General features: G+C 34.1%; 10 protein-coding genes and 2 pseudogenes across 13 annotated transcripts; 7 read left to right on the top strand and 5 right to left on the bottom strand.

Annotated features, from left to right (window-relative positions):
- Positions 1-7,194: 7,194 nt before the first annotated feature.
- On the bottom strand, positions 7,195-7,533 carry LOC108997037 (nuclear transcription factor Y subunit C-1-like). Its single transcript, XM_018973121.2, has one exon. The coding sequence runs from the start codon at positions 7,531-7,533 to the stop codon at positions 7,195-7,197; it is 339 nt and encodes a 112-aa protein (XP_018828666.2).
- A 10,430-nt stretch (positions 7,534-17,963) lies between these two features.
- Positions 17,964-23,771, top strand: LOC108997153 (myosin-J heavy chain-like). The gene is made up of 9 exons (XM_018973310.2): positions 17,964-18,416; positions 18,787-18,987; positions 19,098-19,220; positions 19,364-19,401; positions 19,501-19,609; positions 19,928-22,174; positions 22,390-22,527; positions 22,842-22,978; positions 23,105-23,771. Exons 1-9 carry the CDS (start codon positions 18,339-18,341, stop codon positions 23,346-23,348), a joined length of 3,315 nt encoding a protein of 1,104 aa, XP_018828855.1. The 5' UTR covers positions 17,964-18,338; the 3' UTR covers positions 23,349-23,771.
- Positions 23,772-25,994: 2,223 nt separating this feature from the next.
- LOC108997069 (protein LURP-one-related 4-like) lies at positions 25,995-26,976 on the bottom strand. Its single transcript, XM_018973172.2, has 3 exons — positions 26,720-26,976; positions 26,387-26,614; positions 25,995-26,270 (listed from the first exon to the last, which is right to left on the bottom strand). Exons 1-3 carry the CDS (start codon positions 26,954-26,956, stop codon positions 26,136-26,138), a joined length of 600 nt encoding a protein of 199 aa, XP_018828717.2. The 5' UTR covers positions 26,957-26,976; the 3' UTR covers positions 25,995-26,135.
- A 6,615-nt stretch (positions 26,977-33,591) lies between these two features.
- Positions 33,592-38,121, bottom strand: LOC108997038 (protein LURP-one-related 4-like). Its single transcript, XM_035693873.1, has 4 exons — positions 38,085-38,121; positions 34,418-34,665; positions 33,898-34,131; positions 33,592-33,729 (listed from the first exon to the last, which is right to left on the bottom strand). Exons 1-4 carry the CDS (start codon positions 38,119-38,121, stop codon positions 33,592-33,594), a joined length of 657 nt encoding a protein of 218 aa, XP_035549766.1.
- Positions 38,122-49,964: 11,843 nt separating this feature from the next.
- LOC108997142 (probable LRR receptor-like serine/threonine-protein kinase At1g63430) lies at positions 49,965-55,405 on the top strand. The gene is made up of 13 exons (XM_018973294.2): positions 49,965-50,437; positions 50,789-50,927; positions 51,062-51,133; positions 51,249-51,392; positions 51,477-51,626; positions 52,498-52,605; positions 52,681-52,745; positions 53,364-53,615; positions 53,717-53,922; positions 54,047-54,179; positions 54,292-54,449; positions 54,640-54,855; positions 54,963-55,405. Exons 1-13 carry the CDS (start codon positions 50,353-50,355, stop codon positions 55,206-55,208), a joined length of 1,974 nt encoding a protein of 657 aa, XP_018828839.2. The 5' UTR covers positions 49,965-50,352; the 3' UTR covers positions 55,209-55,405.
- Positions 55,406-56,574: 1,169 nt separating this feature from the next.
- On the top strand, positions 56,575-60,640 carry LOC108997074 (tubulin beta-5 chain-like). The gene is made up of 3 exons (XM_018973181.2): positions 56,575-57,155; positions 57,536-57,805; positions 59,737-60,640. Exons 1-3 carry the CDS (start codon positions 56,762-56,764, stop codon positions 60,411-60,413), a joined length of 1,341 nt encoding a protein of 446 aa, XP_018828726.1. The 5' UTR covers positions 56,575-56,761; the 3' UTR covers positions 60,414-60,640.
- A 3,756-nt stretch (positions 60,641-64,396) lies between these two features.
- LOC108997073 (oxalate--CoA ligase-like) lies at positions 64,397-66,451 on the bottom strand. Its single transcript, XM_018973180.2, has 3 exons — positions 66,122-66,451; positions 64,779-65,933; positions 64,397-64,680 (listed from the first exon to the last, which is right to left on the bottom strand). The coding sequence occupies exons 1-3, from the start codon at positions 66,323-66,325 to the stop codon at positions 64,462-64,464; spliced, it is 1,578 nt and encodes a 525-aa protein (XP_018828725.2). The 5' UTR covers positions 66,326-66,451; the 3' UTR covers positions 64,397-64,461.
- Positions 66,452-74,853: 8,402 nt separating this feature from the next.
- LOC108997026 (probable copper-transporting ATPase HMA5) lies at positions 74,854-81,536 on the top strand. 3 transcript variants are annotated; one of them, XM_035693966.1, is made up of 6 exons: positions 74,854-75,301; positions 78,018-78,749; positions 78,869-79,123; positions 79,652-79,774; positions 79,906-80,385; positions 80,801-81,536. In XM_035693966.1, the coding sequence occupies exons 1-6, from the start codon at positions 75,098-75,100 to the stop codon at positions 81,215-81,217; spliced, it is 2,211 nt and encodes a 736-aa protein (XP_035549859.1). In that variant the 5' UTR covers positions 74,854-75,097; the 3' UTR covers positions 81,218-81,536. The 3 variants fall into 3 exon arrangements, with proteins under 3 accessions (XP_035549859.1, XP_018828655.2, XP_018828654.2); XM_018973110.2 differs by having other exon boundaries at positions 77,394-78,749; XM_018973109.2 differs by having other exon boundaries at positions 77,352-78,749.
- A 6,185-nt stretch (positions 81,537-87,721) lies between these two features.
- On the top strand, positions 87,722-94,773 carry LOC108997031 (annotated as a pseudogene).
- A 1,325-nt stretch (positions 94,774-96,098) lies between these two features.
- LOC108997039 (glutathione S-transferase T1-like) lies at positions 96,099-102,203 on the bottom strand. Of its 2 annotated transcripts, XM_035694024.1 has the most exons (8): positions 102,192-102,203; positions 99,430-99,542; positions 99,213-99,286; positions 98,768-98,828; positions 97,892-97,945; positions 97,283-97,362; positions 96,840-97,045; positions 96,099-96,408 (listed from the first exon to the last, which is right to left on the bottom strand). In XM_035694024.1, exons 2-8 carry the CDS (start codon positions 99,492-99,494, stop codon positions 96,199-96,201), a joined length of 750 nt encoding a protein of 249 aa, XP_035549917.1. In that variant the 5' UTR covers positions 99,495-99,542; positions 102,192-102,203; the 3' UTR covers positions 96,099-96,198. The 2 variants fall into 2 exon arrangements, with proteins under 2 accessions (XP_035549917.1, XP_035549918.1); XM_035694025.1 differs by lacking the exons at positions 97,892-97,945; positions 102,192-102,203 and having other exon boundaries at positions 99,430-99,678.
- A 1,657-nt stretch (positions 102,204-103,860) lies between these two features.
- On the top strand, positions 103,861-105,264 carry LOC109014656 (annotated as a pseudogene).
- Positions 105,265-109,195: 3,931 nt separating this feature from the next.
- LOC109014657 (xyloglucan-specific galacturonosyltransferase 1-like) lies at positions 109,196-111,001 on the top strand. The gene is made up of 2 exons (XM_018997159.2): positions 109,196-109,612; positions 109,673-111,001. The coding sequence occupies exons 1-2, from the start codon at positions 109,196-109,198 to the stop codon at positions 110,999-111,001; spliced, it is 1,746 nt and encodes a 581-aa protein (XP_018852704.2).
- The last annotated feature ends 1,255 nt before the right edge of the window (positions 111,002-112,256 follow it).

Below are 112,256 nucleotides of genomic sequence, written 5' to 3'. Positions count from 1 at the left end.
CATGCATGCATGGAGGGCATAAGGTTAGGGATTAATCCAATATTTGGAAATATAAACGAATCCGCAACGTTCGTAGCACAGCTTTGAACAAATTAAAGCTTATCAGAAGCTGAAAACCACGGGCATTAAAAGATTCGAGAGATGGGGGAATTTGAAAAGTAATCCAAACAATGAACAGAAGCTGAATACCACGGGCATGGCCACTAGGGTTATTGTCACACATCCCCAGTACCACGGGCATGGCCACTAGGGTTATTGTCACACATCCCCAGCAAGTAATCAATCTTCTTGGGAAAGCTGGCAGCTTGTGAATTGAAAAGCACAAAAGCTAGCACATGTCCCCAGCACCAACGCACAGTCATGAAAGCAAGCTTGCCCACTGTAAACATGACCCACCGTTTAAAGCATGCAGCAGCTACCATGATGCCATGCTAAAATTAAGAAAATCAAGTGCATGCAGCTTTACATCTGAGTCTCAGATTCCTTTCTTGAATGTCACGGCTTAAAAATTAATCATGTCATTAACTATTGCTACCCGGCCTGTTCCAATGCTCTTTTCAGAAAGATAACATGATGAGAAATATTTTAATTATAAAATAAATTTATAAATTAATATGATTTAACGTGATATATTAAATTAAAAATATATTTTTATTATAAAATAAATTTAATTTTTTTATATAAAATTATGTTAGTTTGTAATTTTATTTTTACAAATTACTTCTAGATAACAAGAATGAATATTGGATCATGCATGGCCATTCCTTCAAAGTTAATTATCTATATGTATTTGGTAAGAATCTTGGATTTTTTAAACCCTTTTTAAAAGCTAGATTTTTTATTCTCACAGTAAATGTTCAGTGCTCCATCAATTTCGATCCATAGATATATCCTTTCTAACAATGGGCGGTAATTAATTATATTATCTTGAGTAAATAATCTGAGATTAGGCTGCATTTAGATGTTAGATTGAGTTGAGTTGAGATAATAAAATATTATTAAAATATTATTTTTTAATATTATTATTTTAAAATTTAAACAAATTAAATTATTTATTATATTTTATATTTAAATTTTAAAAAATTATAATAATAAATTAAGATTAGTTAAGATAACTAAACGTAACTTGTCAAATTAATTAACCGACCACGCTGATGAACATGCATTGGTCTTAGGGATTTGGGACTGCCTAACTGGACCAGAGACCACATGTTCAAGCTCTTCAACCCGTAGCTTACATTTTAGAAAAACGAGACATTTATTCTTCTTCTTCTTTTTTACTGTACGAGACATATACCTTGTTTGTAATGATATTGTGCATATTTTGAAAGGTTTTTAACGGATATATATACATATAGACCAATTAGAAAGAGAGAGAATATATAAAACAGCTGTTTAAAAATAGAGTAATACTAAGGACAAACCCTAAATTTACAAACTATTTTCAATTCTTTTATAAAAATGTAAATCTCATTAAGGAAAAATGATTTTTTCACACTTTTTCACGAGTCTACCCTTTTTCACGAAATTTGTACATTCAGTATCTATATATATAATTATTTAAGAAATGATTGGATTCAAAGATGACTTGAGATGATTTGAGATAGATTGTAAATAATAATGAGATGAATTGTGAATAGTAGTGAGATTTATGAGTTAAAATTATTGAATAGTAATGAATAATAGTGAGATGAATTGAAATAAATTGAGATGAGTTGAGATGAACTGAGATGTCCTTCAAATCCAAACATCTTTTTATACAAATCTCGTACTAACATTTTTAGAAAAGTCAATCATACCTAACAAAGTACAAAAAGAATTATTTTTTATTAATAGTGCGATCCACTTTTTTATAAAAAATTTGTATGAAATTTGTACTTGTATCTAATAATACTCTAATTATTTTAATATATATATATATATATACATGCAAGATGAATGCACACTAATAAGAGCACTCTCATTGGAATAATTAAATTAAAGTACATTTTTTATAAATGTAAAATGAATTTAACTTTTAGTTATTCCATTTATATAAATCTCCACATTGGAATAGCTATTTTTTCATTATATGACAATAAAATAATATAAGATAAATTTAATTTTAACTATTCACATCAAATCTCCAAATTGAATTATCCATTTATTCATTATATAGTAATGAATAATTAATAATTTTGAAAATTTTTTAATTTTTTTAATTATAAATTTATTTTATTTTATCATATTTTACTATTCATAATATTATATATTAATTTGTAATTGTATTCTAATTATATTTTTTTAATTGTCATTTAAAATGGAGAGAGAAATAATTAATATTAAAAAGAGAGAGAAAGAAATAATATAAAAAGGATTTGATGAATGAATAGTGTGTTCTAAATTTAAAAATTAGTTTAGATATTATTGTAGTTATATTCTAAATATTTGAAATATAGCTAATTTAATGTGAGTAATTTATTAACCTAATAACTAAATTTTCATTAAATTTAAATTTTAGCTAATCTAACGAGAATGCTTTAATAATGGGAAATATATAATGTAGCAGGAGCAATCGAGAAAAATATCATTTATTTCCATTTTAAAACTTGAACACACTGACACAGATCAACTTAATTATAAAGTAGTACTGGGAGTGGGGGACACCAATACCACGTGTCGTCGACTCCTCGTGTCTATTCTTTTTGTCAATTTGAATGTTGGGAAAGACATTCTGACGTCATTTACTTATAATGCACAAAAAATTCATCTTCTTTTTCACCGAAAGTGATTTGAAAACTTGAGTAGTCGTGTTGACATGATCACGTCACTTACTTGTAATGGACCAAACATCAGTCCTCCTTGTCCTTGAAAGTAATTTGAAACCTTGAGCCATTTACTTATATTCTGGGTTGGATGGAAAATATATATTTAAAAAAAAAATTATTCTTATCAGTCACTATTCATCATTCCACATAATTTTATGAAAAACATTCTATAACTTATGAAAAATTATAGATGTGATGTATAAAAATGAATAGTAACTAATACATAGACACATTTTTCATAAAAATAATCTAAAAAATAAATTATTCTTATCAGTCACTATTCATCATTCAATATGATCTTATGAAAAACATTCTATAACTTATGAAAAATTATAGATGTGATGTATAAAAGTGAATAGTGACTAATACATAGACACATTTTTCATAAAAATAATCTAAAAAATAAATTATTCTTATCAGTCACTATTCATCATTCAATACGATCTTATGAAAAACATTCTATAACTTATGAAAAATTATAGATGTGATGTATAAAAGTAAATAGTGATTAATACATAGACACATTTTTCATAAAAATAATCTAAAAAATAAAGGAAAAATAGAAGGGAGAAAAGGAGAGAAGCTGCTAGCTAGCCGTATCCCATAGTAGATTTTGGGTTGCACGTACGTACACTTGTCGAGTGGGAAACTTGTTGCTCATGGCCTCTACATATGCACCAAGCCACCAAGCGTTACACAGCAATTGACTAACAACTTTTCAGACACCCATTGAACCTCGGCCTCACAACTGGAAGGTAGTACGTACTCTGCAGCTTGTTTTCATGAAAAAATAAACATGGGGACAAACGCCCATAGTTTGCTTTGTCTTCCTTCCGCCTATAAATGCATGTTCTGTATCCTTACCACTTTCTGCAAATGAGACTTTGCAGTCTCCAAAGCTCGTAGCCTTTTACTCTACTACTCATTTTCTTTTCATCAAAGATTAATAATAAGAATCATATATGGATGTGTTTATTCCAGAAGAGTATGTTATGAAGAGGAGAATAGAAAGAAAGGCAGCTGGGGAAGCTAGATCAAAGAGATCAGATATGGTGTTGGACAGAGCTGGGAAGGAGAAGGAGAAGGAGAAGAATGCCTGCAAGCCGCCATCAACTTTTGGCCACGACAGTGAGATTTTAGTCTCTTCTGGGCATGGAGGAAATGTCGCTTTCAGTTGCTTATTCTCGGCCTAAGTTGCCAGTACTTAATTATTACACGTGTATATATATATATATACACATATAATGCTTGTAACGTTTGGAAACATTAGGCGTTTGATCAGGATTTTAGTGTTATGGTAAGTTGCAATGTGGCCTTGTATGCTTTATTTCTTGAAACAAATGGAGAGTAGAAAAGGGGATATTTCCATTTTCATTGAAAAGAGTCGAGCCCAACAGAATGTCCCGATAAGGTTAGGTGTCATTTGGTTGTTAAATTCATCTGAGTTCAACTCAATTTAATCTAATTTTAAGTTAATTCTAAAATCTAAACATTCAACTGTCAAATTACTAAATTCATATCAACTCAAAACTTCTTTACACGTGAGATTCACGACCTTTTTCAATTTAATACTTATTTACACGTGAGATCTATAATATTTTTCAACTTTTTATAAATATATTTAAACTCATCTTAACATCCAGACATATTTAGATTGTGTTTGGTTGCAAGACTCAGCTGAGCTCAGTCTAATTTTAAGCTGAGTCTAATATCCAAACACTCAATTATCAAATTATTAAATTCATCTCAATTCAAAACCTCCTTACACGTGAGATTCACAAAATTTTTCGACTTAACACATATTTATACGTAGGATTCACAATTTTTTTCAACTTCCCATAAAAAGTATTAAACTTATATTAACATCTAAACACATTTTAAACTCAGTTTAGATTGGTCTCACATAACTTCTTACACTACTCAACTCACTATTATTCATCAAGAACTGAGTTCAACTCAACATCTAAATGCAATCTTAAACTCATTTTAGATAGACCCTATAAAACTCACTCTATCATCTCAATTCATTATTATTCATAAAGAATTCAACTCAGCTCAACATTTAAACACATTTAAATATCTTTTTTTTTCCCTTCATACTTTTTTTTATATTTTTAAATATTTTTAAAAAAATCACAATATTAATAAAAAAATACTTACATAAACATTAAATAAAAAAATAAGAGTACTGCTATGGGTCCCGAATTCGATATCCAAAAAGTGTCAAGAATAGAGCTTTTTTTTTCTTCTTTTTTTTTCATATATTTTTTAATCATTATAAAAAAAATTTTAAAAAGTAAAAAATTTACAACATCATTAAAAAATATTTTTTTAATCATTCAATTAAAAAAAAAAAAATCCCGGGTCCCGAATTCGGGACATTTTTTGGACCCAAAGCATTTCTCTTTAGTCTTTGCCCTTTTATATTTTGTTATCGTCCAGAAGTTCGTCTGTTTCATGTACGAGGGATTCCTGAATCAAGTACCCTGCGGCTGCCACTTCGTTAGAGGTCAAGCCCAATTCCGACACCACTGGAGGGTTGATAAATGGTCTCCATTTTAGGTCCCGACCATTTCTATGGAGAACTATTTTTCTTTTTTTAATTAATAATTAAATAAATTTTTTTAATAATATTGTAAATCTATTTTTTTTAAATATTTAAGGATGTAAAAAAAATCTATAAAAAAAATCATTTTACCTTATCGAAATCATTCTTAGACTATACTCTCTCAGTGAGCGTAGCACGATTCCGAGAAGATTTTAAATTAGGAACTGAGCGAGCATTGATTAAGCTCCTATACTTAAAATATTTTAATATATATGTGAGAAGTAGTGAAATAATATGAAATTAAAAAGTATTTTATATTTGATAATAAAATATTTAAAAATATCTTAAAATAACTGATAATATTTGTGTTGCACTGTAAGTAAAAACAAAATTGGATTGGGTTGGGTTGGGCCATTATAAGAATCTCTAATCTGCATAAATGGGCTTAGTTTATGACACCCTTTCACCATAATTCTGATTAGAAAGAGCAAACCCAAACTTATATAAATCTACTTTACTTTATAACCATCTTAATCCGCGTTAGGGTATGTTTTCTAATGTTTGATTATACTTGGGAAGTGTTAGTTCAGAGGAAATTTTTATCTTAACTATTGTCAAGCTATTTAAAATATGAATAATTTTATTTATCATTTCCACTTACCACACACTTCACTTATTTTTTTTCATTTTTCTTATAACAAGTATATAGTGTATGGATGATAAATAGAACAGCTCAATTAGTTTAACAAAAATAAAATAAAATAATAAAAAATAATTTTAAAATATGTAAAGTGTGTGATGTGAGATAAAGAGTAACATCCCTCTTAAAATATATGACATCAACAAATGTAAAATAATATTTCTAATTAGCTATATAGTTGGACGTCATTTTTTATTTTTGGGCGGCATTTCAAATTCCAAACTTCTATTTTAGAGGTGAAGAGTTATGTCAATCAAGCGTTCTATTAACTGGACGTCATTTTTAATTTGGCCTCTATTATTTGTTGATGCATACATTCTCTCTCTAATGTTGGTGTGTGCTTGGAAGTATATATATGTTATCAATTACGTACCTTGACTTTTTAACTTGACCGACAGACAGGTGCCTAATGGTCTGAAACCAAAAATTAAAAACAATAGGGTTTCCTAGGTCTGGTAAACTGTAAACATGTGCTTTTGCTTAAATACATAAATGACAAGGTGTTGTAGTCCTAACAAAATTTTATAAAAGTAAAATTATAAATTAATATGCCTTCATGGGATATCTTAAATATACTTTACAATACAATATATTATATTATATTATAATTAAGTCAATTTATGAATTAATTATTTTAATGAAATTCATTTGTAATCAAAGCATTTATCAAGAGTAATGCTACATATAGTCATGGAATGTGCAAACGTCGTGCAGTCGTTTTGAAAAAAAGTAGGGTTCAATCATAAAAAATTAATTTCTTTTTATATGGATCTCATATTTATTTACTTTTTTCAAAGTGACTGCACGGTATTTACACATTCAAAATTACAAGTATCATTTCTCATTTATCAAATGGTAATTATTAATGTCATGACGAGGAGCATAATGCATGCCTACAATATTGCATGGCGTAATGGCGGTATATTATTAATCGAGTACCAGAAGTTGAACAGCTAAGAAATTAAACTGTCAAGTTGTCAACCACAGATCACAGCAATCAACAACCTGCAAGCAAACCAAAACTCTAGCTTCTACCTGCGCGTGTGTAAATATATATATGCATGTGAATTGTTAAAGGATAAAGAAGGTACATGATGAGACTTAATGTAGGAGGAGAATGAGAAGGTATATGCCCTAAGCTAGAACTCTAGTTTTTCCCTTTCAACAGGGGTCAAGTCGATAGGAGTAGTGGAGTCTGCAGACACCAAATTCACCAGAAAATCAAAGATATCGGTGGCTATAACAGCCGAGACAACGTCCTCTTTGTGAAGCGTCCTTCTCTTTCTTTGCATGGCCACCATCCAAGACCTTCGTGTCAATTCCTCGATCAACAGTTCACAAGCCTTGGAAAATACGATGGGAGCCTCGCAGGAAATCATGTTGACGTTGTCCCCAGACTTTTTCATGATCTTCTTTATCCTCGCCAACGGCAACGAATGAGGTCCCGTTCTCCCTCCGGCGAGTATTCCCGAATACATTCCGGCTTGCCTCATGATGTTGATGGTCTAGCTTTTCCTGTGTTTCTAAGTACTCCAACGTACTTTCTTAGACTGATTATTACTATATAATTAGAGGATGGAGATCAGCACATAAAAGCTATGTATATTTATAGGATCACGAGATCAGTGTGTTTGGGGAAGGCATGCATGGAGGAAATGGGGGAGTGGTAGTACTGGTGGCCGGCCAGCCTACTTAAAAGCCGGCTAAAACCATATTAATTATAACTTAATCGTTAATTTCTAATATTTGTTCAGGCATATCCAGTACATTTTGTTGCTTTCAAAGAAGTTGAATTTATATATTCGGCCTTTGCCTGGTTAAATTAAAAAATTAAATCGTAATTATGTAGACACGAATCGAAAAAATAATACAAGAATACGAAGCCAATCAAGTACGGCATGTCATGAGCTCGTTTTGTCAAACAATTAGCCATTTTTCCTATTCCTTTAATATATTCAATTTATAATAATAATCTAATGCATTCAATTTTAAAAATAAATATTTATATTTATAATTATAATTATGAATTGAGCATTTCTCTATATTAACTAACCAAATGCCAATAAATTATAGAAACTCAATGCTAGATTTATGATGGGCATTCGGATTAAGGCACCGTTTAGATATAGAAATGGTTTTATCTCATCTAATAATTATAATTTTTTTAAATTGATCTCACACAGAATATAATAAACAATTCAATTTTTTCAAATCTCAAAATAAAAATAATATTATAATAATATTTTATTTAACTTTCAACTAAAACCATCTCATCTCACTATCTAAATGGAGCCTTAAGTCTGAAAACAAATAATCGTTTCAGTTCAGATTAATTGGATACAACCTTCACTTTGAATAATCAAGGAACATCATGATCATGTTTACTTGATTTTCCTATTGAAATTAACAATATATATGTGATTGTTTAAGGTTTGGTCCAACCTTATTGCATAAACAAATCTTGGTCAAATTTTATGAATTGGTTAGAAAAATTCCGACATTTAACTTTTAGAAGCAATCTTATTTTATGCGCGCGCACGGCCATGATCATACACAAGTGGACTATATTATATATTTATGAAAAATGCTATTTGCAAGCGCACAGGGTAAACGGCTTGCAATCGGCGCGCCAGTGTTTTCATTTTTCCGTATCTCTTAATTTTGTTCTCTCTCTCTTTAGAAATTTTCAGTTGTAATCCCTCCGTCTCTTTGCCTCCAACCGACCTCTCCCTCCCTCTCTCCATTTCCTTTCTCTCTCCCTCTCTCTCTCTCTCTCCATATAAGCAGATAGCGAATATTCTAAACAAACTTCAATAGTTCAATTACTATTTTTCTTTTTTCTTTTTCGGTGGATCCCTACCAGTCAGTGGTGTTTCTCTAGTGATCTCATTCTCAACATTACATTAGCCTCTGTTTCTTCTTCTACATTTCTGAGGAACATTTGCCGTTCCTTGTCCGCAGACCCAACCCACAAACCCATAGATCCTCTCTTTGACCCTCGATGAGCAGTGGTCCAGGGAGCACGCATGCCGGTCTGGACTATGTCCGATGCTCGTGCAACTGGATGGATGGGCCAACTGGTGGTGGACGACAGAGCTTCAGTGGGCCTGTGCTCGTGCAGTGGGTCCGGTGCTGGGCGAGAGGGACGGTAAAGCCGATGCTTGTGCTGCTGGAAGGGTGGGCTGCTTGGTGGTGGACAGAGCTTCACTGTGGTGGGTGAAGCCGGTGCTGGGCGAGAGGGAAACTCGAAGGACGCGGACGCGGATGCGGAAGAGACAAAAATGAAGAAGGGAGGGGTTACGGGCAGAGGAGAAAGAAGCAGGGAGAAAAGAAAGAAAAAGAGAAAAAAAAATAAAGAAAAAAAAAAAGAAGATAGGGGAGCTAGACACCATTTTATATAATATTATTTGTTATCTATAAAAACAGTTCTTTTTAATTTTTAATTTTATTTTTATATTCCACGTAGATGCCGATTGCCTGCCGCTTGATGCCCCGCTTGCACCCAGCAGAAATGTATATTTATTATCCTAGTTGACAATATGGCAGGCTAGTGTACACATTCCTAATTACGTTTGATCACGTGTTCTGATGTGCAATAAATGGAATAAATTAATGTCACGTATGCTAGAATAATTTTTAATCTCCAAACAATTATCTATGAAAAAAAACTACGACCCAAAATTAAAGTTTGACCATATGGGAGAATTTTATATAAATGTAACCCATAATTAATTAATTAAGTTAGACCGTCATCCCACCTACAGTAATCTTCTGGAATTAATTAGTATATATGGTGTTTGGTCGACGAAGCTTCCCATAGTTTTTTTTAATATAGTTTTCTAGTAATTATAATTATATTTCGACGGTTTACATTTAATGTAATTTCTTAATACATTTTTTAGTTTTTGATTTGTAGTTGATTTTTTTTTTTTTTTTCAAACAAGCTGAAAATAATACCATGCTCTCATTATTACTTTTTTTATATTGTGTGTGAACCAATACTGCTGAGCGCTTAAATTTTAATGTCCATCTATGAGACAAATAGTAAACAAAATATATAATTTGTAGTGATAGAAAGACATAAATTTATATGATTCGGCATAAAAATTTATGTTCATAAGTTATTTGGAGACAAAATTTATTATATCTAATAATTTTACAGTCTCTCATGTCCACTCATATATCGATGATCTCTATACAATGAAGGAAATGGATTTAAGGGAGGGGGAGTCAATAACTTGTATTGATTTGTAATGATTCTCGATTTTTATAAAGAGTAATGTTACATACAGTTGTAGAATGCACAAATATCGCACAATTATTTTGAAAAAGAGTAAGATCTACTATTAAAAAATTAATTTTTTCATGTAAATTCTATATTTATTCACTTTCTTCAAAATGATTATGTGATGTTTATATACTTCACGACTGTAAATATTATTTTTCTTTTATAAAAATCTAACTCCTTTTATAGAATAATTGAGTTATACTTGTTTTATATTATTTTTGTTGGATCAACTTTCCTTGTCTCTATTTGTTCTTTCCTGAACTTTCAATAAGACAGGAGGATGTTCTCTAGTTCATTTCATACCCAACATTACGCATATTTTAGTATATAATAGTACAGGAAATCATTAAAAATAGATCACTAAAGTGTTAATTGATTTGATTAAAATATAACAGGCGCATAACAAAAGTTTACTTATATTTGCTCGGAGGATCCGGATCCTCTTGTAAAAATGCATTGGTGCGTGCCCGCTCGACCCGATCACCTGCATTAAGATCAGTGGGCTCTGAGGATCCGAATAAGGTTCGGCTCCGGGCTCCCTTCAGTAACCAATTTTTTCAGCTAGAATAGGTTGGGCTGCTCGCACAACTCGTTCATGGCGTTAAGGTGAATTCACTTTAGGCATTAAAAAGAGAAACCGATTGGGCTTTGATCCAAATACGATTGCCTTCCAAACTATTTGCCGAATCAATGGACGACAGACAAGACCACGTGATAAATTGATATATTTTAACAAAGTAATAATATACTTACAATTTTTTTACCATTATATTTTAAAATGTGAATATTTATATAAAGTGATATTATTTTTGTAAGATGTTTTACAAAGCTTCTCATAATTTAACATATAATTATGAGAAATGATAGTTGCAAAGTGTGTAAGCATCGCGCAATTATTTTGAGAAAAAAAATATATGATTCACATGAAAAAAAAAATTAATTTTTTAAAGTAGATCCTACTCTTTTCAAAGTGACTATGCGGCACTTGCATACTCTACGACTGTATGTAGCATTACTCCACCATTTTACATAACAGCGGAAAGCCCTTCTTTTTGTCATAGTTGGACCAAAAAGTTGATTTTCTTAATATCAATTTGCATATGATTGGATAAATTCTTAAGAGTATTACCAAATTAAATTAATTTTATTACAAAAAAGTTTATAAAAACCGATGTGACATATATAGCAAATAAATTAATGTATAAGCTAGCTGATGATATGAATTCTCCGGATGGTGTCTCATCATGATCTAGTACTTGACAACAAAATATCATGTCAATTTCAATTGTTTTCTCTAACTTCAACACGTTATCCCCTCACCCCTTTTTCAAACATAGGGGATTAATTATTCTTATTACATCTTGAAATCGACCCCATATTAATCAACCTCCACCTCCAGCTTACAGTACTACTTCAATTTTCCCAGCTTTTTCCCACGATTTACAACCAAAGAATAAGCAACTCATGTTCAAGGCTCCTACAATTCTCACTTAAATCATCCAATTAGACCTTACACTTGTAGTCATCTCTCTCACTCTCTCTCTCTCTCTCTCTCTCTCTCAAGCCTAGCTAGGTTGAGCTATTGGTCATCTTTCTTTCTCTTTTGGGTTATCAACGTTGGATTGCACAGTACTAGTTTAAGCTGTTTTTTTGCAGATTCTGCAGAGATATATATATATATATGTATGTATGTATGTATTGCTATGCTAAATTTATATCGAGTGTGTACGTTCAAGATACAGCTTACTTAGATAAAATCTTTTAACACATCATAGGACCAGGAATGAAGATTTAAGCAAGAAGGGAGGGTACGTACTTGTCCTGATCATCACTGAAATTCATGAAACTAAATTATTTTCTTTTTCCGTGGCTTTCTTAACAACCAAACAGATCACCACTCATTATTAGGCTGATTGGGCTTGTGATGAACTAGATTCACGTGAGAACTATACACTTTTTGGGCTGTCCTAGCACTCCGTGATCTTTAGTTTTCCTTTGGCGCACTAGATCATATCGATCTTTAATTGCATCCATGTTCATGATTTCTCACAACTTTCACTTTATATCATCAGCTGCTTTCTGGGGACCAACTGCGTGGGCCAAAACAAATCATGGCTGCATGTGATGATGAAGCTTCTTAGAGAATTAAGAGACACGTTGGATATGGTGTCTGTTGCATTTGATCGTTTTATCACATGAGAACTGTACACTTTTGGCTGTCCTATCAGTGCTACGTGCGTGGTCTTTATTTTTCACCTTGGCACTTGAAGTAAGTAGCTAAACATCTTTCACCTTTGGCATCTAATCATGAGCTCATTTCTCACTTTCACTCCACCTGATCAGTTTCTTTTGTCGGTCCCGGCTCCTTAATTTGTCTGACCAAAACAATTAGGGGAGTCAAATTATGATTGTAAACCAAAGAAGTGAATGGCAAGGGATATAATTAAGATCATTTAAGATTATTCTGATAGTGAATCATTAGCAGAAATTAAATAAGTGAGATTGAAAAGAGATACTTACGATAAAGATAAAATTCTAACAGATATTGAATTGTTGATAAAATTAAGCTGAATATTCTAATATTGAAATCGAAAAGAGCTATTCAAATTAGAATCTTATGTGTAATCCAAATAAATTGTTTATCTGTGATTAGTTATTTACAACAAAAATAATTATTTTCTGTGAGTTTGTTTTTTATCTCATATAGTCGTTATTGTCGTAAATAATCCGTCACAAATACTTGTTTTCCGTAAATTATACTCATAGCAAACGTTATATCCTAAATACCAGTACACAACACGTACTTCTGCCATATTTGCATTGATTTGGCTCTTCAAGATAGTCCAACACTATTATAGCCAAATCCCTGCATCAAATAGCAGCTATAGCTAGCTTCCAACCAAGAACCCTGCAAAAAAGTCTGTACGTACAATAGCCGAACAATTATCAATAGATTTGTGAGGGTGAAACAAATTATAGATTTGTGTACTGCATTTTCAATGAATTTCACTTTAGATAAGATGCAGCTTCAAGGGCTATATAGCTGCAAAACTATGATGTATTATGAACGTCATTCTTAAAGAATGACGGGACCCGACCATTTGATCATTGATGGTGTCTTTGTAATAGGGAGCGTGCATGGAGGATGCATGGGGTCGCCCACCTTCACGTGAGCACCTTCTGTTGTCTCTCATGCATGTTTGCACATTAATACAATATATAAGAAGAAATAACACTACTACTAGCTAGCCTGATAAAGAAAAAGTACTAAGACTAAAGAGAAAAGATAATTTAATTATTTTCTTTGTGATCTTTACGTTTCCACAAGTTAATGAATAAAGACATTTGGGACCCTAGCTAGCTGCTTCTGATTCTTGAAAGAAAAAGTGCAAATGAAACCAAAAGAAGCCAACCTTCACGTGGCCAAAAGAAATGGAAACAACCTGCAGCAACCATTAATACGAGGCGCTGTTATTGTTTCTCATATATTCATTTATTATCTTCCTATATAATATATATATATATATATATATATGAGGAATTATATTTGCAGTCCTCAAGTAGAGACTGTATGTACAGGCACATTATTAAATGAGAAAAAATATTATTTTAAGAGGGATAATTTTGTAATTTTAAAAAATTTTAAAGTTAAAATAGCCTAAACCTGAACATGCAGTCTCTAAATGAGGACTGTACCTAGCACTGGTCTATATATATATATTCTTCCAAAGCTACACACATATATATGGGAACATGAAACGTCATCTTATGTTCTCAATAAGATAAGACAATGATCGAGTGAAGAGTCGTTGTAGACCCATGATGCAATTATTTATTTAATTAATTGGTGTATACTATTTTTATATATTCTTTCCTGCATATATCTTGCTTTCTTTCTTTTTTTTGCTTTTTTATTTTTATTATTATTATTATTATTATTGAGCTATATATAACTAAATGCATGTCTCAAATCTCCAAATTCTTTTGTTCTTTTGAAAGTAACATTACATCCAGATTTGGTGGCAATTTTCATTAATCAGCTTTAATTGAATTATCACATAATTGGTTCCCATAAGTGGAAGTTACCAAAACCATAAAGGCACGTACTACAGTTAATGGGTCCTACCTTCCAATTACTAGCTAGCTAGCTAGCTAGATTGATCTGATCAAGATGATAGCTTAATAAGACATGCACCCAAAAAGGCTTTTTATCTCTTTGCAAATTTCATGCACATAAAAGTAGAGTTAAGACGTGAACCATTAATATTAATGTGAAATAGATGGTAAAGTCTTAAAGTGGAATTCATGATCATGAAGTTGTTGTTAAGGGTCCCTTGTGATCTTTTTGTGAAAGTTTGGAAAAGGTAAAAGCATGCTGCTGCATGCCCGCAGCAAGTCTCAGATCAGAACCCAAGATCAGAGAGGGACCTTGTAGCTAATGATAATGACCAATATATATCCTCGATCTCTTTCATCGTAATATGGTCATGACTAGCATGCATCAACATCTTTGTGGTTCTTACTTTTGCCTCACTGAAGTTGGAAGCCCGTCTACTACTACACCTTCTAACAATTTTCCAGCTTTTTCCTTAATCCAGCTAGCTACCAGTTGCCATTTTAATAAATTTTATAAATTATTGTTAATTTATAAGCTGTAGCCAGGTCATGTTCTTAGAATTATAATAAGATAATTATAGAATTAATAGTTCTTCATTGATCGTAATAATCAATTTATAATCTTACTCGAGATGAAAGTTATTAATCAATAATTAATCAAGTCATGTTACCCAACTATCACACATATATACAGAGTTTTGCTACAATATATAAGATGGTATATATTATAAGCACACCAGTTATATAGTGGAATCCATTATAATTTAAAAAATAAAAACAATAATAATAATATTTTTTAGCATAACTTCCAAATCAACTATATGCTGGATGCGTAAAAAATAAAATTTACACATAGATTTTCTCATTAATATATATATATAACTACGTACCGTTCTTATATAGAGCTTAATTTGTTAGTATTTATTATTCCACGCATCTTTTTTTTTTTTTTAAATTTTATCCTTCTTAAACTTATTAAATTTTTTAACTCATCATTCATATACCATACATTTAATAATAATAATAAAAATGTAGCGTGTAATTTGTAGACATGATGAATATAATTTTTCTCTTATATATACATGGTTTCGGGATGATGAACTTTGAGAATGGAAAAAAAAAATCGTGTTTGATTCAGTTTTGAGGGCCGTATGAGCGATAGTACTCCATTCTGGAGTATATATATTTTGGATAACATTACAAATATCATGGAAGACTGTGCCAACAGATTTGAAGAATTTTTTTGGACGAAACCAACCGCGTGCATGGGTCATAGGATTTCTTATAATTTTTTAACATGAATGTTTTATCTCTTCAATTGTCTAAAGCATTTAAGTAAACAAAAAAAAAAAAAAAAACACAAATATCTCAATCACCTCTCATGTGACTGAGAGAGAGAGAGAGAGAGAGAGAGAGAGAGAGAGAGAGAACAACTGTAAAGGATACACTTCATGTATGGTGTATCGATCGGACCTATAATATTGGTGGGTAGTGGGGAGTTGTGGTCTTATCTGCAGTCGCACGCTAGCTTCATGCATATTCATGAGGGCTTCTGAATTTTGGTCGACTGCACTTAATATGAAGCTCCTCTCTCTCATGCCCAACCCATGACCAGCTTTAAAGCCAAGTTAACATCGACGTACAGAAAGCAACCCCTCTCTCTCTCTCTCTCTCTCTCTCTGCCCTTTTCCTAATCCTCAGTACTCCCTTCCTCTTCCACGTACCCCATATATGCCCATAGCACCACACACCACTCTGATCATCATCTACCTCAATCCTCTCTCTCTACCCCCCCACCCCACACAGACAGACAGGAGAGACAGAGATGACAGAGATGACGATGACATCTTTCCTAGTTTCTTTAAGAGTATTATATATAGCGAACTGTGAAACATAAGATAGATATTGTACTCATGCTTGTTTAATTCGGATATCGATCTCTGCATGCACTTGTTTAATTCTGTGCTGTTTCATTAATCTTGGTTTCCACTTAACATAGATCACACCAAACGGCAGTTGCATTCTAATAAATATATATATATATATATATTACTAATATTATTATTTTTTCTATTATTAAAGAACACGATTGTGATTTCCTTCTTTATACACTGGAATTTTACATTTTTTAATTTATATCGTTTAATTTGTTTCAAAACTAGCATCCATTAACATATTTATCCAAAAATTAAAAAAAAAATAGTGATTTAGAAAGGATAAGAATCCAATGCTTCCACATGTGTGGGTTAATGTACTACAAAATTCCACAAAAAGACATATTCCATCCTGAAAATATAAGAAATAATGCTAAATACAGTTTAGTATATATTAGTTATATCCATTTTCTTTAAAAAAAAAAAAAAAGAGTTTATCTGACTTTGACTTTTCATACTGTTCTCAAATTTTTTTTTTTTTTTTTCAAATGATTGTATTAAATCATACAATCATTTTCCAATTACAAGTACAATCATAATTGAAACTCCACATAATTTCTTAATTATATATATATATATATATATAAAAATAAGAATTCTTTTGGTTAAAGTGTCATTTTCAATTAGGACGTTTCATTCAGTCACATTCGACCGTTGGGGTTTGCTTAATTACTTTTTCTCTGTCGGCGCCACCGCCATGTCCCAACAAAGTAAAGACTAAATGACCATAACGCCCTTTTTGCATTAAAAAAATAATAAATATTCAAAATACAATCACTTTTATGTATTTTTTATACATTTTATTAATATGATTGATTTTGTATTAAAAAAAAATTTAATACAATTAATCACATCAATAAAATATATAAAAATAATGATAGAGAATAGAAGAGTAAACCCACGTAAATCTAAAATTAGCCAAACTAATCATATAATTAACGTAGATGTCACCAAACCCATATGAATAATGACCCAACAATAAAAAATAAAATTATAAAAAACTTGCCCAGCAATTCTGCTTACAACCTAACAGTTTAATACTTGAATTCCCTAAAACAATTGCTACAATTTCCTTTTTTATTTTTATTTTTTTTGTTGAAGAGTACATTTCAATTAGCACATTGCATTCTCTTCAATTCTTTGTTACATGTACAAGCATGCACTGACGGATGTTTTTAATTAAATGGCAGTAATATTGTATACAAAAGTACAGGGGTATGTATGTCAAACTGAATATATTCATTTTGACTTGATCCAATGTAGAGAGGCCCCTATGTAACTAATATTTTACCTAATTCATTTATTTAAATCTCTATTATTAACTATTTAATTAACTTAGAATTTTATTGATTACATCATGTTTGAAAAATGAACAGATAACATTAAAAAAAATGGATGAAATTTAATTTATTTTTTCACTTAAATCAAACTCCTAACTATTCTCCTTAAATTTTTAGAAATTATTTTATCCTTTTTAAAAATAATTAAAATCAAATAAATAAAAAAAAAGGAAACCAAATGCCATCTCCCTTTGTAAAGAGCGGTGTTGAGAGAGAGAGAGAGAGAGAGAGAGAGAGAGAGCTCAGATCTGCTTTGTTTTTATTTTACTTCTCTGTTCTCTCTTTTAACTCGCTTCGAGTTTTCCATACACTTCGCTCTTTCCCCCAGCTTCAGCCCCCCCGCATTTGATCCTACTGAGTCAACTCGCTCCTCTCTCCCTCTCTCTCTCTCTCTCTGCTGCTTTTCCCATTGAGCTAAGGTTGCGGAGCTTCATCGTTTTGGCTCACATTGAATCATATGTTCACTCCCATGCTCATGTTGTGGCGGATTTTTCCGGAGCTCCAGTGATCTTGGAGGTTTCCGGTAGTTGGTGGAGCTCCGGCGGAGCTTGGATATTGCTAGTAAGACGCGGAGCTGAGAGAAGAGAGAGAGAGAGGGAGAGGAGATGTTCAGGTCGGCGAGGTGGAGGAGCGAGAAGAACAAGGTCAAAGTGGTGTTCAAATTGCAGTTCCATGCAACGCAGGTGCCTCTATCATATCTCTTTTCCTTCAAAGAAATATTTTCGTGTTTTCAGTTTCGAAATCTTGAGTCTAATTGCTCTGAATTTTGTTGAAGAATGAGCATTTTTTATACTGGTGGATATGAGTTGGTTTCGTTCTGTTTGGTTTTCCGAGAAAATGTAGCAACAGAGACTGAAACTAATGAGCTTTAAAACACAACTATTTGGATCACTTGAATTGAGTTTTTCATATTTTCGAAAAAAAAAAACAAGGCCTGCCTCAGGATTCTGGTTTCTTCAACTGTGGAATGTGGCCGTGACTGTGAATAAAATTGTAGTGGGCAATGCAATTGGGGATTGTGATAAGTAAGAGAGTGTGTTTTTGTGATTTCAGGTATCGCAGTTTAGTGCAGATGCATTGATGGTGTCTTTGATTCCTGCGGATGTGGGAAAGCCGACTGTGAAATCAGATAAAGCTATGGTTCGGAACGAAACCTGCCGTTGGGAAAATCCTGTCTATGAGACTGTGAAATTCAATCGGGAACCGAGGACTGGGAAGATCAGTGAGAGGATCTACTACGTCCATGTCTCAAATGTATGCTTTATAGTCAATGAAGTTGCTGGTTTTAAGATGTTTGTTTATGAGAAGTGGTTGTGTCGTGGCGGACGGTCAGTATGTGATTTTGGTTTGGTGTGTTTATGTAGGGATCGTCAAAAGCAGGTTCTATTGGGGAAGTTTCTATTGATTTTGCTGATTATGCTGAGGCAACAAAGCCATCCTCTGCCTCTTTTCCCCTAAAGAATCCAAACTCAAATGCAGTTTTACATGTTAGTACTCTCCTCTTCCCCTCAAGTAAACATCTGTTGTCCATATATATGTTAGGATATCCTTCAGAGATCTCTCTGCTTGCTCCCATGATTAAGAATTGGTTTCAGAGTTAAATTGAACTCTTCCTTCTGCTTTTGTACAGGTTTTGATCCAGAGGCTGCATGCAGATGCCGATCAAAGGTATCAATAATCATATCTAGTTTATTCTCTTTGAAAATTGTGGGATTTCTTTTCATAACTTATAATTTTAAGTCTGGCCTTCTTAAATGAATTTTACAGAGAGGTGGAAGAATTTGAAGATGCAAAAATAAAATCTGAAAATAGGAGCTTGAAGACCTTCTTAAGCCATGGTGATGAAGATGAAAGTGTTGCAAATGATACCACTGAGGTAAGGTTGCAATATCCAGCCAAACAAATTTTGGTTTCCTTCTACCTCAGTTGTATATATATTGTACCAGAAATTATTTAATTCCCTCAAAGAGGGGGAATGGGGAAAGGTAGGGGGGGGGAGCAATGTTGCTAAACTTCTTTCATGTTTGCTCGCATTATTCCATAAAAAAAATATTTGCACAGTTTAGCTCAAACAAACGAACATTTTGAGCAAACATATGTGAGTATGGAATTTTGTTCTTGTTATTTTAGATTTATTTTTATAATTGTAATGATTAATATCATCATGTTTCTTCCCCCCCCAACTGTTTTCCAGGATGGACCATCCAATAAAACTACCCATGATGCTGACTTGAATTGTAACTCTAGAGCGTCAATTGGATCTGACATCACATTATCAAGTTCAGAAAGCAGCTCTGGACTTGATACTCCACGAGAACTTGGACTGAGAAATAGTAACATCCATCAGGACCCTCCTAGTTTCCTATCATCTGTGAGCCACACCTCATTGCCTCATGAACAAGCAGCAAATGCCTCAATGACAGTATATGACGAGGAGTGGTCAGGCAGTTCTGACCATGGCATAAGTACAGATGACTCAACTCATAGTTCTCACAACACCCTTAGCAGAGAAAGATCTGAACAGGCTTCAGATACTGAGATGGAAAAACTCAAGGCTGAGCTTGTTGCTTTGGCTAGGCAGGCAGATGTGTCAGAGTTGGAGTTACAGACCCTTCGAAAGCAAATTGTAAAAGAGAGCAAAAGGGGGCAGGATCTCTCAAGAGAGATTGCTAACATCACAGATGAGAGAGATGCACTCAAGTCAGAATGCGAGAAACTCAAGGCCTTCCATAAACGTATGGATGAGGCAAAAGCTAAAAACAAGTTGCAGTCAAAGGGTGGAGATGTCCGTGCTCTTGCTGAAGAAATCAGACAAGAATTGACCTATGAGAAGGACCTGAATGCCAATCTTTGGTTACAACTGCATAAAACTCAGGAATCTAATGCGGAGTTGATTCTTGCTGTAAGGGACCTAGATGAAATGTTGGAAGCAAAGAACAGGGAAATATCTGATCTTTCCAACAAAATAGGATCCTGTGAGAATGCTGAAGAGTTGAAGGTTAATCTCTTGAAATGTGAGACAGATGATGATGAAGAGCAGAAAGCACTGGAAGAGCTTGTTAAGGAGCACGGTGATGCCAAAGAAACATATTTGCTGGAGCGAAAGATCATAGACCTCTATGGTGAAATAGAGATTTATAGGAGGGATAAAGATGAGCTAGAGATGCAGATGGAGCAACTAGCACTTGACTATGAGATTTTGAAGCAGGAAAACCATGACATGTCATATAAACTGGAGCAAAGTCAACTGCAAGAGCAACTGAAGATACAATATGAATGTTCATCTCCTCCTACTGGCATAACCCAACTAGAAGCCCATATTGAGAGCTTGGAAAACGAACTGAAGAAGCAGTCGAAAGAATTCTCAGATTCTTTGGCTACCATAAGAGATCTGGAAATGCATATTACAAGCTTGGAGGAAGAAATGGAGAAGCAGGCGCAAGGATTTGAAGCTGATCTGGAAGCTGTGACACATGCCAAAGTTAAGCAGGAGCAAAGAGCCATCCGAGCTGAGGAAGCCTTGCAAAAGACAAGATGGAGAAATGCTAGTACAGCTGAGAGGCTTCAGGAGGAATTTAGAAGGCTCTCAGTGCAAATGGCCTCTGCATTTGATGCAAACGAGAAGGTGGCTATGAAGGCATTGAAGGAAGCTAATGAACTGCGTTGGCAGAAGAGTCAACTGGAAGAAATTCTCCAGAAAGTCAAACAAGAGCTTCAGACAGTTAGAGATGATTATGAGGCAAGAATACGGGAGCTGTCCAACCAAATAGATATGAATGCGTGCCAGATAGAGCAAATGTTGGTGGAAATTGATAATGAGTCCAAGCAGCTTGAATATCAGAAGCAGCATGGCGAAGAAGTTAGCAGGGCTTTCTCTGAGGAGATTGAAATGCTCAAAACAGAGATCAGAAGGCTCATTGCTGAGAATATATGCCTCTCTGAACAAAAAGAACAGCAAGAAATTTGTAGAGCAGAATTCGAACATATGAAGGCATCAATTAAGGAATCTGAGATGTTGGTACAAAGAGAAAATGTAGAAAGAAATGAACTGGTGAGCACAATTGCTTTGCTGAAGAAAGAAGCAGAGAAATCTCTGGAGGAGCTAAGTAGAATTAGGCACCTCAAGGATGAGAAGGAGGCAACAGTTGGTTTCTTACAATCAGAGATGGAAACGCTAAAAGCTCAGTGTGCTGATTTGAAAAATTCCTCGTTTGAAGATGAGGTTGAGAAGGAGAAACTCAGGAAGCAGATCTTCCAATTAAAAAACGACGTGAGGAAGAAGGACGATGCATTCACCAGTATAGAGAAGAAGCTCAAGGATAGTAATGGGCGCACAGTTTCTGATGGAGCTAAAAATACTTTGAAAAACAATAAATCAGCTCCAGTTCCCCGTGGCTCAAAAGAAGTTGCAACTCTGAGGGAGAAGATAAAATTGCTTGAGGTAAATTACAACTCCCATGAGTATATCAAATCACGATTTTTTATAACTATATGATGTAATGTAGATGACTATGCCAATGGCAAAAGTCTTGCGAGAGAGAAAATATGATTTAGAGTTCCCCAAATATGTTTACAAAGCTATATTTAGTGTCTTTAATACATACTTTCGGCCCTCCAACAAGGATTTTTTGTCTTGATAATGATTTTGTCTGGCAGGGAGAGATAAAGCTAAAGGAAACTTCCCTGGAAACCTCAACAAACTCATTTTTGATGAAGGAAAAGGATCTTCAAAACAAAATTGAAGAATTAGAGAACAGAGTGGAAGAACTCAATCAGATTACTTCATTTCAAAAGGTTTGTGACTGTGTATTAGTTAATGTTATACCATCTAATGACAAAAGTAGGATCTTTTCCTGCGCTGTCTCTTTATCATGATTGGAGGATTGATGAGGGTTTGATAAAATCTGCACATAGTTCTGCTTTGTTTTTTGAGTTCGTTCAGCTTCATTTCCCTGCAATTTCTATATCAAGTTTGAGTACAAAACTAACCATTTTAGATTGCTGTCTGGGATTGTTGTTCCGATTCCTGTATGTACTTACTAATGCCATTGAATGATACTGTGCTATAAGTCGATAGTTTTTTTAAAATGAATTATCTCATTTTACAGGTCATCGTAGATACAAGTGGCATCATTTCAAACAGCAGTGTACCTGAAGAAGCAACAGCCACGGACGACCCTATGAACAGTAGTAGTACAGCTTGCCTGCCGAAAGAAAATAAGAACACATGGTCACTAGTCAAGAGGTATGACTTGAAGAAAGAAGATTACTACTTGCTGATGTTTAAATGGATAATTGCAGTGATATTAACTGCACTTCCTTCTTAATTGCAAGTTACCAACATATTTATCTATCTAATGTTTCTCCACAGCATTGATGAAACTTCATCAGAGAAAGAACTGATAAAAGACTCCAGTATTAGTAAGAATGATGTAAATCTTGATTTAATTGCTGAATTGACATCATTAAAGGAGAAGAACGATTCAATGGAAAGTGAACTACACGAGATGCAAGAGAGATATTCAGAAATAAGTCTCAAGTTTGCAGAGGTAGAAGGTGAAAGACAAATGCTTGTAATGACAGTACGCAACCTCAAGATTGCCATGAAGAGCTAATAACATTTTTTTTTTTTTTTATATACCTGAGTATATATACTGTGTACAGTTAGAGTCGCATGGTATATACCAAATGAGAAAATTCGGATGTGCAATTCCATCAGAGTGAGTAAATTAATATGTTCATCCGTACCATATATATTTTTTTTCGTTCTATATTTATTTTTTTTCCTTCTTTGTCTGCCTTATTGGGTATTAGGAGTAATTATTGGGTACTTCTAAAATACGGATACGTGGTATTCCTATCACGGTCTGAATAACATGATACCGCCTGATTGGATGGATTATCATATCATCCGTATTCCAGAAGTACTTAATAATTATCTATGTAATAGTTGTCTAATATAGCTTGGTCTTATACATTTTGTATTGCGTCCAATCCACGATCTTCCTGTAATAATATCTTAAGAGCTTCCAATGATATATGTGACGTTTTTGTTATCAATATTTATGTATATGTATTAAATTTCTTGGTTTTAATAATACATATATAGAGTAATGCTAGTTAGACACGCTTTGAAAAAAAGTGAGGCTTCTATGCAATGAAAAAATAAAATTTGTCATTCTAGATTTTATCACATTTTTTAAAATGAATGTGCGAGATTTAAACGTTCTAAGACTGTATAAATTATTTTTCCTTGCGAATGTAGAGAGAATTACATTAATATTATCTGTACAGAAAATTATGTGCCCCATCATCGTTGCAAGCGAACTGGGTTGTCCATCTGATGCAGAGGCTAGAGGAGAGCAAGAAGGGGTTATAAGGGGAGGCGATATGCAAAAGAAAGAAGCAAAGTGGAGAAAACCAGTGGTTTTGTGAAGGTGAATTGGGATGCTAGCCTGGATTGTGGGAAGAAAAGAATGGGGGTAGGGATAGTGGTGAGGGATGAAGAAGGGGAGGTGCTGCTGTCACTTTGCAGATCTGATTCAGGTATATGCACTCTAGCTTGTAGCAGAGTTACAAGCTCTGTGGAGAGCCTCACAACTATGTGCTGAGTTGACTTGGCGTAGGGTCATCTTCGAAGGTGATGCTATGGGGATTATACAAGCTGTAAATAGGAAGAGCTGCTGTTGGGAGTGGCATGGACAGTTAGTTGAAGACATAAAACTGATTTTACACAATAGAATGAATTGGTCAATACAGTATACAAATAGAGATAGTAATAGAGTAGCTCATACTTTGGCAAAATTGGGACTAAATGTAGTAGAAGAGGTTGTCTGGATGGAAGGAGTGCTTTCGGGTAGTAACTCCTTTGTATTGCTGGACAAAATCTGTAATGTTACAGTTATTAGGTAATACATAATGAGTTTTTCTGTTCAAATTAAAAAAAAAAGGGTTGTCTATCTTTAGTCGAGAAATAATATTTGCAGTCGTGAGAATGTAAATACCGTGCAGTCGTTTTGAAAAAAAATGAATAAATATAGAATTCACATTAAAAGAAATTAATTTTTTAATAATAGATCTTACTCTTTTTTAAAATGACTGTATAACACTTGTACACTTCACGACTGTACATAACATTCCTCATCTATAGCCACGTCCAAATTCATGTTCCATTTTTTTTTTCTCTAATTATTGGTAGGTTGGCCCATTAATGATCACGTAGAGGAAAACTATGATTTTGTTAGCGTGTCAACCTGGAATCCGGCTTCATCATATATCTCGAGAAAATTCAAGACATTTTGGATAATGTGATGCATTGAGAAGATCGTACTTTTCCACGTTATTTTTTATTCGATGTTTGGTCTGATCCCATCGATCACGTTTAAGACATGTATAGGGCATTTGGTACATATAACGGATGGAGTATGTTCAGTTATGGGTCCCCTGAATTATTGCCATTCATATTGGACTTCTTGATATATTCCAAATATTACAATTCAACAAGTATGTACGACATGAAGATGATGATCAGGAACGTGGCTAGCTTTTCATTGGCCGTTGGAGGCCTTTTTTTTTAATTATTATTATTACTTTTATAAATTTTCTTTATATCATTTGTAAGGACTTGATCTTCTTATATATGAATTTATATCTAAACGACATCACCATGCATGTTTGTATAAATTGCATCTCAAATATTATACTAACTTCATATCAATGATGCAATCATGCAATAATTGAGTTTAATTAGCCTAGTGTTTGAGGAATTTTAACATACGGGATTATATGAAACCAAAATACTTTAGCCGTTAAAATATTCTTATAAAATAAAACTCACAAACTGACGTAGTTTGATATGGTGCGCCTATAGATTGTAAATCTATTTTTATTGTCAGATCTAGATCTAACGTATCATGTGAAGCCATATCAGTTTATAAATTCACTTTTGTAGAATGATATGTTTGTGACTAATAATTCTTGAAGGATATGAAATTAATTGGATTATATTTATATCTATATAGATCATTGAGGGAAATTTAATTTGCAAGTTTAACGGTATACTACTCGTTGGGATTTTCTTTCTAAATTCATAAACTTGTTGGCATGCATGCTAGATGGTTTGGGAGACAATATTCGAGCTTTGTGATCAGTACTTTATATTTCTTTAGTGTCAGTTCACAACCTCTTCACTGGACAGTCTTTGCAAATCAAATAATAATATTTAACACGTACATGGAATGAATTACATGATCATGGTACTGTTTCTGATCTTCTCTTCTAAATTCTACTCCCTCTCACAAAAACACAGCAAAAAAGGAGAGAAAAGAACAGAATCAGAAGCTCCAAAAAGAGATTAATAATGCCTTTACATTTTGTGGTTAAAGAAGATTTGTCTTGTTGATTTATACTCTACGTCGAATGAGTCCATACACAATCACTAGAGCCATGATGAGGGAATGATCCATTTGAGGCTCCACCACCAAAGTTAAAACATCATCTCCCAACAATACTCCTGAAGATGAGTGCTTTGGTTTTGCCTGCACAAAGAACAACCAAACTATTATCATTTTGTACGTTGCAACGTCCTCCAAAGAATTCCGATCGATAGGATACAAGAAATTAAAGAAACCTCTATATATACATATATACTAACCTCTGCAACAATATCTCCATCAGTATTTACAATTCTGAATGCTGCTTTGCCTGCCAATCTAACAATCCAGTATTTATCATATCCCACGGTAACCTGACAAGCTAAATCTCCCATAAGCATGGATTTGTAGCATTTTTTAGCTCGAAACCATGGCTTCTCTTCGTTTACACAAGAACCATGACTACTTCTGCATCTATAGCCCTCCCAACCACCAAAAGCTAAGAATTTCTGCAAAATAATCACAAACCCAGAAAAACCCGAAGTTAGTTCATGCCAATATGGATCATTTCCAAGGTGACAGACCAGTAAAAGAAACGAAACGAGATACCATACCTTTCTTCTTATGGTAAAAAGAACTTTGCCTCGGAGATCCATGAGATGAACTTCACTGCTACCTTTCTTTTCGTAGTTGTCAACACGATAAACAATATCACCAGTTGTGTTGTAAACAGTGCAACCATTTGTCTGATACACCAGAGATTTCATCCATAGAGTAAATGTTTCTCTCTTTGAGGTCATGTAGGGAGAAGAAGAGCTGCTGGGTTGATCTTGAGGATACACTTTAGCCATTTAGAAGGAATAAGAGAGTTTGTAAAGGTTTCTTGTACTGGTTCTGAAGCCTGCAGGCTGATCAGATCAGATCAACTTATATATATATAGGAAAAATATTTGCATCAGCCCCACACCAGAACACACTCAACCTATTGAGTGTGTAAAAAAAAAAAAAAAAAATGATGTGAAGTGTGTGCTGGTGTGGGGCTGATGCATAGCATTTCCCATATATATATATATATATATATTTTGATATTTTGTGGCAGACTTGAGGCTGCATATGTTATATTCTTTTACAAGTACTTGACCATATATATTGGAACGCATAGATTAAGCCAAACAATTAGGATAGAATTTAAGCCTCTGGATTAGGTTTTTATTAAATTATTATTCTAATTAATTATCTAATTGGTTTCATTAGCGCCTTGATTTGCCTATTTGGGTGACATACATGCATGGGGTACTTTGGTTGTTCAATTAATTTGTCTGCCTCTCCAGCATGATTAAAGTTCCCCATGATAGATCATAATCTGAGATGGCAAGAAGTCATGATTGGTTGCCAAAGGTAGAGAACTGGGTCAACTGGCATTAATGGAGAGGAGTTTTTCAGCAGTGATCACCGATCAACACACGTTTTGGGCATGTCTCTTTAGCTCTAGGTACGTACTTTCCTTTTATATTCCAAAGCTAGAGCCACCCTCTTGCATTATTTTTTATTTTTTTCTCAGCCATGGCCCATGCCACCCTCTTAACACATCCCAAAAAAAAAAAAGGACTAACATAAAATAAATAAAAGTGCATGTTACTCCATTTTCTAATGTGCTCTTTTTCGTACGTACCCTTTTGTGAATAATGGTATTAAACTTTTTGCGAACTGAAGGACAAAGGAAAACGCCTAATATTTAAGCCATCTGAAGCTTTGATATAGTATTAATATAATTAAAACGCATTGCCGATGTCATGCATGAAAAGGCTAGGGGCACGCATTCCTTGCCTGTTTATTTATTTATTTATTTTTTGAGAATTTGTGTTAATAATAATAATAATAATAATAATAATAATAATAATAATAATAAGATTAAGTAGCATATATATTAAATTAGCTTAAAATAAGCAAAAAAATCTTAGGTCCTTAAGCACAAGTACTAAAAGCCACTAAAGATATTAATCTACATACATTGGACTATTCATCTCAAAGTTAAAATAATAATATAATATTATATATTTTTATATATTTTTTACAAATACACTCCATATATTAATTAAATTATTATTTCTCAACTATTTTTTATATCAACATATTTATCCAACATAATATAGCCTTATTTACAAAAAATATTTTCCAAAAAATCTGTACATAATATAGCTTTGTTTACTAATGAAAGTTTTAAAAAGAATTTAACAAAGTCTTATTAATTATTTGTGAATAAAATATGAGTTTGATGGGTGAATAGTAACTCTCCAACTTTGGACATTCCTTTAAATTTATGTAGCTCAAAGTCTAAGTTAAAGGTTTTTAACTAGTCCAACGTAGGTCATTTATACAAAACTTACCTATATTTTGGATTTTACTAGCATTTGGTTAGTCCAATGCCAGTGCTCTTATAAGGAGATGTCAGATGTCTTTCCTTTTTACTAGATGCAGAGTCACTTGTAAGGAGATGTCAGATGTCTTTCCTTTTTACTAGATACAGAGTCACCCGACAGCTTAGTTCTTGTCCTTTGCACTTTTATTTTTGTAGTTGTCTTGTGACAATCGTACAACTATTTTTACAATATATTATATAATCATGTTTTAAAAATGAGAATATTTTTATAAATAAATATATTTTTATAAGTTATTTTTACCATAACGACAACTAATCGGCCTTGATGGTTGTATTTGATTCACTAGGAACGAATGAGTTGTCTTTTTGCCTACAAATATATATAAGCATAGACCCCATCTCATTACAAAAAGAATGTGTGTTTGTGAAGAGTTATTTGCAACGAGAATGTTGATGTCGTGTTTCGCACAACCTTGGGCCAAGCTCTAACAACTTAGGTCTTCACAACGAATCCTGCAAAGAGAGGAATGTACCCGGCTTTGAAAGGGCAGCCTGGGGGTCGGGAGAGCCTTCTATGCTAAAGTCAGTAAATGTTCTTGGAGTGTAATAAATAAGTAAGAAAGCTTAAAAGTCAGGGAGAGTATCCTCGTACTTGGGATTGACTATTTATACTAAAATTATTCGGTGAGCAGATCAAGTTTATCACTATGAGACCTGGAGTCCTCTATTCATTTTGTTAGAATCTTTAAATGTGGCGGGGCTCCGTGTCGATTTCGTAATTGTGAGTGTGACTTGATTTACACTGTCATTAATATGGGATAGTTTCTTGAGCCTCAACCTGGTTTATAAGAGCCATTGATGCTCTGATACTGATGAATCGAAGGTCCTCCGCATTTCCGTGCATACCTTGTTCTCGAGAGAGGACATCGATGCGTCAGGTTGAGCTGTCCTGTCGACCAGACGACGCTTCTCCCTGGTTGACGATTTGCTCCTTATTCAAGTTAGATTCTCATTGGGTTGGGTTTCTGGGCCGAGGTCCTATAGGCCTTTTCCGATGGGAACTCGGGAAAGTTTTCCTCACAGAGAATATACTCATTTTGATAAGAAATAGTTATGTTGATAGGAAATAAATTAAATGATAGCAAATAATAATTTTTTTGTAGTGTCTGTTCTTTGTTGAACTAAACCCACCAATTACCAATCAAAGTCTCATTCCAAAAAAGAGACATCGCAAGTTACAAGGCGGTTAGAATTATTGTAGTCATGCTGTATTAATATTAATGCTGACTAAACCCTACACGAGTGACAGGGAATTCATAGATGTATCCGAAAACTTGGCAACTGCTTTTTGGGAATCTTTCGAATGTCTTCAGTTTTATATGAGTAAGGCTGACTAAGCTGATAGTTAAGTCTCGAGAAAATTAAAGATAATGGATAAAATGATGCAAACTATTATAACTTCTTGTTAAAGTAATTTTCTGATCGAGTGGGAATATATCTATGGATACGCCAACACTGTTCGGATTGCCAAAATCTGATTCTTAATTGAAAAATACTATTTGAATTGAAAATTTCTACCGAAAGAATCGATCGATTGTTTTTTTTCAATTCTATTTATTTAATGGTTAATTAGAAAGTAAGTACTACTAGTGAATTGATATTTTTTATTTTTTAAAGATGTATATATAAACAATGGTTGAAAAAAATAATAATTAAAAATAAAAAATTACATTTGAACTTGTTCTCGATCTCCTATTCTTAATTAATCGCAGCCCACATGCACTGATGTGCATGTAATATTCCCACGTACGTACGCTAAAAGTGAATTGGATGTAGGTTCACCAATTAAGAGATCGTGTAGATAAATCACGTGGGTCCTATGATATTTTTTAGGAAAAACTCTATTTGCAACTGGCTAGGTAACTCTCGCGTAATCTGCGCAATAAAATTTTTTATTATCCTTCTCTCTCTCTTCATTTTGGTCCAGGATTTTTGGTATGTGTTGTTTTCCATGAATTGGCCTCCCGAGATGCATCTGGTGCTTGTGGCTGTGCAGAATTGGGTTGCAATCTTCTGTGGCTCAAACTGATAGGCGGAGAAATACCAACGTGCCTAGGTATAGAAACTCGAAACTGCTGGCAGCGACGGTGATAGTCTCATTACCTCTTTCGGCATTCTCTGGGAACAACCTGCTACTATTATTAGACCTCAAAGACTTGTCTTCAGTGAAACCACGACGTCGCAAATGCAAGAAAATCGCAACCCCAACGAATGCGATGGCTGATACTGCAACGAGCTTGGAAGAAGTATGCTTGGAAGAGGGGGATTGAGGGAGGAGATGTTGGCAAGGAAGGAAGCGAATGAGGCAGGGGAGGGAGGAGGAGGAGGAGGAGGAGGGGTGGGGGATAGGACGGTAATATCTAAAGACAAAAGAGGGGAAAAGGTAAAGTAAAATTATGGGTAGTGTGGACAAAGACGAAGACGAAATATTCCTTCATTTTTTATGTTTCAGTCGATTTCTCACTTTTTTTTTTTTTTAATATACGTGGCAAGCTAATTCCCCAGGGGTTTGCACCCCCGGTTACCTGTAGCAAGACTGTTAAAATATTTGATTTTGTGATAAAATTTGAGAGAATTTCAATTACCAATGGAAATTCACAAGAAGTGCTACAGTTATGAAAATATCTTATAAAAGTAAATTTATAAACTGACATAACTTTATATGATACATTACGTTAGATCTATTTTATAACAAAAATAACTTTACATTCTAACGTATCGCATCAAACTATTTCAGTTTGTGAGTTTACTTTTATATGATGTCTTCATGACTAAAGCTTTTCTATATATATATATATATATATATATAATCACACACACAAGATGCATATCATGTATATATGTACTTATTGACTCAAGAATAACTAAGAAAGGATATACCTTTTTTTCTTTCTTCAAAAGGAAGCTGATCCTAAAACAGGGGGTACTTTAAGTGTGACATTTTCTTTCAATGGTAAATTAACAGTTATCACCATATAATTAATTAGCTACTTTATTTGATCTCGTGGGAATTATGTGTACGTACGTAGTTTTTAATTGGCAAACAAAGCCAGCTCTGCCTACGTACGTACATTTTTGTTTTGTGCAATTGTTACTGGCCGTACAACGACAGGGGCAGTTGATGAGAAATTGCCGTATAAGTATTCAAATGGTAATTTGCTGACTATAACCTTTGGGAATATTCCAAATGCATGCTTATAATTAGTTATATAATATCTAATTCCATGCATCTTTTATATATATATATATATATTGATAAGTATATATATATAAAGAATATACATCACATATCCGGTCTTTTTTTTTCTTATCAAATGTGTGTTATATAGATGATGAGGAGAAGAATTCAATTAGTTTAAAAAGAATAAATATAAAAAAAAATGTGATGTGTAAAATGTGGAGATGATGAGTAGCAAAATTCATAAATAAAAATTGACGTGCGAAGGGGTAAAAATATGGAAATTAATCCTTATAATTAATGGATCGAGGGGAAAAAAAAGGCGTTGAAAAAGATTGGGCAGGCAAAACAATTAAGCTGCATGGACGTCGACTAACCCACCGACAAACGTGGCGTTCCATCCAAACGAAAAAGAAGATGAGAAAATTAAGAAAAATGTGTTAAGAATATTTCCGATCGAGATCAGAAATTTATATATTATATTTGTATTTTTAGGATATGTAACATTTCTTTTAAAAAAAGTGAGTAAATTAAATTTAAGATCTACATAAAAAAAAAAAAAAAAAAAAATTTAGAAAAAATACATGAGACTTAGACACCCTTAAGACAATCATATATATTTTGCAGACGAACTTAATTAGTCGTGCATATATAATGGGCAGAAAGGAAATATAGTACATGATATATTTACATATATAGGCTGCTTGCACACCTTGCCTGCTGCCGGCCGAAGGAAATTAAACGCTGGAAAATGAAGAAAAGTATGACCTCTTTTTTTTTTTTTTTTTATGTATATTATTGATACTTGAATATAAATTTAATAAACTAAATTGATAAATACAGTAGCACAAGGCTATTTAAAATTTCTAATAAGTTATTAAATTTGATTGGCTTGCATGGCATTGTATTTTATATATATATATATATATATTTATATATATAACAATTAAGAAGGAATAATCTAGAGTTTGTTGACTTATGATGATCTGAATAAATGAGTTATCAAATATTCAGCAATAATTATAATGATTGTTATGCATAATTTATTGGTGTATGTATGAAAAATATTAAGCAAAAGGAATTATATGTACATAAAATATGATGAATGCTAGCTGAAATCGCACACACACATATATATATATTACACTAATATAAACACGTACATGAATATATGGTTGAAAAGAAAAATTAAGTAACTATCACGTACGACAGTAGAAGACATTAAAGAAACACGTTCTAATATTCATCATGGTTAATCTAGATCTATTTCAATTATCAATTTCCTAGATACCACAGAGAGAGAGAGAGAGAGAGAGAGAGAGAGAGAGAACATGCCATAATTAAAAGAATATTAATAAGATCAATTTATTCTTGTGCTACGTATTATAGTGTGTATATATATATATATATGCACACGTACACACAAAACACGTTGACCTTCGGATCGAGATCGATCGAAACTTATCGTACAATTAGCTGGAGTAGAGCTATTCGGCATGCAAGGGCTTGGTCATAAATTCTTGGGATAGGCTCCGACCTGGGATCGATATGCATGGCAAGTAATAGTACTCAAGTAGCCAACATGATGATTTGAGTTGCCGTTACTCGGTAATTCAAGTCCAATTTTGAAGGAAGACCCCTTGAACTTTGACCATTTTATAACCTTTAAACGGAGGAGAGATAATTAAGTACTATATATGTAAAATGGGACGTTTCATATTATTTATTGAACATATATATAATGTTATTCTGTAGATCTATATATACCGATAGCAATAAAAGAGGGAAAAAAATAGCATGTCAGAATCATGCAATGCTGGGAGGAGATAATTATAAGCCTCGTACGTGTACTGATCGATGAAGATTATTTACAATCTACGTTGAATTAGTCCGTACACTATCACAAGAGCCATGATTAAGGAATGATCAAGACGAGGAGACATCACCTCCAAAGTTAATACATCTTCTCCCAGCTCTACTCCACAACATGAATGCTTCGCCTTTGCCTACACACACACACACAGATATATCCAAAAATCAAAAGATCATCAACGTACGAATAGTCATGTTAATTAGTACTCCGACGTAGTGATGATCAGTATATATATCATATTAATGTTTCTCATTATAATAAACTTTTATTAGCAAATAAATTACCCAATTAAATTACTCACCTCGGCAACAATCTCCCCATCAACTCCTACTATCCTAAATGCTGATTTTCCGGCCAATCTAACTATCAAATACTTGTCATATCCCGCAGTAATTCGACAAGCAACGTCGTGATCTCCGGCCATAAGCATTAATCTGCAATATTTTTTGACTTGAAACCATGGCTTCTCCTCCTTGTTTATGCCAGAACTGCTGCTCCATCTATAACCATTCCAACCACCAAAAACTTGTAATTTCTGCAAATAGTTAAAAAGTACGTACTTGATGAGAAACCCATTAATTAAATATTTACTATTAATATAGATATAAGGTCTGGATATATCACAAACCCCATAGACCCAGGATCATGATCTCCAGTGGAATTCTGCCTGAGTGGTGAAGGAGTTGATGAATGGATCAGTAAAATGGAAAGTCTGAAAACAAACCGATCTTACCCACAAACGAGAGAGAGAGAGAGAGAGCTAATATTTGAAAATCATGATACTCATGATATTTTCGTTGTATGTGTATATAATATATTACCTTATTCCGACAAATAGTGAAGAGAACCCTTCCACGAAGATCCATGAGATGAACTTCACGGCTACACTTGGTACCATAATTATCTACCCGATAAACGATCTCCCCCTTGGAATTGAAAACAGTGCAACCATATGTATGGAATAGAAGCGATTTCATCCATATAGTGAATGTTTCATGACCTAATTTTGAAGTCATGTACGAAGGGATTGAAGGAACAGTACTACTAGTCGAGGTATATGAGAATGGATCTTAGCCATTAATCATGTACAGAAGCATATATACTTTGATCATGAAGAGTTCGGAGATTATCAATACTTGGTGATCTGGCCGATCGAGGATCAGCTAGATTATTTAAGCACTAATTCCCAGATATTAATTTGGTGGGCGACAGCTTCAACCTTATAAAATAACGTAATCTGACAGTTAATTATAAATTAAAATATAATTAATAACTTGTTAAATGTTCTGGGTTATATATGTTGTTTTTCCTTTCTTCAACCTTAGCGCCTTAGTACTGTATATATATATATATATATATATTTATATATATGACTGTCATGCATGTGTGGAGGAGCACTGCATGATTTAATTGACTCGATCGTTAAGAATTTTCCAATAATAATGATTGGTTCCCTTAATTATTACGTAGAGACGTGGGTCAAGTACCACTGGAAAGGAGTTTCTACAAATATCTGTCCTGTTGTGTAGGTTTTGTCTTCTTATAAGAAATATCATGCATAAAATGGGACTTTTTTATCCAATGAGAAGCTAGCCCCTACACTAGTATTCAATTCCATTTTAGTCGTGTCTTTGATTTCCCAGCTAGCTTTATCATTATTTCTAAGTTCGGGATCCGAAACTCTTCAAAGAAAAATATATTGAAGCCAGACATGAAATATAGCTAGTTTGTTAATCCCGCAACACATGATTAAGGCTTCGTTTATTTTCATAAAAAAATTTAATTTAATTTAATTTATTTAATTATTATAATTTTTTTAAAATTTTTACATAAAGTATAATAAATAATTTATTTTTTAAAAATTTTAAAATAAAGATAATATTAAAAAAATATTTTAATAATATTTTATTCAATTTTTAATTTTTATTTTAGATTCTCAATCTATTTTATTTTATCAATAAAAATAAACTAGGCCTAAATGCTGCTCAGATCAGACAATATGAACCTCAACTTCAAATAAATGATGAATGATGAAATATAGAATTCGTCTCTCTTCAAATTGGCTAAAATATTTAGATAAGAAAATTACAGGAAATATATACTAATCCATTAAAAATTGATGATGGCATACGTACATTGCATGAATAGATGAACATATCACCTATTATTTTCTTGTCGACGCTATCATCCAAAGGACCACCCAGATCATTTTCACATCAATTTTTAATGCTTTCCAAACTGTTCTGTCTCGGAGGATGATGGGACGTATATATTCTGTGAAAGAGATGGCTGGCCGTGTGAAAGAAATAAAATACAAATTATTTACAAGCATGAAGGAGCAAATATTTTTTTTCTTCTTCTTCTTCTTTTTTTTTTTTTCTTTTAATGTAAACAAGTATATTTCATTAGAAAAGATAATACAAGAGGAGGGGATGAGATTCTCCAACAAATACCCCAGAACAATAACAACAGTGTAAAGTGGTAGAAAAAAAAAAGACGAGTTTTTACAACTAATTTTTTGGTATTCTCTCATGTCCTATAAAAAAAGACGTCGTTTCAAAAGACAAAAATAAGTTATTCGTAAAAAATTATGAACAATAGAACCACCGCTGGTAGTGGTGGAACCTCCGCTGAGAGCGATGAAAGTGGCAGATGCACTGTTGCTTGTTGTCTATTGTCTTGAGATGATTTTTAGAGAGATCTGCAATTCCTTCTTCAAGATCACGGTTTAGGAAAAATTATAACATAGTGAAAAATTCAGTATCGAGTGGACTGATCATCTGCATTCCCGCGCCCCTATGATGTCGCATGGCAACCACGTGCCGGTGGAATGGAGATGGGGTGGCCCAAATCTGGAAAATCTCGACGAGATGAAATTACTGGTACAGTGCATGTAGCCTTCGGAAGCGTCGTTGCGCAGTGACGCATGAGGGCCACACATCGAGCTTTTTGGCCGACTCTGCTCCGTCCTAGTAGATCGATGGCTGTAGGATGGGGTGGTGGGGCGCGTGTAGGCGGATGGCAGCCGGAGAGTCCAAAACCAAACTGGTAGAGGGAGGAGGGAAATAACACTACCTTGAAAGTATATACACAATGCGAAAATGAAAAGGAGAATGAGAGTAGGGTGAGAGACACAGCTCCACCCTCCACTCCTGCAGCAGCTCTCATGTAAATGAAGTTTTCTAGAGAGAAGGCAGAGGTCTCTCTAAGATTCTTTGGATTGAACCTTTTTAAGGAGCAAGCATTTCGTCTGAACCAAAGGACACGTGAATCATACATAGCTCTAGATCATCTACGTATCGATCTAGATTTTGATCAGTGCAATGATTAAAATCACACGTTTAAAAGTATTATGGTCTTGTGAATGTACAAGAACAAGAACATCGATGAAGAGGACATCGTCCAGCTTGGACAACAAGCCATTAAGACCCAGACCTCTCACTAGAAGATTGTTTTCCTTCTCTATCAGTAGTATATATGGGATGAAAAATAAAGTTCGACATTATTAGAAGAGAAATGGTAGTTGCAGTCATGAGTGTGCAAGCGCCGCGTAATCATTTTGAGAAACAGTGAATAAATATGGAAAACACATTAAAAAAATTAATTTTTTAATAGTGAATCTCATTCTTTTTCAAAACGACTGCACAACGCTTACATACTTCACGATTGTATGTAGCATTACTCTTATTAGAATTCATTTCGCGCATATATATAAATATATATATATATCTTCTTATATATAAAAGCGGTAATGCAAAAAGCAACAGTATTTTTCATCTTACATTTTTTTTTTAAGTGTGCTCTTCTTTTTTCTGGTGTTTTTTCCGTTTTATTTCTGCTTATATATATATATATATATATTGTTCGTACTTTTCGGTTTTACCCCTCTTTTATGTTTGTTTACCCTTTTTGTCCCTTGAATTTTTTTTTTTATTTGTGGTTTTACGTTTTTGCTCCTCAATTCTATTAACAGCGGCTTCTTAACAATTTTTCCTTCCTGTTCATATGTAAAAGAAAAAAAAAATTCAATTTAGAGGATTGGAGATACAGAAAGGGTAGATCTTAGATCATACACATACATTAAACTAAACCAAACTCAAAACATCTTCAAAAAAATATGTTTAGATCTAAAAGAAAATTAATTTGTTATGCAAATCCCAACAAAATGCCTTCAAATATTTATAAATTCAGTAAATAAATCATACCCACTCGGATTGTATAGAAATAAACAGAATTAGAAAATAAATTATACCCATTTTTTCCTTTCTCCAATATTCATTCGATGGTTGCCATGAAAATTAGGGGTGCTACTCGCCCCTTACGAGACGGTGGGGATTTTTTCCCCATAATTCGCCTTCGTCCATGCAGGGGAGGGGTACCCGTTCGTTGCATGTGGTGCGGGGGTGGACCTCCATCCGTCCGCCCCCCTCTTCTCCTCTCCTCCCCTCCTCGGCTCTCCCAAACTCAACGGCGTCTGTTACAACAAACCTAAATCAAGTCCTTTGTCGGTATCTGCTACTTCCATCGCAAACGAGATCAAGAGAGTTAGATCGAGAGAGATTGAGAGAGTTCGAGAGAGTTTGGGAGTCTGGGTCTGGGACAAGAGAGTACGAGATCGAGAGAGTTCGAGAAAGAGAAAAGGAATCGGGGGGGAGGGGGCTTAGACATGCAGGAGGCGGGCGGGGGATTTACGGAGCGGTGTTGTGCCCCCTCCGTCCCCCGCCTCCGCAACTCCCCTTTCATATGGGCGGGGGGCCTCACCCCTCGTCTGTGCAGAGCGGATCCCCCGCCCCACTCAGGCTAGGAGTGAACGAGGCGGTGCAGCAGGTGGCGGGCACCCGCTGCCCACCCCTAACGAAAATGCCCATTTACAATATTAACAATAAATAAATAAAACCCTGCCATGAAAAGATTCAAATAAAAAAAAAAAAAAGAAGAAGAATTAGGGGAAGGAGGAATAAGAGAGCCTTTGATTATTCAAATTTCAAGTCGGCAAACCAATGGTCGACCGTGTGACAGACACAATCAAAAGTGTCATGTTCTCCAAGACAGCGAATCCCCATATTTCCAGCCACCCAACAGATCCTTGTATAGAAGAAAAAAAAATTCTAGAAACCACTCCACAAAGCCACCATAGTCTCCCTTACCACCAACCCACCTTGCCAAAATCAATCACCGAAGACACTAAGGATAACTCAACTCATCTCAAACCAATAATTAATGAAACTTAGGTCTTGTTTGGATAATAAGTTGATCTCATTTTATATCATCTAATCATTACAAAATTTTCAAAACTTTCAAACAAAATATAATAAAAAATACATTTTTTATTTTTTAACCAAGTGCTATGTGCAAGGGGTATACGTGCCTTGCACGTAGGTCCTCACTAGTGTATGTATATGTGTGTGTGTCATGGTTGGGCTAATGGGCTTTGTTAATAGCTAATAAAAAGAGCAATGAATTTGGGTTTTAGTGATAGTCTGAATCTTTCAGATCCAAAAAGTACTAAAAATGGTCATGAGGCTTATATAGATTGTTGGGCTTTATGGTTCATGGAATTTGAATGGGCCAATTTCAATCCCTCTCCCACCTAAATGGCCCAGTTTCACTTCAAGTGTCCAACTTTATCAAATTATCGGGCAGAAATTTCTAAATACCCATGTGCTGGTGACCCAAGGTGTCTAACTTTCCGATCATCTTGAACTCATTTTCCATCAGAAGCTAAAGAAAATCATGAATATTTACAATTGGGTCATTGTGTATTCGGAGAGCATCGGATGTGATCGCCCCAAATTCCTGAGATCAAGTATTCAAATCCAAGATGTCATACTACCAAGCATTCATATGTTGATGACCTAAGAGCACTAATAGTAAGCTCAACAAATTTTAGTCAAAATTTGATTAAGAAATCTACTTTTATAAATTTAACAAGCCACTTTTCAACAATATTAAAAAACAGACTCAACAAATCTTTCACTATTCTATTAAAATATTGATTGTGAACTTTTCATTTATTTTAATTCTAATTGTAATTTGAATTTCTCCCACGGTTATATTTTTTAACAGCTATATTTTCTAATGGTTATATTTTTTAATGGATATATTTCTCCAAAGGCTATATTCTTTCACTATAAAACATAACATTTCATCAACAATTTCATTCACTTCAATTTAAGTGTCCCTGTGAAACCTTTTCTTTTCATTTCCTCTCAATGGCTCGTTCATTTTTTCACAAAATGACACTTATCGATTCAGATTTTGACGAAAAATTTGAGATAGCGAGACAACTTATTTTGGAAGAAGGATCAAGCTCACGTGGTTGTTCTAAAAAATTACGTAAATTCATAAGGCGCGATCGATTGCAAGCCCACCAAAATCTTTTTCGTGACTATTTTGCTAATCCTCTAATCTATCCTAACAAATATTTTTGAAGAAGGTTTCGAATTAGTCGTTCTCTATTTCTTTGTATCCAAGCCGCAGTAGAGGCCCATGAACATTTTTTTGTCCAAAGATGAGATAATTATGGAAGGATTGGTTTTTCTTCCCTAAAAAAAATAACAGCTGCTCTAAGGATGTTTGCATATTGTGTCACGGCTGATTTTATGCATAAATATTTGAAGATTGGAGAGACTACAGCATTAAGAAGCCTAAAAATGTTTGCCAAATCAGTTGTTTCAATTTTTTCTAAAGAGTACTTAAGGAAACCCAACAATGATGACATTGTTAGACTGCTCGCAGTTGGCGAGAAACATGGATTTTCATGTATGTTAGGGAGCATCGATTGTATGCATTGAAAGTGGAAGAACTGTCTAACTGCTTGGCATGGTATGTACTCTAGTCATATCCACGAACCAACAATTATTTTAGTAGTGGCTTCTTATGATCTATGGATTTGTCATGCTTTTTTTTTTACTACCGAAATCTCATAATGATATAAATGTGCTTGATATATCATTTATATTTTCTGACCTTGCTCAATGGCTTACTCTGACTATTAATTACACTATTAATGGTCATAACTATGCAATGTGATACTATTTTATTGATGACATTTATCCGCAATGAGCAATGTTTATTAAGACCATCTCAACTCCCTAAGGAAACAAGAAAAAATATTTTGCTGCAGCCCAAGAGTCCATAAGAATGTGGAGCGTGCTTTTGGTGTGCTTCAAGCATGATTTGCTATAATTCATGGACCTGTACAGTTTTTTCACATTGAAACACTCAACGATATTATGATGACATGTGTAATTTTACATAATATGATCATTAAAGATGAACGGACTGACAACAAAAAAGAAGAGTTCGAATATGAACAGTTGGCAGAAAGCACACATAATCCAGTGTCAATTGGCCCTACACCTGAATTATTGAATTCATTCAACGCCATCATGCTCTTAGGGATAGGAAAATCCATTGTCAATTACAATCAGATCACGTCGAGCACTTTTGGCACCAATATAATGCCTCATAATGCTTTAAAATCTATGGTTGTATTAAAGCATATGGCTGTATTGAAGTCTATGGTTGTATTAGAGTCTATGATTGTATTAGAGTCTATAGTTGTATTAAAGTTTATGGTTGTATTAAAGAAGCTAACAAATATAAATGTGAAGATAACACATCAAATAAACGTTATTTCATCAAACATAACTAACAAATCACAAATAAAACAGTACTCCATAAAATACATAACCAACATTAGAGTCAAAGAAGGCAACAAACATAAAATACTCATAAGTTCAAATCACAAATAAAATATTACTCCATAAAATATATAATAGTTATTTTTTCCTAAAACGACTTGCAAGTATTTTCATTTGTCGTTGAATATAGTATTGTTGTAGCATTGGAGGCATGATACTTGTATTTAACGCCATAATTTTTTCATCTTTTTTTTTTCTTCATTCTGTACATTCTCCTGCTCAAGTAGCACATTCTCTTTCTGAATAAGCATTTCTTCTTACCTAAGACTCACTTCTGATGTCTAAGACTCACTTCCTTTTGCCTAAGACACAACATCTTATTGTCATGATCACGTGCTTCTTGTATAAGTACGAGTTTACTATTTCTAATTTCTTTCATCTCATTTTGTATCATGAGAGAATCGGACTCCGTCATTTCTTCTCTTTCGTTTATCTTTTTATGCTTTACGGTCAATTGGTCGATCCAAATTTGAAGATGCCGCATGAAAATTATCATCTTCGCCTAAATTTATTGAATTTGGTGTCGAACCATTCGAACTTGGTTTTTTCTTCGGCTTCACTATTTCCATATGTTCCACTCACTTTGGATGAAATCTCAACACCTGCCAAGAATGATCAAAGTTAAAAGTTTTCTTCTCTAACTCCAGGAGCATGACCTTTGCCTTGCCAATCTACATACATAAAGCACCATGGTTACTTCATAAAATCAAGTATTTTAAAAAATTACTAGCATGCTAAAAAGTTGAAATAAAAGGTGGAGAGCATACCTTGTCTTGTCTTCCTCGTTAGAACCACTTGGATGCATTTCCTCGACTTATGCTATGTAACCACAAAACTTATTTACCGTTTGTTGAAACGTCGATCATCAGTTCATTAGAGATGAGTAATTACGTAAATAGTCAAATTTCTTGTTTTCCTTAAAATATTTATGAATTATTTTCCATAACATCGTGTGCTTTTGATTTTTTTCTTGCACCGCATCTAATGAAATTTCAAGCCATCCCTCTACAAGCATCAAATCTTCCTCGTTAGTAAAATTATTACCTCGTTGTGGTTTTCGTCCACTTGGTTCAACCTCATTAATCTTAACTCGGGGTGGAGAGAGTTGAGATCCATTAATCTCAGTTCTAGCACTTATCAAAAAGTCATTATTGTTTAAAAGATTTTTGAAGTAAGCATCACGGTGAGTGGATGGATCCATTCCTAACAAGAGATGTGAGAATTGATAAAATTTACAAATTAAAAAAATGTCTTCTAAAATGGAAATGCACGGGCCATACAAATTGCATATAAAATAATAGAGTTTAAGATGAATGAATATTCTGAATTCTCATTGAATAAACAGTGTATACAAGGTGCCTTTTTATAGCAATACAAGAGGGAATATTTCGTCTGGACAATACAACAACTAGAGGACGTGCTCTGCCAAAATACACAACATTGTGTAGAGTTTGTTGGAAACCTCTGCTGGTACAATTACAGTAGTGCCCAAAGGACACTAAACAACTGATCTATGTAATTCCAAAAGCCTCTAGAGTTATAGCTGATGTGTGTGGATCTTGCTTTGTCACTTATGATTTAGAGTCTAACTTGGAAGGCTCAATACAAAAGAATGGATACACAATTTCTCTTCCTTTCCTTTAACATAACTCTCAAATAATGGACTGGTGAATATCTACAAGCTATGCAATAGAGGCAGTGACCAATATGCTCTTTTTATTACTATTAAGTATATCTACAACAAATGATATTAAAACTGGCAAGTATCAAAAGATTATATTTCAAATTGTCACTAATCCCATAGGTTTATTTTAGATAATATGGTGGAATATGTTAAATTTCGTGTTTTACCAACAAAGATTATAGACGGCCGAATTTGGAAAGTCCAGCGAAGTCTGCTCTAGAAGAAGTTTCCCACATGTTTGAAAATCGAGGCGTTCAGATGTTGGGTCAAATAAGGCGTTTAGTAGATACTGTAGGTCTTGAAAGTAGGCTCATGGTGGTAAGCTTTTAACTTCTTTTGGTTTGATAAACTGTTCTGCTTAGTTAATGTGAAAGGTATGTTTGATTGCTATTAAGGTTTTGCCCTTTTTTCCCATTATAATTATCAGGGTTTGCCAAATGAAGGGGTTGTTGAGTGTGTATATTAGAATCAGTGATCCTATGGAGCATTTTCACAAACACAAATAACGCACATGCAGTACTGCACCAACCGAAAGCAATCAACAGCAGAGTTCTCTCAATGTACAAACAATAGACACCAAGGATCCTTACCCATTCATGTATTAGGGATGTCATAGATAGATGTTTTTATACTACTTCAAGCAAAATGAATAAAAATAAATTAAAAAATATCAAGTAGTTCACAAAACAAGCAAAAAAAAAAAAAAAAAACTAAAGTTAAATCGCAAGAAATTATCACAAGCCCATTCAGAGCTTTTTTCTTGATGAGATGTCTGTGTGTATTACTTTGAAAATAATGAGAAAGCTGGGGTTTTGATTACTTGGGAAAAGAAGATTGAAGATTTTGTGTTGCGATGGTCTGCATCGATGGCTTTGGTCTTTATAATGGTAGGTTTTGTTCAAGCTGAAAGAGGGAAAAGGAAGAGAGCCATGTTTATTTCTTGGATTTTTTTTACTTGCACGGCAGAGAGAAGCAGCAGAAAGACAATATTTTAGTCAAAAGTAATATTTGGCCAACCTCCTTGGACTCAACAAATTTAACTAGCCCATTCATCTGAAGTTAAAATTATTGTACATTTAACCAGCCCATTGTTACACTTTATTTTACACTTTAATTATTTTTTAGCTAAAATTTGATTCAAGCTAGCCCACTATTAGTGCTCTAAGCATTCAAATCTATAGAACTCAGAGCATAGTACTAAAGTTATAAGTTGAAGTGATAAATTCTGACCATATATACATATTATTTAAAAATAACTGTTGAGATTCTGATAAGTATGGAATTTCAGCTTGGAGCTAAAAATCTAGAGTAACGTTTTTTTTTCTTTTTTTTTTATAAGAAAAATCTAGAGTAATGTTACGTATATGTTTTTGGTATGCAAGTATCGTTTATAGAAAAGTTGATCCTACCAAGAAAAAAATATTTATATATATATATATATATATTTTCAAAGTTGAGTCCACTTTTTTTTATAAAAGATGTGTGTGAAGTTTGTATATTCGGGACGTGTATAAAGCATTACTAAAAAATCTATATAAAAATCCTTATTTATTACAAAGTCTGTAAGTAACTCAGTACTCTAATTAAGAATTGGTCATTATAAGGGTGATTCCAACTTATATACGCAGTGTTTGGGACCATGATGACGTGGATGGTTTACAACCTCATTGGTCGCACGATTTTGCTAAACCTCGTCGTTCAAATGGGGCGACTCTATACCTGATCATCATGGGTGAGAGAATGTATGTGATTCGGCATGTCATCAATACGACAGACATTAATATCCCCGAAATCGCTGTTAGTAGTTTGATATCAGAAAAAATTAATAAATATAAGAGTTAATGCAGTTTGAGGTGGTTCGAGCATGCATTTTGTGGTCCATATATGAGTACGTTGATCAATTGGATTGATAATTGATATTCCTAGAATTTTCATACGAAAGTTTATCTGTATTACATTATGAATTGTTTTATTCTTAAGTCGGTATATAGAACACATCATCCACATAACTTAAATGATAAAATTTAATTTGTAAGATTCAAATTTTAAATCAAATCATCTCATGTGAACAATGAGTTATAGATATTTCAGATCAATAACAGTACTCTCACGTAACATTAATTTTTCACTTCTTTCAAAGTTCCAAAATTCTTTATAGTAAATCCAGATCAACAAGCCGGGTATGAAATTTTGTTGCAAAACTCCCAAAGTTGCAAGGAGATCGATATATATGGATTGATTTGCAGATCGTGGGCGCGCGCGTGCACATGGGAAGGAAAGAGTTACTGTTCGTGGTAATTAAAGTTATAATTCCTTTGTTGAAACTCCTCAAAGGTGGTTGAAAAAGTGCCACTTTCGATGGTCGGCATCAACAACTTCTGGTCTGTGAGTAACTTATGAGCAATTGATTGTGGAAATTCAGGCCAACAAACGAGTCACTGTTTTTAAGGTAAGTTTTGCCTCTACTGATATGAGACTTAAAACTACGATTACAGAAACCTTGGATTGCAATTGGTGTTGGAGGAAACAATGATTTCAATACGATACATATAATGTAGGGACACTTACTTTCATAATAATGCTCAACCGGAAATTGAGAACATTGGAAATATCTTTTGGAGGTGTGCGTTGATGGTGAAGGGGACGTTGTATCTAACCTTTGCATGTTAAGCGAGACAAACATTGCAGATAATCAAATGCATGTCTTTGTCCCCACCCCACCCCACCCGACCTAGATAAATACATGATACACACCTCACGTATGCATGGCCATAGCATCAAATGATTATGATAGGGCAGCTCTGCAAAAATTTGCATGCCATTCTTCTCGGTTGACTTGATTGCCCCATAGCCCTAGTACCTCCTTTTATTTATTTATTTATTTCATTTCTAGATACTTTTGACACTAATGCATGGTCCGGTGATTTTGAACCAGTACGATGGTTAATATATATATATATATATAAATGAGAAATACTATAAAGAAATCTTATACGACATACCTCTAACTAATTAATATGTAATTTGTTATGTTTGTACTTCTATTTAAACACATGCATATGTAAGCATTAAGATAAAATGACAAATTAGATAAATCATATGTTGATTATGTAGAAATGTATGGTGTAAAGCTTATGTAGAACTTCTCTCTCTCTCTCTCTCTCTATATATATATATATATATATAGAATTCTACTCATCATTCTCACACCACAATTTTATGGTAAATGGTGGTGTGGGGATGATGAGTAGAACTTCTATCTCTCTCTCAATTTTATTGATAGTCCTCACTTTTAGTAGAAGAAAATCATAGTTATAACCAGACACTTAGGGATTACAAATAAACATAAAGACCAATACCCATGTATCAAAACTAAACGACTCCACCGCAAACTAAGAAAGCCAAAAAATTACAAATCAAATAGAAAAAACAATCCTAAAAAACCAACCTGCAAGAAGAGGAACATATCACACATATAAGAAAATAACAAAGTAGCGAGAAACAGAAATCAATCACCTCACTTTGATAACCTCAAATAAGGAAAATAAATTATGTCTACGCTAATAAAACCTCTTAATTGACTAGGTAAAATATCTCTATCATCAATCAAGTCTGTATTTAAACCCACAGCACTCTACTTAGCAAGAAAATCAACAACAACATTATTTTTGCAATAGATGAGTAATTTTTCTCTTAACAAATATGTTATGTATGGATGATGAGTAGAATGATTCTACTCATTTAAGAAGAATAAAATTTAAAAAAAAAATATGGTGTATGAGATGAGTAACAAAAACTTATATATAGATATATAGGTATTGGATTTGACCTTTTGGGTATGTTTTCATTACTTGGTAGGCTATAGTTTCAGTTCTATTTTATAATGTGTTGAAGCAAAAACAATTTCATTAACGGGAAAAACGCGTGAGGATCCTTATCAAATAAAGCAAAAGTGGAGTGTTCATGTTCACAGCAAGCGAGAGTGGAAAAAGGGGACCCTCCTCGCCCTTTCCAACATGGATTCATGTATGAATGAGCCTTTAGAAAAAGCAACAGATAAAAAAGCATTCTCGGAAAAATCCTATCACGAAGGACCCAACGTTGTCTTGTGCTCGATCCATCCACTCGGTAAATCAGATATAAATCGGTCATGTCATGTAGACCTAAGGGCTTGTCATAAGCTGATTGGCTGCTTACTACAAAATGGTCCCACAACTTTGCCCTTCTATTGGCTGAACTCTTCAACATGGTCCCACAATTTGCTCTTCTTTTTGACTTCTCCATTCTTTGAGGCAATCCAGTCTTGACATGTGTCTAAAGTTCAACTAGACTCGACCCCACTCGACCATTACAGAGCCTTCCTCTTCCTTTAAATAGGATCAACAAAGTCTACTGCTTGGAAGCAATGTACCTTGAGGAGCCTTCATGCTTAAACAATCTCCCATGTATTCTGTCACCTAAAAATTATAAACAACAGAGATTCACACACGACAAGGCAGAAAAAGGAAAACCCATAAATATTTTTTTAAGAACTTTACCCATATTTAATTGCTTGCTTCTTCCATTATACCTAATCCATGAGGCAGTTCCCGATTCTTAAAAGATTTATATAATTTTTAAATAAATAAGTTCTATACAGTCTTTTATAAAAAAATGAACTTTATTTTTAAAAAAATATAAAAAATTTATTTATTTTTAGTGGAATATATATTTTTACAAAAAATTTACACAAAATTTATCTTTTTGAGACATATACTCAACATTATCCTTTCTAATTATTTGCATTATAGTAAAATTTACAGGAATTCCATCCATATTTTTGTTTTAGGTACGAGTCTTTTCATGATACCCAAAGCACAAACCAGAAAATAGAAAAAGCAGGACAGGTGTAAAGCAATATGGAAGATGGAATTGAGAAGAAAGTCTATGCTTTGTAGCCTGGTTTTCATTCAAAGAGGGTTTTTGCTCAGATAACCAAGCTAACTCAACGAGAAAGTATTCAAAGGAATGGTCTTTTTTTAATGATATGACTTCCGTTTTGCTTTTTCAAGTATCCAAAGCGATGTCATACTTAGTCATGGTTTGGATTCAAAGTTTATTTTATTATTATAATTTTTTAAATTTTTATATAAAATATAATAAATAATTTAATTTTTTTAAATCTTAAAATAATAATAATAATATTAAAAATTAATATTTTAATAATATTTTATTTAACATATCTAAAATCATCTCAACTCATCTTTAAATCTAAATTGAGCTAATAAGATATTAAATAAATAATCAATTTTTTTTTATCAATTTAAAATTTTGACACATTGTATTTTACGTGAAATTAGATTGATTCTAAATTTGAAATCTGATTATATACTCAATTTTATTTAATTGAATATTCTAAATATATCTCTTATTTTTTTTCTATTTTATTATTGTTATTTGTTTTTTCTTGGGGTGTCAATCACAAACACAAACGATGTCTAATTCTAAAATAATCTTACCATGTATTAGTCTTTGAAATACTGGTTATAAATTTTAATGAAATAACTTTAATTTAATCCACGCACTATTTCTTTTTTTCAGAAATTTAATCATAAAAAAAATATTCTAAAAATTCCAATACTCTTTAGGTTTTTAAATAGATCATAGATTGCATCAGTTATTGTTCTCTACAAGCTCAATCATTAATTTAAGATGTAGAAAAAAATAATTCCACGTTATAAGAGTAAAATAATTAAGAGGAATATTAAACCAAATCGAAGCTTTAATTAAAATTTAATTAAAATAATAGGCCCGAATTGGGTTGGAAAGTTCATCTCATAATTTTTTTTTTTTTATTTGTAAAATGAATGAATGAAACGTGCGGTGCGATTGCTAACGTGCGCTGAGATTGCGGCACATGATTAGTAGCGTGGATTTCGGAAAATAACTAAAGCTGATCGTGGATCCGCAAAGTAATACGAACTTCATACGACGACGTTCAAAATCCAATACAGCTTTGCAATTTTTACATGTTATTGTCAAAGTTAAATTGAAGACTAAAATTAGAAAAGAGATGAGACGCAATAGACTAAAATGAGATAATATTATTTAAAATTCAAAATTCAAAACATTAAAAACTATAAAATAAATAATTATAAATTTAAATAATATTTGTTGATAATTTTTGCATTCCAAATGTTTGTTCCATCTTCCTCTTAAAACAAGAGCAAAACAATTACCTCTTGACATTCTTTTATTTTCCGGATTATAAAATGAATTAAACAACATATAGTTTTGAAAAATGTTTTTGCCATCCAATTCCACCATTTGATTTCTATTTTCTAGATTTTATTATATGACATTAAATTCTTTACTCTCCTTCATAGAGAGTTGATAATTTAACCATTTATATTTTATTATTTAATTACGTTGAGTCAAATTAATTTAAAAATTAAAAATAATAATAAATTTTTTTTTTACATCCACTATATAAGAGATGGTGATATCCATCTTGTACGAGCAAATAGATTATAATAAACACATTTCAACTTATTTAAAATATAAAGAATCAACTTTTTATTAAAACAATTTGCAGCAAAGAAAAATAATATTTATAGTTTTAGGATTTGCAGTCACACTCATTTTAAAAAAATATATATATAAAATTCTAAAAAAAAAAATGTATTTTTTTAATAATAGATTATAGTAGAATGGATAATTTAACATACTCATAACCTAAAATGATCCAACCCACGGCTTTTGTTTGTAAAATTGCCGAGATAATAATTTCTCATCTCACGAGTCAAATATATAAACAACCTACGGAGAAGTCAAACAAATCCCTGTTAATGCAATCATTAGCGGAAAAAATCCAAATGTTTCCCGACGCCACGAAACTCCCTTCTCACGAAATTTGTTTTCTACCAAAAAAAACAAAAAAAAAACAAAAACAAAAAAACAAAATCCAAAAGTCCGAAACACAGTCTCACATCTCCGTCTCTTACTATTTTGCTTCACAAAAAAACAGGAATAGCAAACCTCTCTTTGAATCCACGTTTAAATCAGCACGTCCAAATCCAACTGGAGCTGGCTGAATCCCATCCAAATTCAATTTACCTACCCATTTCTCTCCCACTGATTTGCTTTCGTTGGTAGTTGCCAAATCCTTGGTTTTTCAGTATTTTCTCTCTTTCCTTCTCTCCACCTAAACCTTACGGATTCTATTTGTAGATTACAGCGTTGAAGTATTGAACTTTCGGGTAGTTACTCATAAAACCCCACATCTCCGAACAAGTGGGTTTTTTTTCCTTCTTCGTGCTTCTTGTTTTGGTGTCCGGTCAATGAGTTCTTCTGGCTTCTTGTTTTCTTGAGGGAAACTGAGGAAGAAATGACTTTACACACCTCGTTTCTGCTTCTGTGTCTGATATCTGGGATAATTTTTGTGAAATGTGATTCCTTTCCATCGCATGAAGGTATGTGCTTTATTGTTTTAACTACTTTACCAGATCTTGAAAGCGAGAGTTGTCACTTTGAACAAAATTTACTCAAGAGCTTAGTTTAATAAGCCTGTGACGCTTGGGCCAAGTTTTTCAGTTTCAGACTTGTCTATTTTATTTTTCCTGTTTTTTCTTCGGGTTTTTAGTCTTCTTCAAGTAGTGTGATCTCAATTTTGGAATTCGAATCAATGTCCAACATGGATTACAGTTTCGGGGTAAATCTTTGATTCGCTTAAAGAATAATTAACGAAAACAAAGATACTGCATTCACGTTTGTAACTTCTTCTTCGATTGAACTCTCCTAGTGAAAACTTTTGTTTTGCACAGTTGGGGCCCTTACAACCTTTAAGGAAGCTATATACGAAGACCCAGTTCTGGTTTTGTCCAACTGGAATGCCCTAGATCCAAATCCTTGTGATTGGTACGGCATTTCGTGTACCGACGCTCGAGACCACGTTGTAAAGCTGTAAGATTTCATACACCTATCTTAGTGCTTAATCACATCGTATTCTTTTCACAGTAAGATACATCTGATGGTAGCTATGAACAACGCATCATTGGGCTTATTTTTCCTAATCATGAGTGAAATCTGGTTTGCAGTAACATTTCTGGGTCATCCTTGAAGGGATTTCTCGCACAAGAACTGGGGCAACTCACCTTCATGCAAGAATTGTATGCCATTGCTCACCCCCCACCCCCCCCAAATCGAACTATTTCTCATTCAAATTTTTTTTTTTTTTTGAGAATTTGATGGTTGAAGTCTAATTTATAAATTGTTGTATTGTAGGATATTGCACGGGAACAAATTGATTGGGATATTGCCTAAAGAACTTGGCATGTTGAAATCCCTCCAGGTTTTAGATTTGGGGATGAATCAATTGTCTAGTCATATTCCTCCAGAGATTGGAAGATTGGCTAACGTTGTAAAGATGTAAAAGAATTTAATATTCTCATTTTTATTTCTTGGGTGACGGATTTGAAGTTGGGCTTTTTTATTAAACTTTTTTTAATGCAGAAACCTTCAGTCAAATGGGTTGACCGGTAAGATACCTCCTGAGCTTTGCAATTTGAGATATCTCCAGGAACTTCGGTTGGACAGGAATAAGCTTCAAGGAACTGTTCCTGCTGCTGGAAATTCAGATTTTTCACCTTACATAAATGGGAAGTAAGTAAAGATTCTTGCAGTGAAGACTTTGGCTAAGTTCTGTCCTTTTAATATGCAGTTTTGGATGTGGATGTGGGTACTGTGCAAACTTTTGAAAGGTTGGTTACAATGGCAACATATAAGCTTAATTTCCCAATGAGACGAATTGGATGATCATATAAAGTAGTAAAAGTACTCGTTCTACGATCTGCCTTCCTTGAAGATGATTTAAAAGTTTAGTGTAGATAGCTCATGGGCAGGAAGGATAGTGCCATCAAATGTCAGTAATCTTTTAAGCATATGGAAAATTTTACCTGTTAGGCAGGATTCAGGGTTAAAAGTTAAAACAGGTAAGTCGAGGATGATAGCAGAGTATCTCAATAGATAGCTACTAGCAGCCTGGAAATAGTTAACAGTATTCAGAAAGATTCCCTTTTGGTTCTTATGATTCTAGATCATTTGTTTTGTGGTGATTGAACCTTCATATTGGATGCAAAGCCAAATATAACTTCAAGTAGATGGCAAAAATGTTACTAGAGTTACCTAGGTTGTTGCCATTATCAGCACAGAGATAATCAAGCCATTAAAAAAGATTAACTTCATTTACATTTCTTCTTCATCTTTGTTAGTGGATGTAGCGAACTCTTTTGTGGTTTATGAAAGTGAATTTGGAGATGTATGTTCTATTTGTTGTGGTCTGATATGGAGACAGTCAGATGGTTTGACTGGAGATGTGTGCACGATTGTTGTGGTATGGGGCTTCATTTAGATTTGTCATTTAATTGTAAATTTGATGAATCAGAATCTTGAGTGGGGATAATAAACATCTATTTAGCATGTAGAAGGTTTTAATTTTCTTAAGTTTATTTCTTGTACTTAATGTCTGGTTCAGGTATGGTGCAAGCAGAAACTTAACAGGCTTTTGTCGCTTAAAAGTTGCAAATTTCTCAAACAACTTCTTTGTTGGGAGCATACCTAAGTGCTTGGAGGATCTTCCAAGGTTTCTTTTATTGCACCTGTCTCATGTTTCTTTCTTTTTTCTCGGTAAATCTTTTCATTGATGTCTTGCATGCAGGTCAAGTTTTCAAGGGAACTGCCTCCAACAAAAAGATTCAAAACAGCGTCCAACCATTCAATGTGGTATGTATGATAAGATTTTCCTTTATGGAACACTATCTAGGGGTACAAGCATACATGCACAAAATATTCCATAAACAGTAAATGCAAAATGAATAAAGGCTGTTCCAGGTTTAGAGTTGTTAGTACATGCTCAGTTCTCATTTATTGAGTTTCAGAACATCCTAGCACGCCCTAAAGCTCAACCCGGGGATACAATGGCTTATTTCAGTTTCTGCACTGCAACTAAGATCATAGTTGTACTTATCAAAAAAAGAAAACTAAGATCATAGTTGCTGTTACATGTGCAATCTGTCTGCATATGCGCCAATTGATCATTCTGATACTATGTATAGCCTGTGGCTGTTAAAGATTCAAGTGGTAAAGGCCTTGGGCTTGGGGGTATGCTCCCCCCAAAGTCTAAGGTTCAAATCCCCTTGGGTGCAAACAATCTCTAGGGGCCATTAGAGTGAGAGATTTTCCCCTTGAATCACCCAAGGTGCACTTGCGGGAAACTCCTTGCTGAGGGTCTATGCACTCCCGAGATTAGTTGGGACTCTGATTCCGGACATCCGGTGCGAATAAAAAGAAAAAATCATTTACAATTATTGCAGTTGGGAGTGACAATAATTCTTTTTGTAGGAGGTGCTCCACCTGCCAAAAGCCATCCCGGAGCAAACTTGAAGCATCCGCCAGCTAAGGGTGCATCAAAGCATCAGAGGGCATCAAAACCTGTCTGGCTTTTAGCTCTAGAAATAGCAACAGGAACTATGGTGGGTTCTCTGTTTCTGGTTGCTATTCTTACTGCTCTTCAGAAGTGCAATAGTAAATCTTCTATCATAATCCCCTGGAAGAAATCAGCAAGTGGAAAAGACCATATGACTGTATGCATAGGTTCGGTTTGTTAACTTATACTATGTCTACCTCAATGCATTTAAAAGTTTTGGGAGTTAATTGATTGTAAATAATTTGTTTAATTACCGGTTTTCTTACAGATTCAGAAAATTTGAAAGATGTGGTGAGATACAGCAGGCAGGACCTTGAAGTAGCCTGTGAAGACTTCAGCAATATTATTGGCTCCTCACCAGACAGCGTGGTCTACAAAGGTACGATGAAAGGTGGACCTGAGATTGCAGTGATATCCTTCTGCATCAAAGAAGAGCATTGGACAGGCTATCTTGAGCTTTACTTTCAGAGAGAGGTACTAATTATTACTTGCTAAACAGCAGCCTAAAGAATTCAATGAACCACACTAATCACGGCATGCAAGAGTCATTAAATTGAAAACAACCAAGTTCAAGAATCTCACTTGTGATGTCATTCAGGTGGCTGATTTGGCAAGATTAAATCACGAGAATGCAGGAAAACTTCTTGGTTATTGTAGAGAGAGCACTCCATTTACAAGGATGCTGGTTTTTGAGTATGCGTCAAATGGAACACTGTATGAGCACCTACATTGTAAGTCAAGGTTCTTTATTATAACATTTGTTTACTTCAATGTGCTTCACTGGAAAACTCATCCATGACATGCCTTATTGGATCAAATTTAAGCATTTTTCTTGTACTGCAGATGGAGAAGGATGCCAATTTTCTTGGACTAGGCGTATGAAGATTGCTATTGGAATTGCACGTGGACTGAAGTATCTTCACACAGAACTTGAGCCACCATTTACCATATCAGAGTTGAATTCTAGTGCCATTTATCTTACGGAAGATTTTTCCCCCAAGGTGAACCCAAAGCCTCATTTACTTGTTCTTTTCATCTGCTGGAAAATTAGTGATTTCAGCAAAGTTTCACATTCAAAAACTGCATCAATCCCGTTTCCTATTTACTAGAATACTATTTTTTATGGCTGTTTCCCTTGATAAAGCTCCAGAACCTCGGAGAAATTCTAAGAACATTATTCTTTAATTGCAGCTGGTTGATTTTGAATGTTGGAAGACTATTCTTGCAAGGTCAGAAAAGAACTCAGCTGCTATTGGCAACCAAGGTGCTCTCTGTGTTCTTCCAAATTCCCTGCAGGCACGCCATCTGGATGTCCAAGGCAATGTGTATGCTTTCGGTGTACTTCTACTGGAAATTATAAGCGGGAGACCTCCGTATTGCAAGGATAAAGGGTTCTTAGTCGAATGGGTAAGAAACTTGATGAAATATGAATGCATGCGATACTTCCCTTTAAATGAAAAGGTGATCTTTACTTAAGTAATGCACCGAAACCTTAAAGCTTCACTCTGCTGCAGGCCAAGAACTACCTCGAACTACCAGAAGTCATGTCTTATGTGGTGGATCCAGAGTTGAAACATTTCAAAAACGAAGACCTCAAAGTTATATGCGAGGTAGTAAATCTTTGCATCCACCCAGACTCCAGCAAGCAGCTATCCATGAAGGAAGTGTGTACCATATTAGAGAGCAGAATTGACTCATCAGTACCCGTCGACTTTAAGACTTCTTCTCTGGCCTGGGCCGAGCTGGCACTTTCATCGTAAAGAGCTGAAGCAAACAAGCCATAGATCAGTACTATACAACTGTAATACTATTTTTTTTTTTCCATTTCCCCCCATCTCAATTTCTATGTTCCTTGTAAATGCTTGCATGCAAGAGCAAAAGTAAAGCCTCATGCCTGACAAAGTCTCTTTGTATACAATTCCATGAGTAGTAAAGTCGTGAGATCAATTGAATCACAACTTGGTAGTTCTTAACGAACTCTTTTCTCCAAAGACTAACCATGCACCCTTGAGAAAGGGTTGCAAAACTTGAATACTATTTTTTTTTTCTTTATCAATGCAACGATCCCTTACAAAATCACTAACACATATTTTTATGACATTCATATTTTGTGTGTTTTCGTACCAAACAGAGTGGGTCTTATCTTCATCTTTTCACTTAAGTTCCATGGAGCAGTATCATATTTTCCATAAAAATGAAAGATGGGGGGAAGAGATGGAACGTACCATTTATTATGATGAAAGGAAAGAAGGATGGATAAGGGCCCCAGAAAGAATGAAATAAAGTTTACATGTCTTGCATTGCACCCTTTCGCCAAAATGAAGGAAAAAACAGAAGCCAGTACAGTACAAGGCCCTCAAGAGTCAAGACCACCTTATATTCGCACTTACCATACCTTATTTTAACCTCCAATTCCAAAGGTCGGACGGATCAACAACCAAGGAATAAGCATGGATTGGTGGGTAGTTTGCTTTGCTCCCAAGGCTCATCACCTTTTTTTGTTAATTTTTCTTTACTCCTGATGATCGCTATGTCTGCGCTCAAATGATGATACAAGTTACAAACACCCTGTGGGGTGTCAATTTTTTGACAGCTTGCATGGGGAGCAAACTACTCGGTTGTGCACAATACTGAGTACAAAGCAAGTTATCAGATCAAGTCATTGTCTCCCTGTCACCTAGAGTATCACGTTGTTGTAAAATGATTTTTATTATAAAATATTTAACGTATTATATGAAATCATATTAATAACTTTACAATCTAACGTATTTTATAAAGTCTATTTCAATTTGTGAATTTATTTTTATGAAATCTATTTGCTGCCGTAACATATCTATATCTATTTAGAAAAACATTAATATTTTAATTGTTTCCCTCTCCATGTAGTTAATTTTGTGAATTCATAGAGATCAATGTATCTTACGTTTTATAAATACCGAATTTTGAAATGAGTAATTATGTTAGAGCTTTTCTCTCTCTCTCTCTCTCTCTCTCTCTCTCTCTCAATCGTCGAGTTCCTTTCATCTTTCTACCAATTATTTCCCTCCACGTGCACAACCCCACCGATTCGAATTACCACTTCACCACATAAACAAAACCCAATTTCAAACATTTTGATTTCCCACTAAAACGGAATTCCCGTACCACCGTGCCGTTAACTCACCCACTATCCATTGAACCGCTAACGGAAACCGTTTCCATCCCCAGTATAAACCTCCCAACCTCACTCTGCTCTGCTTTCTCAAATTCCCTCTGCAATTCTCTCCCAGCTTTCAATCACTTTCGCAAGAAAATCTCTACAAAAAGAAACAAAATGCGTGAGATTCTTCACATCCAAGGGGGCCAGTGCGGGAATCAGATTGGGGCAAAGTTCTGGGAGGTGGTGTGCACGGAGCACGGGATTGATCCCACGGGTCGGTACCATGGCGACACGGATCTCCAGCTGGAGCGGGTCAACGTGTACTACAACGAAGCGAGCTGTGGGAGGTTCGTGCCCCGGGCGGTTCTCATGGATCTGGAGCCGGGTACCATGGACAGTCTCAGATCCGGGCCGTACGGTCAGATTTTCCGCCCGGATAACTTCGTGTTCGGGCAATCGGGTGCGGGTAATAATTGGGCCAAGGGGCATTACACCGAGGGAGCTGAGCTCATCGACTCCGTTCTCGACGTCGTGAGGAAGGAGGCTGAGAACTGTGACTGTTTGCAAGGTATATTTCTTAGCGTTCTCTCTCTTTAGAGTGAGTCCTGGTTGGTTCTCAGGAAAAGGGGGGAAGTGTGTTCTTTATTTTTTAATGGAAAGTTCCTTTTGTTTTTCGGATTCTTATTTTCGATGTGAACTCTTTCAGTCAGTCTGTCTGTCTCTCTCTCACACACACTTTTCTGTGAAATATTAATATACTATGTTTAGAATCTGTTTGGTCCTCGAGAAAACGAGGGAAAGTTGAGGAAAATGCGCAACGCTTATCGTTCTCTGAGCATCTTTATTTTGAACTTTCTATCCGTTTCTTTTTACTTTCTTCACCTCTAAAAACCAAACAATCACTCTCCATATTTGTTTCTTGAGAATCGGTTGGGATTTGATTTGCAGGCTTTCAGGTATGCCATTCGCTTGGCGGTGGGACCGGGTCCGGAATGGGGACCCTACTGATATCAAAGATAAGGGAGGAGTACCCAGACCGAATGATGCTCACCTTCTCCGTGTTCCCGTCTCCCAAAGTCTCTGACACCGTGGTGGAGCCCTACAACGCCACCCTCTCTGTCCACCAGCTCGTCGAGAACGCCGACGAGTGCATGGTCCTCGACAACGAGGCTCTCTACGATATCTGCTTCCGCACTCTCAAGCTCACCACCCCCAGTTGTTAGTTTCTCTCTCCTCATTACACCTAAATTATCATTTTCGATTCACCCTCTAATATTGTGTTTGTTTGGGATTACTATTGTTTTGTTTTTATTTTCAACATGGGTATATTGAACACTCAGAGTCTATCAGCTGTCCATCACCACCAGCCTTATCATCTTAGCATTATCCTAGGTTTGTGTAATTACTTTATGTATCATACTTATCTTATGTAAACTCTTGTAACAAACTATTATATATATAATACACGGCAGCTACTCTACTATATGGTAGAGTTGGTTTTCCAGATTTAATTCTTTATGGTATCAGAGCATTTCCACTGACTCACGTCTTCCTCAATCCTATGGCCGCTGACTCAAACACCTCAGCCATGTCAACCACCAACCCCATCACACCTTCTACCCCACCTACTGTCAGCCTTCGTCATGTTGTTATCATTTGCCTTACCAAGGATAACTACCTCCTGTGGAAATCTCAGATGGTTCCCTATTTTTGAGGCCAAAAGGTTTTTGGCTATGTTGATGGCAGCATTCCCTGCCCAGGCAGTTCTTGCCTTCTACTACCTCCGAGCCCTTGTAACAAACTATTATATATACAATACGGCAGCTACTCTACGTTATGGTAGAGTTGCTTTTCCAGATTTAATTTTGTATGGTATCAAAGCATTTCCTCTGACTCTCATCTTCCTCGATCCTATGGCTGCTGACTCAAACACCTCAGCCATGTCAACCACCAACCCCATCACAACGTCTACCCCACCTACTGTCAGCCTTTGTCATGTTGTCACCATTTGCCTTACCAAGGATAATTACCTCCTGTGGAAATCTCAGATGGTTCCCTATTTTTGAGGCCAAAAGGTTTTTTGGCTATATTGATGGCAGCATTCCCTGCCCAGGCAGTTCTTGCTTTCTACCTCCGAACCCGCACTCAATCCCGCCTCTACTCAATGGGTGGATCAAGACCAAGTCATTCTTAGCTCCTTACTTTCCTCTCTGTCTGAGGACATTATGGCAATGTTTGGTTGGCCTTACCACCTCTCATGCGGTTTGGACGTCCCTCGAGAAGTTTTTCTCTACCAACTCACGTGCTTGGGTGATGATCACTTGACTTCAATTGGCAGCTCTCAAGAAAGGCAGCAGCTCAATTTCTGAATACCATCACAACGTCAAGTCCTACTCGGACTCTCTTACCGCTGCTACACAGCAGCCACTCTACGTTATGTTAGAGTTGGTTTTCCAGATTTAATTCTTTAGGGTACACATGATTTCAACGTTTTCCTGGTTTATGATTAAACTTTTGATAAGCAATTCGTTGCTAAAACTTTTGATGTTGGGTCGAATGGAGGATTACAGAATCAGACATCCTGTCGTGCTTGACTAGTATTTATGACTGGTAGGATCACCCAAATCATTTGCTAGTTGATAATTATACAATTCTGTATTTCTGGACGAGGGTACATTTCCGGATGCCAAGATAAGGATAATCTTTTTTGTGGTATTATATTTTCAATTTTCAATTGGTTTTGGTTGGACAACGAGTCACCTGTTTCAGATTATTTTCTTTATACCTGTGCACAAAAAATGAACAGTTGTTATCACATAGGTCTCATTTCCTAGAGCTTTTTGCTGAATATTTCGTAGTTTATGGTGATTGTTTTGTCGTGATTCAAGTATTCTTGGGACGGTCATTTGAATTTACTGCATAGAGCTTATCTCTTTTTATCGTTTTCTATTTAATTTAATGTTTTTGGTGAAATGGACAGGCACATCTTGTCTGTGTCTTATTCATGATTTCCTTTTGCAATTTACTAGGGTATCAATATAGGATCTAACTCTTTTGAGTTTTCGATTCCGATGCAAAAAATGCAAGATAGCTAATTTTGTTGCTGTTTGTTTTTCAATGGAGCTAACCAGTTACGTTTCTGTGATTAGTTGGAGATTTGAACCATCTCATTTCTGCAACCATGAGTGGTGTCACATGCTGCCTGCGTTTCCCTGGTCAGCTAAACTCAGACCTTCGCAAGTTGGCTGTGAACCTAATTCCGTTCCCACGGCTTCACTTCTTCATGGTTGGCTTTGCACCTCTCACATCTCGTGGTTCCCAGCAATACCGGGCTCTCACTGTTCCCGAACTCACTCAGCAAATGTGGGATGCTAAGAATATGATGTGTGCTGCTGACCCTCGACATGGCCGGTACCTAACAGCATCGGCCATGTTCCGTGGCAAGATGAGCACAAAAGAAGTTGATGAGCAGATGATAAATGTGCAAAACAAGAACTCTTCCTACTTCGTAGAATGGATTCCCAATAATGTGAAGTCCACCGTCTGCGACATACCTCCCACTGGCCTGAAGATGGCTTCCACATTTATTGGTAACTCCACATCTATTCAGGAGATGTTTAGGAGGGTCAGCGAACAGTTCACAGCTATGTTCCGCAGAAAGGCATTCTTGCACTGGTACACTGGGGAGGGTATGGACGAGATGGAGTTCACAGAAGCCGAGAGCAACATGAATGACCTGGTTTCCGAGTACCAGCAGTATCAGGATGCAACTGCGGACCAGGAAGATGAGTATGAGGAGGAGGAAGGATACGAGGAAGAGGCTTAAATTAAGTCCTGTTGGTTTCCTTTTTAGGATTGTAGATGACGAATTTACTCTGGTTGTAGTTTTGTTTGTTATGCTGTGGAGTCTCTAAAGTTTGTGGGGTTTAGTAATGCAATGCCGCATTGCCTGTGTCCGGGTGTGTCCTTTTCGTTTTTTCGTGTTTTCTCCACAAACTTACAGAGCTTTGTTTGGATTATTGCTTTTATTAGTTATTTGCATTTAAGAATCCATGAGTCCCACAAATTGCAAGATTCGTGACATCGTTTCCTTGGACAGGACGGTGTAACACCCCAAATTTCTCCTCAGACCTCATTTTCTTCAGTTGTTGTAGAGAGTTCTAGTTGTTGAGCTGCTCTATTTGGTTTTTTCGTTTTGTTTCACTTGAGTTACGAACGGAGCCCGAGAACTTCATATGTATTCTACCTCGTTCATAGTTCAGGCTCCAGAGAATGGAGCATTTTCGCATCAGGTACGCATGCAAGAGGTCCAGAGGATCACGTATGCACATAATTGTTAACAAGACTTCCCCGTGTCCTATGACACTCTAGGTTTTTGTTCTCACAAATCGATGTGATTTTATGTAATCCGTTAAATCTATCTTATAATAAAAATAATGTTAATGCCTAAAAATAGCTGGAAGAGGAGAAAGTCATTCCCGGCTTGTTGAAACTATTCGGGCCTTAATCATTATGGTTTGGAGTCTCCGGCGGTGGTTTGGAATGATTGTATGGTGTATGTGAGTACATTCATGACAGTAAATAATAAATAAATATAGAAAAAATAAAAGAGAGAGACACAGATTTATATAGTTTTTTATAATGCCTATATCCACGACGGTTCGGAGAGAGGAGAATTTACTATAATATAGTTATTTTACAGTATTTCATAATTTATTTTTTAATATTATTATTATTTTAAAATTTAAAAAAAAATTAAATTATTTATTATATTTTATATAAGAATTTAAAAAAATTATACTAATAAAATGAGATTAAACACTTCTTTTATTCAAACAGAACTGAAAAGATTGGACTTAGAAATCCATCGCGGGCATGAGATATTTCTTTATAATTAAAATATTTCTTTTAATTTGATGGCCCAATTGAATTGGTGGCTCAATTAAAGTATCACTTGCTTAGCTAGCCCCCACCGAAGACGTGAACTCTAGAGAATGGTAAAAGCTGTGTCGTATTTTTCCCTCCGCGTTTCTCTTTCCTCGTCCACCATCTTTATGCCACCAATAAGAAGTAGCTGGTGCTTGGAAATTAGGTGGAAACAGCATGAAACCCAGTGGATATTTTAATTTGCTCTAAAAAAGTAAGATTCGGAACTTCTTCATGCATTTTCTTTTCATCAAACATAAGAACTTCTGATATAAAAGATCTCCCTTTCATCTGGGTAAATTTTTAATTTAGTTTACGCTTTTCTTGTCTTTGAGGGGTTTCATTGTCTTCACAAGGAACACGCTTAATTAAGAATAATTCTATTTAACACACCACACACTACACTTCTTTTTATTTATTTTTATTATAAATATGTGATGTATAAATAATAAATAGAATAATTCAATTAATTTAACAGGAATAAAAATATATAGAATATATGATGTGAAATAATGAATAGCATAATCTCTTAATTATTAGAATTTTGCTACTCATTATCTACACACCACATACTACTTATCATATTTATTTTTACTTTTTTAATTTTTTTAGTTTTATTCTTTTTAAATTAATTGAGTTATTCTATTCATCATCCATACATCACACATTTGGCAAGATAAAATAATAAAAAATAAAAAAAATTATGTATAGTATTGTGTGAAAATGATTAGTAAAAATTTTCTAATTGTTATGGTCAGCATATGTTTCAAAAATGGCATTGCTATCACCATTTAAAGACTTGGAGATTCTTACTATGATACTAGAGCACTCTCAATGACTTCTTCATTTTATCTTTTAAAATACATAATCAAAATCTACTTTTTCTATTTTATATACTAATTTTTACAATGTTATACATCAGCTTATCTATTTTTTTTAAAATTATTTAAATATTATACTTTTTAATCTTTTTATTTATTTCATATATTATATTCTCTACAAATCATATATTTCAAATATTTTTCTATACATTATATATTTTGATATTTGTAATATTTCTTTATGAATAATGTAGTATTTTAAATTACATAAAAAAAAGTAAAACGATAAAAAAATACCTATTATTATTATTCTTCTACATGCATAAAAGTGAAAAAGATTATAAACAAAATGTTAGAGAATATATAAGAGATAAGAGAGTGAGGCATGTGTAAAAGTGATAAAAGGATTAAAAGAAAATAAGATAAATGAGAAGATGATGAAATGAGAAATACGTAATAAAAAATTATTTAGATGAATGAATAGTTATTTTTATGAGTAATGTTAGATACAAGTCTCAAATAGACAAGTTTCATATAAAATTTTTATAAAAAAATGGTCTCACTAATAAATAATAGTATTTTTTTATTTTTTTTAAAATAAGGTCTACTTTTTTACAAGAACTTGTATAAAATTTATCTATTTAAAATTTATATAAATTATTTTTTTATTTTTATACGTAAAAGATTTATTATAATTAAATATTATTTAAAATTTATACAAATTATTTTTTTATTTTATATAAAATAAAAATAGAATAAATAATCTAATGAAAGAGATTTTGACCATTTCTTTTATATTTAAAAATATATATATTTTTTACAACAGTGCTCTTAATATGGTCCTTGTTTCTGCCAAACTCGTGCACGTCAGGATTGATTTAACGTTTTTGGATTTGGCCGTGAGCTTACATTGGATTGAGGACAAGTGGATGAATACTGACACCGTGTCAGTGTCTGCCTACAAATAAGCCACGTAAAACATTCCAAGCCAAATTGGAATTTTGATTACCTCAATTTTTTTCATATTATTTATTATTTTAACACCACATATTAATATTTAATTTATTATTTATATATTTTTAATTAAATATACATATTTATTACGAAACTAAAATATCATTTGAACACTTGAAATGAACTACAAAATAAATGGTGAACATAAGTGTGATGTATATCATAGTACCATTCGTCATCCATTTCTTACTATATATACAGTTTCTTGTAATTAATGGATGCATGGTACGTCCAGTCATGACTGATACTGGTTGTTTAACAGTCAAATTAAGTTCATGTCATTCGCCAAGTGTATTTATTAGGCAAATGTCAGTTCGTTGAAAAGCATTGTTAGCTAGGTGCTCTTTTAAAAGTGTAAAGATTGTCTCATCTTATTATTATAAAATATCATGTTAATTAAATTGTATGATATATTGTGATACAATAAAAATAATATTGTGAAAATATCTAATTATTTTGATTTGAAAGTGGTGTGAGAAACTACAATTTTTTTATTTTTTATTTTTTTATGTAAATCACAACTGACATTGCTCCCAATCTAAGTAAGGAAGATTAAGCTTTTTTTTTGTTATATTTGCACAAATTTACCTTGTTAAGATATTTCAAGACAATCAACATAAAATCTGGATTTGAATACCCTTATCAGTTTAGATTTTTACGTGACAATGAGATCTTGCAAGTTATGTGAACACATTTTCAAGCAAGTTCCAAATAAAGTAATACTGATATTTGGTTCAAAGACACTTATTTCAAGTATAAACTTGGCACCCAAGCAAGTTCAGGTTCAGTCCAAGCAACCCATCATGTAGAACTGATAAGATCATACACAAAACAACTATTGGTAAAAAAGAATTTTGTAATAATAATTATGTCGAAATTTACAGGAAGAGATAACAATCAATCTTCAGCTATATATATATATATATATATATATATATATATTATAGCTCCAATACACCATACATTTTGTGATGGTGCCCAAAACGAAATATTAGAATTTAGACCCAACCAATCTACTAGTATGTATCGCATGCAGCAAATATGCAAATATTTTGGAAGTCCTAATCATGGACAACCCACAAACGGCGTGCCTGCAAATCAGAAAATAGACTCTCAAGCTCCAAACTTTGGAACTTTGGCGGTGGAGATTTGAGCGAGGAAATGCTCAGCTACGAACCGTCGCTGAATTTTTCCGGTGGCAGTTTTTGGGAGATCATCGGTGATGAAAACCTTCTTGGGGACCTTGAAAGCTGCCAGATTCTTCTTGCAAAATCGCAGCACCTCCGCTTCGTCTATTTTGCTATCTTCTGTGGGAATTACGGCACAATTTATCTGCAAATTCGGAACGCACCCAAACAGAGTTAGCACACTTCTCGACCAACGATTAAAGAAAAATTACTAATAATCGACAACAGTCCTGTCTCTCTCACCTCTTCGCCATATTTATCATCAGGAACCCCAAACGCAACACCCTGAGCAATCTCGGGATGAGATAAAAGCACTGCGTCAACTTCGATTGGGGATATCTTCTCCCCTCCGCGGTTGATGAGCTCCTTGATCCTACCCACGAGATGCAGATATCCGTCGGAGTCCAAATACCCGACGTCACCTGTATGAAACCATCCGAATGTAAACGCTCCCTTGTTGGCCTCCGGATTGTTCTTATAACCTTTGGTCACGTTTGGTCCCCGTATACACACCTCTCCGCTTACACCCTCCGGCTGTCGGAGCCCGTTCTCGTTCAGAATCGCCATTTCCTGACCCACGGGTTTGCCCACCGAGCCGGACTTATGCACGCCGTTCTCCGGTAACGGGTTCGACGCCATGAGATGAGCCGCCTCCGTCATCGCGTAGGCTTCCAGCACCGGTGCTCCGAATGCCTCCTCCAACCGATCCAGTATGGTTGGAGCCAGCGACGCGCTGCAGCTGCGGATGAAGCGAAGCTTCGGGTAAAAGGGCTCCGGTTTGCTGTGGTGACGGTCTAGGACGATTTGGTGGATGGTGGGGACCGCGGTGTACCACGTGGCTCCGTAAGCGAGCATGTCGGACCAAAACGTCGAGGCAGAGAATCGGCCGGCTGCTGGGAGGGTCACGGCGGCTCCGGAAACGAGCGAACTCAATAACCCGGCAATCAACCCGTGGACATGGAACAACGGAAGGACGAGCACGGTCGAGTCCAACTCAGTGAGTTTGTACACCGATTTGATATTCAGAACCGAGGACGCCAGGTTGAGCTGAGTCAAAGGCACTCCTTTTGGCCGGCTCGTGGTACCGGACGTATGCAGGAATAGAGCCACGTCGGAAGGGTCATTGACGAGTTCTGAGACCGAGTCGTTGGAGATGGAATCGGCACCCGAATTGGAGATAGAGATTCCAGATTGGGGGTCGGGTAGAGTGGCGGTCACGTGAGGGATTTTGAGTTTAGAAGCCGCGGCTTGAGCCGATTGAATACCTTCTTTCGTTGTGATGAGAAGCTTCGATTCTGAGTCAGAGAGGTAGAATTCGAGCTCTTCCGCCGTGTAAGCCGGGTTCAATGGCGCAGCCGTAGCTCGGCATCGAATTACGGCCAAGAACATCACCACAAACTGCCAATTATATAATCAAAATCAGTACCCAATGAACACATGATATCAGCTGTCTGCATTGGTAGACTACCGAAGAATTCTGACTTTTGACGGAGAAAACTAGGTAAATTAAAATATTATAAAAACAATGTATTTTGGCAAGTTTGGTTGACGATAAACACGAGAAAAAGAAGATTGAAAATATGTACCTCGACGGTGTTAGGAAAGATGAGGGCGACGACGTCACCGGGGCTGATACCGGAGGCACGCAGAAGAGTGGCGGCGTTATCGACAAGCTGTTGTAATCGGAGGTGGGTGATATCGAGTTTTCCGGAGACCGAAAGAGCTCGCCGGGTGGGGAATTCCGATGCGGCTTTCTGCAACAAGCCAGTTAAGGTAGGATGATTCTCCATTTTTCTCGGTAGCAACGATCTTGATTTTTGATTATGGGGTCTTTGGCTGGTTTTTCCTCCTGAGCAGTAGTAGTGAGATCAATAAAGAAACGATTTGAAATAAAGGTGGTGTGAGAGATAGAGGTCGGACGGTCTCCATTTATATACACTGTAGGGAGGCTGGTAGAGGGGTGCGGCGCCCTTTCAAGGATCTTGCTCGGTTGGTTTATTGGGTGACACGTGGATTTGCTGACGCGATTGTGGTATACGCTTGGTAGTCGGTTGTAGCGGGTCCTATCCTGTATAAGCCACGCCAACGCGTAAGGAAATTCCAAGAAGGGGGGACATTTTCCCATATAAAATCTAACTTAAATATTAATCCTAATTTAAATCGTCCAAAAAAGTCTCGGAATCAAGATACAACCATAGCCTGCCAAGTGCCAGCCAACTAAGCGAAATTTGGCTAAGAAGGAAGTCCTTCTCTAGATAAATGATAAAAAATAGAGAAATAATATTTATAGTTGTAGATGTGTAAGTATCGTACAATCGTTTTAAAAAAAGTGAATAAATATAGGATCCACATGAAAATAAATTAATTTTTTAATAATAAACTTCATTATTTTTCAAAACAATTGTACGATATTTACGTATTTCATGACTGTATATAACATTACTTTAAAAAATATATACATATAAAAAAATTCATAAATTAAACTAAACTTAATCTAATACATTGTATTGTAAAATTATTTCTAACGAATTACATAAAATGACATTAATTTATAATTTTATTTTTATAAAATTTCTTTATTATAGCCTTCTTTTGTCATTTTTTTATCTGATAAAAAAAAAAGAAACTTTTCATATAGTAAATCCTTTGAGAAACTTTTATTTGACCAAATTGTATAATCTAATTTTGAAGTTCATAGCTATGGGATTGGAACTATTATACGTGACAAGAAAGGCTGTCTGGTTATTGCTTGAGCAAAAGTTGAATATATATATATATATATATATATATATATATATAGGATGGAAGAGGGTAAAAGCTAGCCCTTGCAACGGTTAGATATGTATATATTTGAAAAGAAAAATGCTAGATACAAATGTGCGGAAGAATCGCAACGTAACCGCATCTTACGTGAAAAAAAAATGAAATAAATAAGACAAATTCCTTCGTATCCCCCCAAATCACAGAGACCCCTTCGTCTTTCCTAACTCACAGAGCAGTCTTCTCCAAGTCCTTGAAACTGAGATCAAACCCGAAGTAGAGTCCAAACAACTCTTAGGCAGAATCAACGACACAAATGAAGGAGGAATCCAACCTCTTCCTCCACAAAAAGGCATAACTGTCAAGCCGCGAACCACCCTCTCACCACTGTAAGCCACCTCAAAGCATACATCCTCTTCTCACGGTTGCTGTGAACTAGTCACTCGTCCATGCACGCCCAACGGTTGCAACCACCACGTCACAATCTCCCAATGTCAAGATCCTCCACAACCCTCGCCCTACATTGTCACCCAAGTCAACATTGGACGTCCAAGAGGCCCATATTTTTGCACAAAAAAAAGAGCATTGGGTTCTCCAATTTTGAACCACCGTGAGCCGCTACAAACCGCTATCACCAAGAGCCCAACCACGTCGGAAACCCCACAAAAATTGCTGACCTTTGCCACCTAAGGTTCGTCGTCCTCCTCACAGTAACCCACTGTCATCTTCTCCATTTCTCTCCCTCACGCCATGTCCTCTCTCTCTCTCTCTCTCTCTCTCTCTCTCTCTCTCATCACTCATCTCTCTCAACGCCCGAATGCGCAGCTAGCCAGCGCCGTCGTCACCATCCAGATTCGCCGATCTTTGTCGTGAGTTACACACTCTCTCTGTGAGACGACAAAAGAGGAATGGGAAGACTGCTTAGCCTCTATCACTACGAACGAGAGAATGGAACCAGATTTGGGAAGAAAAAAAGGGGAAAGACTGAAATAGAATGGAGGAAGAAAAAAAAAGAGGAATGAGAAGAGAAGCTTGAAGAGCACGAGAGAATGGAACCAAATTTGGGAGGAGAGAGATTATAACTTCGATGGTCGTGAGTCTGATAATTGATTGTGGGAAGAGAGAATCAGATTTGTTTTTTTTTTTAATAATATATCGACTGACGTGACATATATAATACCATGTCAATCAATTCTCCAATCATTACTCATGCCGGTTGCATATTGAAGAGCTGATTTGAAAATGATTCATGGAGATTAGTGGCCGCTAGACTCTTGATCTTTCCTTAAACTACCTAGAATGGGTCGCGTGATTGGTTAGACTCAAAGTTTTGCTGAAACATTTGGACCGATTCGAGGTAGAGAAAAATAATGAAGTGACTATCGGCAAGCCAGCTAATTAGTCATTCTACCCCAGATCTTGTTACACAAAGAAGTATAATTTGTTGACTCAAGAATGATATTGAATGGAATTTTCTTCTGTTTTTTTAAAAATATTTTTTATAATAAAAAATGATTTGTACAATCTTAAAATGTGCAAAGTTCTGCACAACCATTTTTTTTTTAAATAAAATGAATAAATCTATGATAACTCACATTTTAACGATAAATCTATGATCTATATTATTTTTTAAAATATACTATATCTAACATTACTTTTCTTAAATTTAATTTATAAATGTTGTTTCTAAAAGTCTTGAACTAAGAAGAATTAATAAACAACAACAAAAAAGAGGTGTAAGAGCATTGACATTGGTTTCATCAAAGTTATATCTAAAGTTTAATGAAAAATACATGATTTTTATAAATCTAAAACTTTCCTAGTCATAACTCCACATTAAATTAGCCATTGAATTCATTAAAATAATAATATAATATTATTTTTTTAATAAAAATATTTTTATTTTTTTTATATTTTATAATTATATTAATCATATGTTGATTAATAATTTAATTTGATTCTTACATTATTATTACAAGACGGCTGGAAATTAAACATAAATTAAAAAAACCTTTAAAGATTCATTTTCTTGAAGACAAAGTTGGCTCAAAAGCAGGCGCGTTGTCTCTGACTCTGACTCTCGTCTCCTTGAATAAAAGTCAAGTTTTGGATAGAAAACTCAGTACATAAAAAAGAAGGGATTCTTGATGGCCAATTACTAATTTTCATAGATTTCAAATCTGTCCCGTTTCGGTTAACTTTTTCTCAAACTTTTCTAATTTGACATTTCACGTGAGTTCCGGGACTGATTTTGCTTTAGAAAACCCAACTCTCCTGACTTTTATTTATGTAATATAAATATTTTAATTATAAAAAAATTACATAAAAATAAATTTATAAATTCATATAATTTTATATGATATATTAAATTATAAAGTTATTTTTATTATAAAATAAATTACGTTAATTATGTGAATTTATATATATAAGTTTTTTGTAGATATAATATTTTTTTAATAATTTAGATATTTGGCTTTGATTGTGCGGTATTAAGTTCAAATGCATTAAAGTTTGCTTTAATTGAGCCGACGTTCCTCTTAATTAATTGAGAACTACGTATTATCGGCCTTACACTATATATCATTTATCGTAGGGAACAGGTAAAAGGCTTCTGTCAAACAAAAATGGTCAACTCTACATCTACCACTTGGCACAGATTAGAGAGGATGCATTTGTTTTATTTAAAATAAATAACACATATATTATTTTATTAAGAGATTTTTTATTTTATCAAATCGATCTAAATTCTAAATGTAGGCATTTTAAGTAATTTTCTTCATTTAATTAATTATTGATCTATAAGCTTATAATTTATCTGTAAATGATAAAACAAAAAAATAAATAGTATTATTATATAATAATAAGTGTTAAGCATATAATACAAATAATTAAATCTATTTCTTTTCATTTACTTAAACTTTTGAGAAAAATGTGATTTTACATGATATCAGAACAAATATGTTGAGTTCAAACCTTGACTTTATATTCAATTCCATTGGATTAAATATTCCGGACCCAATCATTAGAGGAGAGCATTAAAAATATAATATAAATAATTAAATCTACATGTTTTAATTAGAGTATGAGAATAATAATAATCAAAATTAACCTCTTAATTTTTGACAAAATCAAAGCCGAGCAGCAAGAAATAACTCAATAAGGATTTTAGTAATGTGCATGACATACAAATACAGTCTTAGACTCTTAGGTATCACAGAAAATGTGATAAGATTTTCGTAGGATCCCAGAATTCAAATAAAAAAAAATAGTTCTTCTATATAAAATCATTAGATACAATCGACATACAGTCATCTATGTCACGTCAAATTTAAAATAAATTCTTCATCTTTTATCAGTTTAGACTCTCTTTTATCAAATATTTTCACGTCAATCACATTTACATGCCCATTTATACCAGCATTTTTCTAAGAAAAAAACAAGTTGGCAAACAAAAAAGACAGGTTGTTTAAGCAGACTGGTCAACTATACGCAGCGGAGGTGCGTGAAAAATGGGATTTTAGAGGTCCACAAACTCTACAGTACCACACGACGATAAGATTCGTCGAGCCTTCTCATGCAACTCTTGGACGTTAACGCAAGCGCTTACGCACTGCAAAAAAACAAAAGCTGGTGGAGGTAGCTGGGGCCCTCAGCCATGTGTCGGCTGCCATGCACACTCAGGATGACCAACTCAATTCGGCCACTACCTCCACTTCACTCCTACGAAGCCCCCACTTCCCACTGGAAGAAGCCTTCCCCAGTAAAAATCAAGTCGCTTTTGCTTACGCGCGCTGCATGTCTGACTAATCTATTGAATTATTGAGGACCATTGGCCAAGATTTCCAAGCAGGCCAGCTTAGTCTGCGCTTAGATGATCATATGATATTTAAGCATCACAATGCTCTATATGTCTCCACAATTCAACTTGGAAGACATTGGAGGTGTCGGTGAAATTGGAGGTGGGAGGCAGGTGCCCTTTGGGATTATGTAAAGTCGAAAATGGAATTTTATAAAATGTACGTGTAGCAATCTAGCTTGGTCAATTTGTCAAACAGGTAGAAGTCATTGAGAAAGATATTGAAATACCGAGGCAGCGTACTTGGGATACACGTTAGCAAGGTAGAAAGAAGAAACTTCTATCTTGTTTCTAGAATAGAAAGAAAGAAACAGCTTCTATCTTGTTTCAATATATTCTATTACGACCCTTATCCCCTTATCCCAATCAACTATACAAAACTTCTTTGTTAGCCAATGGACTAATTCTTTTTTTTTTTTTCACGGGTGCATTCTCAGCTTGGATCTCCTCCACTGATCTCTCTTAAGTGCTTTTCCCATGAGTTTGCATGTGAGACAATACATTTAAATTAACGAGAAGAGAGATTTAATTAATTAAATTATATTTTAACATTTTATTTCATGTGTGATCGAAACTCTTTTTAAATAAATTAGTCTAACACAAAAGAGAAATGATATTTACAGTCTTAGGATGTACAAATCTCGTGCACTTATTTTAAAAAAAAGTAGATAAATTTTAGATCCATGTAAAAAATTATTTTTTTAATATGGACCCTACGTTTTTTTTTTAAAGTGAGTGTATAAGACTTGTATATTCTAAAATTATATTTAGTATTACTTAATATAAAATATTTAATTTAATGAGAATCATAAGCGGAGTTATGTTTTAAAAAGAAGAAATGATATTTACAATAATAAAGTAAGTGATCTCTATATATTTTATTTGAGAAAAATAAATAAATTTAAGATCTATATAAAAAAATTATTTTTTGATAATAACACGCACCTTTCTTTTTTTTTTTAAATATAATACGCGTGAAAGGCACGTTCTAAAACTTTATATACCATTTATCTTTTAAAAAGACAGGTCAATAGGGGCTAGCTGCTTGAGCCAACTTGTGAAGGCTATAAAAGAAGAGTACCCACGGGTCATCTCTGTGAGAGGGAATACGAGAGTTGTTCAACTTGCAAGGGACATAAATGTTTTGAGTGTAGACCGAGTGGTTGTTTTGTTCGAAGTGTGGAATAGTGTCTTGCGTGGTGTCTTAAGTGTGATGGGCACACGGTGGTACTGGTCTTAACAAAACCATCTTTGTAATAGATCCGTTGGATAATAGTTCATGACTTCATGGAGCAATCAATTAATATTTGGCATGAATTATATATCAATCATGATATACGTTCAATTTTTTATTTATTTATAATTTTTTCTAGAATTTTTATAAAATAAGAGTATATATGTAAGTGATATTACTTTCATAAGCTATTTTACAAAATACCCCCAGTTAAAAAATATATATATATATCATTTTTCATTATTATTCAAGGCTTTTAATTCTGTAAATTACCTCAATTCCTTTCTTCTTCTTCTTTTTATTTTTTTTATTTTTTTTATTTTTTTTTGGGTTTCCTTTACAATCGACTGATATATTTATTATTATGTAATGGTGAGTATGGAGAAAGGTGACTTGGTCAGTGTAGAGATGTTGTACTCTTTCAACTCGTTGGTCTATTGAGTCAGCTGGATCAGTTCATTCACTGCTTGAATTGGGCCTGGCCTCTCTTCTCAAGCCTGCTGTACTGTGTTCCCAAAAAAATAGACAGTTAGATAATATCTTTATTTTTTTTAAAAAAATAATATCAATTTTTTATTTGAGTCTTAAGTTTACGTGGGCCTATAATATTTGTAATTTTAGAATGTATAGATCTCACGCACTTATTTAAAAAAAAAATGGTTAAATCTAAAATTCACACTAACAAATAATATTTTTAATGATAGATCCTAAATTCTTTCAAAAGAATGCACGAATATTTAGATTGTATATAGTATTGCCGATCACGGCAAGACCATTTGCTCACTCAAGTTGCAAAAAATGCGATTGATTTCTCTTGGTCCAAGAAAGCTAAAGGCCCATTTTCACTTAAAATATGGGTAAAGGTCCGTAGTCTTCGTTGCAAGGCAAAACCTCAAAAGGCCATACACGATTATTGAAACGGAGGATTGCACCAATTTTGTGAGGCTAAAGGTCCGTCTCACTGCTGAAAAAAAACCGAAAATATAAAGGTGAACCAATATTTATATATATATATATATAAGTATATGCACATAATTTGATTTGAAAAAAAATAATAATTTAAATCTTATAAATCAAATCTCACCATGTAACTAATGTGAATAATGTATTCTATACACGTACCGGCTTAGAAATAATAGAACACATAGATAAAATAATTGAAAATTAGTTATATATTATATATTCTACCTCTTTAATTTTATGATGATCTTATGCTTCTTTGAACAGATCAACATGTAAAAAGACTCAAAACCAGGTAGCATGCTGCATGCATGCACGATGAACAAATTAAGAGCACGCTAATTATTAACTTAATGATCAGAAATTATATATAAGTGGCTAATTAGCAATTTTCTAATCACGTATTAAATACTACCGACCAAACGGATGGATGTGATTGCTCCGTCTTCATCAAGCAAATGTGCGTGGACCTTTTAATTTAGATTGCTTTCAATGCAATTGTAAATATATACTTAATCATGATCTTCTTATATTTTATTACAAGTCGTCGTTTTTTTTAATCATGCTCTAAATATATCATGCTAGCTCTTATCCGAAGAACTGCATCATGCGGCATGTTGAATGCTTCAAAATCATACACATTTGATAGATTAATCATATTATATATATGCAGTCGATATCGTAAGAAACTTTTGTTTTTCTTAGAAGAAGAAATTAAATACTCCAATTTTATTAATATTAATCAAACCGAATAATTAGCTCATCATGTAAGAGATCTCCTCCTCTAAAATCCACCCATCAAATAGATAGCTCAAAGTCACAAAATGATGTTATCTACCCAACTTTAGGACATCATCATGAGTAGTACTACAGCCATTGTGCCAATATATATAAATATTTTTTGGTTTATAACCATTTTTTTCGTATAAAGAATAAGATTATGTAACTAAGCTGCACAGTTGACATCTTGTATTATAATTTAATATTTAAATAATTATTATATCATGACATATATGATATAACTAAAAGAGTACGAAAGAGAGACGCAAAAGCCAAATAATTAATAAAAAGCATATATAACAAAAAGAAGAAGAAGAAGATCAAGAAGAAAGATTGCCGTTTCCATGAAAATAGATATAAGATATCACCCTTTTCATCTCTGTCTTCTGATAAAGGTGATCAGAGACAAGAAGACAAATCCTTCTGCATGCGAATCATGCTCATCTTCACATGAAACTCCCCCTTGATTTCCCAGAAAGCCTAATATATATGTCGGTCGGGCGTCGTATGGGGAAGGTGATCCCTTTCTTTTTAAAAACTTCTGTTTTTTTTTTTTTGCTAGGGTTTAGTTGCAGGCAATCATGTACACATGTTATCATGACGTTTATCTCAAGTAATGGTAGGACCCAGACACGTACTCAACCATATATCATTAATATTTATTTATTTAAACTATAACTGCGCAGAGATCATCCCTGCTATATCATAAAGTATATATAAAGTGTGTATCCAATTATCTTTCCAAATAATCAAGCACAAACCCTCTTATCTTCGCTGTTCTTGTCCATAACATGAAACAAGCTTACATTTAGGGGGAGACAAATGCTAGTCGCCGGTCGTGGCCACCAAATGATCAGTAGCTATCTAACACATCGAGGTTGAGTTATATCAATTTGCAGTAAATTGAGGTGGCCGCGCGGGGAGCTAGCCTGCAGGCCAGGAGCAAAAGAACCAAGGATATTTATTATAAGCATGTCGCCAAAAGAAACCAAGGTGGAGACCGGGTGGTCGTCCGAGGCAAAGGCCGCCGTGTTCTCGGTCATCGGCATGACATGCTCACCAGCATGTGCCGGCTCGGTCGAGAAGGCCATCATGCGGCTGCCGGGAATACGCGAGGCCGCGGTCGATGTTCTCAATAATAGAGCCCAAGTCCTTTACCACCCTAGTTTTGTCAACGTAAGTAATTAATTTCCTATCATTCCTGGGTTTACTATCGATGTGCTGTTTGCTTGTTTTTTAAAGGATGCTAACGGAGTTCAGAAGACAAGCTTCCTCTAAAATAGTTTTTAAACATGAAAATATTATTTATTAACTTTCTATAACGTTAAGTTTTTGTGGAATCTGGTTAAATTAATGGTTAAAGCATTTCATTTTTAGAAAAAATTATCAACTTTATGAATTTTTGTTGGACTTCATGTTTGTATGGAGCGGGACTTCATTAAAGAGTTTTGATGAAATTTTTGACCAATTTGACCCTTGGTTGAGTTGGTTCGGCCTGACCCACCGACTAGGGTTTATTAATCCGACTCAATCCCCTAATTAGGATTTGTTATAAATTATATTAAACCTTTGTATGGCCACACTGTATCTTTAATCTTTTATCAGAATAAAATTCTCCAATATTATAAATTACATTAAACTCTTGAATAGCTGCGGTATATCTTTGATCTTTCATTTTTTACTTTACTCATTTTTCTCTAGGTTCCTAACTGTTAAAAGAATATTATTATAGAATATTACCAGACTTAGAATATATTCATAATATTCTAATTTGTATGGAAATATGACTTATTCTCTATCATATTTAGTTTATCGTGTAAATCAATTAATATCAATTAGTATCATTGATTGATTGTATTTCTATTATTTCTCTAGTGACATTTTTCTATAAATAGAAACATATGCTATCTATTCAAACACTTCATAATTGTAAAAATGTAGTACTAAAAGTGTCTCCATATAAAAAAGAATATTATTATAGAATATTAATATATTATAATTCAATATTATATTGAGTGAGACATTTTAGGGCTACATATCAGTAAATTGTCTCATTTTCAAATAAAAAAAATACACTTCTGGTTTAAATACCAGACATGATTGCTATTTTAATTTTGGAACCATGATTATCAATGCAACTGACAGTACTTTTTCTCACCATGGTAAAGAAAGAGAAAAATGATAGGATTACTACTCATTTTATATATATATATATATATATTTATTTTTTTATTTTACTTAATGGTTAAAGAAGTGACTATTAGTAAAATTATATATATTTTTTTAATTTTTTCTTAATGGTTAAAGATGTTAAAAAAATACTTAAAAGAAAATGATAAAAAAATAAAAAATTTGAAATGAACTATGAGTAGTAAATAGATAGTAATACTGTAATAGGATAGTAACCCTATCACTGCTCAAAGAAAGATATCTCTGTCGCTTCTCATAGAGCCTATATTCTCTCTGTGTCTGTACTAAAGGGATTGTTTTATAAGAATTATTGGGGGGTTAATACCAATTAGGGTTCGAGGATTTTGAATGTTATGCTGCATGACATTTTAATATATTTATTTTCTGTCTCCTTATAATTTTCTTTTAATAATTATTCTTTTTTTGTGCAGTTCTTGTCATATTCTCTCTTAAATAGCCCCCTTACTTCTCCCTTTTCCCTGTGCAGAAACTTTGGCTTTCTTTCTTGATTGCTTGACAGACTTGTCATGTCTTCCTTGGTAAAGAAATGATAGATAGAATCTATTTAACACTTTGTGATAAGTAGATAGTAGATATATCTTTGCTTGGGCCAATTAATTTTATCGTGATTCACTGCAATTTCCTCTCCGGATTGCAATGTAATTCGGGTGAGGAGAGCAGATGGGAACCCACACCCGAGCTCCCTCAGCCAACCCTTTTCCTGATTAAGGCCACATGATAATGCTACTTCAGGCCGGGTTACTTTGACCATCATTTCTTTTTCCATCTTTCTAGATCAGACACGCCATGTTGATTTGGTGGCCCAAAGCTACCAGCTTTAATTACAAAATCATTACTTTTTAACTTTTTCCAATGATGATCCTAAGAGAAATTGTGTGTTTGTGGTGTCCCTGTTAGTCATTCTATGCAAATACTTGCTGGCAAATTTAACAATTGCTTAAGGTAATTAAAGTGATGTTTTTGAATTTTCCCACATTGCTCTAAGCTTTTATCATTATTTCCAATGATTTTATAGGAGCAAACAATTCGTGAGACTATTGAAAATGTTGGATTTCAGGCAACATTGATCAGTAATGACAAGAATATTAAGAAATCCACTCAAGTATGCAAAATACACGTAAATGGAATGACTTGCACCTCCTGCTCCTCCACTATTGAATCAGCTCTGCAAGCAATTCCAGGCGTTCAAAAGGCCCAAGTGGCCTTGGCAACTGAAGAAGCAGAAATTCATTATAGTCCTAAGACTGTGAGCTGTAATAAACTATTGGAAACCATAGAAAACACTGGATTTGAAGCCATGCTCATTAGTACTGGGGAAGAAATAAGTAACATAGAGCTTAAAGTTGATGGTTTAGACACAGATCATCATACAACAAGACTGATTGAAAAGTCTCTTCAAGCAATCCCGGGGGTTCAAGAGATAATCATATACCCTGAACTCAACAAAGTTTTAATTTCTTACAAACCAGATATGATAGGACCCAGAACTTTCATCAGTGTCATTGAATCTACTGGTGGTGGATGTTTTAAAGCAAGCATATACCCCAAAGGAGGAGGAAAAGAAGCTCGTAGACAGGAGGAAATTAAGCAGTATTATCGATTCTTTTTATGGAGTTTGGTTTTTACGATTCCTGTGTTTCTAACATCCATGGTTTTGATGTATATCCCTGAATTTAGGCAGGTACTAGATACTAAGGTAATCAACATGTTGACCGTTGGCATGGTTGTGAGGTGGGAGCTTTCTACACCAGTACAGTTCATTATAGGGCGGAGATTCTACTTTGGTTCCTATAAAGCTTTGCGCCATGGTTCTGCTAATATGGATGTTTTGATCGTTTTGGGAACAAATGCAGCCTACTTCTATTCTGTCTACTCATTGCTAAGGGCTGCTTATTCAAAAGATTTCGAGGGTACAGATTTCTTTGAGACTAGCACGATGCTTATCTCTTTTATTCTACTTGGGAAGTATTTAGAGGTTTTGGCGAAGGGAAAGACATCAGAGGCCATTGCCAAGCTTTTGGAATTGACTCCTGAAACAGCAATATTGTTAACTCTGGACGGTGAAGGAAATGAGGTGAGCGAACAAGAAATTGATGGTCGGCTAATACAAAAGAATGATGTAATTAAAATTATCCCTGGTGCCAAAGTAGCCACAGATGGTTATGTTCTGCGGGGGGAAAGTCACGTAAATGAGAGCATGATAACAGGAGAATCACGACCAGTGGCAAAACGGAAGGGAGACACAGTGATTGGAGGAACTGTGAATGAGAATGGGGTGTTGCACATTAAAGCAACACGAGTAGGATCAGATACTGCTCTTTCTCAGATTGTTCGACTTGTCGAGTCAGCACAGATGGCTAAAGCTCCTATCCAGAAGTATGCTGACCGCATTTCCAAATACTTTGTGCCTCTGGTGAGTGAGTACAAACTACAAATGCTTTATCCTCTCTCTTGATTCATTTTCCCCTGCGGTTTGACTTCAATTATTTTGTTTGTGGAGGCCATTGTTAAAGAAATAGGCATTTTCTGCAGGTCATTATACTTTCATTGTCAACTTGGTTTGCCTGGTTTTTGGCTGGGAAGTTCCATGCCTACCCAAAATCATGGATTCCATCTTCCATGAGTAGCTTTGAACTTGCACTTCAGTTTGGTATCTCTGTCATGGTCATTGCCTGCCCTTGTGCTCTAGGCCTAGCAACTCCAACTGCTGTTATGGTTGGCACTGGAGTTGGCGCATCTCAAGGTGTACTCATTAAAGGCGGCCAAGCTCTGGAAAGTGCTCATAAGGTAGCATGTGAAATTCATCTTGATTCTTCGATTTTCACCAATCAATTTATATTGAATTTCTTTGAAGTTGCAGCTTGTCCTAGGGATACTGCTGTCAACATTACGTTAAAGTAATAAGAATTAAGGCTTCTCCTTTTGCAATCACTTCTCGTGGTACACTTCTCCATCCGCCCAATCAACATATTTTCCATTTTACTCTCTAGTTGCCAAAAAGAGAGAAAAAGTAGGAAGTGATTTAGGAATAGTACAAGTTTAATCACCACCCAAATGCTTGTGAGCTTCCCAAATTTCTTCTCTTTCGGTGCTTTCTATATTGAAACTACTTGAGTTGGTTGAACTTTATAGGAACACGATGAAGTTAAAACTCAAACTCAGTAGATCTTTCTTGAATTTTTGTCCCTAATCTGGACCCATATTCTAGTTTATGCTCGTTCGTGGTAAACTTCCTATATGTCCATAGATACTGTTAAGTGTCTGCCCGACAGCATTCTTCAGATTTGCTTTCTGTGTGCATGTTTGCTCTTCTAGGCGAACTGCATCATGTTTGACAAGACGGGGACTCTCACAGTAGGGAAACCTGTGGTCGTTAACACACAACTCTTGAAAAAAATGGAGCTTCAAGAATTCTATGTACTAATTGCTGCAACAGAGGTATTCGGTCTTTTCTTGTTCTTTTTCTGTGGAATATCACTCTTTAATAGATGAGAGATCTTATCCTTGAAGCCAGAGTGATGTTATGTATCTCTGGCACTGATAATATTGGCCTGGTATATCTCTATTAGGTGAACAGTGAACACCCATTAGCAAAGGCCATAGTGGAGTATGCCAAGAACTTTGTAGAAGATAAAGAGAATCCCTCCTGGCCAGAAGCACGAGCCTTTATCTCAATTACTGGCCATGGAGTGAAAGCCAGCATTCAAAATAGGGAAATAATTGTGGGAAACAAAAGCTTGATGTTCAACCAGAACGTTGAAATTCCATTGGATGCTAAAGATATACTTGCAAAAGCTGAAGGGATGGCTCAAACTGGGATTCTAGTAGCTATAGATAGGGAGGTGGCTGGAGTTCTAGCCATATCTGATCCTCTTAAACCAGGTGCTCGAGAAGTCATTTCCATTCTCAAGTCTATGAAGATTAGGAGCATAATGGTGACAGGTGATAATTGGGGCACTGCCAATTCCGTTGCCGGAGAAGTCGGAATTGAAACTGTCATTGCAGAAGCCAAACCAGAAGACAAAGCAGAGAAAGTGAGGGATTTTCAGGTACATGGTCAATAAAATATTTTTATGTCACGATTGTGTGAAAATGTGGATATATGCCGCAGTTTCTATCTGTCAAGCAGTTGACAGGTATGGATGACATGGTGCTCCTCCTATATCAAAGGATGTCGTGTCATTCAATTTGGTTAAATAAGCATTAATTTATAATGGCATATCGTCTTGAGATAGGATAGGAGTACCAGTACGTGTAGGTATGCTGGGACTATCTAACAATTATTTTTACATACCTAGTCAATACATCCACCTCCATTAACATCTTTTTGCTGTATACATCCATAATTACTTTTAACGTCATGACTAACACTTGGATATAGTCATAGGCCTAGACCAAGTTCAATGCGACTTTATCGTCTTGATAAAACATTCATATCTCTCACTTTTTTTTCCTCGTTCACAGGCCTCAGGTTACATTGTGGCAATGGTGGGAGATGGCATGAACGACTCACCAGCACTTGCAGCAGCAAATGTCGGAATGGCTATTGGCGCTGGCACAGACATTGCCATTGAGGCAGCGGACATTGTTCTAATGAGGAACAACTTGGAGGATGTTATATCTGCCATTGATATTTCCAGGAAAACCTTCTCGCGTATACTTCTAAACTACATCTGGGCTTTGGGATTTAACATCCTTGGCATCCCAATTGCTGCAGGTTTTCTTTTTCCATTTACTGGATTTCGTTTGCCGCCATGGATTGCTGGAGCAGCAATGGCAGCCTCATCTGTCAGTGTTGTTTGCAGCTCCCTCTTGTTGAAGTATTACAAGGGACCCCGGAAGCTGGACAACCTGGAGATACATGGGATAACGATTGAGTAATCAATAATGATTTTTTTTCATCTGTCTATATGCATCTAGGAGTGAAGGTTCTCCATATATAGAAACAAATTTAGGCAGTGTTTTCATTGAAAAAAATATGTAAACACATGTAGATCATCAGATACGTGTTGATTTCAAAACCGATCACCTCTTAAATTATTGTTTTGGGTGTATACCGAGTGGTTGTTTTGTTCAAAGTGTGGGAAATACATATTTGATACATTTTGTGTGAAATTAGTGTCTTGCGTGGTGTCTTAAACACAGTGGTAATGGTCTTAACAAAACCATCTTTGTAATAGATCCGTTGGATAATAGTTCATGGAGCAATCAATTAATATTTGGCATGAATTATATATCAATCATGATATACGTTCAAATTTTTTATTTTTTTATAATTTTTTCTATAATTTTTATAAAATAAGAGCATATATGTAAGTGATATTACTTTCATAAGCTATTTTACAAAATACTCCCAGTTAAAAAATAATTGTAAAAAGTTTTGTTAAAGAGATTGTGTATATATATATATATATATATATCATTTTTCATTATTATTCAAGGCTTTTAATTCTGTAAATTGCCTCAATTCCTTTCTTCTTCTTCTTCTTTTTCTTTTTTTTTTTTTTTTTTTTTTTTTTTTTTTTTTTTAGAGATGTTGTACTCTTTCAGCTCGATGGTCTATTGAGTCAGCTGGATCAGTTCATTCACTACTTGAATTGGGCCTGGCCTCTCAACTCAAGCCTGCTGTACTGTGTTCCAAAAAAATAGACAGTGAGATAATATCTTTATTTTTTTAAGAAAATAATATCAATTTTTTATTTGAGTCTTAAGTTTACGTGGCCTTATAATATTTGTAATATTAGAATGTATAGGTTTCGCGCACTTAATTTAAAAAAAATAATTAAATCTAAAATTCACATTAACAAATAATATTTTTAATGATAGATCTTAAATTCTTTTAAAAAAATGCACAAAGTTTGTATATTTTGAGATTGTATATAATAAAGTAATTCTACATATAATCGTGAAGTGCGTAAACGGCTCGTAATTACTTTAAAAAAGAATGAGGTTTATAATTAAAAAATTAATTTTTTTCTTATAAATTTCTTACTTTATTTAATTTTTTAAAAATAATTACGCGACGTTACACAATTCATGATTATAAATATATTTTTTCTATATAATATTACTCTTTTTGGGACCACTATTACCGATCACGTGCGGTTGGCAGACCATTTGCTCACTCAAGTTGCGAAAAATACGATTGATTTCGCTTGGTCCAAGAAAGCTAAAGGCCAATTTCACTTAAATTATGGGTAAAGGTCCATAGTCTTCGCTACAAGGCAAAACCTCAAAAGGCCATACGAGATTATTGAAACGGAGGATTGCACCAATTTTGTGGTGAAGAGCCGAAGGCTAAAGGTCCGTCTCACTGAAAAACAAAAAAATAAATTGATTTGGAAAAAAAAACAAAAACAAAAACAAAAAGGTGAACCAATATTTATATATATATATATATATATATATATAAAAGTATACGTATAAAATTTGATTTGAAAAAACAAATTAAATCTTATAAATCAAATCTCACCATATAACTAATATGAATAATGTATTCTATATGCTAGAAATAATAGAACACATAGATAAAATAAATGGAAATTAGTTATATATTATATATTCTACCTCTTTAATTTTATGATGATCTTATGCTTCTTTGAACAGATCAACATGTAAAAAGACTCAAAACCAGGTAGCATGCTGCATGCATGCACGATGAACAAATTAAGAGCACCTTAATGATCAGAAATTATATATAAGTGGCTAATTAGCAATTTTCTAATCACGTATTAAATACTACCGACCAAACGGATGGATGTGATTGCTCCGTCTTCATCAAGCAAATGTGCGTGGACCTTTTAATTTAGATTGCTTTCAATGCAATTGTAAATATATACTTAATCATGATCTTCTTATATTTTATTACAAGTCGTCGTTTTTTTTAATCATGCTCTAAATATATCATGCTAGCTCTTATCCGAAGAACTGCATCATGCGGCATGTTGAATGCTTCAAAATCATACACACATTTGATAGCTTAATCATATTATATATATGCAGTTGATATTTTTTTTCAGCCATGAATATCAAATATTTGATTCTTGCGTGTGCATGCATGAATGGTTCAATCACAAGCCAAAGGATCCATTAATATATATCTATATATATATATAAATATATAATATGTTGGATAGGTGCTAATTAATTAGCCTGACTTTGATTAGGGAAAATGCATGATTAATTTCTTAAGATATTTCTTATACGCATGCTGATCTTATCATGATATCACTACAACAAAGAAGACTTTTTGGAACCATTTTCTTTTGGAACGAAATGAAAATCGTCCCAAAAAGTGAGATTTAAGGACGAATTTCAGATTTTATCTCAAAAAAATGATAGAAGAACAAAACCGTTCAAATGGGATAATTAGGGACGAAATATTTTATCCCTAATAATGAAACCGTTCGAATGTAATGTTTTAACGTTCAGACAATTAAATTTAACCATTCGAACGTACATTTTGGCGCGTTAAGTAATATTATTATAGCAGAAAATTATTCTACTGTTCGAATGTACAATTTTTACCGTTCGAACGTACATTTTGGCGTGTTAAGTATAATTATTATATCGGGAAACTCCTCTATGTTCGAACATACAATTTCACCGTTCGAATGATAAATCAGCATTGTCTGAACATGCAATTTGGCGCGTTAAGTAACATTATTATAACTAAAAATTGATATATTGTTCGAACGTTCAATATTCACCGTTCGAATGATGAATCAATACTGTTCGAATGTTATTTCTATGGTTCGAACGGTGATCATATATATTTTTTTTAGAGAATTATATTTATATTAATTAGTAATTATAAAAAATTTATCAATTAAATAATAGGAATAATATCAATCAATAATTAGTTTAGAACATATAAACTAATACTAATTCATTCTTAAATACTGAATTTACAAAATATTAAATATTGTCCATTCTAAAAACAATAAATAAATAAATAAATAAAAGATAGAAAATACTAAGACCCAAACTCTTTGCACACTTTCTCGACTACATCTAAACGTTCTTCTATTTGTGTCAGTCGAGTACTGATGGTGACCTAAGTCGCAGACATGACATCAAGCTTTGTACGTAACTCAGAGATGGTACAAGTAATCTCTGTACGAAACTCAGACACAGCAAAACGGACCTCCATATGCACTGCATCGATTAACGCTGATGTCTGTCTGCTGATCGCTACACGCACGACCTTGGCCATGTCCTCACAAGTAGCGCTTTGTACTGATGCCTCGTTCTGTCTGGATGTCCCAACGGTCGATACTCCATGATCTCCCGGCTGTGCATCTCTTTGAGGATCAACCGGGTCTGGAACATGTCCACGAAGACGCAGTCTCGAGTGTCCCGTATTGCATGAGAGGGTGATGCTGTTGATCGGTCTCATCGACTCCCGTTTACGCTCGGCAATATCAGGCACGACACCGGCAAATAGCAGAAATGGGTAATCAAGATCCCGAATGACAGTATATCAGTCGAAATGTACCGGGTCTCTGATCGAATATATATCCCGATAAGAATACCACGAGCGACCCGTATCATAAATTTTGTTCGGTTAATGCCAACATTTGTCTTGTGCTGCCGAAAGTCAATATTGTTGGCGATTATCAAATTCAGGATCTTGAAAAAAGAAGATAGATCTGCCTACTTGATGCTTTTCGTCCAGTCATACGGGGAGCATCTGGACCAACAACCAAATCCCTCACCTCATGATCAGGAAGGGTATCGACTTCATCTGTATAAACTAGTGCCTCCTCCTCAGCTGAAGGATCAGACTCTCTAGGCACCACGTTCGGATATGCATCTGGCAGCCTAGGAATACCGAGATGCTCAGCGAGTCCATCCTGTGAAAATACAACTGAAACTCCTTGGACAGAGATCCTGTATGCCCCTTCGTCATATGGGTTGGCACCACCGATCTCTCTATAAAACTCAGAAACAATGTCAATATAGGAGATAATCTCCCATGATTCCTCCTGCTCATCTAAGATAGGTCCCCAACTACGATTGCTGAAGACTAGTGGCAGGGAATGACCCTCCCAGACAAGACTCTGGAAGTCAGAAAGCTCCACTTGTCGCTCTAGTGAAACAATCATCTCCCTACATAGACTGATACTAGTCTCAGCTGAATTGCGTCGCTTACGTCCTGCCCTAGAAGAAGACATTTTAATCAACTTGAAATTTACAATTAAAGAGTTTATCAATACAACATTAACGATAAAAATATAATAAATAACTAATCACTAAATTACATACGAATAGTAATTTAATAAATAACGATAAACTTCGATTCACTAATATTACTAAAATTAATTATACCGTTCGAACGGTATGCAAACCTGTTTGGCTTGAATACCGTTCGAACGTTGTTACTTGTTTGGTTAGTACCGTTTGAACCCCTAACCAGCGTTTGAACGGTATGCGAATGGAACTCAGCGACTACGTTGAGTCGACTCAACCATTGAAATCCATGGAATCCTTCGATTCCATTGATTTTTCAATAAACTAATACAAAGAGATTTAAATAAACCTTCATACAATGGATTTAAGCAAATCTACGGTGAGTATTGATGGATAAATTGTTTTATCCTAATTTAAATAAATAATCCATAAAAAACTTAAATTTAAACGGCAAAATAGTTAGAAAAATAGCATACCGGTACTTAGAGGAAGAGGCTTCGACTGGGTATTGTTCGCGGTAGCAACGGCGACTTTAAACAGTTGAGATGGACGGTTCACTTGGAGAAAATGAAGTTTTGTTAATAGTTTGAACGTCCGTAAAAATGACCGTCCGTGAGAACTTATTTATGCAATACCGTTCAAACGGTTAAAATACGTTCGAACGGTTTACTTCAATACATTTAAATTTTATACTAATCTATTAACATATTATATTTTAGTTATAGTCTAATTAGATGACATTATATATGATACTATATATATGTTATATATAATCTAATATATTAACATAATATATTTTAGTTATAATCTAATTAGATGACACTATATATGATACTATATATATGTTATATATAGTCCAATTAGATGATACTATATATGATACTAAATATAGTCTAATATATTAACATAATATATTTGTGTTATAGTCTAATTAGATGACACTATATATGATATTATATATATGTTGTATATATAGTCTAATATATTAATATAATATATTTGTGTTATAGTCTAATTAGATGACACTATATATGCTAGTACTATAGATGACATTATCTTGTATATATATTCCATGCCATACACAATATGATATTTACGGTAAGAGAACTGCTACATATACAAACAAATTACATAAAAGCAAACTTACAAATTGACGTGACTTCATGTGATCTACTTTACATTAAAAGTAACTTTATAATCTAACGTATTGCATCAAATTACATCAATTTGTAGATTTATTTTTGTGTAATTTTTTTATGGCTAAAGTATTTTCCTAAAGGTAATACGTACGTACCTGAGTAATGATACACACACAATTATTGTTTGTTTATTAAACTGATTTATTTTTTAAAATTATTTTACAAAAATATCCCTTATTTAAAATATATATAATTGTATAAAAAGTTATAAAAATAATTGCAGGTGCATGTAGCATTTTCCTAATACCTACAATCACTTATAGAAGTTTAACACAAAGCAGACAGAGAAAGTCTTTATGTATATAAATATATACTAATAATTAACTTGATCTTGATGGAAACGGGCGGCACTCTTATGGCTTCCTCAAATCATTGACAAGCTAGCTAGAGAACTGTTACTTTTAAGGCAGCTTCCCGAATCACTCAATCGCTGAGAGCTTTCGTACGTCTCGGATACCACTACCAGAAACTTAATTCGGCCTTTAAGAGTACGCAAGAGAGACGCAAAAGCCAAATAATTAATAAAAAGCATATATAACAAAAAGAAGATCAAGAAGAAAGATTGCCGTTTCCATGAATAGACATAAGATATCACCTTTTTCATCTCTGTCTTCTGATAAAGGTAAGCAGAGACAAGAAGACAAATCCTTCTGCATGCGAATCATGTTGATCTTCACATGAAACTCCCGCACACTTGATTTCCCAGAAAGCCTAAAATATGTCGGTCGGGCATCGTATGGGGAAGGTGATCCCTTTCTTTTTAAAAACTTTTATTTTTTGCTAGGGTTTAGTGGCCGGAAATGTACACATGATATGCTAGCTACTAACATATTATCATAAATGGCGTTTATCTCAAGTAATGGTAGGACCCAGACATGTAGTACTTATTTATTTTTAAACTGTAAATGCGCAGAGATCATCCTGCCCTGCTATATTATAAAGTATATATAAAGTCATGTGTATCCAATTAGCTTTCCAAATAATCAAGCACAAACCCTCTTATCTTCGCTGTACGTTCTTGTCCAAAACAAAAGAAGCTTACATTTAGGGGGAGACAAATGCTTGTCGCCGGTCGTGCGCCACCAAATGATCAGTAGCTATATAGCACATCGAAGTTGAGTTATATTAATTTGCAGTAAATTGAGGTGGCCGCGCGGGGAGCCTGCAGGCAAGGAGCAAAAGAACCAAGGATATTTATTATAAGCATGTCGCCAGAAGAAAACAAGGTGGAGGCCGGGTGGTCGTCCGAGGCAAAGGCCGCCGTGTTCTCAGTCATCGGCATGACATGCTCAGCAGCATGTGCCGGCTCGGTCGAGAAGGCCATCATGCGGCTGCCGGGAATACGCGAGGCCGCGGTCGATGTTCTCAATAATAGAGCCCAAGTCCTTTACCACCCTAGTTTTGTCAACGTAAGTAATTAATTTCCTATCATTCCTGGGTTTACTATTGATGTGCTGTTTGCTTGTTTTTTAAAGGATGCTAACGGAGTTCAGAAGGCAAGCTTCCTCTAAAATAGTTTTTAAATATGAAAATATTATTTATTAACTTTCTATATATATATATATATAATGTTAAGTTTTTTTGGAATCTGGTTAAATTAATATGGTTAAAGCATTTCATTTTTAGAAAAAATTATCTACTTTATGAGATGTTGTTGGACTTCATGTTTGTATGGAGCGGGATTTTATTTGTGTGCGATTCGATTTGATGATCCGACTCGACAAGAATTCAATATTACAGTGTTTTGATGAAATTTTCAACCTATATATTTGACCCTTGGTTCGGCCTGACCGGTTTATTAATCCGACTCAATCCGTTAATTAAGATTTGTTATAAATTATATTAAACCTTTGTATGGCCACACTATATCTTTAATCTTTCATCGAAATAAAATTCTCCAATATAAATTACATTAAACTCTTGTATTGCCACAGTATATCTTTGATCTTTCATTTTTTACTTTACTCATTTTTCTCTATGTTCCTAACTGTTAGAATATTATTATAGAATACTATCATATTTAGAATATATTTATAATACCATAGTTTGTATCAATCATTAATTGATCATTATCAATCAATATCAATTAGTATTGATCATTAATTGATTGTATTTCTATTATTTCTCTAGTCACATTCGGAACATGTTATGTATTCAGACATTTCATAATAGTAAAAATGTAGCCCTGAAAGTGTCTCCCTATAATAAAGAATATTATTATAGAATATTAATATACTTAGAATTCATTATTCTATTGAGGGAGACACTTTTAGGCTACAGAATAAATTATCTCATTTTCAAGAAAAAAAATACACGTCTTGTTTAAACCCATACTAGATAGGGCTGTAACTGGTTCGGTTTAATCCGGTTTTAAACAAATTTTGGGACCAAACTGGTATATACCGGTTTTATATTTTCAATAACCGATATCACACTAGTTACCTCCTAAACCGGTACTTCCGATCTTACTAGTTCTGGTTCAATTTGGTCTGATTTTTCAATTTTTAATATATATTAAATCTCTAATCTCTTATACTTATATATATATATATATATATTAATATATATAAATATTGGTAATACACTAATACTATTAGTATATAGTAATACTATTGGTATAGTACTATTATTATATGTTAGTGATAATATAGTAATTAATATACTAATGTATATTAGTATTACTAATATATTTATTAAAATGAATATGTTGAGAATTTATTAAGCCCTTAAAGGTAATTAATATATATTTTATATTTAAAACATATGAGCAAATAAATGTTCATGTTTAAGATTAAAATTTTATGTTATAAATTATACTATAACATTATTTCATATATAATTACAATTTATAAAAATTATATATAATATTAAAAATATATAAATATGCGAACTGGTCCGGTCCTAGAAAACATAAAACCTAGATTGGACCGATTATGACCGTTTTTAAAATGGAAGAATTGGTCTCGGATCGAATTGGTCCAAAATCGGACTAAACCAACCAGTCCGAGTTGGTTCAGGCCGATTTTCTAATTTTCCGATTTATTTTTACAGCTCTAATACTAGACATGATTGCTATTTTAATTTTGGAACTATGATTATTAATGCAATTGACAGTACTTTTTCTCACCATGGTAAAGAAAGATATCTCTGTCGCTTCTCATAGAGCCTGTGCTCTCTCTCTCTCTGTGTCTGTACTAAAGAGTTTGTTTTATAAGCATTATTGGGGGTTTAATACCAATTAGGGTTCGAGGATTTTGAATGTTATGCTGCATGACATTTTACTATGCTTATTTTCTGTCTCCTTATAATGTTCTTTTAATAATTATTCTTTTTTGTGTAGTACTTGTCATATTGTTCTCTCTTAAATAGCCCCCTGGCCTGCTTCTCCCTTTTCCCTATGCAGAAACTTTGGCTTTCTTTCTTGATTGCTTGACAGACTTGTCATGTCCTCCTTTGTAAAGAAATATAGATAGAATCTATTTAACACTTTGTAATAAGTAGATATGTCTTTGCTTGGGCCAATTAATTTTATCGAGATTCACTGCAATTTCCTCTCCGGATTGCAATGTAATTCGGGTGAGGAAAGCATATGGGAACCCTTTTCCTAATTAACGCCACATAATGCTACTTCAGGTTACTTTGACCATCGTTTCTCTTTCCTTTTTTTTTCTGGATCAGACACGCCATGTTGATTTGGTGGCCCAAAGCTACGTGCTTTAATTACAAAATCATTACTTTTTAACTTTTTTTCAATGATGATCCTAATATTTCGGTTTGTTTTTATAAATGATATGAATTGAAATTAAAGTTAAAAATTAAATAAAATATTATTAAAATATATATTTTTAATATTATTTTTGTTTTAAAATTTAAAAAAGTTGAATTATTTATTTTATTTTGTATGAGAATTTGAAAAAATTATAATGATTAGATGAGATGAGATTAGTTGACAAAAATTATGAAAACAAACGACGCAGAGAAATTTTGTGTGTTTGTGGAGTTCCGGTTAGTCATTCTATGCAAACACTTGCTGGCAAATTTGACAATTGCTTAAGGTAATTAAAGTGATGTTTTTGAATTTGCTCATATTGCTCTAATCTTTTATCGTTATTTCCAATGATTTTATAGGAGCAAACAATACGTGAGATTATTGAAAATGTTGGATTTCAAGCAACATTGATCAGTAATGACAAGAATATTAAGAGATCCACTCAAGTATGCAAAATACACATAAGTGGAATGACTTGCACCTCCTGTTCCTCCACTATTGAATTAGCTCTGCAGGCAATTCCAGGAGTTCAAAAGGCCCAAGTGGCCTTGGCAACTGAAGAAGCAGAAATTCATTATAGTCCTAAGACTGTGAGCTATAATAAACTATTGGAAAGCATAGAAAACACTGGATTTGAAGCCATGCTCATTAGTACTGGGGAAGAAATAAGTAACATAGAGCTTAAAGTTGATGGTTTAGACACAGATCATCATACAACAAGACTGATTGAAAAGTCTCTTCAAGCAATCCCTGGGGTTCAAGAGATAATCATATACCCTGAACTCAACAAAGTTTCAATTTCTTACAAACCGGATATAACAGGACCCAGAACTTTCATCAGTGTCATTGAATCTACTGGTGGTGGATGTTTCAAAGCAAGCTTATACCCCAAAGGAGGAGGAAAAGAAGCTCGTAGACAGGAGGAAATTAAGCAGTATTATCGATTCTTTTTATGGAGTTTGGTTTTTACGATTCCTGTGTTTCTAACATCCATGGTTTTGATGTATATCCCTGAATTTAGGCAGGTACTAGATACTAAGGTAATCAACATGTTGACCGTTGGCATGGTTGTGAGGTGGGAGCTTTCTACACCAGTACAGTTCATTATAGGACGAAGATTCTACTTTGGTTCCTATAAAGCTTTGCGCCATGGTTCTGCTAATATGGATGTTTTGATCGTTTTGGGAACAAATGCAGCCTACTTCTATTCTGTCTACTCATTGCTAAGGGCTACTTATTCAAAAGATTTCGAGGGTATAGATTTCTTTGAGACTAGCACGATGCTTATCTCTTTTATTCTACTTGGGAAGTATTTAGAGGTTTTGGCGAAGGGAAAGACATCAGAGGCCATTGCCAAGCTTTTGGAATTGACTCCTGAAATAGCAATATTGTTAACTCTGGACGGTGAAGGAAATGAGGTGAGCGAACAAGAAATTGATGGTCGGTTAATACAGAAGAATGATGTAATTAAAATTATCCCCGGTGCCAAAGTAGCCTCAGATGGTTATGTTCTGCAGGGGGAAAGTCACGTAAATGAGAGCATGATAACAGGAGAATCATGACCAGTGGCAAAACGGAAGGGAGACACAGTGATAGGAGGAAGTGTGAATGAGAATGGGGTATTGCACGTTAAAGCAACACGAGTAGGATCAGATACTGCTCTTTCTCAGATTGTTCGACTTGTTGAGTCAGCACAGATGGCTAAAGCTCCTATCCAGAAGTATGCTGACCGCATTTCCAAATACTTTGTGCCTCTGGTGAGTTAGTACAAACTACAAATGCTTTATTCTCTCTCTTGATTAATTTTCCCCTGCGGTTTTACTTCAATTATTTGGCTTGTGGAGGCCATTGTTAAAGAAATAGGCTTTTTCTGCAGGTCATTATACTTTCATTGTCAACTTGGTTTACCTGGTTTTTGGCTGGGAAGTTTCATGCCTACCCAAAATCATGGATTCCATCTTCCATGAGTAGCTTTGAACTTGCACTTCAGTTTGGTATCTCTGTCATGGTCATTGCCTGCCCTTGTGCTCTAGGCCTAGCAACTCCAACTGCTATTATGGTTGGCACGGGAGTTGGCGCATCTCAAGGTGTACTCATTAAAGGCGGCCAAGCTTTGGAAAGTGCTCATAAGGTAGCATGTGGAATTCATCTTGATTCTTCGATTTCCACCAATCAATTTATATTGAATTTCTTTGAAGTTGCAGCTTGTCCCAGGGATACTGTTTTCAACATTACATTAAATCAATAAGAATTAAGGCTTCTCCTTTTGCAATCACTTCTCGTGGTACACTTCTCCATCCGCCCAGTCAACATTTTTTCCATTTTACTCTCTAGTTGCCAAAAAGAGAGAAAAAGTAGGAAGTGATTTAGGAATAGTACAAGTTCAATCACCACCCAAATGCTTGAGGGCTTCCCAAATTTCTTCTATATATTCATAGATACTGTTAAGTGTCTGCCTGACAGCATTCTTCATATTTGCTTTCTGTGTGCATGTTTGCTCTTGTAGGCGAACTGCATCATGTTTGACAAGACGGGGACTCTCACAGTAGGGAAACCTGTGGTCGTTAACACACAACTCTTGAAAAAAATGGAGCTTCAAGAATTCTATGTACTAATTGCTGCAACAGAGGTATTCGGTCTTTTCTTATTCTTTTTCTGTAGAATATCACTCTTTAATAGATGAGAGATCTTATCTTTGAAGCTAGAGTGATGTTATGTATCTCTGGCACTGATAATATTGGCCTGGTATATCTCTACTAGGTGAACAGTGAACACCCATTAGCAAAGGCCATAGTGGAGTATGCCAAGAACTTCGTAGAAGATAAAGAGAATCCATCCTGGCCAGAAGCACGAGCCTTTATCTCAATTACTGGCCATGGAGTGAAAGCCAACGTTCAAAATAGGGAAATAATTTTGGGAAACAAAAGCTTGATGTTCAACCAGAACGTTGAAATTCCATTGGATGCTGAAGATATACTTGCAAAAGCTGAAAGGATGGCTCAAACTGGGATTCTAGTAGCTATAGATAGGGAGGTGGCTGGAGTTCTGGCCATATCTGATCCTCTTAAACCAGGTGCTCGACAAGTCATTTCCATTCTCAAGTCTATGAAGATTAGGAGCATAATGGTGACAGGTGATAATTGGGGCACTGCCAATTCCGTTGCTGGAGAAGTCGGAATTGAAACTGTCATTGCAGAAGCCAAACCAGAAGACAAAGCAAAGAAAGTGAGGGATTTTCAGGTACATGGTTAGTAAAATTTTTTGATGTCACAATTGTGTGAAAATATGGATACATGCCGCAGTTTCTATCTATCAAGCAATTGAGAGATATGGATGACAAGGTGCTCCTCCTATATCAAAGGATGTCGTGTCATTCAATTTGGTTAAATAAGCATTAATTTATAATGGCATATCGTCTTGAGGTAGGATAGGAGTACCACTTATAGGTATCCTAGGACTATCTAACAATTATTTTATGTATCAAGGCAATTCATCCACCTCCATTAACATCTTTTTGCTGTATACATCGATAATTACTTCTAAGGTCATGACTAACACTGGGATATAGTCATAGGCCTAGACCAAGTTCAATGTTGTTATGTGCTCAAAGACTTTATCTTCATGATAAAACGCACATATCTCTATTTTTTTTCCTCGTTCACAGGCTTCAGGTTACATTGTGGCAATGGTGGGAGATGGCATGAACGACTCACCAGCACTTGCAGCAGCAAATGTCGGAATGGCTATTGGCGCTGGCACAGACATTGCCATTGAGGCAGCGGACATTGTTCTAATGAGGAACAACTTGGAGGATGTTATAACTACCATTGATCTTTCCAGGAAAACCTTCTCGCGTATACTTCTAAACTACATCTGGGCTTTGGGATTTAACATTCTTGGCATCCCAATTGCTGCAGGTTTTCTTTTTCCATTTACTGGATTTCGTTTGCCGCCATGGATTGCTGGAGCAGCAATGGCAGCCTCATCTGTCAGTGTTGTTTGCAGCTCCCTCTTGTTGAAGTATTATAGGAGACCCCGGAAGCTGGACAACCTGGAGATACATGGGATAACGATTGAGTAATCAATAATGATTTTTTTTTCATCTATCTATATGCATCTAGGAGTGAAGGTTCTCCATAGAAACAAATTTCGGTAGTGTTTTCATTGAAGAAAATATGTAAACAGATGTAGATCATTAGATACATGTTGATTTCATAACCGATCACCTCTTAAATTGTGCACCTATTACCTTCAAATTGTAAACCAACTTTCTTAGATTCGGCGATGAAAAGTTTATTTCTTTTGTGAATGCATGTGTCAGTCGGAATAATTTTCTGTTTCTAAATTCAATGAATAAAATTTGAATAATGTTAATATGCATTCTCATTTTATCCTCTCATTTTGACCGCTCATGTATTTAATTTTTTTTTTTTACTTTTTAATTAAAGAAGTGACTATTAATGTATTGATATTTAAAAATATTAAAAAAATATGAAATTTAATTAAGCGGCACGGCACGCCCAGCAGTGACAGCTGGGCGGTAGCTAGGGGTGTAAATTTAAACCGGAAAACCGGTCCGGACCGGACCGAACCGGACCGGTTGGTCCGGTTTTGAACCGGTCCGGTCCGGAACCGGTTCCTATTTTATGAAAACCGGCCGGTTCCGGTCCGGTTCCGGTTTCTTAGTTTCCGGGACCGGACCGGACCGAACCGGACCGGTTGGAAAAAAAAATATAAAAATTAAATTTATATATTATACAAAATATTTATATATATAATATATAATTATATGTTAAATTTTTATATATAATATATATAATTATATATTATATATGAAAAATTTTCATATTATAATTTATAAATAATAACATAAAATGTTTATCTTAAATATGAATATTTGTAATTTATTTGATCATATGTTATTAATATAATTATATATAAGATAATGTTGTTATAATTTATAAAATAAAAGTTTAATCTTAAAAATGAAAATTTAATTGATCATATGCTTTAAGCATAATATATATATTAAATTATTAATAACATTTTATAATAAGAATTAATACTTTATTATATATTTTTTACATTTAAAAAAAACGAGAAAACCGGACCGGACCGGACCGGAAACCGGTAAAACCGGAGGTACCGGTTTAGGTGGGTAATCGGGGCGTAATCGGTTTTGAAAAATACAAAATCAGTACATACCGGTTCGGTCCTAAATTTTGTCTAAAACCGGACCGGACCGGACCGGTTACACCCCTAGCGGTAGCCTAGCATCCCTCATAAAAATTTACGCCATAGTATACCAAACATGTTTGGTAAATGATATTGCTTTCATATGACTACTTTTGGAAATAAATTGTTCGAGACCTTTAAAACGCATTGCACAATTTTCAAAAGCACCCGGACTCAAACATGGAACGGGTTATACACGTAAAAAAGAAAAGTACAAATAAATCCAAACACATTTGAATGCTAAAATAAATTTTACATTATTTCACATGAACTCCTTGTAATTTGCTCGATAACTTGATAAGTCAGGTATTTGTGACCCAGCAGGCGAAACTGCTGGTTTCTAGTTCACATTTTCATAGCCTTGATCCACATGAAAAATCCAAAGAGTTTTATTACATAATCTTTCTACAATGCTCAATATTGTAAACTATGACATTTACAATGCTTAATAAACAGTAACATGGTTTTCACATCTTTGAAGGCAACTTTTTTATGCTAGACTCCGTCTCACTGTTTCCACGCACTGAGCGCTGCACTGCGAGTTTTGTCTTGGCTTTATAGAGGATAGTATGTACTTCATCGAAGTGAGGTCTTGTTGCATTTCTTGTATCCTCAATCCACTGCTGAACTTTCTTGTGTGGGCCTAGTATACGGCTGTGATCCTTCTCATCCAAAACCTATATATGGCAATAAGTAATACAATGTGACCCATAATGTCTCCTAGATAACTAGTTTTTGTTTGTAACATACTTGTAGTTATAACAAGAATAGATCAAGAATAAATCCCTCTGCAGAACCATAGATAAGAACTCCAACTAATAAAGTATACTTCTGTAGTTTTTTCTTCAAAAAGATACTTAACTTATCTCGCTTACTGATCTCAACAAACACCAATTACCACTTATCCTGGTTTGGGCTATCTTTAGAGCATTTTAAGCGTGCAATCTCCTTATAATGACCACTTTTTGTTTAATGTTTACGTTTTCTCACTCAATGATCTCAACAAATGCCAATTACCATGCCACCATATAGAAATTAACTCTAGTAAAGAACAAAACTCCCCTTTTTAGCTAGGGCCAACAACAGAAGCATTGAATCATATATTTACCTCTAGTTGCATAATCTCACAAACGAGGCTAAGATCCGCTATGGATGGTTGAAAGCCACCCAGCAAGAAGCGTCCATTCCCCTTGAGCCAAATGGACTCTATTTTTGACAGAGATGAGGATAGAAGTTTCTCGGCTTGAGAAGCCGCTTGTGGATTCAGGGGAAAACCAAGTGCTGGTGCCAGTACGGTATTGAAAACAAATGAGGCTGAAATAATAAAAGTCAAGTAAAAAGCTCTAGCTCGTCAGAAAAGAGAAAACTTGGTCAAGTGCATTGAAATACCAAATATGTGTACAAGTATTGCCACATTTTGAAGGAATAATATTTAATGATTCCATGCTGATTAATGTCTATCCACTAGAATGCAAATAAATGTATAATCAGGAGAAGTAGAGTTATATTTGATAACACTTAATAACTAAGAGCATCTTTTGGAGTTGACACCTGCGCCCTGGCGTAGATTAGAGTGATGCCAATCCAATACCGAGTGGATCTTCGCTGTCCTGGAAACATCAGCCGGATACCTGATGGTATGAACAGAAAAGGAAGTTAAAAACCTGGCCGCAAAATGAAATTACTGGGACTAAATATGGAACACAACAAACCACCAGGAAATAGTAACATTTCTGCAGCCGGATGCTCGTAGATATGAACAAGATTTTAACCTAATTTATGCACACACCGGTATCTAAGTTGGAGTGATTTTATGTCAAATACATCTATCCTTTAAATTTAAGACACAGACATGCCCTACTAATTGAAATTCAGTTTTCTTCTTCTATACACTAAGGTGAGGTGTCAATTTAAAACCTGAATCTAGATTTAAGGAATAAAACAGAGTGTCACTGTGGTCAAGGACTCCTAGCAAACAAGACGTCTGCTCCTTGGTTTTGTTGGATAAAAGTGAGACTTGAATTAGACCAAATCACTCCGCATATTCATGTACTAACCAAAACCTGCACCATCCTTCGACTAAATCACATATATCACATATTTTGATTGTCAATAAAACATAACCTGGAAACTAACTGCAAGAAGGGCCACTCTATTTACCAGTGATCTGCGACTCTAGGAAATGCACAAGCAAGATAGATAAGAATTGCATGACTGCAAAAAAAATAATAATAATAAAAAAATAGCTTCATTAGACAAATCAATGGATAAATTGAAAAGTTTCATTATTCAAATCAATGGGTAAATTGAGAAAGAATAAAACATAGCAGATCTTTAACAGCATAAATTATAAGTAAAACTTCATTAAAGTCTAGTTATAAGCATCACAGGCCAAAAGCATGAATAACAAGTATCTATAAATAACTATATATGTATGCATAGGGTGGATCTTACTTAAGGAAACAAAGAACGATGAGTCAACTGAGACAACAACTAAAATATAGAAGCATGACAACATATGCAGCATTGAGCTTTAGTCTAGATGATGGCCATTAAGAAGCCACAATGTGCACGTTCCAGACCCTTAAAATTGAATAATACATATAAGAAATGAGGCTGGCATGATTCATCATAGATATCTACACCATTGTTTTTAAGAGAATCCAACAAAAATATCATAAATATCCATATTATATAAGAGATAGAAATCCAAAGGAACCCACAGCTATGATAATAATCTCCTAGAGAAGCACTTGAACCAGAGAAACCCATAAGAACCTACTCACTGCTATCAGCAAAATAACTATCAATTGGTGGATTACACAGCCAATATTTCAAAAGAAATGCAAACCCTCGTCTCTGCAACGACCAAATATGTGCATGCTTTTGGAATTAAAATTTCTCCCCATGATAGTTCAATTGCAGTATTGATTACAAAAGCTGAGAAAATTCCCTTCCAATTCTTCAAGAAATCAAATCTTATTGGCAGAAAACTACCAAATTATGACGAAGCATGGAATCGAAATTTTTGATTACCTCTCAAACAACTTAAATCTTCCATCAACAATAGCTGGAACTTTCTCCATAGGGTTTATTTCTGAAAATACATAAAAGGGGGAAGAAAGAAGTGAGCTCAAAAGTAAGAATCAAACCCGAGAGCTCATTCCACCCCAACCCACAGATGCATCTGCTTCATCACATCCACTTTACAATTCCATTGTCTAAAAGGTTTTTCTTTTTCTTTTCTTTTTTTTTTTTTTTTTTAAAAACTTGCAGTCTTGCTTTCTTCACCTACGGTAACAACAGTGTTATCCGTGTTTTCTCTCAAACAGCCCATAGGTATTACATTAGCAAGGCCATGAATTCGATCAATATGAACATGCCGAACTCAGAAGATTAATTCATGTACGTACGTATGCGCGCTCACAGGTATTAATGTATGTATGTATAGATAAATAAATACATACATATATGTGTGTACCTTTGAACTCTTCAGACAAGTGCTGGCGTTTGGACAGATCCACTTTGATTTCCTCGAAGTTTATTCCATTAACCCTGATAGCACCCAAAAAGAAAAAAGAGGAAAACCCAGATTCCAATTACAGTAGATAACGATAGAACTATACCAAAAATTGAAGATAATATAACAAATACTCGAGAAAGAATGAAAAGGATGGTGAGGGAATATGTAGAATTACTTGCAGAAGATAATAACGGCCCGAGACGGCTGGGACATCCGATCCGCGTACACTTTCAGCTTCATTTTTTTTCTTGGTTTCCCGTAGTCTTCTGACTCCCTCTCTCTCTCTCTCTGAGGTTAAAGTTGATATGAGGCGCGGATTGTGTACAGCTTGTCAGCTTTCCAACTCTTCTGTTGGTTTGGTTCCAAAAGAAAGCGAAGTCGAGTATTTAAGCTGTTAAAGCGGTAAAATTGTCTGGACTGATATTTTTATAACGAGGTAGATGAAACTGGTTAGGGACGAGACTTATAGAAGCGAATACTTATCTATAGAGGCGATTATTTAAACTCAACCAATTTTCTAGGATAATTTTAAAACTCATCACTCGGAAAATATTCTCAAGAAAAAATATTTGTATCTGCCCCACACCGGCACACACTCAACCTATTGAGTGTAAAAAAAAAAAGTAATGTGAAGTGTGTGCCGGTATGGGGCAGATGCATAGCATTTTCCTATTCTCAATGATGAATTTTGGGGAATTCAATTTTCTAAGCTCCAACTTCCAAGGCAAGAAAGTGAACAAACGGAGTAAATAAATAGAATAACACTACACCACCAGAAAATTTGTCCCGATATATTTCATTTTTTTAATTTATTTTTTCATATATTTTTTAATCATCATAAATATTTTTTTTAAAAAAAATTCACAATATTATTTTAAAATACTTATTTAATCATTAAGTAAAAAAAAAAGAATTCAAGACACACTTTCAAAATACATTTTCGGTAAATTTAGCATTTCTAAAATAAATATTTCAGCATAATAAAAATATTAGTGGATATATATAAAAGAGAAATTAGTAATTTTATTTACAAAACAAATATACACTGCTTTGGGGGCTGAAATTTTGTGGATGAAGTACCAACAATTCATCTAGTTCTGCTCCCGTGGCTGTGTGTAATACTTGCTTACTTAAGAAAGAGTTTTATTATTCATCATTTTTATATACTACATATCATATTTATTTTTATTTTTTTATTTATTTTTTATTTTTTATTTTATTCTTCTTAAACTAACTAAATTATTCTACTCATCATTCATATATCATATATTTAATAAGAAAAAAATATATATATAGTATGTGATATGCAGATGATAAATAGAATTTTGCTAAGAGTAAAAGTCAAGAAAGATCATTTCATTAAAATCACTCATAATTATTTAGGTCCCGTTTGGATGTTGGATCGAATTGAAATCAATTCAGTTCAGTCTAATTTTAAATTGAGTTTTAACATCTAAATATTTAACTCTCAAATCACTACACATCATTGAACTTAAAACCTCTTCACATATAAGATTCAAAACCTTTTTCAACTTAATATTTCTTTACATATGAAATCTATAACTTTTTTTTAATTTTTTATAAATATATCTAAATTTATTTTAATATTCAAACATATCTCCTCTCACAATTCTTTTATATTTATAAACAAGTGAATTCGTACAAACGGGTCTTAATGTAAATTATTGAATATTTTGACAGTAGTCTTGTAGGAATTCACGAACTTTTTACGGAGAACGCAGGACTTCACGAATTTTTATGAAAACTGTTGACATTTTTACCAATGTTTACCTTTTTTTTACTTTTATTGTACTGTTTACATGAACAGTAAGATGTACAGATAGATATTTCATTTTAGTAAGTAAAATTATAAGTTATAATAAATAAATATTAATTAAGAAATAATATTTATAATTTTAAAATGTAGAAGTACACTCACATATTTTATTTAAAAAAATAAGATATATAAACTAAAATTTATATAAAAAAATTATTTTTTTAATAATAATCACTACGTTTTTTCAATGAATGCACAGATTTACAGTGTTTAAATATCTAACATTTCTCGTTGAGTATATTACCGAAGACAATGAAAAGTTTTGTTATATATAAGAAAGTTTGCATACCAATTTTCGTATTAATATTTTAAATTTAAATTAGTATTATTTTAAATAAAATTTACTTTCTGACTAATCATATTGAATAAGTGTGCGTATTAATGTGCAGAATCACTTACAATTAGATTTTTTCGACAATAAAAATTAATAATTACGCACATGATCCTCTGATCGATCTGAGAGGAAACTTCTGAGAGCATTGGTATTGACTTCATCAAAAGTCTAGTCAAATGTAAAATATAATGAATTTCATCAAAAGAGAGCTGCATTATATTAACCACAGAAATAAATGTGAAATTTTGAGCTATAGTAAATTTATAGGTTTCTTCAAATTTAAAGTATTACTGTTCACTCATCAAATCTATTTTTTATTTACTTTTAATCTCTAATGATCATTTTTATTCATGTTTAATCTCTAACTATCTTGTAATAATAATATAAGAATTAAATTAAATTATTAATTAACATATGATTAGTATAATTATAAATATATAAAAAATATATACTTTTTATTAAAATTTAAAGATAAATTTAATGAATTGAATACTAATGTGCTGAGTCGGATCCACGTGAGTGATCCCTTGATTTTGAGGGAGGTACAAACTACAATGAATGTTATTTACTCGATCCCAAGAGTCCTTGACCGTTCATTTACTGGTATTTTCCCATCATGAACATGCCCCCGCCTTTCAATAAATTCATCCAGAGTTGTTTCAAGCAACCCACCAAAGGGAATGGCTTGTTCAACATGTAAGATTGCATGATGTAATTTCGAAGGGAAATAATAAAAGCATAAACTTTTCGAACTTTTATTATATATCTCTCTCTCTCTCTCTCATTCGATTGAGCAATCAGAGGATCTCATTTACATCTCATGATCCAAACGTTTACCGACCGGAAGCCGTGCAGACCCTGCCATTTCTCTTACAAACGGAAACACTGTATTCGTCGCAATATCAGTCCTTACATTTTGTTGAACAGAACCTCTTTCTCATTGCCATTGCTGCATCTCTGGTTTTCACTTCTTTGTTTGACTCCTTCTGCGCGTCGATTACTCTCGCACTCTTTTTCTCTCAGTTGATGCTTCAGTTTTATAAAGCTTAGATCTTTGGACGTCTTGATAATGGCCTAAATTCCCAAGGCTTTTTGTAGCTAAAAGTTGGTAACTCTTTTTTCGTTCTTGGTTAATTCCTGCGTTCTCTGCAAAGTATTATGACTCAATGCTATTGCCGACCCACTAAAAGCTTTAGATTCTGCTTGTTTTTGTTTTCATATGCTAAGTAGTACCTCCTTTATTCTTCTTTTTGTGTTTTTTATACACTTTTCATTTCCTCAGCTTTAAGTTTCTATTGTTTTGTTAAAGTTCGATGAAATAAAAACGGCAGGATTTTTTTTTTTTTTTTTGCCCGGAAAGGGTTTATAATATCTCTCTGCATTTTAAGTACTTTTATTATAATTTATTTACTTTGTTTGAGTGTTAAACTTAATAACATCTCAAATCCGTGAAGGATCTGTAACACAGTTTTGCTTTTCAATCTTGTTCAACCTGCATGACTTAGTGCACTGTGCATTTCTCTCTCCCTCTCATCTCTCTGTTTCTTTTTCTTCTTGTTTCTTTTTAATTTGTTTCCCTGCTTCTTGATTTTTCTTGTTTTTCTTATATTTATATTGAGTGGAATCTCCTATGTAAGTCTCGCGCGTGAGTAGAGGATTTTAAGGATCTCTAGTTTTGAAGCGTAGTGTGCTATATAGTAAGCTCATACTTTTAGAGAGGGGTTAAAAAGGTCTTGGCTTGTTTGGTTTAGATTGAAAGATGAGTTACATCTCACTATTATTCATATATATTAACTCACAAATCTTACTATTATTTATAAACTATTTCATCACTGAATCGAAACGGGACATAGTCTCCAAAAAATTAATGGATTAAGTATCGGTTTCCCGCGTTATTTTTTAAGTTTGAAAATTAAATAGATCCAACAAAAAATTACAAGAAGATCAAAACTTGTTGTTCTAATGTGTCTTTTTCCTCAGGTTCCTCTCGAGGAAGGTGAAATTCGGATTTATGTGGTTTGGTCTTTGAAAAATACTGATAAATCAATCTGTGCATTGTATGAATGTTCAAAACACAAATACACCTATATACGTATATATTTTTGGTGCTCTACTGCTCTTAGTATTTTCTAACTTTCGGCATGTCACTGATTTGTATGCTTTCATCCCTTACGAGTTTTTTTTTTTTTTTTTTGTGTTTAAGACCAGATCTGTGAACTAGAGATGACTATGTTTCACGATTTGATGTCGAGAAGAAGTTGATAATCTTCCAGTTTGTTAATATTAGAAGCTTGTTTTTCTTTCTTAGGGTGATGTGAAAAGAGTGTTTTGATACCTAAGGTGAATGTCTGAGTTTGCACTTTGCACGCCTGCATACCTTGGCTTCCCATAATTTGCCCCACAAATGGTTCAGGCTCTCTCCTATTAGATTAAGAATGGTTTTGATTGAACTTCTCGTGAGGACTTTGCTTATGAAACATCTTCAAGGGAGGTAAACGAAGGCATGCTGTAGATAGGGCCAGTATCATAAAAAGATTCATGTAATCAATCCTAATTAGTTGAAATTAGGTGTAGTTGAGTGAGTTTTGTACAGTTCCTTTTAGATTGCTTTTTAAGGGTCTATCTGACTGCTGCAAATGATGTATAACCATGTATTGCTCGTCATTTTGTACCCTACTCTGAAAAGCGCGGCATCTTGTCACATGTTAGAGGGGAGCTCGGCTCCCCTCGGCTCAAAAGTTTATATTACTGATGCCGTATCCATAAAGTCCTCTAGTCCAATCCCTGCTGTTGAATTATTGCCAAGTAAGGATCCAAACTTAAGTAATGCACATGCCCAAACAGTTCCACATGCAGTCACAAACACTCACTCTAACAACAAAGTCGAGTCGAGACACACCTTCCATCATCTCCCTAACCCAAATCACCAACATCATCATCAATCTTCTGCTCCGGCCAGCAGTTACCCATCATTCAACCAAGTATGGGGCTGAGGAAATGAAAACAGAACCACAGCCTCCAAAGCTAGTACGCATGTACTCTGAATCGTCTTCATTGCCTGTTGAGTATGCACTGAAAGAAACAGGCCCCTTCCTTGGTGGTGGAAGAGTTGTTGGGGGTCCAGTCATTCATGGAGACAAGACTTCTAGCACTTATGATCTTGTTGAACAGATGCATTTTCTATATGTTAGGGTTGTTAAGGCTCGTGATCTTCCTGCTATGGATGTTACGGGGAGTCTTGATCCATTTGTTGAAGTGAAAATTGGAAATTATAAGGGGATTACAAAAACACTTTGAGAAGCAGCAAAATCCATTGTGGAATCAGGTGTTTGCCTTTTCAAAGGATCGGATGCAAGCATCATTTCTGGAAGTTGTGGTTAAGGACAAGGATCTCGTCAAGGACAAGGCATTGTAAGGTTTGACATAAATGAGGTTCCATTGCGAGTGCCACCGGATAATAAAGGAGAGAAGATTAAGAGTGAGGTGATGCTTGCAGTCCCGATAGGCAACCAAGCAGATGAGGCATTTTCCATTCTGATGCAGCTACACCTATCGATTCACACCGGCTACCTCTACCGTGTTGCGTTCAAAAGTATATCATGCACCACGCTTGTGGTATGTGCGTGTTAATATTATTGAGGCGCAAGACTTGGTTGCAACAAAGAAGAATCGTTTCCCGGATGTGTATGTTAAATTCTGTTTGGAATGAGGACCCTTTTTTTTTGGTTGCTGCTGAACCCTTTGACGATCATCTGGTTCTATCTGTTGAGGATCGTGTGGGTCCTGGGAAAGATGAAATCATGGAAAGCAGAGCTGACTCAATAGATTTTGAGGCCTAAAACTTTAAGTTAAAACCATCCTTTTTTCTTTGTATCAAATTAACTAGGATATATATAAATATATTTTTTTATTTAAAAATTATTCTTCTTGCTTTTTGAGATGCAAAATTACTAATTAAATTTATATATTCAAGTTCTTCTAATATCTTATTCTCAATTGATAATATGGCTAATTCCTTTAATCTTTTATGCGACATCGTTGATTTTAGATAAAATTTTATCAATTTTAACTTTGAAAAACTTCTTTCAGTAGAAGCAATAGTAATTCTGTAAGCAATACATGCATTTAGAAAAGAATCAAATCTTTTTATATAATATAATATATCAATATGAGTACTTTCTATTGCTGGTAAAATTTCTTTTAAAACTTTTAGTTTAGAAAATAAATCTAAACCATCGATATCATATTTTAAAAAGCTTTCAAGACTAACATTTTTTTGCAAATTACCATTGTCAAGTGATTTCAATTTCTTGATATTAAATAGAAAACCAAATATATTTTCATATATTTGAAATTGTTCATGCATGTTTTGAATTGAAGAAACTACTTGATATATTATAAATAAGAAATAATTAAGTCTAAAAGATTCTTCAGCAAATTGTATTGTCTCTTCATTGACATTTTCATCAAATTATTTTTTTTATGAATTATTCGTTTTGCTCTAAATACGGGTTCTATTTTCATACTAATTACAATCTCTTTTGATGAAATCATAACAGATTTAAATCCATTTTCTTTATAATCTTAAAAAAAAGAAATAAGACATTTTAACTGATCAATGGCAACATCTATATATGCATATCTTTGGATTGCAGACATTTACTTACAATATTGACTGCAAATAATATATCATATCATATTGTCATGCCTAATATGAATTCAAAGTTCTCAATTTCACATGCTACTAAACAATTAGATTCATTTTTTGTCTTAGGATCTTTAGTTATTTTTGCTAGTTGCAATAAAACTTCTCTTATTTGTGAAGTTTGGAATTTTATTGCTTTAATACTTTCAATTTGACTTTTCCAACGTTTTTGTGAGAGTGGCTTAAGAGTTAGAATCGACACATTATCTTGCAAAACTTTCCATCGCTTTATTGATGAAGGAAACAAATAATAAATATGTTGGACTATTCCAAAAAATGATATAGTTTTAGGATAAGAATTAGCCATGTCACATATAACAAGATTAAGATTATGATAACTACATGACGTGTAAAATGGTTTGGGTTTATATCTAACAATCTTCTTTGCACCCCTTGCTCTTTTCCTTTCATATTAGACCCATTATCATAACCTTGTCCTCAAACATTATTAATATCAAGTTCAAGACTTTTTATTGCATCTAATAATTCACTAAGAATACATTTTCCACTTGTATTATCTACTTTAATAAATTCTAGAAAATGTTCTTCTATTTTTATTGGACTTGTTGACATATTAACACATCTTAGTATGAGAGACATTTGTTCTTGATGACTTACATATGGGGTACAATCAAGTATAATCGAAAAATATTTTACTTCCTTGATTTTTTTTAATAATATGGTTTTTAATTTCAATTGCTAGCAAGTGTATTAATTCATTTTATATATTATGCCCAAGATAATAATTATGAATTTCACCATCTTGAATACATCAAATGTGTTCTTGCATTACCGGATCAAACTCAAAAATCATCTCAATTAGATTTAAAAAAATTTAATTATTTTCTTGATAAATCTTTTCATTTTGTCATCGAAATGGTAAATTATTTTTATCAAGGGTTTTTACTACAACAACAATTTTCAATAACATTTTTTCCAATGATCTTTTTCTTTGTTAATTTGTTCTTGAACTTTGTTGTCAATTGTTTTATTTCTTAACAATCTCATTTCTAAATCAAGCCAATTAGTAATGTTAGTAATATGCTCATTAGTTATTTCATGACTTTTAAGCTTAACACTAAGATTTTTCCAATCATCGGTTCCTTCATTAGCTAGTTGGCTTATAGTAAGCTTTGAATTAAATAACTTGCAACAAAAGCATAATACTATATTTAAGTCTTTTGAATACACTAGCCATTTTCTATCATGTTTCTCTTCATTTGATAAGTTTCGTATACAATATGTAGTGGAAAAATGTCTAAAGTTCTCATCCTTAGGAAAATTTATATCGTTATATCTAATTGAACCATTTTCTACTAATAAATCTCTTAATTTTGTATCAACATATTTCCATTGAACATGGTCATAAATATTTGAAGGAATAGAATCAGATATGTCCTTAATATTTTTATTTTCTTTTATACTCTTTCCAAATTCTCTAGCAATAATTGTAGCAGTACATGCTTGAGCACTATCCTTAGATCCTTTTGTTGGGTTTGTTGTGTTGTTTTATTATCTCCATATCCCTTTTGTTGTCTTTCTTAATTTATTTTGTTATCTTGTGGTCCTATTTGGTATATTTTTCGATCATCTATAAATGTTTCACCTAAATTTTCTCCTCTATTTTGTTATTGGTAGTAACAAATATATTTAAAGATCATTTTTGGGATTCAATCAATTTTTCTATTCTTCTCTTCTTTTTTTAAGTTTCTCATATTCAGATACATATTTTTTATTAGACATATTTTCTAGTAGAAAAGAACAATATATATAAAATCTTACTATGCTTACAAATATTTTCGAATAAGATAAATATTAACATAAAATAATAGAACTTGATTTAACAAATGAGATTCACTTTTATATAACAAATGACCTTCACTTTTATATAAAATTGTTAGTCTGCACAATAAAAGAAAATATTTTTTACAATATAAAAGTGAAGGTTAACAATTTCAGTAATACTACGTACGGTTGTAGAGTGTACAAGTATCGTGTAGTCGTTTTGAAGAAGAATGAGGTCCTTAATTAAAAAATTAATTTCTTTTTATATGGATTCCATATTTTTTTATTTTTTTTTAAATGACTGCATGATAGTTACACACTCACGATTATAAGTATTATTTCTATAACAATTTTATTGCTAACATGTGCTCTATTCATGTTATAAATACATTTGACTAATTGACACTATACTGAGGAGAAGACTTGGGCTAACATGTGCTCTATCCATGTTAATACATTTGACTAATTGACCCTATGAATAAGAAGAAGACTTCGGCTCACACGTGCTCTATCCCTGTGAATCCGGAGGATAAAGAGGAATATCCATGATACCTTCTACGTCTTGGCCTTGCACGTTGTGATTGTCGAGGTACTAAGGGACAATGAATGATTAGTATCTTGCCGTTCTGGCTAAAATCTAGAATAAATAAATAATACTTTGTTGTTTTGCTCGTATCCTTCATTTTTTTTTTCCTCAATAATCCAACGCCAAGAAAAATAATCCGGAGCCCCGATTAGTTTATAAGTCCCTTTCCACTTAAAAAAAAAAAAAAAAGTTTTTCCCCCTATGTTCTAATGGAAAGCTACTAGGCAAAGAAGATAAAAGAATTTTTTCAAAGTTTCAACAAGAATTTAATTAAACTGTACGAATTAAAGATAAAAATAATTTTCATGATATAGAAAATATTTTCTTTTCTCAATTTTTATTTTATTTTTATTTTTAATAAAAAACAAATCATGTCAATATCGATATACGATTTAGTTTACCAAACCGCTTATAACTAACAATTCTCTTAATTTATTGTCTCGGACAATGAAACCAATAAACAAACTTTAATGTTGACAATTAGAAAAAAAACAAATATTGTCTCGGACGTGCGCCATAAGGTCAATGTACGTATTCTAAACTATCCAACGTGCACGGGATATCAGTTGTACCGTCATAATACGTGCTTCCATGTTGAAAATTATTGTCTTAGACAATGCAACCTCCTCCCCAACTACAAAGCCAGAGAAGAATACAAAATCAAGAACAAACATTGATCCTACCCAGAAAAGAAATGGCAGTTAACATGTCGAAGAAGAAATCAAAACCATCCAAAAAAGTAACAGCAAAAGAAATCTGCTTCTGTTACTCCATTTTGATCAACTTTCTCCATCGAATTCCTGCTGCTATCTTCCTTCTGATTCTAATCTACATATGGTCTTCCTCCACCACTATTATGTCAGGGAATGTTGTTCATGTTTGCGTCTCATCCCGGAAACTCAACAACCTCTATTGCCTCTCTGCAGGTACACAGCCAAACTTTGATATCCCAATTCCGGTAATCAACAATACCGCCATTGGCCCTAGCATTGATGGCGGCATAAAAGAGACTGTCAACGTTGTTCAGGACGACGTCCCAAAACCTGTTTCTGAAAACAAAGTTGATAAAGACGGGAAAGTGGAGGCTGTAGATGCTGTGGAGGTGGACAATGTTGCTTTGGACGATCCAAATCCAACTTCTGAAAACAGTGTCGACAAAGATAAAGACAAGGTTGTAAATGCTGTGAAGGTTCTGGACATTGCTCAGAACGAACACTCTCCAGTTATTAGAGGAGTAGACCAATCCAGAGATCTGGAGATTGCGAACGCTAAGAAGGTCGTTGAGGAACAGTTGCAGCTGCATCGATCCTGGAGGTCAGAGAAGAATCACCCGGCGTGTGATGGGCGGGGAATATATGTTTATGATTTGCCATCAAAGTTCAACAAGGACTTGGTGGGTCAGTGTGGTGACATGTTTCCATGGGTGGATTTATGCAAGTACTTCGAAAATGATGCATTGGGCCCGCCAATACCAAAACTTGGGGAAGGATGGTATCAGACTCATCAGTACATGTTGGAGCCAATATTTCATTCGAGGGTTTTGAAACATCCATGCAGGGTTTACAACGAGAATGAAGCCAAGCTCTTTTATGTCCCTTTCTATGGCGGTTTAGATATTCTAAGATGGCATTTCAAAAATGCCTCGAATGATGTCAAGGATTCCTTGTCATTAGAACTCATAACATGGATGGAAAAGCAGCGACCTTGGGCTCGGAATTCTGGTAAGGATCATGTTTTTGTGTTGGGGAAGATTTCATGGGATTTCAGGAGAAATGATAATTCCCCATGGGGGACTAGATTCTTAGAGCTTGATCAAATGCAAAATTCCATAAAGCTCTTGATCGAACGCCAACCATGGCATATAAACGATATTGGAATTCCACACCCAACCTACTTCCATCCTCGTTCAGATGATGACATTATCTCCTGGCAATTGAAAATACTCACTTCACCTCGTAGAAGCCTTCTGAGCTTTGCTGGAGCAGCACGCCCTGATCAACCAGACAACATCAGGTCAATATTAATCAGCCAATGCAACTCCGCGGGCGATGAAGTGTGCCGGTTTTTGAATTGCAGTTCAGGGGCATGTGATCAGCCTGAGCCAGTCATTGAGCTTTTCATGGAGTCTGAATTCTGCCTGCAGCCTCCTGGGGATAGCCCAACACGAAAATCAGTGTTTGATTCTTTATTGTCTGGTTGCATTCCTGTATTCTTCTGTCCTTTCACAGCTTACTACCAGTATCCATGGCATTTGTCCCCGGATCACGGTAAATATTCTGTGTTCATAGACCAAGAAGAGGTGAGGCAAAGGAAGTTGAATGTGGCGGAGAGGCTGATGAAGATTTCTACGAGGGAGAGGGAGGATATCAGGAGCTTCATAGTATACGAATTGCTACCCGGGTTGTTGTACGGGCATCCACATTCAAAGCTTGAGAAGTTTCAAGATGCGTTTTCCGTAGCTATGAATAATCTGCTGGAGGGGGTAAACAGAATGGAATAAATTGTACAATAGGGGCTCCAATGATTCTTTATTTTGGTTACTGATTTCTTTCAAATTTTATATGCAAAGCATAGTGGGGCTAGTTTCATTATTATGATAGGGATAAAGGTAGATGGTATAGGAGATCTCACATTATTTATAAATAAAAAGTTCTTGTTCTTTATAAAATTTTAATAAAACTCTAATTGCATCATTAATTAATTCTTTTAGAGTATAGATTATGTGATTTATATCTTCTATTAAGACGTTATAATTACATATTCCAACAATATTTAACCTCATATTACAATTTTTTTTTTTTTATAACAAGAAGACGATATCCAAATTTATTTATAAGGAGAGCACTACTGTTTATAGAGTAAGAAAGCTTAGGCGGTTATGACAAATCCTGAAACCGAACATTGTTTTATGAGTAGCACATGATCCAATGCATTATTGTTTTATGAGCAGCACATCCATGCAACCCTTCGCAGAGTGAGAGTTTAGTTTCATAACAATGCTAAAATGTATAAATATTATATAATTATTTTAAAAAAGAGTAAAATTTATTATTAAAAAATTAATTTATTTTTATTTAAATCTTATATTTATTTTTTTTAAATAATTACATAATATTTATATACTTACGATTGTAAATATCTTTTTTTTAATTTCATAAAAAAATGACATTATCCTTAAGATATGGTGTGAAGTGATGGAGACCAATTAACTTTTTTTTACAGCTTGAATGAGACTCAAAAAGGCTACAAATTAGGCTTTTTCTCCCTATTCTAAGTAGTTTATAATGTATTCTCATAAGAATAATAAAATATAGATGATAGTCATTTTAAGTTCTTATTTGAATTTAAGAATCTGAAGAAATATGAACATATAAAATCATCCTTATAACATTTATTACTATGCTTGTAAATTTTCGAACAACATTAAATTTGTTTAACCCATTTCATATCTATTTTTCCCTACTCTTTTAAATTGGAATAAAAGCATTTAAAAAAAAAAGTCTTGATTTCGTTCTTTGTATTTATTTTTAATATATATTTTTATAGGTAATTGAGAAAATAAGGTATAGCCCTGTTTTTTTCAATATATAAAAACACCGCATCTTTATTATTTCACATACACATAAAACCACCGCATGCTTGAGGAGTATATGAAACGAGAATTTTGTGAATAGTAATAAGATAAATTTATAAATAATAGTGAGATAATTTGAAATGTTTTATAAGATTTTAAAAAATAAAAAATAAAAAATTGA

This window comes from Juglans regia, chromosome 9 (genome assembly GCF_001411555.2).
Source record: "Juglans regia cultivar Chandler chromosome 9, Walnut 2.0, whole genome shotgun sequence".
Lineage (NCBI taxonomy): Eukaryota > Viridiplantae > Streptophyta > Magnoliopsida > Fagales > Juglandaceae > Juglans > Juglans regia.
This window is presented reverse-complemented; position numbering and strand designations above follow the sequence as displayed.

Bases quoted from the DNA above. Each gene is read 5' to 3' on its own strand.
- LOC108997037 (XM_018973121.2), bottom strand. From the start codon at position 7,533: ATGTATTCGGGAATACTCGCCGGAGGGAGAACGGGACCTCATTCGTTG.
- LOC108997153 (XM_018973310.2), top strand. From the start codon at position 18,339: ATGTTCAGGTCGGCGAGGTGGAGGAGCGAGAAGAACAAGGTCAAAGTG. The intron at 19,402-19,500 runs GTATCAATAATC...TGAATTTTACAG, and splicing joins CATGCAGATGCCGATCAAAG to AGAGGTGGAAGAATTTGAAG. The intron at 19,610-19,927 runs GTAAGGTTGCAA...ACTGTTTTCCAG, and splicing joins TTGCAAATGATACCACTGAG to GATGGACCATCCAATAAAAC.
- LOC108997069 (XM_018973172.2), bottom strand. From the start codon at position 26,956: ATGGCTAAAGTGTATCCTCAAGATCAACCCAGCAGCTCTTCTTCTCCC. The intron at 26,615-26,719 runs GTATGGTATCTC...ATTATTTTGCAG, and splicing joins TTTTTACCATAAGAAGAAAG to AAATTCTTAGCTTTTGGTGG. The intron at 26,271-26,386 runs GTTAGTATATAT...TTCTTTGTGCAG, and splicing joins ATGGAGATATTGTTGCAGAG to GCAAAACCAAAGCACTCATC.
- LOC108997038 (XM_035693873.1), bottom strand. From the start codon at position 38,121: ATGGAAGTAGCAGATACCGACAAAGGACTTGATTTAG. The intron at 34,666-38,084 runs GTTTGTTGTAAC...TTAATGGCTAAG, and splicing joins CGACAAAGGACTTGATTTAG to ATCCATTCTCATATACCTCG. The intron at 34,132-34,417 runs GTAATATATTAT...AACTATTTGCAG, and splicing joins TCACTATTTGTCGGAATAAG to AAATTACAAGTTTTTGGTGG.
- LOC108997142 (XM_018973294.2), top strand. From the start codon at position 50,353: ATGACTTTACACACCTCGTTTCTGCTTCTGTGTCTGATATCTGGGATA. The intron at 50,438-50,788 runs GTATGTGCTTTA...TGTTTTGCACAG, and splicing joins TTCCTTTCCATCGCATGAAG to TTGGGGCCCTTACAACCTTT. The intron at 52,746-53,363 runs GTATGTATGATA...TTCTTTTTGTAG, and splicing joins GCGTCCAACCATTCAATGTG to GAGGTGCTCCACCTGCCAAA.
- LOC108997074 (XM_018973181.2), top strand. From the start codon at position 56,762: ATGCGTGAGATTCTTCACATCCAAGGGGGCCAGTGCGGGAATCAGATT. The intron at 57,156-57,535 runs GTATATTTCTTA...TTTGATTTGCAG, and splicing joins GAACTGTGACTGTTTGCAAG to GCTTTCAGGTATGCCATTCG. The intron at 57,806-59,736 runs GTTAGTTTCTCT...TTCTGTGATTAG, and splicing joins CAAGCTCACCACCCCCAGTT to TTGGAGATTTGAACCATCTC.
- LOC108997073 (XM_018973180.2), bottom strand. From the start codon at position 66,325: ATGGAGAATCATCCTACCTTAACTGGCTTGTTGCAGAAAGCCGCATCG. The intron at 65,934-66,121 runs GTACATATTTTC...TATAATTGGCAG, and splicing joins TCTTTCCTAACACCGTCGAG to TTTGTGGTGATGTTCTTGGC. The intron at 64,681-64,778 runs GTGAGAGAGACA...CCGAATTTGCAG, and splicing joins ATGATAAATATGGCGAAGAG to ATAAATTGTGCCGTAATTCC.
- LOC108997026 (XM_018973109.2), top strand. From the start codon at position 75,098: ATGTCGCCAAAAGAAACCAAGGTGGAGACCGGGTGGTCGTCCGAGGCA. The intron at 79,124-79,651 runs GTAGCATGTGAA...TTGCTCTTCTAG, and splicing joins CTCTGGAAAGTGCTCATAAG to GCGAACTGCATCATGTTTGA. The intron at 79,775-79,905 runs GTATTCGGTCTT...TATCTCTATTAG, and splicing joins TACTAATTGCTGCAACAGAG to GTGAACAGTGAACACCCATT.
- LOC108997039 (XM_035694024.1), bottom strand. From the start codon at position 99,494: ATGAAGCTGAAAGTGTACGCGGATCGGATGTCCCAGCCGTCTCGGGCC. The intron at 97,946-98,767 runs GTAATCAAAAAT...TTTTTTTTGCAG, and splicing joins AGATTTAAGTTGTTTGAGAG to TCATGCAATTCTTATCTATC. The intron at 97,363-97,891 runs GTAAATAGAGTG...TCATACCATCAG, and splicing joins CCTAGAGTCGCAGATCACTG to GTATCCGGCTGATGTTTCCA.
- LOC109014657 (XM_018997159.2), top strand. From the start codon at position 109,196: ATGGCAGTTAACATGTCGAAGAAGAAATCAAAACCATCCAAAAAAGTA. The intron at 109,613-109,672 runs GTTGCTTTGGAC...GATAAAGACAAG, and splicing joins ATGCTGTGGAGGTGGACAAT to GTTGTAAATGCTGTGAAGGT.